Source organism: Struthio camelus, chromosome 17, assembly GCF_040807025.1.
Source record: "Struthio camelus isolate bStrCam1 chromosome 17, bStrCam1.hap1, whole genome shotgun sequence".
Taxonomy (NCBI): Eukaryota; Metazoa; Chordata; class Aves; order Struthioniformes; family Struthionidae; genus Struthio; species Struthio camelus.
The window spans coordinates 3,089,232-3,233,410 of record NC_090958.1 but is presented as its reverse complement, the minus strand read 5'-3'; the positions used below and the strand labels follow the sequence as shown (position 1 = coordinate 3,233,410).

General features: G+C 46.5%; 1 protein-coding gene across 1 annotated transcript; it reads right to left on the bottom strand.

Annotated features, from left to right (window-relative positions):
• Window positions 1–55,967: 55,967 nt before the first annotated feature.
• RTN4R (reticulon 4 receptor) lies at window positions 55,968–142,451 on the bottom strand. The gene is made up of 2 exons (XM_068911202.1): window positions 142,171–142,451; window positions 55,968–57,980 (listed from the first exon to the last, which is right to left on the bottom strand). The coding sequence occupies exons 1-2, from the start codon at window positions 142,190–142,192 to the stop codon at window positions 56,551–56,553; spliced, it is 1,452 nt and encodes a 483-aa protein (XP_068767303.1). The 5' UTR covers window positions 142,193–142,451; the 3' UTR covers window positions 55,968–56,550.
• Between the last annotated feature and the right edge of the window lie 1,728 nt (window positions 142,452–144,179).

Here is a 144,179-nt window from a genome sequence, read left to right as displayed (position 1 = left end):
ATCTCCAGGCAACACACTAGGAGATATGATTACTTAATAACAGTGACTAAGATGTGAGGCTAAATAAAGCTTTCCGTAGCTGGAGCAGGCAATTTATCCTCTTCTGGAAGCCTAAAGAACAGAGCAGCCAAGAAAGAAGCCCTTGAGTAGTAGGGAAGAGGAAGAGAACAGCAGAAAGAGTCTATCTGCTGGGAGACAATTTCTGACTTAACTGCCTAGAATCTGTGCAAGTTCAGGCAGCAAAGCACTGTTCAGAGCACCAGGGAGAGAGGAACATTTCCCTTCACTTGGCACCCTGCCTCCTAGAAACCAACCAGGCTGTTACATATGCAAACCTTTTCTTGAATTTCCAGGGAAATACAGCAGCCTGGTGGCTGCTGCTAGAACTGCTGCAGTGATCTGAGGGCAGGTGTAAGCAGCAGGAGGAAGCTCTGAGGAGCAGAGGGGGAGAAGGAAAGAGATAGCTATATCTGCAACACCAGGGAAGTCATAATGAGAGGTGCAGCAGCCAGGGGGGCTTGGGAAATACAGGAAAGACTTATCCTGGGGGTGCCGAATGTGGACAGAGGGTTTATAGCTACAGTACAGAAAAGCCAGATTATAGAGGATGTCTAGCAAATCTTACCCTATGGGTCTGCATCCTCTGTAGATGCCTAAGACAATTTTGCACCTTTAGAGGGTGGTATGATTGCTGTGCATTGCTGATATGAGCAAACAGGTTTTCACCTCATCTTAGCTAGCAAGGATGTGATTAGATGAAGGCAGAAGTAGGCCAGGCCTATCCTGACAGTCCGCAGAGAAAACGAAGACAGAAAAGCATTACTCATGCTGCAGTGGTTCGGACACTATGTGGTCCAGGAGCAAGGCACCTCAGTAGAAGTCAAAGAAAAGGATAGCCCAAAGAGAGAAAACACTCTTGCAACAGTATCAACACTTTCTCATGACTCTACCTTAAGCAATGCTGAGCTACAGAAACACCAAAGTACTCTGGGGCTTGCTCCAAACTCAATGAGCTATGTTACTGTTGCATAGGTGGTTGTAATGAGTGTCCTTGGAGATTTCTAGCTAAATAACTTTTCAATTTACTCAACTTTTCAATTTACTCATTGATGTATTGCCAAAGGTGGACAAGGGCACAGGACCAAGGAGGAGAGATTGAGGTAGCTGGGATGGTTTAGTCTGGCAAAGAGGAGGAGAATAAGAGAGCTTCTGGCAGCAAGCTATGCCTACTTGGAAAACAGCTATAAAGTTAACAGAACCAATATCTTTGACAGCAGAGCAAGAAGTAATGACCACATATTGCAACTTAGGAGGTTCAGGTTGAACATATGGAAAAAATAATTCTCTAAGTGGGTAGTGCAGTCCTGGACAAGTCACCAGAGAGGTGGAGGAATTGTCCTTGCAGTTTTTCGTAGACACAGAAACAGTGGCTTGATCTAGTGTTGGTGTCAGTCCTGACATGAGCAGGAGAGTGGACCAGAGGCTTCTAGGGGTTCCTTCCAGGACAAGCTTCTAAGGTTATGTGATTCCAGACTGCTCAGTGGGGCATTCCTAGGGGTAAGAGGTTTGGTGTGAGGAAAGGTGATCCTGACATCAGGAGGTATCGGGACAAATCAGTCTAGTATGATTTCACCAAAGGGAAGTCATGCTTGACCAAAGGGAAATCATGCTTGACCAATCTGATAGCCTTCTCTGATGGAAGGACTGGCTGGGTAGATGAGGGCAGAGCAGTAGATGTTGTCTCCCTGGACTTCAGCAAGGCTTTGGACACTGTCTCCCATCACATCCTCGTAGGTAAGCTCAGGAAGTGTGGGCTAGATGAGTGGACGGTGAGGTGGATTGAGAACTGGCTGGATGGCCAAGCTCCGAGGGTTGTGGTGAGCAGCACAGAGTCAAGTTGGAGGCCTGTGGCTAGTGGTGTCCCCCAGGGGTCAGTCCTGGGTCCAGTCTTGTTCAACGTATTCCTCAATGACCCGGAGGAAGGGGCAGAGTGCACCCTCAGCAAGTTTGCCGATGACACAGAAGTGGGAGGAGTGGCTTCTGGCACACCAGAATACTGTGCTGCCATTCAGAGGGACCTGGACAGGCTGGAGAGGTGGGCGGAGAGGAACCTCCTGAAGTTCAACAAAGGCAAGTGCAAGGTCCTGCACCTGGGGAGGAATAATCCCATGGCCCAGGACAGGCTGGGGGTTGACCTGCTGGAAAGTAGCTCTGCAGAGAAGGACCTGGGAGTGCTGGTGGATAACAAGTTAAACATGAGGCAGCAGTGTGCCCTTGTGGCCAAGAAGGCCAATGGTATGCTGGGGTGCCTTCGGCAGAGTGTTGCCAGCAGGTGGAGGGAGGTGATCCTGCCCCTCTCCTCAGCCCTGGGGAGGCCTCACCTGGAGTACTGTGTCCAGTTCTGGGCTCCCCAGTCCAAGAGAGGCATGGCCCTACTGGAGGGAGTCCAGCGGAGGGCTACCAAGATGATTAGAGGGCTGGAGCACCTCTCCTATGGAGAAAGACTGCAAGAGCTGGGCCTGTTCAGCCTGGAGAAGAGAAGATTGAGAGGCGATCTCATAAACGTGTACAAGTATCTGCAGGGGGAGTGTCAAGAGGATGGGGCCAGCCTCTTCTCCGTGGTGCCCAGCAACAGGACAAGAGGCAATGGGCAGAAACTGAACCACAGGCAGTTCCATCTGAACATGAGGGGAAACGTCTTTACTGTGAGGGTGACAGAGCACTGGAAGAGGTTGCCCAGAGAGGTAGTGGAGTCTCCTTCGCTGGAGATATTCAAAACCCATCTGGATGTGATCCTGGGCAATGTGCTCTAGAGGACCCTGCTTGAGGAGAAGGGTTGGACTAGCTGATCTGCAGGGGTCCCTTCCAGCCTCAACCATTCTGTGATTCTGTGAAAATGTCATCAGAAGTGTGGTCTACGTTTCACCTCTTTTCCCCGCTCCAATATTGACATCCACCATCAAAAGGTGCCCTTCCACTAGCCTAGCAGATTGGCTGCCTAGATGAGGAAGTTTGGTGATAGAGTGGGCAAGTATTTCCAGCAGCACTTGCTTTACATAATAGCCTGGAAAAGAAGGAGGACCAAAAAACCCTATAAAACAATCTCTTTTTCAGTGCTTCAACAGACCAACATGCTGCCACCTGCCTAAATGGAAGGTGCCCTGCTGTGCCACAAACACACAGAGATGAGTGCTCGCAATCTGTTTTCTTTGTCCACTTTCTTCCCATCACACGCACTCTAGAAGTGTCTCTGCCCCGTTTCTCCCAGGCAATGGACAGTCTCTGCCCTCCAGAGGCTCCAGCTATCCTGTGTGCAGCAGCCAGCCAGCCTCTTCTTGCTGACAGCCCAGCCACTGCCTTTGAAAGGAATGTGACATACAGACATAAAAAAAAAAAAAAAAAGAAAAAAATAGTCCTATTACAAACATGCTCTGAGATCTTGAGAAAGAGGGTGGAAGACCTGTGGTTAATAGTAAAGCAAGAGATATACATAAATAAACAATATAGCTATTTCTTGACATCTTGTTGGGTGGTGCTACATTGTTGTCTGCTATGAAAGTCCAGAGTGGGACTTTACAGTGTGCTCAGCTGCCTAATCCCAGCACTGTAGTCACAGAACAGCTTTAATGAAAATGTCCTTTCAAAGTGAATGTGCAAATTGAACCACGTTTCTGAGCAGAGCCAGGTCAAAGGAACTGCTCCACAGCATGAGATGTGTTGCATAATTCCTGTCAAGTCAGTGCCCTCCTCCTCCCCTTCTGCTTCCCTACTCCCTCCTTCTCTGTCCTCTGCATACCCTGCCCTCTCACAGCAGTGAGAGTCCCCAGAAAACCCCAGCCTTCTTCCCCAAGGGCTTCTATATGCGATGCTCATTTGATTACTCTCTTTGTGACCGCTCATGTCCTCGAGCTATTTGTGTGCCTTGCCTGAAGGGTAGGCTTGGGAGGGAGTTTCTGCCAGACATCTGTGACCTTTCTTGTGGCCTGATCTTTAAGACATTAAAAAGCAAATTGTCCTCTGTTAATGAACTGGTCCTGGGCTGCAAGGACAAGTTGTCTGTGTTTCTCCTGCCTCCCCTCTCCCTGAGAACGCAAAAGACAGCAGGCTAGAGCTGTGCTGGGCATCAGCATCATGCCATGGACAAAAGGCAGGTGCAGGACCCAGACCAGATCACCCTGCAGAGAGAGGCTGCAGTGTGTGGAGTCGGTAAAAGGCCAGAAGCCTCGGCAGGCCACTCAGAAAGCCTTTTTATTCTCCTGTGGTAGCTAATGCCTCTCAGCCCTTCCAAAATAGAGTGGCTGGGATGACAAGGCACCTCAATGTTACTATGAGGCACAGGAGACAGGAGTATGGGGCTGAATTCAGGGGATTCACCCTGCGATAGAACTAAAATGCCTTGTCTTCCTTGTGATTGTTCCTGAGGTTTTTATCTTGTTATTAAAAAAAAAAAAAAAACTCAGCTTTTCCAGAAGTGAAGACAAGCCAAAAGAGACCTTTAAGGATGTTGAAAGTAATTTATGAAATAGAATGAGTCATTCTGTATTTTGTGTTATCCTAGACTTTTTCAGCTGCAATGTCATACGTCCAAGTAAATCTCCCAGCCCAGCACCGTGTGCATATTTGCTTATATCCCCTGTAGACCTGAAATACATAATAGCCATTCAGCCACTAAATCCCAAAGGACCCAAACTGAGACATGAAATTACTTGCTCCCAAACTGTAGTTCCTGTTGTGCAAGAGCCATGTAATGACTGCACCATGACACTAATGTTGAAGAGATCAAGAACACCACAGACTGTCATGCTGGAACGATCCAAATATAATATAGGACATGGGCCTTTGCTGGCATACACAGCTCCATTGCATATCCCTGATCTCAACTGTTTTCTAGGACATTCTTTTTCAATCTCTTGTTAAAAAAAAAAAAAAAAAGAAAGAAGAATATCTTGCAGTATAGCATCTTCAGGAGCAAGGGTGTGGTGTGGACCACAGAGGAGATTGTTCTTATTTTTTTTCCTCCTGATAAAAAATATGTCTGACAATATATAACTTACCCAGTACAAGGAGTTAGGAGAAACAGATGGGATCCACAGCAGACCTGCAGGTGTATGCACCAAGATGGCAAGAGAGTTCTTAAGGGGAGGTCGTGCTGTCTGTATCATCTGTCCCCAGAAGAAACAGTTATGTCCCAGCAGACATGCAAGTGTAGCATGGCCTTCTGAAAACTCCAGCGCAGCACGTCCTCCTTGTAGAGGTAGAGTTATCATATTCAAATACCTTTTCCAGCTGCTATGACCTCCTTATTCTTCCTTGCTGTCAGTCAACACCTAGGAAATGCTTCGATTTCAGGCATTACTGGAACGCCTAGTTTTTCTTTGACTTGCTCTTCCAAGTCCATCTGTCTTAAATGATGGGCTTTCTTGGGTTCCCCAATCCTGAAGACAAAACTCAGGGGTTCAGCAAACTAGTGTACACTGTTGACCAAGATGCCATGAGTAATGCAAGAGTGGCACAGTGCACTGACAGGTGTAACATTCTTCCTGCAAAGGCAGAAACGTGCAGAAAAATAACACATACTGTAGTACTGCTGGCTTATGTACCACAGTGGTCTGCACTGAGGAGTGTGTGATGGGTGTGCATGGTTAAGGTGCTTAATCCTTTGCCCCAGTGACTGTATGTGGTATCTTTCCTTAAAAGTACAGTGTTCCAGTTCCTCTCTAAGAAACATCTTTTCACATGATGGAGAACTGCTTCATAGATGGCCCCAAATCTGCTCCACAGAGATCATCTGTTAAGGAAAAGGTGCCCTGAGGACTGAAGATCCTGAAAATCCGAGGATGGTTAAATCTAGGTTATTCAGGTGAAGCCTTTCTCGGCATTAAATATGCCACTGAGATACACCAAGTAACATAAACTCTTCACTCTGGTGCAAAATCAACAGTCTGGCCCAGAAATTTTTGCTGCTGCACAATTCTGAGATCTTGAAGGCAGTGCAGGGAAAAGCCCTTGCTTGCCAAGATATGCTCCTTCTGCACTCTCCCAGCCTTTGCACTTTGGTTTGCTTCTACTGCTGGGTGAATCCATTTTATTAACAGCTCTTCATAAAGCCTGGCAGCATTCGAAAGACTGCAATGTTTGCCTCTGAATATCAATAAGCAGCTGCCTTTCCAGCCTAGCAAAGATTTGAAGGAAGAAAAAGTGAAACTCTGAGGATCAGTGATCAATGCCAGCCCCACAGGGAGCCCAAGTTTAGGAGATTTGTTATTGAAATATTAACTGAATTCCCTCCTAGAGAGGGCTGAGAGAGAGCTCTGATCTGCTATGGGAAGCTGTTTGGCAGCTGGAAGGATTGCACAGAGCTAGGTCTCTAGTCACAATATACTGTGCAGTTCAGTATATTGCTGGCAGCATCCCCAGGGGAACCAACTCCCACCCATGTCCTAGAGCCAGCACCAGAGGCCGTGGCTAACTGGACTGGCAATGGATAGAAACAGGCCTCTTCTTCCCACCCAGTCTATTTTCCCAGTGAAGAGTTGGCAGAATTAGTGGTGAAATGGTATGTCCTTCTGCAACAGAAAAGAAGAGTGGGTCAGTGGCTAGGCATGAATCTAGACTATGGTCAGCCTGGTTCTAGGCTCCTGTCGCTCCGGCTTAGCTCCAAGAGCCTATTAGGACTCAGGAGGGCAATGGTTGGATGGCAGAAGTGGGACTGGGCAGGAATTTTGTACTGAATCATTTTTTTGATGCAGCACGTGTTTGTTTGTTTTGTAGAAAATACCATTTCATCAGGAATTTTCACAGGAGTACATTGGTTGCAATGAAATATTCATTAGAAAACTGTTTCTCGCTAACTTTCAATGAATGAGTGATAGATACGAAATAACTTGTTGCCCAGTGCTTGGGGCATTGACCTGGGACTCAAGAGACCTAAATTCTAATCCTCCAGAAGGGACTAGAGCACAGAGCTCCCATTGCATGGCAAAACCCCGTACAATATAATTGCTTACTTCAACTGGCTCCCCAGTACTCTGTGTTTGACCTGAGATCCCACCCCATACCTTGGCAGTTTTCCCAGTTCAGGTTTGATGGAGAATTTGCAGCAAGACATTTCAATTTTGACAAAACAAACAAACAAACAAACAAATAAGATTGGCAAAAAAATTTAATTTAGCAAATTCCCTGATCACCCTCTTGTCTATCTCCATCCCATCCAAAATTTACTTCTGCTCCTTCAAATAAAGCCTGCCAGAGCCTTCGTTTACCTAGCTGCAGAACTGCCTCTGCCTGTACTGCCAAATGGATGGAGCTATAGCAGTTGGAAAAATGTTTCCTCTGAGTTTCTGGTATCCCTGGGCTTCTACGAATAGGGATACCCTGCTAGGAATTTCAGCTTAGTCCTGAACTGCAAAGCCAGCTTTATCAAAAAGGAACAACAGCCTGGAGATGATGGAGAGGCCCCCTTAGGAGCAACCCCTTTCCTAAGGGACAGCACAGGGAGCAGGAACCAGTGTATCCTTGCTCACCTCTCTCTGAATATTTACTGACTTGCAGCTGCTGCTCTCCTGCTTTCAGAGGGAGGAAGGAGGCACTGAGGATACAAGCAGCACTGCTGAAGTGGTCCTTCGGGATCCAGGGACTAGGAGCTGCAGATGCCAGCCTGGTCTTCAATGTAATAAACACATCTGCAGGGCTGCTCCAGGTCATGTCAACTCAAACCAGTGCCCATGCCCCCTATGCCCCCTGTGCCAGGGAGGGAGGCCCAGACAGCTAGTGTTTGTGCCAGCTATGTTTGTGTCACCTGGAACAATCCCAGTGACCCACTTACAGCAGCTCCAAGACTCCTTCACTATTCTGGTACAGGAAACTGGTATGGCACCGCTGGGATGTAGAGCTTCTTGCTTTGCCTATGTCAGTAGTACCATGCTGCAGAAGTGCAGTGAAAGCTTGATGCCTCCTCCTTTTCTGGCTTTTTATTATCTTTTTCCATTTTCCTTATGTCAGACAATGAAAATCAATGCAGTCAGGTTTGTTCTTACTGGAAGCTAATTCCTCTTTAAGCTCCAAAGTGAGGTTCATATGCAGGTGGAAGAATCTAATTCTGTATGAGCAGCTCCCTACATTGGGATTTTACCTGAAGATTGTGGAGTCCTTTCCTGACATTCAAGGAGCAAAAAGATACTGATGGGAATCTGGTGATGCCTAAACATATTGAGCTGGAAAGTGAGGAGTGCCAGAGCACTTCAATTTAAAATTGCAAAGTACCTCAGGGAGGATCAAGAAACAAAGGAGGAGATAGACATGGTAATAGCTAGAGAGTTACATGGAGAACATAGAATAAACAGATGAGTATGTAGTATATATTTAGAGAAGAATATCTCAAACACTCTTTCTTAGGGCTGGAACACCAGCAGGACTATGGACACACTTGGTTTTACAAAGCTTAGAGATGAGCCTAAGTCCTCTGGGCTTTCTGCTTCACTCAGCCCATGGTGAGTGAAGCACCATGGGCTTCAACACCACTTCAACACATCTCTTTTCTGCCACCTTCTGTTGCTCCTGGTGATTTGTGCAAGGTGATAGTACCCCCAATGGCAGTGTTGGGAGGAACACTGATTTGGGAAACTGGAGTAGTCTTTTCTAAAAGAAGCTCGGGCTAATTTGTCTCCCCACTAACACCAAAAAGAGAAAAGAGAGCAGGTAGACTTACTATATTTGGTCAAGGACAGGCAGAGGCATTGTCCTGCCTTCTGCTACCCTTTCCAGGTGAATCCTGCTCTTCATTCAGAGCATGCACAGTTCAGAAGTGTTGCCTACTCCAGCTGAATCTGCTCCCCTGTCAACAAAGCAGTCAGATCAATGCCTCATACAGTTAAGTGAGGGTTCTCTCTGCATAACATGTTTTCTCCCAATTTTTGGAATCACTGAAGCATCTCTGGCTGCTGAGTTGTGGTGCTCTCCCTGTTTCTAAGAACAGTCAGCATGAAGAAACATCAAAGGGGACTTTCCAGTCTGCACTTCCTAAAACAAAGCAATAGGCAACAGCAGATGGGAGCTGGTGCTATTAAATATGCATAAGCTAATGGATCACAAGGCAGCACTTAGCTATCCTCTAATTAAAAGGCAGCTGCTTCCTAATACAGTGCAGGGGGTGGGGTGAGGAGCAAGAAGACACAAGATTTTCCCTGAATGTTGGCTAACTCATAAGTAAGGATTCCTGTATCCCTGCCCAGCTTAAATATGCCAAAAGAACATCTTGAGTTCCTACAGCCTCTTTTCCAGAGTCACTGAGGGTCTCTGCTCAAGACATACCAGCCAGGAAGAAAGTTGGGATCTCACCTGATTCTCTAACCCAGTACTGAAAAAGTTAACTTGGAAATACATGGAAGAACTTCTGGATAGCCATTCCAGCTACAGAGCTGTTTCCTGCACAGAAAAGCTTGGAATGAATAAAAGAAGCATTGCTGTACTGAATCAATCCCTCTAGCAATGAACTCCATCTCTTCACTAGTTATTTTCATTAATTAAATTTGCATTCACAGGCTATCTAAGAATCCCAGTCCTGGTCCAAGATCTCAGCATTCTGGGATCTGAACAAACAAAACAGAAGACGATTCCTTCCCTAAAGAGCTTCAATCCAGAAAAAAGAAATGAGATACCTGCAGCCAGCTAGTCACAGGATGCAGTGAGGTTATCTTGTCCAGCACTGCGCTGCAGTCTGAACACATTTGGGAACCACTCTCAGATTTCATGCCAGCATCGTTGCAAAGGTGGGCCTGTTACATCATTCCCTTGTGTCTGTGATAGGGAAAATTCAAGTGGATCCTCAGATTTATTTTCCTCCAGAGGACATGTTCTGACCAGGAGAGACTGGGGTTCCCCCAGGCTTAGCATCCCCTTCAGTGCAGGAAGCAGTACGTAGTAGAGGAGGCACTGTGTCGCCTTTCAGGGCCTGGAGTCTCCCAGAGCCAAAGTGCTGATCAGAGCTCAGTGCTATCTGGAGCATCCTTACTTGCCCCCTCCCCGCCCCTGCATTGTGCACCTTGCAGAAGACAGAGCAGCTTTGAGGCTCTACAGGAGGAAACTGCATGCAGGTTCTCATGCTCAGCATTATCCTCTACAGCATTGTGGGATCAAAGAGACACTGACTCAGTCAGCAGGATGCAGATTGCATGTTAAGTGGCTGCATACAGCTCCCAAATGAAGCTTCCTCTTAACAAGAACAGAGTCATTAGGGATCAACCAGTTATTTATGCTCGAGAAGAATAGAAATGATGCTGAGGTAATATTCAGAGATGCTTCCTATTCTAGCCATAATGAATCACTGCATCTCCCCTGCCTCCCACTTTTTTGCCTCAGCGCTCAGTCACCATCTCAGAATCTTTCCTGGGGGCCAGTGAAGCTAACATGCCACCCCTTACCCTCCCCCCCCTCCAAAACTCATTGTTCCAACAGCCATGAGAAAATACCTAAAAACCAGGCAGGGAAATTGGAAAAGAAAGAGAGAAAGGGAGGAAATGACCAGAAAATATTCAAATCATATCTTTTTTAAGGCTAAAATTTAAAAAGCAAACAAATTCTGGATCTATTTCAGAGTCAATGGTATGAAAAGATTCTGCAGTATAAATATACTGCTTTTTTTTCCTGCCTCCCTATTTATACCATTCCAGCTAAATCAAAGGATAAATCCCGCCCAGTGTCTCCCAGCACTGTAGAGCTGCTGCCTTCGCAGGTAATCACAGGCACCCAGAAGTGTGTGTACTGCTTAAGGTAAGGCAAATCTAAAAGCCTTTCAGGAATAAGACCTGAGTTTGTCAGTAGACAGATACATACACTGTATGAGAGGCAGAAAAGGCTACAGTGGTTTTTTCGTAATCTCTCCCAAAGATGTGAGCTACTAAATCTGCAAATATTAGTCAAAGGTAAACAAAGAGAAAAGGATTGCCTAAAATGAAATAATGCACAGCAAGGAGCCATTGTAGAATGAACTTAAGAAAGAGAAGGTAGGTTAAAGCACAGAGTAGAATCTGCTGCAGAGATCATCTCCAGGGAGCAAGGCTGAGAGCTCATCAACTGCAGCACTTAGCCCTGACAGGGATCCTATGTGGAATATACTGTATTTCTCTGGTAGTTCTTGGGACAACCAGGTAGTTCTCTTCCATTCAATAAGGAGGTGTTGTTCACTGAGGCAGAAGCTATAAAACGAGAAGCCAGGTCTCCTGTATCCCTGTTCACAGCTCCACCAAACAGATGGACTGGCCAAACATGCAAAATAGGGATTGGACTGGCTAGGTAGACAGCAAAGCACTCGGAGATGAAGCCCTTGTGATGGCATGTCATCTTCAGACTAGAGAGGAGACTGCTAAGTTCCCAGAACAAAGTGTCCTTCTGACTGGCAATAGTGACCAGATGAGCATTCCCTTGCTCTTCATTGGCACATGGACTTGCACGTTTCTGTCTCCATCACCTCCCCTTACCCTTCCCATTAAGTTAGATTTTCAAGCACTCACTGCTGTCCCAGCAGTAATCCAGGATGCATCATATGTACCTTGACTAGCTTCCCTGCACCACAGCACAGAAGGAGAGACATGCAATTTATGAGCAACCTTTTTGTTTCTCTCCTGTGAACTGTTTTCAACATCTAGAAATCGTTTGAATATTATGCAAATGGAAGTGACTTGGCTTCTAAATCTCATGAAAAATGCCCACTCTGGTAGTCTGTGCCATATGGAAATTACCTCTGCTGAGATGTTGTGAAATAAGTCACCGTCAAGGGAAGGATGGATTGGCCAAAAGTGAATAGCTGACATGCAAGAAACAAGGCTTGCAGTTAACTCTTTCAGCCTCCAGGTTGCTAGACCCCACCATGAAGGAATTCTGCTTTAAAGGGGGAAGGGGTTTTCACACTGTGGAAGGGCATTGATCCACTCAGCAGTGGGCAGGCATGTTGCCTGTGTACCTTTTGGGTTGCTAGTTCAAAAGGAGGTTATGCGAAGTGGCTGGTTCACTTCCATTTCAGCAAATAGTGTGACTTCTGCATATGATGCTCAGGAAATGATTAGACTGGAACTGCTAAACAAGCTGATGCTGCTGGGGGACTCTGGAAGCAAATAGAGACGGTGATGGTCTAACTATAATCCAGCATCACAAGCACAGATGATGATCATTGTCATCCATGCACCATCCAGCCATCCATGACAGCAAACAGAGGCAGAGGAACTTCCTGCACGCACAAGGCCCAAGGAGCGAGGATGCAGATATAAGTGGTAAGAGCTACGAGGAGGCTGGAAGAGAGACAGTGCAAAGGGACAGCTTCCCTGAGAGCATGAATCATGTCAGGATCAGGAGAAATGTGGCCGGTCTTGATAAGAATGGGAGAGAGAATTCAGAAAGGGTGGGGCATGCATCTCATAGGGCTGCCTGGACACAGAACAAGGCCCAGAGTGGGATATGAAACACAGGGCAGCCAGGACCACTTAATCTGCTTTTTATATTTGTTTGTTTGTTCGTTTATTTCTTTTCATTAGAGGGAATAAATATGCCCATTTAGCGCCTCTGCATTTGAGGTAAATACTTGAGGTGGAAATTCTGTCGCAGGAGTAGTTAACTCTCTCAACTCTTGAGATTCAACATTAAGAACATTTCCCATAAAATCATAAATATTTGAATTTTTTAGATAATATCACATGTAAAATGATGTTATTTATACACATGAGATAGAATCACCAACTCTGCACATGATAAGCAAACTGGAAAGAAAATGAAAACTGATTACAGGTCACAAATTCTGGGTTGATTCTATCTTTGCTGAAACAGCACAAAGGATTCTGGGCTTGGATAGGCTGTATTTTGGCATATAGCTCAGGAGAAAGACAAGAAAATGGTAGGGGACTAGGAGAACAACAGTAGCAGGTGGCTTGGAAGCTGAGGACAGGAAGAAGAAGAAGAAAAAAGTTCCTTACTGATCCCACTGTGTATCAGGACAGTCATATACTACAGGATGGTTTTTAGACCAGTTCTCCACACAGGAAGGATGCAAAAAATTAAAATAGAGAGGGTGACAGGGATGATGAGAAGAGACTTTGTCAACAGAAGCCAGGTATGACTGCAGAAGAATATGACCACAGTTCATGAGGGGATGGAGTTTTCTCAGCAGGCATAGGAGAGACAATGGATCCAGGAGAGAGGAAGGGAGGAAGGTCTGGGAGCTGGTGCTTCTTTCAAGGGGAAGAGAGGACTGGATGAAAAGACCCTCTTCAGGAGCAACTTATCCCTTGGAAGAGCCCTTGGCAAGAGCATCCCATGGTAGCAAAAGTCTGGTGCTCAGAAGACAAGTGTTGGGTGGATAGGTTTCTAGGGAGCCAGTGCTAAAACTAGAAGCTCTGCAATGCTGTAATCACTGCCTGTGCCCTGATAGTTTTCAGATATATGGAAAGAAACACAGAGTGGTGAACTCAAGGAGCTCAAGGACTCTTGAGATGGGTTAGCATCACTGGGTAAGCCATGGTGCCCTGTAGCTGGCATCCCTGGCCTCAGTACCCCCACAGAGGCACAAATGCAATGGATCTGGTCAACAGTACAAAATTTCTCACTTGGACTGGAAAAGCTGTCTGAAGTTAGTAAGTGCTCACTAAGTGCTGAGGATTATCAGGCAAGTATTTCTGTGCTCATTTGGTAATGCAAAGCTTTGCATTCCCCTGTAACTGGAAGCCCCTTTGATGAAGAGGACAACACTGATTCTCTGCTTCATTAAACCCCATTATAAACATCTCTCTGCTTTGCTTAGCAGCTGAGGTGCATTGAAATTCACTCTGCCCAAGCCATCAGTAGAACTGAACTCCTCTCACCATCCTCCCCTGCCTCCAAGTCATAAGCTGTATTTTCTGCAGTACCATTCTACCAGGAAAGGCAAGGCAGATGCCTCCCTGGAGAGCACACCTAGCCAGATGCCTTTTCCAACCCCCCCCCAACAAGCGGCAAGACGCTAAGTTGACTTCAGGCAGTGAATCAGAAAGTGTAATTCTGTTGCTCTTCATCCTGTGGGAATTCTCCTCCCTCCTGACACAAGCTGTGTGAAAACAGCCATTCCCACCTCCGCCAGAACCCAGCAATTGGAGCAAAATAAAAGGCTAGAGAGATGCAAGAGAAGAGGGGCTCTGGAGTCTATTTTCTCTCTCTTTTCTGCCCCAGACAGTATTGCCTTATACGACAGACTTTCTGATGCACTGGAAGGGAGAAAGATTTATTTTGAGGCTTCCAGCAATGGTGTGAAATTCAAGTCTCATTCAATAGCAGCTCATGCGCTACAATATTAATTGATTTTGCTGTGAGGCTTTCTTGTGCCCCCTTGCCGCCACTCACCCTCCTTGGCCAGATGTGTAAGCCCACTCTATTTTACTGTCATCTTTTAGCGGACACACTCTGCTGGGGAACCCTAGAGTTCCCAGTGCTCTTCTCCCTCCTGCTCCTTTCATCAGCTGGTTCCCGTCTTGTCCAGGCCTTCAACTCTTTCTACATGTCTCACTTGTGCTACCAATCCCAGTATTCAAAGATGTAATTTCTTTGTCCTTTCCTGTTGCCCACCTCATCTCCGCTGGCATCTATGCATTGCGTTTCCCGTTTTATCTGGAGAGCAAAACCTTGGCCTTTCCACTCTCATGTTTGCCAACTCTCCACCCCGCTCCTAGTGTGTCAGAAGTGTTCCCAGAACTATGGACACAGCGTGAAGTGCCTTCAAACCATCTTTACTACAGTGTCCACTAGAAAGAAGTCTGACTATATTGGCAGGTGTCGAAAATCAAGTAGTCCAGAAAAGGCAATAAAGGGAGTTACTATCCAATAACTCATAAAGCTGGGAATGGAGCATACTCTGCAGCTATATCATCTTCACATGCCTCATTCACTTCCTCCCCTTGCTCATGAACTTCTGCATTGCACAACACATTCCAAAGGGTTGGAGTTCCTGAGTTGTCAGGTCTCCTGTGCACAGTTAGGCCCCATTGTTGCCCACAAGCAGCCAAGCATGTACCAAGCAGAGCCATGCACACATGCAGCCCGTTCAGTGGTGTGCAGCTTCTCCCATGAGGCTTCAGACTTGGTGTGTGCAGCCTTTGCCTTCTGCACTTATGAGAAGACACTATGGGAGACTTGTGATAGTACTTGAGTGCATCAGGACCTGCCTGGCACAGGCACAGGAACTTTGGGTTCTCAGGCAGTAATACCTTTAAAGAAAAATACAATCTAAAGAGGAATGAGTGACTAGGGAAATCTTGCTTTCAGGCTGGTGGAAGAATGGGTTCCCTTTGAATGAAAATATCAATGGAAAGTGATTTTAATGTTTCTCTAATCACTTCCTATTCTTCATTAAAAAATTAAAAAGAGGAGTTTATCTGAAAGTTGTTTGTTTGTTTGTTTTGTTAAGAGCTCAACATAGCCTGCAGAAAGAGTCATCTTGCAAAAAAAAAAAAATTAATAAAAAATATTAAATTCTCTATCAAAACTATACCTTAACTGGAGAAATATTAACCAGCTCTAACAACATTGGTTCAGGAGGGAAATAGTTTCAGGTACAATCTCATTTCTTGGAGCTGACTTTCATCAAAACTCTCAAGTTTTTCAGCCTAAGAATTTCAATTGAAAATAGGATTTTGTATCCCCACAGGAATGAGGTACTTTCTGAAATCAGTTTGGTTTAGTCAAAAAAGCCAACTTTCCATACAGAGACAGTTTGGACATAAAATGTTTGCCTTGCTCTCCACATTTCAAGTGACACCCTCCTCCCTTCTCCCCAAATCCCTCTTTCACACATCACAGAAATAGCTGTTGAATTTGTTCTGAAATACTTGTACTCCCAGAAGAGGTCATTAAGTAGTTCTTCATCTTTATCCCCTCCTAGCTATTTCCTTCTCTCTCTTCCTCTCTCTCTCTCTCTTCTTTTTTTTTTCTATCCCCTTTTCTTTTTTTTCCTGAGGATGGTAAAAGTCTTACCTGGGTGGACTGCAGTTAGGCACATGGCCTTTGCATATTTACTTGGACTTGGAGCTATAATCAGTATAATGGCCTCCATCAAATATTAATTGTTATCAGATTAGTTGCATATTAATGGAACAGGCCTGAAGGAACTGTTTAGCTATAAAACTGTGGGCACTGTTCTGTGTATAGAATAATTGATGGCATGTTATAAATGTCTAATTGGCATGACTTTGTGAAGGGAGCATTACAATGCATGAACTGTGCTGGTTAGTCCAAGTGAATGCCTGTTAAAAACCAGACCACTTTATACTCTCCTGTGTCCCATGGACACTGTCACGAGAGCTGCATAAATAGGTTTTAGACAGTTTTCCAAAATTTCCCTGATCCCTGCATCTGAGTCTATCTTAGTTCTCATAATATCCAAGCCATGTTTCCAGGACACCAAAGCAATGGACAGAGACAAAGATGACATTACTGTTCCCTAGGAAGAATCCACATGCCTTCTCCACGTATAACATTTCAAGCTTTCTTAAAATCAAGGAGACTGCTCATTTTTTAACTTGACGTTTTCTGAAACCAAAATTGTCCTCATCCCCACTTTGTGGTGAAGAGGGAGGAAGGGGAGGCTGTGGAAAATGCTGAGATTTTCATCCTGGCACCAAAGGCTTCCCAATGAAGCTATGTCAAAAGCAAAGATCTGTTAATCTGGGAATCACCTGGTCCTATGCAGAGGGCTTTGGCCTCAGCCTTCACAAACTAGGGCTCCAATACAAAATTTATAATTGGAGAATTAGATGCTGCATGAGCAAAAAGCAAATAGTAAATGCTCATTTCACAAGATCTTAAAAGCACTGGAGACGTGGGTTCATATAAAAGATAATGAGCCATAGTATATTTGTTACAAAGCTAAGCAGCTAATCTGACATCCTTATGAAGCAACTGCTGTGTTTGCTACTGCTGCTGACTGGGTAATGTGCTGTGCTTGCTAATGAGACTCTGTATCAGGGTGTTTGTCAGGAGTCCCATTCAGCATAAGTTCAGTTTGCGGTGAGTATCAGTCCTTGCAAGACTCTGAGTACTATCATGAGCAGGAGTAGAAATAGTAGTGCTGTGCAGTGCCATGTGCCCCAGCCCTGCATCACAACCATGGTGCTGAGTGCTATACTAAGAGAACAGCAGTGGAAACTGCGTAATCTGAATGCGCCTCTGCACCTTAGTGCTGGAGTTGCCCATGCTCTCTGCCTTTGTTGGCACTGATTGCTGCCTCTGCCTTAGAGCACAGCAACAAAAATGTCTCTTGCTGTTATACTTGGAAAGTTGCTCTCCTGAGCTCAGGGTTGTCACTGCCCTTTGGGAAACTACCCTCTCCACATGACCATTGACTTCCACCCTGGGTACAATCTACTGGGACCATGAGAGAGGACTATGCATGTAGGAACTGTTGACAACTCTGGTGTATGTTGATGGGTGCAGAGTGAGAACACACCTAGAGATAGAAGAGTTGGAATGTGCTTGCTTTGCCTTCAGGCAACACAGACAAATCCATACTACCAAATCACAAACAGGATGCCTCCAGACTGCCTGGGCTCCTAGGCTGCCACATGGCTGCATCCTATTTAGCTGGTCCTGCTTGAAGGAAGAGCTGGAGAATCATGCCCCAAGCCTACCTTTTCCCCTTGTTCCCCTTGGGGTGAGACTATTCTCCGTGGTGCACAGCAACAGGAGGAGGGGCAACAGGCACAAACTGAAACACAGGAAGTGAGGAGGGGCAACAGGCATAAACTGAAACACAGGAAGTTTCGTCTGAATATGAGGGGAAAATTCTTCCCTGTGAGGGTGACAGAGCACTGGAACAGGTTGCCCAGAGAGGTTGTGGAGACTCCTTCTCTGGAGATACTCAAAACCTGCCTGGATGTGATCCTGTGCAATGTGCTCAAGATGACCCTGCTTGAGGAGAGGGGTTGAACTAGCTGATTGCCAGAGGTCCCTTCCAACCTTGGCCATTCTGTGATTCTGTCTGTGTAGGGTGCCCTGGATGACCCAGATAGCTTTACTCTAGCTGCCTCCGGGTAGAGAATTGTATCCCACCTTCAGTGCTTATGTTTCATTACAGCTTGGATTTGCCACACTTTAAATCATGACAGCTCCCAGGATCTCTGTTAAACAAGCACACTGAGCTCCTCATGGGCAGTTTGGGCTAACCCTGCCCCAAGAGCTCCTGGTGGCAAGGAAGCAGCAAAGAGAAGTTCTGCACAGTACCTGAGAAAGCAGGGCAAGAAGGTCACTGTGAAGAGTGCAGCAGATACTTCATGCATGCACCAACTGTATCTGAGAAATATAGGAGTAGCCATCACAGGGAGGCAGTGTCAAATGATCTCTGCCCAGCATGTGATCCCACACTGAATTGAAACTGCACCCTTATCCTCACATCTAACCACCTCTCCACAATCTACTTTCAGTGAATGTAGCTAATGCATACCTGAGCCCATTTTATCCGCTCAGTCTCTGCCACACCCCATGTTATGAACTGTGCATGTGGAAGCTGCTGCCTTTCGCTGGTTCTAAGCCTCCTGACTGGAGCCTCCACTGGAAACCCCTACACCCAGCATTATGAGAAATAGTAAATTGTTCCTCCTTCTACTTCCTCACACAGTGCAGTATTCTACAGATTGTCATCAAATCCCCTCTTAGTGAAGCTGGAGAAATCTGATTTAGATAAATTATCGTCATAGGAGAGTTGCTCCATACCTCTGTTAATCCTTGCTGCCCTTCTCTAAACCTTTTCTAATTCTACTACATTCTTCTTTAAATTAGATGACCAGAAAGGCAAATAGAGCTCAGAATGCAGATGCTCCTAAGATCTCTCTCTTTATGCTGTTCTGGTCTTCATTCCTTACCTTTACCAGGTACCATTTGCCTACTACTGATCTGAGCGTGCTAATGCCTCCAGAGTGATGTCAAGCTCTCTTCCTTGACTAGCAAGAGCTCATTTAGAGCTTATCATTTTACTGATACAGAAAGGATTCATTTCCCCCATGCACTTTCTTTTGCCTTTTCAACACTGGTATACACCATTCAACTCCCAGTTGTTCTACATTGCCAAATACTGCTCCAATTCTTCATAACCAGTTTTAGATCCGACTATCCTGAATAACAGTCCATCATATAGAAATGCTATCTCCTTCCTATTTCCTTCCTTTTCAGGTAGCTTAGGAACATTGAACAACCCAAATTTCATCATAGACCTTTGTGGAACTCTACTGGTGACCAGTTTCATTTATTCTGCTTTTTATTTCTCTCTTTTAACCTATGATATGTTCCCAGTTATGCCAAGGAAGTCCATTTTCTGAGGGGCATCTAATGACAGAATGTGCAGGAAGCATTTGGGAAATCCATGTACAGTATATCAAGCTGGATCACCCTTCTCTACATGCTTGTCAGGTCCTTCAAAGACCTCTGATGCATGTATGAAGCATTTCTTCCCACTGTACACCCATGACTATTAATTTATTCTTCACTACATTTTTTGCCATTTTTCTCAGTAGACAAGTCAGACTTACTTCTCTGTGCCTCCTCAGATTTCCCAGGAGTTCATATTAAAAATTGGCATCTCATTTGCCACCTCCTATTCCTTTGGTACTGAGGCCAATTTAAGCAATAGGTTAAAAGCCACAGTGAGCAGTTCAGCAATTTGAGATCTGAACCTTTACAACACATGTGTGAATACCATCTGGTCCTGCCAATTTGTCATTATTCACTTTATTGATTCATTCTAAAATCTCCTTTACCGAAACTTTAATTTGAGATTGTTCCTCCTACTTGTCTCTAGCACTACCCAAAGGCTCCAGTGAAAGAACATCTTTATTTTCTAGTGCAAAGAACTAACAGATTTTCTGCTATCGCCTTATCTTCTTGAGCACTTCCCTACACTCCATCACATTTCCTGTCAGCTTCTTCTTAGCAGGAGTCTCAGCTAGTGAAGAACTCAGCAGCCCCTAAGCACAGGGATTAGAGAAGACTGCCTTTTTCTGCTTTTTTTCCATGTGAGTTGAAATGCCCAGCCAAGCTATAGACTGTCCCAGTGAGGAGCCATATGAAAACAGTTCCTTCAAGCTAGCTTTTGTAGTCAGCTGGAACAACCTCAGTCAGCCACGAACAGAAGAAGTAGGATACATCATCTGCCTAGACCCAATGTACATCTGCCCCAATGACCAGGCTTTGACATGAAGCATATGGCAGACAGTAGCTTAGCAAAGAGTTTGCCAGGAGTCTTGTTTAGGTTTTTTGTTTGTTTGTTTGTTGGTTGGTTGGCTTTGTATTTTTTCCATGAATTCAAAAAAGCCTTGAGGGAAAAGTGTAATTCTTCCCACAGGTAGCCCACAACAACCCTCCTGTGACCAGTTCCTTGCAGCTGAGTCTGGAATTACCTACAACTTGAAAGTAGACGTGTTCCCAGGTTTGAAATAATGTGTATGCCTCATTAGGATCCAGTCTGGCTCAGGAACACTGAGGAGGGGAGTGAAATGAGGGTACAGCTTTTATGCCCTGTATCAGCATATCATCCTCCATGATACCAGAGCATGTTTGGCTCTCCTCTCCTCCACCATGCTATTTCTAAAAATGATCCAAAGTCCCTCCTCAGTGGTTGGGAAAATGTTGCCCCTCTGCCAGCCTACAGCTAAAAGACAAGCTCTGGGCTCCCTTTCTATCCAGGATCATACCTTTCTAGTGCACAAGCGAAATTTGTAACCTATTAATACCTAGCACTAAAGGAGCTTTCTGCAACAGTTCCTGAGCATTAAATACCTCTGTCTACCACTTTCCACGAAGGTGATTCCTGCGTGCTCTCGTCCATGCGAGCCTCTCTGACCTGAGCATTGAGTACAATACACAGTCTACTGGGATTAAAAGGAGGACTGTTAGGAGCTGCAAGAGCCATACCAGACTGACATCACAGGGATAGCCACTACTCGGGCTCCTCGTGAATGTTTAGTGAAGAGAAATGCTTACAGAATTGTAACTGGAAAGCAACCACCTGGACTATTAAAGCTACTGTCCTGAGCCGTTAGCCTTCTCCATTTCCAAGGAGATGCCAGGGTGAGTGAGTTGCAGCAGTAAAAGTAGAGAAGGGGAGAATGTGCCCCTTGCATTCACACACACACACACACATACACACTTCTGGATATACAGGAGCAGCAAACCTAGGCGCTTGTGGATGTCCCTGTAGAATAGAAGCAGTAGCACAAGGAAGCCCAACTTCACGATGATGAGAATGTACCAGGACTTTGTCAGTGAAAATCACAGTCCAAAGGCCCAGCCAAAAAAAAATGTATCTAATCCTTTCCCAAACAGAGCTGCAAAACATGGGCATGCTTTGCAGTGCTGACTCCAAAGGGCTACTGTACACTGCTGCTTTGGCAGAACGCAGCTTTAGCTGTCCACTCAGGTCACAGATGCTCTTTAACAGAGCTGAAGCACAAAGTCCTAATACTGGGAATCTGAGCTGCGAAATAGTCCCTTCTGCAAACTTTAGAGCATATACCACTCTGCAGGTATGTGCAGCTTTTTTCTCTGGTGAGGCATAAAAGGGTGAAAAGTGCCCTTTGGAAGGGGAATTCAGGGACATCTACATTTGCAGAATTGTTTCTGAAGAACACGTGCCTCAGTGGTCAGTGTCATTTTCCAGGCTTCCAGAGTGATGGCTTTTGCTATATTATCAATGTATTTGTGGGGGTATGCTTCTGTCCCTGAGTTACAGTCCCCATCCCACCCCCAGCATAACTCTTGGATAAATTTGCCATCCCTGGCTTAATAGTAGAAATAATCAGAGCATTAAATGCAGTTCTGGCAGTGTGAGAACCTCCACACAAATTCCAAAATGTCATTTTGGAAGTTAGCACTTCATCTTTTTTAGCTGCAAAGGGTAAAGATCCTCCTCAATGCAAATTAGCACTGCAGCAAAGATGCCAAACCCTCCTTTCCTCCCCCAGTCATGGTAAGATTCAAGATTGCCGCATGATTATACCCTGGCAGCTTTGCCTCCCCTCCTTTTTCTAAAACAAACATTACATTATGAAAATAAATGTAAAAAATATCTTATGCTACTGAAATCTGGATGTTATGGATCAAATGGACCAAAGTTAGAATATAGAAAAAACAAAAGGTTACAGAGAAATATCAGCTCTTCATTCTCCATTTTACAGACTTCAAATCAGTAGAACATTGTTACATTAAGCAAGCAGAATATTAGAGAAATAGTTGGATAAAATTTCGTAGGAATACTTTTGTTCTGTGAAAAATGTAAATTTGTTAACACCAAGCTGTTTTGCAAATCCACATTTGCTTTGTAGCTTGTACATTTATTAAAGATAGTTGAGTAATGTGTTGATTCTTTGCTTTCCAATGACTCTGCTTTTTATAGGTTGGGTTTAATTAAAAAAAAATTATAACTTTAAGTTGAAATGCTTGGAGTTTGTCAAACAAATTTTCCTTCTATCTGAGACACATTGTTTTTTGATTGTTTGATTTTCCAAAAAAAAAAAAATAATTTTGCTTTAGCCTGGAATAAAATTCTCTGATTCTGTGAAAAATCTAGACCCATGCATAGGCTAGGATAAGGTTAAAGTTTCCAGCAGAACCTCCCCTTTTGTATTTTCTCAATCTTCAATTTGCATCGTAATTTTCAGGAACTTTTGTTTTTCACTGCTACATTCCATTTTGGTAAATATTTAGTCAGCAAATTAGTCAGAATCTGTTCTTCTTCCTTTCTTCTTCCTTTCAAGAACGCAGTCCTTTCCTGACAAAATCTGCAATAGTCAGTGCTGGGAACTAAGGGATATACGTGGGGGCATTCTCCATACTCAGCTACTTAGTACTGCTAAGAGCATTTGCCCCACTGGAAAATTGTCCAGTCCTTAATATTTTTTCATATGCTACTGACAGGCCATGTGCTGGTTGCATTTCTATGCCTCTCTTGTTAATTTTTCAGTACATTAGTCTTTCCTCACAATAATGCTGCTGCTCTCCCTTTGTCTTTGGAGGATGGCTGTGACAGACCAGCACTCCACTGCAGTATTCCTAATGCAAGCCTTCCTCTGAGATCCACAGGTGTGAAGGGAAGTCCCAGTGGAAAATGGAAGAAATCAGATATGTCTGCAAGGGGGAAGTCAAAATCTTTCTGTGCTGAAGGACATGGAAGGAGGCAGATGCACTGTGAGTCAAAAGTATGTGCCTTGCTGCTAGCATTTATCGTAGCAGATATTACGCTGAGCCTGAGTGTGACTGAGCCTACTAGGCATCGCAACCAGTGGGTAGGTAAGGAGATACGAGTCCATGCCGGGGAGATGAGTGGACATCATCACTGGCACCACTCAGAATGACCCTCATCTCCCTCTCTCTGGCAACTAAGCTCCTTGGGTAGGAAGGAGAGGTCCTGGCTAAGTAAAAGCTGTGTCTTCACAGTACAATATAAATTTCTTCCCTTCTCATGAAACTTCCTTCACAAAGGAAGATAGAACAGTATTTCCATTTCCTGCACAGATGATAAGGAAAAAAAGAGAAAGAGAGTAATGCCCTTTTTAAAAAGTGGAGTAAGCAAAAACTCTGGAGCTAGTTCTACAGTTATTGTGGAAAAGGGCTGAAAAAAAATTGTTTCCCTTCTTTAGGAGCAGAGAACCTTCCTTACATTCCTAGACCTCCTGACAAACCAGGGCTTCCAGGTAGAAAACTGAGAAGTCAAATTTGGAGTTCAATGAAATAGATTTGGTAGAAGAAGAAGAGGAAGTTCCAAACCACGCATACAAATGTGCTATACTTTGGGACTATGACTGTTCTAAGCCTTTGCAAACTGCAGTACAGAGGTGTAAGTCTTCTGTGTCACAGACTACATCTACCTGTGCGACCTGGACAGTCCCACTGCTCCCTAGGCAGCTTCCCTTTTGCACAGTGGAGACCAAAGCACAGCCCATGGGAAGGTGAAAGACCTGTACTGTTGGCTACTATGGAGATTTGCCTTCCTGGATCAGCTTTCCTCTCCAGTGGCTTCCAGCTTTGCTCAGTTCTTTGTTCTTGTCTCCTTTTCCAAACTCTGTGCTGATAAAAGACTCTATAAAGGCAATATTCCCCTCTAGATTGGGAGATAACTCTCCTGCAAAGTATTTTCTAAAATTTCAGTGCCTTAGGACACAATCCTAGTGCTGTTAACCATTGTGATGGCCATGTGTCAGTGCTCAGGAAGCACTGGAAAGCATGGCTGAATTTGGTGAGTTGCACTGGTGGAGTGAAAAACTGCAGCTTTTTCCAAATGGGAAGGCTGGATTCCTGAGGAGATGCAGATGTAAAACTGAACTGAGTATAACATTGGCATGGGCTGGAAAAGCTGGTGTCTGTACTAAGGAGTGCAGCAGTCAGGATGTGTGTGTGAGTGAGCTATACTCTCCCAAACCTAAACCCAGTTGTAGGGTGCTGTCCAGTGTTTCAGTGGTGTTTCAGGAGTAAAGCTGGAAACTAGAAGAGGAGTGAGGGAGGGAGAGATTTATCAGCCCACGTGTACACTTCTACAGTCAAGGTGCGTGCAGCCTAGCTGGAGACAAATATAGGCTGTAGCATGCCTGATTTCAACTAGTTAGGGACCTCCCTAAAAGCAAGACTAATGGCTTCCTAGCAGACATGAATTTTCACTGTTGCGCATAATGGGACTCCAGATGATTACTTAAAGGAGACAGCTCCATCTCATCTGATACTCTGCAACAACATTCGGGCAGATGAATCCTGCCAGGATTAGTCTGACACATGTCCATATACCAGGAGGGAGCATTCTGCCTCACACTATTAATGGCTTAGTATATTGGACCAGTTCAGCAGGATAAGGCCATGTCCGTCCTGGCCCATAGCCCACTGTAGCTCTCTATCTATCCAGTCTATAACTCTCTCTTAAGTCATGGGAGTACTAGTTTTCCATTACAGCCCCAGTGCAAGCTAGATGAGTAGATATGGGGTGAAGCTCCTCCTTCAAATCAAACAGACTAAAAACAACTCCCTCATCATAAAACAATTCACTTTTTGTCAGAGGAAGTGTTTCATTTGGCATTGTAACCCAAACTGAACTGCTTCACTTCACCACAAATTGTGTAAAGCTGTATGGAACAGCTGGGTCATCTCTAAGCATATGCAGGACAAAAGGGTAATCAGGAGCAGTCAGCATGGATTCACCAAAGGGAAATCATGCTTGACCAATCTGATAGCCTTCTCTGATGGAAGGACTGGCTGAGTAGATGAGGGCAGAGCAGTGCATGTTGCCTCCCTGGACTTCAGCAAGGCTTTGGACACTGTCTCCCATCACATCCTCCTAGGTAAGCTCAGGAAGTGTGGGCTAGATGAGTGGACGGTGAGGTGGCTTGAGAACTGGCTGGATGGCCGAGCTCCGAGGGTTGTGGTGAGCAGCACAGAGTCAAGTTGGAGGCCTGTGGCTAGTGGTGTCCCCCAGGGGTCAGTCCTGGGTCCAGTCTTCTTCAATATATTCCTCAATGACCTGGAGGAAGGCATAGAGTGCACTCAGAGTGCAAGTTTGCAGAGTTCAGTATCACCGGGAGGAGTGGCTTCTGGCACACCAGAATACTGTGCTGCCATTCCGAGAGACCTGGACAGGCTGGAGAGGTGGGCGGAGAGGAACCTCCTGAAGTTCAACAAGGGCAAGTGCAAGGTCCTGCACCTAGGCAGGAATAATCCCATGGCCCAGGACAGGCTGGGGGTTGACCTGCTGGAAAGTAGCTCTGCGGAGAAGGACCTGGGAGTGCTGGTGGATAACAAGTTAAACATGAGGCAGCAGTGTGCCCTTGTGGCCAAGAAGGCCAATGGTCTCCTGGGGTGCCTTCGGCAGAGTGTTGCCAGCAGGTGGAGGGAGGTGATCCTGCCCCTCTCCTCAGCCCTGGGGAGGCCTCACCTGGAGTACTGTGTCCAGTTCTGGGCTCCCCAGTCCAAGAGAGGCATGGCCCTACTGGAGAGAGTCACTACTGGAGAGAGGGAATCTCATTAATGTGTGCAAGTACCTGAAGGGAGGATGTCAAGAGGGTGGGGCCAGACCCTTCTCCGTGATGCCCAGTGACAGGATGAGAGGCAACGGGCACAAACCAAAACACAGGGAGTTCTGTCTGAACATGAAGAGAAACTTCTTTCCTGTGAGGGTGACAGAGCACTGGAACAGGTTGTCCAGAGAGGCTGTGGAGTCTCCTTCGCTGGAGATATCAAAACTCACCTGGATGCAATCCTGGGAAATATGCTCTAGAGGACCCTGCTTGAGCAGGGGGGTTGGACTAGATGATCTCCAGAGGTCCCATCCAACCTTGGCGATTCTGTGATTCTGTGATTCTGTAGGTCAGACCTGTGATTCAGGTCATCCTTAAACTTTTTTTTTTTCTGGATCACCGACCAAATCAAGAAATCAATTACTTGCATGCTCTGTTCCTGACAATCAGATAGCAGAATCTTGCCCTCAATTTGCAAAAACAGCAGAAAGAGGTGAAGGAGCTGAGCTGTCACTAACACATATACAATGTTGCCAATTCCTGCCTCCCAGGGCCCAGAAAAAACAAGTGATTTTACAGAAAGCAGTAAAGTTAATTATTTCTTGAACTTCTTTCCCTGAAGCAGTAAGAGAGGGATGCGGCTGTGATTCAGAGAACGTACATGGCTTGGAAATTCACAGAAACATGTGCTCTGGTGCGGAGGTTAACAAGAAAAACCTGAATGCAAGCAGAACCACATGTCACTACAGGCACTGCTGTTTCCAGGAAAGTGAGCATAACCCTCCGAGCAAACACAAGCTGAATGACAGTCCAGCTTCTCTATCAAGTGCTGTTCCCAATTTGATTTATTACGGAGGTGACCTAATCAGGACTGAATCTGGACTGAATCTGTTGATGATTGAATATTTAGGGTTTCTTAGTGACCTCCTGGCAATTTTTCAGTATATGCACTGGAGGACAGTTGTACTCTTGTTGCTGCTGTTTCTTTTACCAAAGGAGTGCCTGTAAATCAGAGCAATTCAGAAAAGAGGAAGTAAATGCATTGAAAGTTCAGAACAGCAAAGGAGAAACTCTTTCTTAGACACAGACTGCTGGACTGGGGCTTGGGAAGCCCAGAGACTGTTAGCTGAAGGTTCATATTTTATTCTTTCTAGCTAACCTTCCAGCCTTTGTTCATGCAAGGGAATTCACAGTTTCAAACAGTACAGGGAGAAACCGACAGAAAGAAGTGGATGCACTGCATCTGTTCAACTGACTTATACCTAGAAAGCAATAATCAGGGAAGTGGATGCCAGGCAGAAAGCAAGGAAAATGTGTTTTCCTGTCGGCAAGTCATTCTTGAAGTGGCTTCCATTATGGTTTCTGTTATGTCCCTTCTTGTCTTTGGTGGAATATCCTTCTCCAGGGACAGGAGCAATCAGTGGAAGGAAGTTACCTCTCACAGGGACAGGAATTGCACAGTCGTCTGCATGAGACCGATGTTTTTGATCTTTGCGTGCCTTTCATCTTTATGTTTGGGATCAGGAACTAATTTCTCACTGTCTGTGAAATGATGATACTTTGTACAGCAGCCTGAATCCAGTGAGCAAGGAGCGCTTTGGAAATGAGACTCGGAAAAGAAGCATACCCATAATGGCCCACCTGACCTCCCATACAGCAAGGATTCCTGACCCTGTTGTTTCTGCCCAAAACACAAAAGTTATGGCTAGCATTTCTTCCTTGTTAGAGGAAATAGAAAGATTTATGTCCACCAAGGCAACATCCAAGAAACTGTGAGTTTTGGAAGTGCCTCTCAGTGGAATATAGGAACCCACATCCTAAATTTCAGTCCTGAAAAGTCACCTCAAGAGGCTACCTAGCAACTCTGCTGCTTTGGACTTTGTGTAGCTCTCCAAGTCTCAGTCTACAGGGATCTGGATCACTATGCAGCATCCAGACACTTCAAAGTTGGACACCACTATGCACAGCTTCACTGGAACTAATTCTCTAGTAGTTTTAGCCCAAAGTCCAACCCTTCGTAAAATAGCAAACATTATCATAAATTGTAGTCTGTGTGTCATTGTTTAGACTCAGTCTGCCATGCTACAATTTCCTACAACTGGATCTCAAGCTATCCTTATCTGTAAAATTAAATACTGTTTTGCTATCAGTAATCTGCACTATAGGGATGGATTTTTTATGCAGTGACTATTAGTCACAAATTTCACTTTAATAAACTGAAAGGTGAAGTTCCTTCTGTTCATCACTGTCAGGCAGTTATGCAAACCTTGACTCATCCTTGCAAGTCTTTGTCTGCCTTTTCCACCTTGATAACATATGTTAACAATGTGGATATCAGATATGGATCCACAGTTTATTTCATGGATCCAGTTATTTTATTATGGATCCAGTAGTTTATTTCACTCTTTGCTAATATTACATGCAGAAGTCACACCACCTCTTTCTACCCAGTTAATATTTCCCTATAAACGCATTTATGGCTCATATTCACTATCGTAGTTTCTAAGAGTGAGCTTCTATTAGGTGATCATCAGAAATGATCTCTAAGTCATTTGTGAGGCCATGGCTTCACCATTTCCTGTATTGCAAGCATGATCTATGCTATTTGTGCCTTGATTTAAGATTTTGTGGTTGATGGGCTAAGATGAATATTGTTCACTTTATCCTACCTTACTATATGATCAGGATTTACCCTTTATAACTGACCTGCCATCTCACCAATCTTTAAGAATATTGCATTTCATTCCAGTTCAGCCATGAAGAAATGGAATGGTTTGGTTCTGAAATCATACCCCACCAGAACAGTAGAAGGACTGCACGGTGGGCAGCTCACTCTCCTGGGGCTGTGCAGCTTGGATGGGGCTTTGCTGCATGACACAATTAAAGACAAAACTAGAGGACTTGCCAGCCACAAGCCATGTGTGATATCGTCACACCACAGATATCCAGAATATTCACAATATTCAGAATGTTGTACTAGATCCATCAGGCTTCATGTACTGCATTTGCCATTTTAGATCATATTAGGATTTGCTCATCTCCCGTGATATCCAACCACTCTTTCTTGTGAAAACAAACAAAAAAGGGTATTACTATAGTGGATTTCCACCTCCCATTCCCTCCAAACACAAGCAATGTGAGGATCACAGGTGTGTCTAGTTCACATGAGTAATTTATGCAAAGTAATAAGTTCCTGATGCCAATAAACAGAATAAATACAACTCCCAGAGACCATGTTACAAGCTAGAATTCATTTCTACTGATATAAAACTGTTGTGATCAAGTAAAGGGAGAAATAATCTCCATCAATAACACTTCCTTATTTCTTCATTGTTTTATTTGCACAGTGTAACATCTCTATGTAGTGTACAATTCATCCAGCTGTCCTGGGGATGCCTACGAAGCTATTCAGCAGGTATTATATTAATCATTTCTCATCACCAGATAGACATTGTTGGAGTCTTTTCTTGTTTGGCTTGCAACATTAGATCACTTTAGCAACAAGCAGAGCAAGATCTAAACATATTTTCCCCTGCAGATGCTGAGACACAGTCTTATTTGTAAAATATATATTTTCACTGTTAATTTCATACTAGCATTCACTACACAAGACACAAAAAGCCATTATTGGATATCAATAGCATTTCTGAATTCAATAGTAACATATCAGAAAAGATAGTCTGTGTCACTTGTTGTTTGTTTCGGTTTTTGCAGATTTTTTTTTTCCTTTCATGACCAGATCAACTTTTCCCTTTTTTCCTCAGCTCCTATCATGTTAGCATTCACTAATGGATTTGAAAGCTTTACAGAAACATTTTAATGCCCTATATACTTAGTAGTGTTACTTTTATGGCCATAGTCTGTAGACTACACTAATATCCTTACCTTTCATGTAACTACCCTTACCTGAAAATAGTGGGGTGGGGACAGGGGCAGAATTCTGCACCGGGTAGCTACTGTTGCTATTCCTCATTGTTTATCTGATTTTCTAAAATCCTTAGTAACTCTGGAGAGCACAGGCAGTGCCACAATCACCTAAATTCATGTGCTTTCATTTCTGACAGGAACCTGAGAGGTCAATAAATATGTAAAAATGCTGAATTTTTAATACTGTGCAACTTTTTAGACCTTTACCTCAGATTTAGCTAGCTGGATTACAATAGGGACAACATTCAGGGGCATTTATTTAGGAGCACGAAGCAGCTCCCTCAGTTGGAATCTCTCTCATTCTCAGCATGGAAAACATCAGTCCCTTTGGAAAGGAAACACCTACCTCTGCAATTGTTAATTGCAGCTGTTAATTGTTAGGCTAGAAGTGTTGGCTGGCTGCAAACTGGAACTGTAGATGATACAGGAAAGATGAAAGGAGAACAAAGGCAGCAGCAAAGTGCAAAGCTCCGTAGTGTGCTGGAGGCTGTTGCAGGGCAAGGCCTTTTGGACACTCAGCATGCGGACACTGCAGGCCATTCTGAGTGGAGTTTGGAAATGCAGCAGGTTACACACAGAAGAGCGTATCTAAGTTGCATTTGGAAGCCGAGGATAGCGTCAGCTTGGGGATGAACACAAAGCATCCAACAGGCGGTGCCCATTGGATCTCACAACACATGCTCCCTTTTTTTTGCTGTTCTGACACCCTTAAGCTACAGTATGTAAGCAAGTATCGGAATAATGATATAAAAGGGTGTTGTGAGAGGATGAGGAAAGAGAAGTTTGCGGTGGCATAGTGGAGCACAGACCTGACTGTGCGTTGGGATCGTTGGGACCATACACATTAAGCCATTGTCTGCTCTCTGCATCCTCTCTCCGTCCATCCCTTGAGATGGCCAGATACCTGAGGAGATAACTGAAGTTCACGTTAGCTCGGCTAGTACAGGTGCCAGGAATAACCATGTTGTTTTTGCATGGAGCTGCATGCAGGCTGCTTTAACCTGCCGTGCTAACAGCTCCATGTGGTGAACAAAGCAGAACTGCTGCTCCAGGCCAGCTATGGTTGCAGGCGAGCACCGCTACATGGATTATACTCAGGCCACGCTTTCAAGGATTTAATCACTGAGGGAGAGAAATATATTTTAATGATGAAAGCTCCTGTTCTGGGACACACTTGTACAGAAAAGAAAGGATTCCATAGCAATTATCTCAGACACCTATCAGGGAGTGAAAAGCTCTTTGCTGCTTTGTACAGGTATTTGGAATAAATTTAGCTTGATTTGTCTCTACTATTAGTCTGGGAAAATTTTCCTAAATGACTGAGGGAGATAATAACTTGAAACTGCTAAGAAAACTAAGGAGATCTCTCATTATTTTTCTGACTCTTACATTTTCAGGAAAAAAGAAATCTCATCAGAATTATTTTTATAGGAAGAGTCCGGTTTCCTGCACAAAGTTTGTGGAATTTCCCTTCTCTCCACTTTTGTCCAGTTAGAAAACAGCAAGAAAACATGGGCATGTAGAAGAGGTAGTCTTATTTTTGAAAGGCAGTATTTTTATTTTTAATTATTCATTGTTTCAGAGAGAAAGCTATCCTTGGAAACGGTTCCGATTTTATCAAGTGGCATGAGCGGGAAAGCAAATAGCAGCATGGGAGTAGTTGAATTCTCTCCATTCTCACAAGCTTTTCACTTTCCAAAGTGAAGAAAAATACATATTCTCAACACAATACACTTCCCAGGTCTTGTGGAGAGGGTTTGCTTCTCAAATATTTGCTTAAAAAAGAAGCAAAAGATGAAAAAGTTAATTGAAAATTAGCGTCACTCCTTGAAAAGCAATTTTTCCTGAGAGAAGTGCTGTTTCCTGAAAGAAAAACAATACTTATCTCTGGAAATTTTTTATGTTATTCCGGTTAACAACATCTAAACACTGTTGTTTCTGTGTAGAGGACAAACATAGCCTAATCCACACGTATTTTTCTTACCATGTTCCTATGGTTTTGGCTATAGAGCTTTCTTGTCCTCTAACAGATCTAATGTCACTGTTTAAAAATTCCAGTGGCCATTTTTCTGGGTGAAGCATATTTATAACCCACCTTAATGCAAAAGATATATTCTTCCTTAGACGTTTGCTGTATCCCACTACTTTTCTTGACACACATGGTAGAAATTGGTTTAATAGCTCTTGATGTGAATTTGGTCTTCTTCACGTGTCCTTCCCCGGCCTTGGTGAGAGCCTTATCAGACAGTGATTTTTTCCACTCAACCCTACAAGCATGGGTGAAAGGTTCCTCTGTACTAAGTTTGGCATCTAGTTATACAACTGCCAGAAAGTGATTCTTCTTATCTTAAAATAGGTACTAAGATCCTTCCTGTGAGTTGTCCTCTGAAAGTCCCTGGGGTTCTGGGTTCCTCTGCAGGGAGCAGCTCAGATCTATGTAGCAATCTTTAATTTCTCAGCTTATCATCAGCACTGTGGAGATAACAATGCTCCCTTCCCCATGACCTCAATCTGCATATCTACTTTCACTGTGGGATGTTACAAGGGGACAGTCACTGCTTCTGCACGGTTACAGAGTTGCCCCATTCTGAAATGGGGCCACTGCACAAGTGTGAATGTCATGCATACAATCCCTACTGGGATCTGGTTTGCACCGGCATTCAAAGCAGCTTTCTTTCACTTTATGAAAGCATGATCAAAGCCTCCCTCCCTCCCTCCTTGGGCTGACATCAGCAATATTTCTCATCAAACAGCAAAAAACCATATTTGCCTGTGGTTATCTTCTAAGTAAATCCCCCTACCTCAGGAGGTTTGGGGCTGCTGTCTTACTGCAATCAGTTTCAGTGCTCCTAGTAAGATTCTTCTTTTCTCTCCTTCACCTTCAGAAAAATTCCTGCTATTCTAGGCGTTTGAGATGTTTACATCTGTTTATCTTTTTTCTGGTCTCAAGAGTCATATAACATTTCATCTCATTCTTTATCTGTATCATTACTTCTGCACAGAATCTGAGAAAAGCCTCCTTGCAAAATTTTGCCTCTGAAGCCAGCCCAGCACCACTACCCCAGTGAGAGCTTTTCCATCTTCATCTCCTCCAGCCTCAGCTCCCTTTATTTATCTCAATGACTTGCAAAAAAATCTCACATACTTGTTTTGCTAAGCAACCACCACTGCAGAGGTCCTAACCAGATCCTGTTCCTGCTGTGCCTCCATACATAAGGGAAGTTACATTGGTTCTAATGCCTACTTGTATAGTTCCCATAAAACATAATGTTTCTATTAAAATTTCTCTTTCATAGGCACTTGTACAGTTCCCTATCCAGGCAGTCATCTGGCACTTGCCTGTGCTGAAGGCCTGCGTCTGTGACAGTAAATGGCAGTTTCTTTCCATTCAGATGCTGATCAGGCAGAATGTAGCAAAGGGGCAGAGATACAGCTCTAACTCCAAAGCTATGGCCAGTGGGATATAAGCTCCTTCGTGGGACCTTTGTAACCTCCTCTGAAGCAAAAGCAGTTTTAAAATACGGCTGGAATATTCCAGGGGACCCAGGTGCCCTGGTGCACACTTCCATACAGGGATGTTCTTGCTCAGATGCAAAATTGAAATGTTATAAATGCAAGTAATCTAAGACAAAAGAAAGCACAAAAGTCTCCAAAGCTGATTCTGTGACTCTCACAATGTGTGAAGCTGAGCGGAAACCAAAGTGTTGCATCCAGTGGATGTAATGGTCCTTGTGTAAAGTCCAGTGAAATATCAGGCTGCCTTCAGAGAGTGTTCTGTTGGATGCTGGTCTTCTCTCATGGCACTGGGTCAGTGCCTTATCATTCCCCACCATGGAGAAACAGCCTGTCTTAAGGGACTGGGTACGAAGCTATAAGTTTATTGTCTCAGCCAAGCTACCTATGACATGTTTTTACCCTTATGCACTTGAAGGACCACCTTACATATCTGATTCTTATGTATACTCAAGTCATTTAGCATCACTTGGCCAGGTGAGGTGGAATAGCATTTCAGAGGCAGGAACTGGCATTTCAATACAACATGAAGCTTCATGCTGCACCAAGGGAAATTTCTAGAGTCAATTGTGTCTGCACTGCCACACTGGAGCATTCCCAATTTCACTCTGGATCTCTCCGGTTGTCCTCGCTGCCTCCATATTGGCATCTGGTCAGGTCCTGCTCTGACACACGTTCTTTTAGAGAGAAAACTCAAATGCAGCCAAAAACGCTGGTGTGCACTTGGCTGCCACTTCTTTGCCTTGTGAGGACCTGCCACACCAGATCTGGCTCCTGCTGGCTCACTCACACTCTGCCGGTAGTGTAGAACAAATCTTGTGGCTTTGTATCAACATCTGGATCTTGTGGACTGTAATGGAGTAATAAAATCATAGACTCATAATTTAGGTTGGAAGAGACCTCCAGGCCATCCAGTTCAAATCATTGCTCAAAACAGGTCTAATTAGATCAGATTGCTCAGGGCCATATCTGGTCAAGTCTTGAACACCTCCAAGGACGGAGATACCACAGCCTTTCCACAGGCAGCCTCTTCCAGTATTCAGCTACCCTCATGTTTTTTTTTTTCCCCCCCTAATACCTAGTCAGAGTTTCCCATGTTCCAGATTGTGTTCATTGCCTCTCTTCCTACCACTTTGAAGAGTCAAGCTCTTCACTGAGAAGAGTCAAACTCCATCTTCTCTGTATCCACTGATCAGGTAGTTGTAGACAGCAATGAGGTCTACACTTAGCCTTCTCTTCTTCAAACTAAATAGGCCCACATTGCTCAGCCTCTCCTTTTATCACAGAATGGTTTAGGTTGGAAGGGACCTCTGGAGATCATCTAGTCCAACCTCCCTGCTCAAGTAAGGTCACCTAGAGCATATTGCCCAGGATCACATCCAGACGGGTTTTGAATATCTCCAGTGAAGGAGACTCCACTACCTCTCCGGGCAACCTGTTCCAGTGCTCTGTCACCCTCACAGTGAAGAAGTTTTTTCTCAGGTTCAGATGGAACTTCCTGTGGTTCAGTTTGTGCCCATTACCTCTTGTCCTGTTGCTGGGCACCACGGAGAAGAGGCTGGCCCCATCCTCTTGACACTCCCCCTGCAGATACTTGTACACGTTTATGAGATCGCCTCTCAATCTTCTCTTCTCCAGGCTGAACAGGCCCAGCTCTCGCAGTCTTTCTCCATAGGAGAGGTGCTCCAGCCCTCTAATCATCTTGGTAGCCCTCCGCTGGACTCCCTCCAGTAGTGCCATGTCTCTCTTGGACTGGGGAGCCCAGAACTGGACACAGTACTCCAGGTGAGGCCTCCCCAGGGCTGAATAGAGGGGCAAGATCACCTCCCTCCACCTGCTGGCAACACTCTGCCTAAGGCACCCCAGCATACCATTGGCCTTCTTGGCCACAAGGGCACACTGCTGCCTCATGTTTAACTTGTTATCCACCAGCACTCCCAGGTCCTTCTCTGCAGAGCTACTTTCCAGCAGGTCAACCCCCAGCCTGTCCTGGGCCATGGGATTATTCCTGCCTAGGTGCAGGACCTTGCACTTGCCCTTGTTGAACTTCAGGAGGTTCCTCTCCGCCCACCTCTCCAGCCTGTCCAGGTCCCTCTGAATGGCAGCACAGTATTCTGGTGTGTCAGCCACTCCCCCCAGTTTAGTATCATCAGCCAACTTGCTGAGGGTGCACTCTGCCCCTTCCTCCAGGTCATTGATGAATATATTGAAGAAGACTGGACCCAGGACTGACCCCTGGGGGACACCACTAGCCACAGGCCTCCAACTTGACTCTGTGCTGCTCACCACAGCCCTCGGAGCTCGGCCATCCAGCCAGTTCTCAAGCCACCTCACCGTCCACTCATCTAGCCCACACTTCCTGAGCTTACCTAGGAGGATGTGATGGGAGACAGTGTCCAAAGCCTTGCTGAAGTCCAGGGAGGCAACATGCACTGCTCTGCCCTCATCTACTCAGCCAGTCCTTCCAGCAGAGAAGGCTATCAGATTGGTCAAGCATGATTTCCCTTTGGTGAATCCATGCTGACTACTCCTGATCACCTTCTTGTCCTCCAGATGCTTAGAGATGACCTCCAGGAGGAGCTGTTCCATCAGCTTTCCAGGGATGGAGGGGAGGCTGACAGGCCTGTAGTTTCCTGGCTCCTCCTTCTTGCCCTTTTGGAAGACTGGCGTGACATTGGCTTTCTTCCAGTCCTCAGGCACCTCTCCTGATCTCCAGGACCTTTCCAAGATGATGGAGAGTGGCCTAGTGATAACATCCGCCAGCTCCCTCAGCACTCGTGGGTGCATCCCATCGGGGCCCATGGATTTGTGGATGTCAAGTTTGGACAAAAGATCTCTAACCTGATCCTCCACCACCAAGGGAGAGTCTTCCTTTCTCTAGCCTTCCTCTCTTGTCTCCAAGGTCTGGAATTCCTCAGGACTGGCCTTAGCAGTGAAGACTGAAGCAAAGAAGGCATTCAGCAACTCTACATTCTCTGTATCCTTCGTCACCAGGGCACCCGCCCCATTCAGCAGTGGGCCCACGTTTTCCCTAGTCTTCCTTTTGCTATCGATGTATTTGAAGAAGCCCCTTCTTGTTGTCCTTGACATCGCTTGCCAGATTTAATTCCAACTGGGCCTTAGCCTTCCTTGTCGCATCCCTGCACGCTCTGACAATGTCCCTGTATTCCTCCCAAGTGGCCTGTCCCCTTTTCCACATTCTGTACACTTCCTTCTTCTGCTGGAGTTTTGCCAGGAGTTCCTTGCTCATCCAGGCAGGTCTCCTGCCCACTTTGCTGGGCTTCCCACTCAGAGGGATGCACCGATCTTGAGCCTGGAGGAGGTGATGCTTGAATATTAACCAGCTTTCTTGGACCCCTCTTCCTTCTAGGGCCCTACCCCAGGAGATTCCCCTAAGTAGGTCCCTCAAGAGGCCAAAGTTAGCTCTCGTGAAGTCCAGCGTTGCAATCCTACTCTTTGCCCTGCTCCCTCCTCACAGGATCCTGAACTCCACCATCTCATGGTCACTGCAGCCAAGGCTGCCCCCAACCTTCACATCTCCAACTAGACCCTCTCTGTTCGTTAGTACAAGGTCTAGCAGCACACCTCTCCTCTTTGGCGTCTCCACCACCTGAGTCAAGAAATTATCATCAATGCTTTGCAGGAACCTCTTTGACTGTTTGTGCCTAGCTGTGCTGTCTTCCCAGCAGATGTCAGGGTGGTTGAAGTCCCCCATGAGAACCAGGGCCTGTGATCGCGAGGCTACTTCCAGCTGTCTGTAGAAGGCCTCATCGACAACTTCCTCCTGATCAGGTGGCCTGTAGTAAACCCCCACCACCACCGTGTCACCCATGTTAGCCTGCCCTTTAATCCTTACCCATAGGCTCTCCACTTGCTCTTCATCCACCCCTAGGCAGAGCTCCAGACAATCTAGTTGCTCCCTCACATAAAGAGCAACTCCACCACCTCGCCTTCCTAGCCTGTCTTTCCTAAAAAGCACGTAGCCATCCATGACAGCATCCCAGTCATGTGAACTATCCCACCATGTCTCTGTCATTGCAACGAGATCATGGCCCTGCAACCTCACACAGATCTCTAACTCTTCCTGTTTATTCCCCATGCTGCGTGCATTGGTATACAGGCATTTCAGAGAACCAATCGAGCATGCAAGCTTCCCAGGAGAGGTGCAAGAGGATCCTCCATAGCCATGTTCCATGCTGTCTCCCCTGGCTGTTTCCCCCCCTGGAGGCATCCTGACTTGAGCGGTGTTTTACTGACTCTCCTGCCACTATACCACTCCCCTTCCCCCATCTTGCCTAGTTTAAAGCCCTCCTTACCAGGCTGGCCAATGTGTTGGCAAAGACATGCATGCCCCGCTTGGTAAGGTGGATCCCATCGCTCCCCATCACCTGGTGATCTTCAAACAGGGTCCCATGGTCATAGAAACCAAAGCCCTGTTGCCAACACCAGCGGCGCAGCCAGCTGTTAACTTGGAAGACTCAGCTACTCCTCCTCCCGTCCTTCCCCCTCACAGGCAAGATTGAGGAGAAAACAACCTGGGCTCCCAGACCCTTCACCACCATTCCCAGAGCTCTGAAGTCCTGTTTGAAGTCCTGTTTATGTCACATGCTCCGTCCTCTCATCATCTTGGTGGCCTTCACTAGACTTGCTCCAGCATATCGACATCTTTCTTGTACTGAGGAGACCAAAACTGGACATAGTACTCCAGATGCCGTCTTACAGATGTTGAATGGGGGCAGGAGGTGGATCACTGCCCTCAGTCTGCTGGCTACACTGGTACTAACACAGCACAGGATGCAACTGGCTTCTTTTGCTGCAAGGGCACATTGCTGACTCATATTCAATTGTTATCCACTAGCACACTAGATCGTTTTCTGCAGAACTGCTTCCTAGACAGCCTGTATTGCTATATGGGGTTATTCATCCCAGATATAAGATCCTGTGCTTGTTCAGTTTGGCTGTCTGGGATGGAGGCATCACTGATCCAACTCCATCAGGGCTTCTGATAGCAGGAGTCCAGGGAAGTGCTATCCAGTTGGACAGCTACCAACCATAGTTTCCACCCCAGGCAGCATTGAGTGCACATGTGATTGTGCAGAGGTGCAGCTTCCACAGCATGTAAATCCCTGGATAAGAAAAGAAAGGTGAAACAGGCACTGCTGAGGGCAGACATAAATGGCAATCTTGGGACACCAGGGCTATAACATTCAGGCCACAGGAAGTGAAGTGGAACCTGACAGCATTTGCTGGGGAAGTGGGACAGTCACAGACTCTCACCAAGAGTTTAACAAATACCTGTCCATAGTGGTAGATGGCTTGCAGACACTATTTTGGGGTATAGATATGTTGTTTGGTTTGTGGCACTCCCATAAGTTGTTGAAATTGCCTCAGTATAGATTTCAGGCCTCCTTGACACCTTGATTCTCTTTGTGGCCTACAGCTGCATCCCCAGGTGTCCCCCTCGAGCAAAAGCAGCCAGTTCTGAGGTCTGTAACAGGAGCATAGTGCACACAACATCCTTAAACTGTGCATGGGAAATCTTGGAAGGGGGAGAAACCTTTGGAAGAGATCCCCTAGACAGGCATTGCCTTCATTTGCTTTGGGAACCCTGCTGACTCCTTCTGGATGAGCCCTAAAGCCATGGGAAATACCCCTGCACTCATCTGGCCGCTGAGGATGAGGAGGCAAAAGAAGGGATAATAGGTGGGGAAAGGGAATTCAATGGACCTGAGAAGAGAGCCAAATTTCTGGCCAGGCTGGCCCAAGGGTTAGCAGTTATGGCACTGACCTGTGCCACGTAGGGACAGTGAGGACTGTGCACCTATGCCAGAGCTAAACCCAATGCCTATGGCTGAATTCGGTGCCTGGGAGAGCCAGTCCTGATGAATCCAAGACTGATGAGAGGATTGTCCAGTGCTCCCACAGAGAGCATGCAGGGGTGACCAGGTCTCAGTGGTGTAAGAAGCACCCTGGGAACTGTCTTCTGGCCTATCTCAGATCATATACTGTCTTACAGACCATCACAAAATGCTCCCTCCATGGTCAGGTGGCAGCAGTTGGCAACTGGCGTCATCATATGAAGCCTACCTAGGATGGGCTGCATAAGCCAGAACAGCAAGGGGAATACAGTATTGTCCAAAATGGAGGGGTTGGAAGTGAGGCTTCAATGTGTCAGCTAGGAGAGTGTCCGGGCCAACCTGTTCAGAGCGCACAGAAGTTGCCTACACACCGGTAAAGCTGGTTATGACGCTCAGGGAGATGGCAGCAATCCCATAGCATCAGTCTTCCTTTGGACTCACTAAATAGAAAGTATCAAAGAGAGACCATCTTTCTACCAGTCTCATCAGCATTTTATATAAAGTTACAATTACCTTCTCCACCCCCTCCTCAATCTTCTTAAACCCTACACTAATTTACTTATCTGGAAATGAAGGTCAGCTTGCTTGATCTCCACAGAACCTTGTCAGAGTTGTTGCTGTCAACAGCTTGAGGCTGGTCTGCACCTAAACAGCCACTGCTGATCTGCTTGTGTGAAACTACATTTTAATTGAGTCGCCCAGCTAACCCATGAATTCAGCTAAGTCTGTAAAGCTTCTTGCTCTTATCTCTGTATGTTATTCTGACAGTTTTGATGTCATCTGCAAATTTTAGTTTTATTTTTAGATAATTGACAGAAATGTTGAAAAGCACAATGGCTTCACTGCTTCCTTGAGATCCAGACAGAAATGGCCCCATTCAGTAACAGTTTTGTGTTGGTTCATGGTGTTTTGTATTTTCTATTGTCACTTCCCAACCCATTTAACATGGATTAGGTAATGCCCAATACTAACGTTCTAAAATAGAATATGAGGTTAGCTCCCTTGCAAAAGCCTTTTATAGGTTACATCTATGTCAGCTCCCTGTTGGAAAATTCAATGCCATGGAGTTCAGTTATTTTGTTAGTGTGGCCTGCTTTATTCATGCTATTCACAATGGTCCTTGATCCTGGTGGCCAAATAGCACAGAAGCAAAATTCAGATCTCAGGATTCAGAAATCTCTGTTCAAACAGGAGTCAGCTCTGCCTTGAGGACTGGCCCTGCTGAAGCAGAGGTCTCTTACTGCCAGTCACTGCTCCTCCAAAGCAAGTCTCATGGTACCTCAGCAGTAACATGACCTATCTGCAAGATGCTGATGTGCTCCTGCTGCTTTTCTTAGCACACCTTAATGATGCTTTTGGTGTGGCGAATGGGTCACCCAAAGAAGAAGGGAAACAAGCTCTGCAAGGACTGTGCCCAGCAAGTCTGTGGGTGGCCCATTTCCTAAAGTCATCCTGGCTATGACCCTGAGATCCCTGCAGTGTAAAATGAAGGGATGCCCAGCACCCTCTCCAGCCCTGTAGTGCCCTACCTGTTCCCTCCCCTCCCTGCAGTATCACCTTAGAGGGAATGCACTGGCTTTTGCTGTCCTACCTACTCAGGGGGGTGGAGGGAAGCAGGTAGCTCTGCTGGTCTCCCTCTAGCAGACTTGGCTGTAATTAATTCCCCCTCCTGTCCTCTGACTATTTAAAGGTGTAAACATTGGGCTGTGTGGGTGCTTGGCAGCAGTCCAGGAGCAGCTCGATGTGTCAGGATGCAATAGATGTTTTCAATGGAGATGATTTTTTTTTTTTATCATCAAGCCGAGCTACAACAAAACTTTAATTAATTCCTCCACAAAGTTCTGCTGAGCTTGTGGCCTCCTTTTCTACTGGGAGGCTAATTAACCTGATCCACTCCCTCCATGCTCACTTCTCAAGATTGTCAGTTTTCACTTGTTGAATCTTAATGTCTTTCATCAGTGTAACGATATGCTCTTGTTCACCAGATGCCTCTTGCCCCTAGTGCACAGGATACATTTCCTTTTTGCCTATATGAGTTCATTCTGCAGCTGCTTGAAAAACAGCACATCTTACGCTACTTTTTTACTGAAAAAAATTGGCTTCTCTCTTAGCATTGAAAATTCTCTCTTAGCATTGAAAAAGGAAACCACCCAGGAATTTCAGTTTTCCACTATAATTTTCAGTTTTCAAAAACTGTTTTTTTAAAATGAGATCCAGATTGCTACAGAATATATTCCTGTTTTCATATTTTCATCAAAAACTTGAGGAAAATGAAACTAGACTGATATCTGCACAGAAACAGACATACACAGGAATTTTGGACAAAAGGATTTTTCAGGGGGAGTATTTCACTAAGCCCCGTCTTGATCAAAAGCCCATTGATTTCAGGAGTGAAACCAGCACCCAGGCTGGCTTAGACATGTACCTCCACCCTTGAAAAACCTTTCCTGAAACTGAAAAGAGAAACTCAGAAAAGTCATTGAGATGCTTTGGTAGCTATTGCTTTTAGTCTGATCGTGATTCAGTTCCCCAAGACTGGCATGGGCACACTGAGACTTCTGACCTGCCTAGAGAAGTGACACTGAGGGGAAAATGCATGCAAAGCTACAAGACACTGCAGTATACCATAGCTGGTGCTATAGAAGTACTAAAGGTAGAGATGTTTAGAAATTAGAGCAGACGTGGGTCCAGGTGCAGGGGAATGAACTGACACACCAGAATCAGAGAGCCAAGTGTGGGATATAGCATCACTGATGCCACATGGGCACAAGACCCACATTGGCAACTTGTGAGAAGGCCGCAGCCACTGATCCTTGGCTAAAAGTAAGCTTAGAACAAGGTGCTGCACCACTCCCCAAGTACAAGTAGCCTTGCTTCAATCATGGCTCACAGAAATCGTCCTCTGCATCAAAGTTTACCTGGATGTTTCCGTCTGGGAAAATAAACTTGAGTGATGCTGAAGCCTAGGGACAAGGACACACATCTGGGAGGACTTTCAGCAAAATAAGCACAGTATGCAGTGTGATAAGGAGTATGTGGGAGGCACTGAGGCCTTTTTCCTCCTTCAACAGCCCTCTCCCCTGCCTGATCGCTGGTGAAATTGCTCTCTTGAGGCATGGAAACACAAAGGTCTCCCACAGAGGAGGAAGCCCATGCACTCGGCAAAGCAACCAGTGCTGGGCTGGCGGGCGAGAAAGCAGCTTCTGCCTGACTCACTTGGAGACTGGCATTGAAGCACAGGTTACTGTTTCCAAGCTTTTGCTTCCATTGAAGAAATCTAAAAGAGAATCAGTTTAACAGACCTTTTGTTGGACACACATTTTTCTTCTTTTCCTTTCGTAAGGAAAAAAAAAGGGAAAAACACTGTCATTTCTGTTTGCTCCAAACTGTTCTTTTCCCTCTCTTTTGACCACTTCATCCCTCAAAGATTATTAATGTGTTTGTACCATTTATACCTCTCTTGTTAGAGATGGTTTGGCAGTGCTGCCTGCTAGCTAAACATTTGAGAAGAAAAAGTAAAGAAATATGCTCCTTTTTTAAATATTCCTTTTCTATGTGGCATCTTCAAAGCAGTCAGCTCACACAGAAATTTTGTTAGTTAAGAAGAAGGAGAGTGGGAGCAACTTTCTGGCAGTCTGCTGCTCTGACAACCCAAATCTCACATATATTTTGAGTTGATGAGGCAGAAGCAGCACCAAATGCTGTCCCTGCTCTCTGAGTACCTAGGAAACGCTCCCTACAATGGTGTTAAAACAATTTCCCTAGTTTTACAGAAGAGTTGGGAAAATACATTCATGACTGGCAGGGAAGCACTCAGATACCATAGCAATAAGCACCAGGCCATTTATTGTGCTATATTCAGTGCAGGATTGGGTGAAACATGCCACACATTAAAAAATATCTCTGGAAAGGAGAACAGAACAGTTGTTCCACCTCTGAGTGCTCTCTCCTCTGAATGAGGTGAGGCCTTGTGGGAAAACCATGAGATCATTTTAGTTCATTGTCCAGAGGTATGCTTGGAAGGACTCTACAGCAAGATTGCATGGGCAGACACATCCCTGGTGTTTCTAACTCTCTAGCATTTGACCAAGTATCGCTCTATAACAAGAACAGTTTTTCAAGCCAGGTTTGCCAAGGTTACGCTTTTGTAATTTAACTCAAATGTAGGAGTATTTGGGGCCTTCCCTGCTGTAGGAAGCCACAGCTGTGTGAGCTGGGCAAATTACCTTTATAGACAATAGAAAGGAAAAGTCACTTTGAGTTTTGCAGAGAAGGACCTGGGGGTCCTGATAGACAAACTGAACACAGGCCAACAACAATGCACCTTCGCGGCAAAGGTGGCGGGTGGTATCCTGGGCTGCACTAGGAAGAGTGTTGCCAGCAGGTCAAGGGAAGTGACCCTTCCCCTCCACTCAGTACTGGTGAGTCCACATGTGAAGTGCTGTGCCGAGTGCTGGACTCTGCAGAACAAGACAGACATGGATTTACTGGAGTGAGTCCAGCGAAGGCCACAAAGATGGTGAAGGCTCTAGAGCATCTCTCATATGAGGAGAGGCTGAGAGCTGGTACTGTTTAGCCTGGAGAAGAGAAGGCGCAGAGGGGATCTTATCAATGTTCATAAATATCTGGTGGGAGGGTGTAAAGAGGACAAGGTCAAGCTCTTCTTGGCAGTGCCGAGGGACAGGATGAGAGGCAATGGGCACAAACTGAAAACAGGAAATTCCACCTGAACACAAGGAAACCCTTCTTCACTGTGAGGGTGGTTGAATACTGGAACAGGTTGCCCAAAGGGATTATGGAGTCTCCATCCATGGAAATATTCAGAAGCTATCTGGACATGGTCCTGAGCAACCTGCTCTAGATGATCCTGGCTGAGCAGGGCAGGTCGGACCAGGTGATCTCTAGAGCTCCCTTCCAGCCTAATTTATTCTGTGAGTGGTTTCTCAAAGCTGGAGGTAGAACTCTGACCTCAGTTATTCACAGGCTGTGCCTGTTCTGCTCTGAGGAGGAGGTTATTTTGGCTGTGAGCTGAGGTATAAAGAACTACTGCTACCCATCTTGTGTGTGGGGAGATAAGTATCTCCAAAATTGACTCACGCCCGTCAAATTCCACTGCTGGTGAAACATATAATTAAATGCAAGAAAAAAAAAACATATGCGATGAGTGAATTTCAGGATTCAGCCTTAGTCAGGAAAGATGCTGATAGTTACTCAGGTAAGAATTTAAATTCTCTGCATATTATTTCACGAGCCCTGGATGAAAATGCAGTAATTTGTGTTCAAAACCCACTTCTATCATCACCCTTTAAGGCCACCTGGGGCATTTTCCCCACTCAGAGCCTCCATTTCTCCCATAAGTAATCACAGTATTAAGCTGAGCCCTTGCTAGAGAGTTCAAGATCCATGCAAGAGGAACACTGAGTAGGAGCTCAGCCTTACTTCAAAACTGTTGTGGCACAGGGGCAATGACTCTACTAACCTCTCTGCTTTGGTTAGGCTTTGTCATTGAGGGCTGGGAAAAAGGATGGAAAGGAGTCCTAATGTAACAGCCTGCCAGATCAGCAGCGTGGCCTTAGGTCTCAGGGGAACCAACATCCTGTTAAATATGCTCCCTGCTCCATGGTGAACCATCTCCTGCAGCCAACACAGCAACAAGGCTCTGCTGCTGCAGACACAATCCTTCCCAGGGTGTGAGCAGCTGAGCACTCCCTCTAGGTAGGCTGCAGTTCTTTAGTTCTCCCCAGCCCTCCGGACAAACAAGAGGCAGTGTCTCCGGAAGCAGGTGACCAGCTCCCAAGTGGGTTAATATGAGGCGAAACAGAGTTGGAGGAGGGAAGAGGGGGAGGAGAAACTTAAAATAAGATTTTTGGTGAAGGGGAAAAAAAAGGAAAAAAAAAATGCCTCTCAAACTCACTTACTTTTAAAATGTGTGAGTTTTTCTGAGGCTGCAAAGATGACAAACAAGGAGCTTCAGGGAATAGGGCTAAGTAGGGGGCCTCTGTATTACCATGGAAATAAGAAAGCCCAGTATAACAGCACTGCTTTGCAAAGGCCCTGCAGGGGTGAAGAGGGATGCCAGTTATCCCATCACAGTATATTAGTGCACTTTGTTTCTATATTATTATCCTCCTGTTGCTATAGCCATTAAAATCAGACTCTAAATAGCTCAGCGTGGTGATTTACTAATTGAGTTAACTTGGCTGCAGCGGCTCTGGTTCTGAAGGATGTGGTTTGTGATTAGATAAGACCATTGCTCCTTTCAAAATGAACAACACATTAAGAGGTTTTTCTAGGTCACGCTAGACTGCTCAGCATAGCACCTTGCCAAGCAGTGCAGAGTCCAGAGCCCATGGCCCTAGCCCAAGACAAGCTATCATTGCAACTGATGAAGGTCTCAGCTCTCCTTTCCCTGGAGAAGGCAAAGAGCCTGAGAAACCTCCAGGAGCATCTTCAGGCTGGAATCAGTCTCTTCTGACTCAGCAAAGTCCAGGAAAAGTCCAGGCTGGACTACTTGGAGCTTCTAGGTCCTGCTCCACTGGCAGCAAGTGAAGGTCCCCATACTCTTAGAGGGAGGCAGGTACTCAGAGCTCCCCACAGGATGAAAACCTGCTTGTAGGCCTCAGCCTAAAATACAGTAGTATGGTGGTTTTTAGGACAAAAACTGCTGCTCCCTCCTCTGCGTTCTTCATGCTGTCCTTTGTCAAATCATTTGTTCCAGGAGCAGTGAAGGCAAATTAATTGTTCCAGGGGCAGTGAACACTGGGTCAGATTTTGTCAGTTCCCCACTGGACGTATCTCAGCACGGTGCATTCCTGAGATGCTTAGACCTGACATGGACCCAGTTTTGGGAGGAACTTGCAGCTTCAGTCAACCTCAGTCGTGCAGCAGTTTGCACACAGAGCTCCCTGGTTGCCTACAGGAGATTTGATGGTTCCTATATCTCTTTCATGCATATGCCTATAGCGTTAGGTGAGCTGGTTCTTGTGCTCTTATGGGGCCATTCTCCCTGGTTCTCCCCACTAACTTGTGCTGCAAACACTTGCCTCAGCTTTGCTAAGTCTTCCCCTCGCAGGAAGAAACAAGGCTGCACAGGGCTCAGTCACGACAATCAGTAGCACAGCTGGAAAGTGAGTAATATGATGATGGGTCCCACTGAACCTCAAGAACTGTATCAGTCCATGGAGAGAGCAAGGGTGTTGGTCGCTGCTCCTGCATTATCTGTGCAGTATGTGTCAGGCTATGGCTGGATCAGATAGCCCAAGGGGAAAAGATGGCAGCCTGGTGGTATTTCCATTTATGTCTGCCTCAATATTTCTCAGATCCTTGTGTTCTGCAGTTCAGGCTGACAAACACAGTTTCTGTGGTAGGCACTACACTTCCGGTATTGCAGAGCTAAACACTCAGGGAATCTTCTTCCTTTAACGATGCTAAGCCTTAGCACTAGCACCTTGGCCTGCAACACCATCACAGAGGAGAGATCTGTGGAAGTGGCAGAGGAAAATGGCTGCGGAGTCTGTGAGGAAAGGCTGTCTATGAGGAAAGGCTACTGGAATGAGGGCCCTGCAGTCACCCTGCCTATGCTGCACCTCTTCCTTGCCGCCAAAGCACCCTTAGCCATGGAGATGTGGTTGAGAAAGAACATCCATGCATGACCTACATCTACATTTCCACGTCGTGACAATGGGCAGCTGAATTTGCCCAGCTCAAAGTACAGAGGGGAACTGCCACATATTCAAGAGGACAAAGCCTTTCCTTATAGCTCAAGGACCAGGCAGGCAGGTGCACTGGAACATGAAATAAAATCCTTTTTAACAAGAAGCCTGAAACTTTTTTAAAAAGTAAAATCATTTTGTATTGAACCTTGTTCCCCCTGTCAGCTGAGAGCTTCAATTGGCAACCAGATGAGCACCTGTCAGGGCTGGGCTGGAGTCATTAGCAAGATCAGAGTCCTGGCAGAACAGCGGGAGGCTGGATTAGATGACCTAATTTGCTTCCCTCCTAGCTCAAAAAATTCTGTGATGTATTTTTAATGAAGCACACACAATAAACTGCTAACATAATATTAGAGGCTCACTTCAAAGCTCAAACAGGCAGAAAAATCAAGGTGAAAGTTTCTGAATTCATCATTATTTGTCACTCAGCTTCACCATGACAACCCACGGGTATATCAGATGCTTCCTTTCTAGTGTTTGTTATATGGATATCACCCTCCCTCTTGTATTTTCTGGACAAACCAGAAATAACCTGGCAAGTATAAAGTTTTAATAGACAACCCTTATGGGGGCTGCAAGTAATAAAGTTTAGTGACTCTGGAAGAAAGTGGGTTCATACCTTAGATGAGCTTCAAGCCAGCTAGGTTCCTTCTGTTCTGCAGAACTTTCACCCCAGTATAACTGGTTTCTGTATAGTTTATGGTTTCATGAAAGCTATGAGTTGCATTAGTGGTATTAAAAAAACCTGTCCATGTGTCACAATTTTCTCCTTTGTAGAACTATGAAACCTCTCTGGCAGGGGAAACAAATCTTGTCCCCAAAGCACCCAAGTTCATTCCTTCTGGGGCAACCTCTGTTTCACCCAGTGGTTGGAAATGATCTCCTCAGGTTGTTTAATGCCCACAGTTCTGGTGAAAATGGGTAATATATTCCAAGGGAGGAAACAAATTAGAAACTGAGTGCTTCTCTGACTGTACCTAAGCACTCCTGAGGCCTCCAGTTTACAAAATTTGTCTAAGGACAGGCCTGTCAAAGACCAAAATGCTTCTCAGGTCCAACCAGACTAACAACTCAGCAAGAATATACCCATCTTGAGTCTAGAGAACCCTTATCCTTCAAATCCTACAGGCAGCTGCAGCTGCTGGAAATACTCCTAAAAATGTCACAAAACCTCACAAAATTCAGAGTAAAATTAAACATCTCAGAGTACTTTCTGCTCCTCACCCCAACCTGACAGGAATTACAGGTGAAAAAGCCTTCACAGCGGAAGTCTCCAGCCTCTGGGAATATCACTAGCAATATGAATACACTCATAGCTGTACCTTATCAGATCTCCTCATCTGGGACAATTCAAGTTGTTTTCCCTTCAATACTCACGCTCTCAGTGGGGTTAGTTGGACAGCAAGGGAGGGGCAGTGATGAACAAAAAAGCAGTTAGCAAAGTACAAAATTTTATTTTAACAGTCTTACTTGGAAACCTTGTTAAAAATTCAACTTTTAATGTCCAAAGGAAATTGAAACATTTAGTCCCAGTGCCTTGAAGTTAACTTGAAATTCATGTGAATGTCTCACATAACAGAGTGACGAGCATGTTTGTTATCCATTATTGCCACATCTTGTTCTGAGTTCAGAGGCAGTCTCTAATTGTCATGCAGAAAGGGACTGAGCTTTCCAGGTACCCCCGTGTTAATTCCACTGCGTGGCGGAGAGGAGGATCGAGACAGCTAATGAACTAATAAAAGTGATTGATTCTTGTCTAAGTGTCAGGACAATGAATGGCTGTTTGTCAAGAAACAAGAAAATGTCACTGGGATTTATAAGCACTTGTAACCATTACATAAAGCACTTTGACTAAGAATCACATAGAATAACTTTCCAGCACTGCTACTCTGAGAGTGTTAACACAACCACTGGCTCTTCTTGACATTTCTGCAAACAACTTATAAATATTCCATGGGAGCGGCTGCTCCTGCTGCTGCTGCTGTTGCAGTTTGAATGGAAATACCAGGGGGAAAAGAGCAGCTCTGTCCTTATTTAGCAAGTGGCAGCTAAATAAGAGTCCTCAGTCAGCCAGCTCCAGGGCTTTCTCCAGTGAAAGCGAAGAGCAGTTGAGCATCCTGCCCTCCTCCTGCTGATGGTGAAACTTGGATGTGAATGAAGACCATAACCCAGCACTGTGACAGCCTCTTTTGCGCTCAGATGGGCACTGGGAAAGAAGTTAAATGGCTCACCCAAGGTCACGGCTGATAACAGTGCTGAAATTGCAACTCAGCCAGGGATTGCTGATTTCCCCACCAGAGCTGTCTCCACTGCTGGCAGTGAGAGGGAGGCTGATATCTGGGGAGAATGATGAGGGGAGGGCAGGGAGGTGCAATTTCATCTGGAGTTGGGGACTGTCTATGGGGGGAGCGGTGAAAGAAAGATGCCGTGCCACTCCTCCAAGACATGGACACACTGGTGCATAACTTGCCTTTTTGCTCACAGACAGCAAGAAGGATCCTTGACCCATTGGAGGCTATGGGAGGGATCCACACAGCACCCCTAGTGAGAGATGCTGCTGTACTCCTGGCACCCAGGCCCCGGGGACAGGCTGGCCCACATCAGCTGTCCACACCTTGAAGCTCCTGGTCTTTCTCAAGTGGTGTGGGATCAAATTGCACTAGATAAGCTTGTACTGCAAACAGAGCAGGATCTTTTGGCACAGGCAGCAGCAGAGAAATGCAGAAAGTTGCAGAAGTGACAGTTTAAACCTCCCTGACAATAACTAACCAATAGGTACAGCTTCATTGTTGTGAAATGTTATCTAACCACTCAGATGGCCTAAGACCAGCATCCCCTCCCCAAACTGGATTTTGCAGTCTTTCCCTCTATGCTTTAAAACCAAACAATAATACTCAAAGTCAACCATAGAACAACAAATGCAAGTGGAAGCCAGCCACAATCAAACCACCACAAAAGAACTCAGCCACGAACAAACCATTGCTATCAGACCCAGGCCGCAAATAAACCACTGCAGATGGACCCTGACACAAGTAAACCACTGCAGATGAATCCACCCACAACTGAAACACTGCAAAGAAGCCCAGCCCATGACTCATCCACACTACCCCACCTGTGTTAGTGCTGCGTGCAGTGCAGCAGCCTATCAAAAGCTATGATTTCATCCCAAAAGACGTACTGTTTTTATGGTTAATGACAGCTGGGCCTTTTTGGTACCTGCTGACCTAGAACTAGTCTCTCAAGCTGTACTGAAGGTGGGTCATTTGAAATGTTTCATTATTTAGCAGCATATAGCTTTATTTTCATCATTCCTCTCCTTCAGTAAGTTTCCATTTTCCCTATTTATAGATGCCCTGGGAAGCAGGTCCATCATGAGTCTCATCTGCTTCTGCATTTCCCCACACAGTGCCCTAGTTATGACACAGATGAGGTGCTCTCTAATTAGTGCTTCTGTCCCTAGCCAGATTCAAATGCCTGGACTTGGCTTTATAGTGAAGGTCTCTGCATAATTTCCCAGATTCTTTGTGCTCACCATGGTTGTAATCAGAGTTTGTGCTGTCTCCAGATTTTCTTGCCTGCAACTGTAACACCATGGTCCAGCATCCCCGCAAAAGCACCACTTCCTTTCCTGTCCTCTCTGTTCTCCTCCTCATCCTCATCTCCCAGTGACTCTGGGTTTTTTTATTTGTTTGTTTGTTTGTTTTTTGTCCTCTTTTGACTTTGAGAGGGAGCTTGAACAGTCAAATCTGGTCTTCCTAATTGCTTAACTATACAGAGCTAATCCAGAAACATAGCTTGGACTTGGTGTGCTTTCCACACTTTATTTCCATGCATCATGTTTGCTTTTAGGAAAGTGTAGGAACTCAGATAACCTTTTCCATTTTAGAGCTGAGAAACTACATTGACTAAAAAGTTTTAGGAGCAGAGGAGCAAGAGTAATAGTTTTAGGAGCAGATCCTAAATTACGGAGCTGTCAGCCCCGTAGGGTCACAAGCAGCTTGGCATTTGGCTCGTGGTCTTCTAAGAGCTATTTAGGAAGAATAGGGCAGAGATATCCAATATTTCCTGCCATCTGCCTGCATCCCAGGGCCAAGATTACAAGGAGGTACTTGTTCTTTTGTCCAGCTGACTGCAGGGGCTACCGCTAGAAGTATGTCCCAGTCCCTGGCACAGCATTGCCAGCTCTCACACCAGTATCCTGAGTCTTGTGAGATGTGGGGTTTCTCTGACAGTCCCAAAAGCCAGAGGGGTTTCTCTGATGGTTCCAAGAGTCAGAGGGGTTGGGGGTAGACTTCAGCCTCATTCTTTCTGTTCAGCTCTAGCCCTTGTGATTTCTGAGGAAAGCTTGGAAACATGGCCTCTAGGGGCTTCAAAACCAATATGCAGCTAAGCAGAAGGAAGATGAACTTCATTAAGAAGCCCCAGGTGTTTAAGCAGATACCAGCAATATTTGGGGATCTGAACAAAGTTTTTCAGCATTTTAAGAGACATAGTGCTTCTGTCTGGAGGACCAGCATGAAAATGGGAGATCCCTGGCTCAGAGAAGGGCAGAAGAGGGAACTTGCATGTCCTTTCACATCCAGTGACGCCCTGCACAAGAGGGGAGGGAGAGAGAGGCTGCAGTGAAACAGCTACCAAGAACCCACTTGAGGGAACTGGGAACTGTAGACTCACAAGGTCTGAAGCCAAGAGACGTGACCAGCTCTGCCTGAGCTTGTCTATCTAGCACTTACAGATCCCCTGCATGCAGCAAAAACACTGTACCTAAAACACTATTGGGAAAACAATTTGGGCAGCAGACAAAGAACAGACAGCTGCCAAGGTCTAGTGGCTGTTGATGGCTAGCTTTGGCTAGGCTTCTCCTGCTCCCAGTATGTCCAGGTCATCTGATGATGTTTTCAGCAAGCCTGCTTTATCTAAGGAAAGTGCTTTTTTACGAGGTTTAGACTTAGCCCAGTGAAGTACTTTCAATGTACAGACATGGCCAGTTCATTTTTTCGGAGCTTGGAGGGGCTCTGGGCAGGGAAAGTCAGGAGTCCTCTGGACACCACAGCTTAAATTAGAACCACTTGGGCTCCTTGTGTCCAAGTGTCTAGCTTGGATAGAAATCTCCTCAGGTCCTTTCCAACTAACATCTATGATTTCTTGTGAAGCAGGGCATTAGTGAGGTTTCTCTCACACCACATTGCCCCTCTCTTCCTCTGTGGTTTTGATCAAAAATGCCTTGCTAATGGAAATGGTATCAAAGCCGCCACAACACTCTTGTATAAAGTTTTGATCTCAGCATGTTACAGATATCCAGAAAAAGAAAAAGAATACCTGCAAAATCAGTTTAATTAAATAATTTTTACATAAAGTGTGTTGAAGTCAGAGAGAGTAATGGGAACATCTGGAGTGCAACTCATCGCACCTACATTAGAAGCCTCATTTAGGATGGGACAAATCACTCTCTGGAAATAAGTGCTTTGAGATTCCATTTCTCCATCCATAAGCAGAGGTATAGAGCCATTTTCCTGTACTCTGTGTGCAGATAAGATGAAGGAGGAAGGGTAGAGGAGGAGGATAAATGTCTTTCAAATGTTATTATGACAAAGGGAGGGAGAACTCCCTCTTTGGCTAGCTTGGAGCTTGAGTAGGACCCGACAGTGCTTACAGATAGGCCCTAAAACCTAGGAAAATGGTTTCTGCGAGAGCACTGTTCCTGCTAGTTGCCAGGATGAACACGGAGCTGGCAGCAAAGGATGTGTGCATCAACAGAGGCAAATGCTGTCAGAGAGGCAGACATGAGCACAGTGTCCTTGCACCACAGTTGAAGACTTGGTTTCTTACTGCATCTTCAGTAGTGCGCACTGCGTTATCAATGGTCTGCATGGTGATAATGTGTAGCAGGCACTAGGCACTGAGTTGTGCAGCCCTGCACAACTGCCATCCTGACAGGGGAACCTTTTCCTCACAAGGCAGCCTGGACTGCATTCCTCACACACCCAGAGCTTGTATGGCTCCTTGCTGCTGGCAGGTTGCTTGGTTTATTTGCTTTCACTCCTAGCATCAAAGACGTAAGCAGAAAATTGACTGTGATTTGCATGGGAAGAAGGAGAGAGAGAAGGTATGTCATGAGATGACCCTGAGCCCTGCTAGATAAATGTCATTTAACACAGTGTCATCTGGGTGTAAAATGGGTCTAGGCACATCTGGAAGTCTTGGGCTAACCCCAACAAAGCACAAAGTAGAGGAGGAACTGCCTTGCTCTGAAGTCCTCAAATCTTTCCTACCCTATCCAATAGCAGAGCTCACTCTGCTTCTTCCAACTCCTACAGGTATTCCTGCTGTCCATTGCATCTCTTTCTTCAATAATCTGTCATTCACAGTCTAAAGCCTGTAAGTACAGAAATTGGCATCTGAACAGCAGGAAATCTAGGAAATGAGCACAAGGGATTCTTCTGGGCTTTAGGCCAATATGTAGTCCTAGGAGCTACTGAAAGCACAGCAGAGTCAAGCTCTGGAAAGCAGGAAGAGTGTCACTGGGTTGGCATAAAATGACTCTTAATTCATTCAAGGTAAGTGACAGTAATCTGCCTGTCTGCTCTGTGCTGCCCACAGTGGACATTAAAGTCAAAGTTCCTGTGGTGCTGACCTGGGCATGGACAAGCTCAGATTTCAGTTTTGGTCAAGGCCCATTTCATTGCTGTGGGGTGATACCACAACACATAGCTGTTCTTTATTTGCTCAGATTTATTCCAAGCCTTGTGCCATCCTGTCATGTTTCCTCATGCCTGTAGAGCTGTGGACATCGATCCAAACATTTTGGACCCCAACACTCACTAACTGTCATACAGGGAACACACACAGTGCCCCCTAAGGCTATGACCAAAATGTGAGTCTCTACAGCCACCCATCACAATGTCCAGGTACTCCTCTCCCAGCTTTTCTATGGGCTTTGGAGAGATGCTGTCCCTGTGGCCAAGACAGGCTGAGCTGCTCTCTGTTACTGTGCTCCAGCCTCACGAATAGTTTTGAATCCCTCAAAACCCTCCAAGATAGATTTGGCTGATTAGGAGAGGGCAGGCACATGAGGCCTCAGAAAAGCCTTCAGGACTGGAAGGGAGGGAATAAATCGTAGCAAGTATGGCAAAAGACTGCTAGAAATGTACTTACCACTCACCTGTGTATCTGCGGGGGGAGGGGCAAGGGTGATCATGCACATAAACTGGAAGGCATGCAGGCAACTGGATTGTGAAGGCTATGTCTAGCTAATGAAGGCACTTAGGTATCCCACCCCGCACAGGGTACTGACTCCTTGCCTCTTCCTTTGGGCTGGGCAACGTATTTGCACAGAATCACATCTAGCTCTTCTGCAGAAATCAGGGCTGGTAATGGTCATGGAGCTGGAATGGCAGCAGTGAGATCTGCTGGGATCTCAGGACCATGCTACACAGTATCTTCTGCCCAGTGATATAGCTGGTACTGGCAAACCAGTCCCTACCTCAAGAAGAGGCATTGCCAGGAGTGAGCTTCTCACCAATACAGGTCTCTGCCACATCTTTTCAGTAGCCCCAGTGATGGCTTTAAAGGAGAAAGGTCACAACTGCAACAGTTTGGGCATTGGCCTCCCTTGTCTATCACATGGGTAGAATCAAACTGCGGCAGGGATAGAAAGTATCCAGCAACATCCTATGAAGTTGTTGTGTATGGGTCCCAGATACCGCCACACTGGTTGCCAAAATGCAGTATCACAGCCACTGTGGGATGTGGCTATCCACACACCCTCCCCTGTTCCTTCCCATAGTCACCCTCCCCTCCTCACGAGTCGTCAGACCACTGAATCCTAGAGCAGGGTAGGCACTAAGTCATGACCCCACTCTTGTCTTTCATTCTTGGTTTGTGATGGTCCCTCACTCATCCATGTATAGTTGTTCTGTGGCGCTGAGCACCATTCTCAGTGCTGTGAACACCATCAGTGTCAGGGTAGCTTGGAGAGCATCAGCCTGTCTTGCACACACAGCCCTTGGTACCTTGGTACATCCATGCCATTGTTCTTCTTCTTTGGTGGCAAACCTCTGAGTATGATGCCTTCCCATGTAGCATCTAACTCAACATAACATGCCACCCGCCTGTGACAAGCCAGTCTCGAGTGCCTGGATCTCGATACCTCAACAGTCTTCTTGTAGAGAGGAGCACAGAAAAAATCTATAATTTTGTAAGGAAAAGCAACTGTCTGGCAAATTCTGTGCATAACCCTGCCATAAACTTGGAATACATAGAGAGTATACAAAGGGTCTGTCTGCAGTACAAGGAATACACGGTTAGATCCAGCTAAGTACTTTATGGTTCACTGCGTGATATGCAGCTACTCAGATAACAGTGGATTTATTTTCATAGCATCCCAAGGTCAAAGACGGGGACTAATATAGAAGAGGAAGTCATTTGCACAGTGACTACACGAAGCATTGGTGGCAAAGCCAGAAGAGGACACCAGCTCTCCAGCACAGCCAGAGTGACCAGGAGCTGCTTGTCTGGGAGACGTTTCTATTTCGTAAAACCAAGCCTGAGTGCTCTGGAAACATCTAGTCACAGAGAAGATGCTAGCTATCTGTGCATATCAGAAGAAAAATGGCCCTGTCTGACTTTTCGGGGTTGTTTAATAATGCTCCTCTACATCAGATCTGGACTGCCCAGCTCCAAGAGGCTGGGCTAATACTTTCTGCTATTCTGAGCATCTCGAAATATGAATGTTGTTGGGGAAGTGTGTGGGACACTTTGGAAGGGGAGCAGCAGCATTAGCACAGCCTGTTTCATGCAAGGAAATCCCTTGTTGGCACCAATTAAACATTGCATAACAGTGCAGAATATGTCTTATTTATTACTGTCATGTTAAATGCTCAACTTGTCTTGAGATGACGGCATACGGAACACCCTTTTAATTTTCCAGCTAGTTATTGTGCTTCACCCCTTGTAGATGACAACAATTTAGGAAAAAGAAATCTTTATTTTATATGTTTTGTATACTTGTACACAAGTAAAATAAAATGCATATCTATATATACTGCAATCTTGTGAAGGAGAAGGTAGCATTCTTTAACAAATGCTGCCCGTAAACATGGTGTCACGGAATGAATACGGAAAAACTGCAATATTCATAAACATAGGATTCAAACAGCATCAAATTCATTACCTCTGCAAATGGGAACCTGCAATATCATTCATTGTCATGTCAAGTTACAAACAAATTTTAGACATTCTTTTTGGAACATTTCTTACATTTTTTTCCCGTAAGTGAATCATATTTCTTTACCATCTGCTGTAGCAAAAGCTGCTTTGTGGACAAGTGCAGTTCCGAAGACCAAAGGTATAATTCACAGGTTTCAGGACAAATAAATTATGTACATCCTGGTGTTTGTCTTTTTTGTTTTTTTTATAAAGGCATCCAGTTAACTTTTGTGTAACAAAGCTTTCTCAGGGTGGATGGTAGTTTGATTTCATTTGCAACATTTATGGAGGTCAGCAAAAGTCTAGTATTAAAGTGTCATCAACCCAGGAAAAGAGTTAATTTTAGCAGAATAACAGTAAGCTCCACACCAAGGGGGGGATCAAAAGGCTTAGGCTGAGCTGTAATGTGGAGCTGTTTCCTTGCTGGGTGAGGCGGCACTGGGCCTTTGATTTGTTCTTTTTAGAGCAGCCCTGCCTCTTTTTGGTTGGGACTGTGGAAGGTTCAATAGGCTCTAAAAATTCTGGTTTCAACTTGGTCAATGGAGGCTCTACAATGCTGGGGAAGGTCCCAAAAGGGGAATCATTTATCTGCTTGTTACTGCCATTTTTAGAAGGGTCCGTCTCAATGTACTTGGTTTTGGACATATTCTCCTTATCCTTGAGAGGGTTGTTGGAGGATGGCCGGCTGCTATGGGAAGAAGGACCTGCCTTGCCTTTAGCTTCATAAATAAAAGATTTATCTGTTTCCGGCTGGCAGCACTTTGGGGAGCTGTCACGGGAACTGAGAGGGGGGTTTCCGGTTGGCAGTTTACCAGATCTGGTCTTAGTGCTAAAAACACTTGTTCGTATCTGGTTGAAGGAGTCAATGCATCCTTCCAAGTCAGTGCTCTGCAGCCTCTTGAGGTCTCTCCCTGCCAAGTGGGGGGGAAGGTGGCACTCCAGTTCTGAAGATGATCCTTTAAACTGTTTAAACCAATTCCAGAGAGACCGAGCCTGGCAGTCACAGATCCACTGGTTGCCATTTAAACGTAGATACTGGAGGGACACAAGGGGAGCCATGGTTTCCCCAGTGAGCACGGTCAGGTTGTTGTTAAACAGATACAAGGTCATCACTTTCCCAAGGTCATGGAAAGATCGGCGGTGAACCAGGCTTACTCTGTTCTGGTGCAGAAGCAGTCGGTCTAGGTTGATTAGCCCGCGAAAGACATTCTCTGACAAGCTCTTAATTTTGTTACCATGCAAAAACAGGTAGGTTAGGTTTGCAAGATCCACAAAGGTATCATCCAGCAGATTCTGTAGATTATTATCCTGAAGGTAGAGATATTGCAAGGAGAATAACCCTCGAAAAAGCCCTGTGGAGAGCTCCAGGAGCCCACAGCGATCCAGATGTAAGGTATGGAGGTGGATAAGACCCCGGAAAGTGATTGGGTTGATAGATTTCAGGTTCGTGTTGTCACTGAGATCTAACTCCTCTAGTTTGTTCAGCCCATAAAAGGCTCCAGGCTCAATGAGGCTAATGTTGTTGGAGTGGATCCAAAGGATTGTCATGTTGCGACAGGAGGTGAAACTGGTGGACCTCACAAAGGTTATCTTGTTGTTATGCAAGAAAATGCGCTGGCTCTGGATGGGTATCTCAGTAGGGATTGCTGTCAGTCCTTGCTGCTGACAACTTATTGTAATCTTCGGTTCACTGTAGCATACACATGCCCCAGGGCAAGACTCCACTTCTGACTGGATGTTCAAGCAAAGCACCAAAATCAGCAGTTTGCTTCCTAAAGAACAACAAAAATAGTATGTAAATCAGTCAGGGTCGTGGGACATCACTTTTCTCTGCAACTAATAGATGAGCCTGAAATTCAGCTCTGTCAGTACATTGCCATTAACCACACACAACGCATGCCAGGAGAGCCAAACAATTAAAATGCAGAATTAAAAATGTTCTACCACTCAACGCAATAGTTAAAATAATACACATTTATTGTGAGAAAGTCTGAGCACCTCCTCAGCCTTTCATACTCAGAAGGTCTCTGACTTCAATCACAAATGACAGTGAGCATCATTATGTATTTGCATTGTGGCTCCTGGATACACATCTAACGTAAGCCCTGTCCCAAAGGGTTTATCTCTAAGAAAAGGTGCTGTCTCCTTGGGGGCTGCTTGTCTCTGTCACACAACTAGAGGCACATTTGGCACAATTCAGCATCTGTCCAGCCATGGCTGAGGCCTGCAACAGCAGGAAGCATGGGTTTGTAGGCAACACTACATCGCATTCCAGGAGTACCACCAGCATTCTCCAAAGAAAGCACGTGTTCCCAGTCTGCGTTCAAACTGCAAGACGGACATGTGGCTCTTGTGACTTTCTGTGGACAAATTCTGCATTGATCTAGTCTTTCTGCAAGAAATAACTGCAAAGGATTCTCAGAATACCTTACCAGTCAGACCTGCTTGTAGAGGCCTCAGAGCTGAGGGTATCCTTTCCTTCTCCTTCAATGCTGTTCATACCTTTACACCACATATTCTTGTTTCCCTTCCTTTCTCTCCTTCCCTCAGAGGTCTATGCAGCCACTGAGGGAGAGGAGGAAACAGCTTGCGTTTCCCAGAGGACAGTGCTGTTGCTGGAGGAAATCAGGTACAAAGCTTGAATCAAGGATTCCTCAAGGTTTGCAAGGTGGAAGTAGTTTTCTTGTGTGCCTAGAGTGCAGGCAGCACACTGGTAGCACTAGGGCCCCTGAGTGGAACAATTTTCCGCACTGGTAATGACCCGCTTCCCCAGGAGCCCAGCTACACGGAATTGCACAAAAGGTGCCACAGGCCCTCAAATGACAATGAAGCATTTGGATTCACTGGATCAGGCCTCCAGGATGTGTTTGGGAAAGGCTTAGAAAACAGGAAAAGAGGGACAGAGGTTATGCAGCCAACATCAGGTTCTGACAGGAGACCTGGAAAAGAGGGTGAGTATGAACCTCCAGCTTAGACGTCAGCAAGGAAACCTGCTGTTTCCTGCCCATGTTGGAGAAGGGGGGGGGGGAGGGGGAGAGGGGCCGGGGAGGGAAGGGAAGGCAGAGGTAGTTTCAACAGCACTTTACCAGCAATTAACATCAAGTAATTAGATTGCTTCGTGCCCCTCAGATGTGTATCTCCTTCCCAGAGCATCCACAGCACCTGTGGCAGAGACAGGTTCCTCACAGTAACAAGGGAATCCTAGCTGAGGGACAAACAACAGCTTTCCATGTTTGTTGCTCAGAGGTTTTGTCTTCCTTGAAAGATTGAAAATCTTGTTTTAAGCATTGAGATGTCTCATTACATCCTAATGTAAAACAGCACAGTTTAAAAAGTCAGGCAAAAAGAGATAATGACACAGAACTGGACAAACTGGGGGAACAGAGAGATTCCTGTCACTTCTTGGCAATGTGTGCACGATGCAACAGCAAGTGGATGAGCTCTTGTGCAGCTGAATTCCAGAGATAGTAGCTGCATCTCACAAAAAAGCTTGAAAGATGATAGCATAGCTAATGAAATCACATGTTCTATGAGTCTAAGCAGCAACTTCAAATCCCAACATTAAGGGAGTAAATCATACGGAAATTTCACCAAACCGTTTACTGAAGCATAACAAAGGTATAAGAGAAGCCAAGATGGGAAAGTTACTTTTCTGTAATAATAGACTGGGATTCTAGGCCTGAGTTCATTCTAGCCAAAATAATTCAAGATGTGAAGCTAATAAATCTGTGGTGATCCAACAGTCCAATATGGACAAGAGACACCTATACATCAGAGTACACATGGGAGAAAAAATAACAGCTCAGCAGGCAGAGATAATTTGAGCCTGACATTATTAGCTGCTGTGCGTCCCTAGAAGGCTGTGTGTTGAGTGCAGTATTATGACACATTCTGGCTGGCTTGTCATGTTTTGACATATCACATACCATTGTATGGAGCAAAGTAACACAAGACAACTGAAATCCCCTGCTGGAGACATGTCACACCAAGAGGAACCTCCTGGGAAATTAAAACAATATTGGCATCTCTCTAACCAGCATGATTCCTTTCCAGCTAATAATGAAAAACTGTAGAAAAAGAAATATGTCTTTCTGGAGCCTCTTTCTTCAGTGTCATGATTCAGATGATCACGGGCCAGAATGCCACTCTAGTGATGGGATTCATACTGCTGCGCAACACCATCCACTCCAGCAAAATAGCACCCAGACTGCAGACACTGCTGTGGACTCCAGGGCTTTTCCCAGCTGTTCCTTGCTGCTTTGGTAATACCATAGGGGCTACAACCTGCTCAGGGAAAATCTAGTCAGAACCCAGATGCATCCCACATGCCTTATAAATATGTGCGACATTCACAGTGCAATGAATACAAAGAACCATTCCTATGGGACAGGAATCACAATGTCAATACTCCTGTTCCAGCTCCAGCCAGGGGAGGCAAGTGCATAATAAATATATGTATACATGAGAGAGAAAGAGAGAACATTAAGCAACCAGCAGAGAACAAGCCAAACATATGAATGCAATCCCGTCCTGTGCTACCACCTCCTGATAAGCACACATCCTTCCTTCTGCACCCTCTGGATCACTTGATTTGTCATGCTCAGAGTGTGTACTGCCAACTCTTTCCTATGGACAGAGTGTGCCAGGGCCAGACAGCAAGGTACCATCCCAGTCTCTGGGTTTGTGCAGAGCAGGAGGCATGCCACAGCTTCTTCCTAGGACACAGGGGCAGAAGGGAAGTGGCAAATCCTGCTCAACTCTGAACCATGCCTAATCCTCTCCTGTAGCTGCTTCCTCTGCAGCTTCCAGGAGCTCTGAATCAGTGGTGCTGATAGCCAGATGCCAGTGGAGCTGTATAGGGAAATTAATTACAGGCAGGGCTAGCCTGTATGCCTTAATTAGGGACCTGGTATTCATGCACTGCTCAGATTAGCTTCTTCCACCAGAGACAGTTACTGTCAATCATTTCCAAGCTTTTTCCTGGTTTATTTCCCTCCATACAGCTCAACTGTAGCCTCACAGAGACATGCCAGAGCTCAGCATCCAGCAGTCATCAGAGAGTCCCCAGCCAGAGCAGGGCCTGAAGCAGCTGCAGGAATAGGCACACTTCACGGACAGCCTTGGGAATTCAGGGACATGCCACGGCCCCCTTTTCCCTGAGCTGGGACTGAGGGGAGAGTGAGAGAGAGAGACCGGTCCCTGGCCTTCCCTTGCTCCTACATAGAAATTCTCTATCACTGATGTTCAGAACTCTGAACCAGTGACTGCGCCCAGTACTTGATGTGCCCCAGATCACAGTACCCTCCAACTGGTCTGAGGCTTCCAGGCCTGGTACCAGGATATGTTTATCTGTCCAATTTCAGGCAAATATAACCTTGCTCTGTCTGACCAGGTGTCAAGTGCCCATTTTCAGCACAATGATGAGCACAAGGCAGAAAGCCTTGGGACAGGAAGGTTGCTAAGCCTCACATCAAGTCACGTTAATGCAGGTGCACAGATTTAGGACGGTGTGGAGCACAACAGAGCTTGTTCACATCTGCCTGGAACATACTTACATAGTTTCAGGTGCCCCCTTACTCTAGATGGGACGAGTCCTACAGGACAGAGCCAGGCACCCTGCAACACTGCTCTGGGTCCCACAGGGCTGGAGCCAGGTGAATGTCACACAGGTGCAAAACTTGCCAGAAATAGTGTGAGCGGGATCCTGCTTGTCTTGAGAGGGTCCCAGTATTTGTGATGCTGAGGGGTACCAGTGAGTGATGTCCTTGAGTAGAAAGGTTACCAGATGGGCAGAGCCTTGGCTGAGGGCACATGAAAACAAGTATCCAGAGGATCCAAGCAAAAAGAGTCCAGACACTCGACAGCCTGGCTGGCACAGGCAAACACAGTCATTCATTTTCTTGGAGCCCCAGATTCAGCTCTGGCTGTGGACTGCTTTCTCTTTCAGCAGAAATGCACCCTGCCTTGAGGCCAGAGGTAAAAGAGATAGTCACTGCTGTCAGGAGGACAGTTGCCAGGGAATAAGGTAAGTCATAACCATTCCCAGTAAAAGGTGCCAAGTTCAGCAACACTAACAGGAGCTACAGCCCCCTCCCCTCTGCCTGCCAGATAAACTCATCCTAAGCACTGTAAGCAGTGTGCTGACACAACCACTGCCAAGGGATTGACACCAGCCTCTCCACCACAAGCTAGACTCTCCCACTTGCAGGACTCAATTCCATTGCCCATGCCTGACAAAAAAGGTTTTGATATGACATTAATACACCTGTCTCAGAGAAGAAGCCATTCCTACCCCTTCCAGAATGTGATTAAAACTTCATTGGACAGTTCCAGTCAAAAGCCAAAAATAAAAGAAAATCTAGTACCTGGAATCTTCAGTCCCTCCAAGAGTTTGGCTTTAAGTTTAGTATCTGCTCCTCCAGAGCTTTCTTAAAAGCCAGAAACCTCCTTCAGTCAAACTGCTGCACTTCCCCTTTGGCATCTCCGAAGTGTTATGACTCATGGAACTGGGAAGCAATTAAAGTGGGTCCATTATCTGTCTTTCCGCTAGTCCCTTGTGCAATCACATTGTCAAACATGGCAATTAGAAAGAAAAGGCTCCAGGGGCCTCTAATAGATGCTTTGCAAACTTTTTAAGAGGCCAAAGCAAAATGCAATTTTCTGCAGTTTGTAGAGCTGTGGCCTTTCTCTGCTGCTCTGTACTTGTCTCTATTGATTTGGAGATATTATAATGCGGCTTTCCTACAGCGGAGGGTCAATAATCATTTGAATTCTCTCCTGGCTGGACATAAAGGGAGTACTTTAAAATACAAAGCCTTTTGCTGATGCACACAGCATTTTGCTTTTGTTTTAGTATAGAGACACTATAGCTGCTTAATTCCCTGTCCTGAACTGATATTATTTGAAATTCACTACATGGCTTGGAAAGACGTTCTGCAAAGCAACTTCAGCGTCTAATGCTTTGTCCTGTGGCCAAAGGTGGGTCTGTGTGTGCGTGTGCATGCAGGGGTATATATATGTGTGTGTGTGTACTGAAATAGCTGCAGCACTTTTATGCATTTGAAGTTGAAGGTGAAGTGAGATGAGTAAGGAGAAATGGTTTGGACTAGTCTCACCAAGGCTGGAGTTTCCCTCCTTTCGGCTGCCTCCTCTCTCTTCCCTGCAGAGAGTAAGACTGATTCATAACCTTTGTGCATCTGGAGTGGCTTTAGGGAGAGACCACGAGGACAGTTCTGCCACCACATAAGCCCTTGGGAGAAGCAGCCATTGTTACAGCTCCGGGGAGTAGTGGACCCAGAGCAGATATTAACAGATCAGATCTTAGCTGGGTTTATTAAGGTCATGGCCCTATAGTGGATCAACACTGTCAGCTACATGGCAACTAGGCGATACATCTGGCCCGCATCTCTTCTCCCCAGCCACAATATGTGGGCAGCTCAAAGTGGCTGTTGGGAGATGAGATAAGTCTGCAGACACAGGCTACACCACAGAACTGGCCCTGCACAGTCCCCCTGGAAAAGGGCCAGCTCCCACAGGAGGAGGTCAGCATGTCTCTGATTGTGCATCTACCCCTAACAGGCAACAATGCTGGCTATGGGCTCAAATACAGATACTTAAAATATTATAGTCAGTGTCTTGGTGCACCCTGGGGGCCTGAGTTCTCACTACAGTCACCAGAGATGAGGGGCTGCATTCAGGTGTCCATTCATAGGTGCCCGCTACCATGTGAGTGCTCTGAGGTAGCCACCTCATGACCAGCTGCACCAGAAGACTATGGGGCTCCTTGAGATCCTATGCCATATCTGCAGCTCTGTGGGGATGTTGGGATAAGCCTCAAGCACTCCAATCCAGGCGACTAGTCAATACAGTCACTGGAGTGACCTGTCTGCTCCAGGGACATTGAATTGCTCTCCAGGCTTTGCTGCCTGGGGTCAACTCAATCTCCAGAGACTGTTGCTGGAGCTCAGACTCCCAGCTCACACCAAGACGCCTACGTCTTGTTCTAGTACAGACTCCTAGCTGCCTAAAAATAAGCAGCTAATTCTCTTTCAGATTCCCCTGAGGGTCTGAGATACCAACAAGGCTGCTAGGAGTCTTCACACAGCTCCTCCAGGAGAGCTATGCTTTTCTGAAGCAGCAACTGGAGCCAAGTGTTATATAAATGGCAACAGATAGCATTGTTTAGGCACCTGAATCCCACCCTTAACTTCTCTAGGCAGTCTCTGGTCCTGCATGCTCTGGCATTGCACTCAGATCCATTAACCTTTGGGACTGGGCTCTTCATTCCCCTTGCCACGATAGCCTTACTTCTGCTGTTTAGCATATCCATCCTCTACTCTGAATGAGATAAGTTTTCAGCAGAAAAAATATAATATGCAATCAGTAATGAAAGGTCAGGGGATGGAGGCAGTAGACATGCCATTTCCTAACTTCTGAGCCTCATCTTTTCCACCTAAATAATACTGCCTTAATGTGATTTTTGGATTTAATATTGCAGGGATATTTTTAAGGGAAAAAGGTAAAAGCAAGTTATATCACATGCAATACTTGTTAGAATCCCTTCTTATAAATTTTCAGAGGGAGCTGAACAGTGATTCTTCAGCACTGCTTAGGGCTGAACTACAGGCCTCATTAAGACAGCTGAGTGCAGCAGAAACCTTAACCAGGACTGCTCCTTCCATTTGTGGGCATGTGCCAAAGCAGCATCCAGCTGGCAGTGCTCCCCATCCCTGCCAGTGGCTCTCTAGCATGTCCAGCATTTTGGCAGCAGTGTCAATTCAGCCTAAGAACATTTGGGAGGGGTTATTCTTTTAGTGGTTTGTCAGCATTTCCCTTAGCAACATCAGGGAGAGAAAGGAAAAGGTGATATTTAACAGTATATACTTCAGTCAATCTGAATACGAATTTCATGGAGGGGGGAGGGGGAGTAGAGAGAAAGAAAAGAAAGCCTTCTCTCTAGCCAGAGGGTTTTCCTCTTCCTGAATTTCAAAGGCTTGCTGCAAGCCATGGAGGTATGAAAGATTCTTAAAGAAAAGGTCACAAGAATCCTTCATAGGGGAAAATATCAAGGGATTTAAATGCAGGAGTTATTAGGTCCCCTTATAATAATAACACTACTATCAATTATTATAGTCTAGTATTTCCCTGTGAGGCCAGGAAATGAGAAAGAGAAAAATCGCATGCATTGTAATATAAGAACCTGAGAAGAGCTGCAATGAGTCAAACAAAGGACAGTTTGGGCTGGGTGGCCTCAGTGGTCAGCAGCAGATGCTTATGAAAGCGTAATACTAAATGTAGCAAACAGAGTGAATGCTCCCTTAGTATGTTCTCCAGGACCAAAGCAAAGCCTAGGGAGTACCTGAGACAGAATTGACATTATGTTAGCATATGTTATTGATGGTCCTAATGTCCACTGATTTGTCTAATTTCTTCTGGATCATCTCCACCACATATCTGGGAAGGAGTTCCACAGCTAAGGTACTGTGTAATGGTTGCTCATATCCTGTTGCTTGAGCATTTTCCTGGGTCCTCCTGGTTACAGTGTCATGAGAGGCAAAGAATAAGCATTTATTTTCCACATCTCTTCAATAGGCTATAAAGCCTTCTTTCCACTCCTCAAGTTTTATCTAAATCCTAGGCCATTGTATTAAATCTGTTCTAGTAATATTTGCTCCACTTCTGTGCATCTTTTCTAGGCCTTCTTCACCTTTGGGGTAGGAGGACTGACTCAGAATGTAGCTGCAGCATGGACTTCTACACAGGCTTAGATGTTCTAGTCTGTTCCTTATACCTCCTAGCATTCTACCTGCTGTTTTAACCATCAGTCAGCATCAAGATGAGCTTTTCAGAGAACTCTCCACAAAGTACCCAAGATCACTTTGCTAAGTGGCAATAGCTCATTTAGAGCCCATCAGTGTGTTTGTTTAGGTAAGGGCTTGGGCTGTTTGCCAGTGCACATCACTTTGTATTTATAAGTGCTGAATTGCATCTGCCATGTAGTCTGCGGTTATGAATTTCACCATTAAACCCCTTGCTGCAGCAAATCATGTCCCCAAATATCCACTTTCCTTCAAACAAAAATAATAACATAGTGCTCAAATCTTAAAATGTAAGTTGGTTGCAACCAGTGACATCTTCCTGAGCCAGCAGGCAACCTGCAGCAGTAGTTCACAGAAATAAGAACCTGGTAAGCCCTCCCTATCAACCCAGGTTAAAGACGCTCCTCAAACGGTTTACAAAAAATGGGAATAAAGTTTGCTCAGACATTTAATATGATGTTATCCTCTTGGGCATTTAAAACTTGGTCTAAGTTATCACTGCTTTCTATGAATAGACATAGGAATATCCTACGGATATCCTAGGCCATACTTCGAGGAGTACTCCTGCCACCACTGTGCTCTGCTACCTCACTGAATAGGACAAGTCTCTGCCAGTTCTATCAGCAGAGGCAGATTTTGCAGCTGTTCTCATGTGGGATGTAATAAACTTTACATGTTTTCCTTTTGTCCTGCTTCCATCTATGCTTTTCCCTTCTATGCCACATCTAGAAGGGAAGACATTACAACCGTTGAAATCTCATTCATGGAAATGGTGACCTAGAGTCATAACGTAAAAGGATTTATCACAAACCAAACAAAATGCAAACCCAAAACTACACTAGAACAAGGCACATGTGAAATGAGAACAGAGGGAGAAGATTATTTGCTCTGTGGACTAGGTTCCAATAGAACCTGCACCACCTGCTCCACCTCAGTCCCATCAGAGAGGCAGAAGGAAGGAAGCTAACGACCTATCCTTTTATAGACAACTCTTATGCCGAACGATCCGCTCCGGATAGAAAAGGTGCTTCTCCTCCAGACATTCAGTGATCCCAAGCTAATGGATTAGGGCAAGGCCAGAGACACATTAGCTAACAAGAGCAGCCCACTCCAATGTCTGTCTTCTAGGCCCTGGCTGTGCAGCTAGAGATCAGTATGTCCTAGAAGAAAAAAAAATATATATAGAAATATATATATATAGAAATATATATAGAAAAAATATATATATATAGAAAGCCTGGAAGATTGCTGTATAAAAGGACTATTATGTGAGCTGCTCCCTTTCAACTCTGGTACTCATACCATTCAACTCCGGTCCATCCCATGCAGATAGCATAGGTCCTACTTGCTGTTAGCCCACCCATGCATTCCCAGTATTCCCCTTGTACTCTTTCTTCCTCAGAGAAGACTAGGTTTCCCTCTGTACAGAGAAACTGTGTCCTCTCTAAGGATGTGATCAGACACGGTTGCTTACAACTAGAACAACCATGGACAATCATGGCCGTGTTTGGCTCTCCTGCAGACACATCACAAAGTCTTGGCCTTGCCTTGCTCATGACCCTCTCTATTGTCCCCTACAAAATGCTAAGGTGTCTGCACTACAGCCTTCCCCAGGTCATTGTCAGCATCAGCAGCTGTACCTAGCAGAGCACATAGGATCTGAAGGATCTGTCTCTGAGCAGGTGAGTTTGCCATGATACTATACCAGTTACCAAATACTATGACAATAGCAGAAGCAGAGGCAAAAGTCCCATGCAGCGATCCAATGCAGGGGACAGTCTGTGACAAAGCCCTTGTGCAAGGCAGAAGTTCAAGGCAAATGTCTGATGTGGAAGTCAGATGAGGGGCAGGAGATCTGCATAGAAAAGGCCCAGCTAAAATTGTCCGAAGTGAAGGGGAAAGCACATGACCTGGAACCAGTATTTGGAGCAGAAAGGACACCTATAGCTCTCCAGATCAAAATGAGTAGAAGGAAGACAAAAGGAGAAAGATGTCAGAAGCGTTGCCTTAGGCTTGCTCTAGGAGAGATCGCAGAACAAGGAGAGACAGATGCTAGAGATCCATGCAAGTCTGCAATAACATACGATCAGGTGCATCTGCAGAGTCTAACTTTGAGCAGTTAAACTGTCCAGATGCACCTCATCATATGTTATCAATTTGATGAACACTTTGAGTGACTGTTGTGGTCCTGATCCACAACAGAGAGCTGCAACGGTGCATTTATTGCAAAGCTGAGCTTGGCCAGACTGAACACACTGAGCAGAAGAGGCCCTAACAGAAGTGGGCTCCTTCCTCACAACCTGGGAGAAATTATAATAGCTGTTTTTTCTACAAGTTATGGCCATTAACTGCAGGTGTTACCACTGCTGTCCCTGCCACACTGCCTTTTGCACTATTGCAAAATGTCATATGACTATAATCTACAGCCAGCTCAGTAAATCCTAGCAGATCCCAAGTTGCATTAGAAAGTAGACTGAAAAGAAGCTGTAACTGGTCCCCAGCACAATAGCTGAGATCTCCTTGGGTCTTATAAAGAAGACTGAGGGCATCATAAGTGGCCAAGATCCTCATTTCCATCTTATCTGGAAGGGAAGCATCCAGCAGCACTGCATGAAGAGGACTATCCATGAGATTGCTGCTGACCATTCCTCACACTTCTATTACACTGGGCAACTGAGTGAGAAAACATGCATTGTAAATCACAACTAGTTCCTACAGAAGTCAGTATTATCTGTATCATATTTATAAAAAAACAAATCAGGGACAAACAAGTGTCCAAAGGAAGTAAACTCTGGTTCCTGAGGTGATTCAGATCGCTCATGGAGCCCAAAGTATCTCAGAAATGCTTCAAAATATTATTACTAAGAAGCAGAGTTTCCTGCATATCCAAACCTGGCACTGATGAAAGTACTGTGTGTGAGCGACTCACAGAACAGGAGAGGTAAAGCTCCAGATGGCATTTACACCTGCTCTCCCCCAGCCATCTGGGACTGCACCCCACCTGGCAGCTGTGAATCCCACCCCCACATCTTCAGCATTGGAAGCACCCCACTGCACTAAGCAGTATTTTTCTCATTTTTCTTCTAAAATAACACTTATCTCAGCTTTTGCTACAGAACCAGCATCTGCAGGAATGAAGTCTAAGAAACAGATTGGAAAGAAAAGTTGCTCTGGAGAATCTAAAAATTTTCACTTTATCTCATTTTGGTTGTCTGCATGGACAGCCCCAGAATCTGAAGGAACAGCTCAGGGATGAATGTCTCAAGAGATGCGAGCAGGACAGGAAGAAGGAGAGCATTTTAATTTCAGCTTTAAACACAATTACTTTTGCAAATAATACCTAAGAACAAGAACAAAAGAGTGGAAATTTCTGGGTCGCTGGTTCTCTTCCCTGCTCACAACTACTCCTAGCATCTGCACCATAGGCTTCTGCTTCAAAACTCTTCAAGCCTCACGTGCAAACTGAAGAGGTCTTTAGCCCTGTTACTCCTGCAAAAGGTTCTAGAAACTCCTTCCTCTGAGGATAGTAATATTTCTTTTCTAGTTCAGTTATATTCATAGCCAACATATTTGATTTAGTCTTATGAAAACACTGTCCTTTAATAAAAATTGTTCTTTTCCCTTGCTAGTGTACAGCATTTCTCAGTCAACCTTTGCTTTCCAAATGAAACAGGTCTTCCTAGTCTTGGGTAACCATCTTCTTTAGCGGCGCTTCTCTCGATTAACTCCTTGCTGAGCCCAGCTGACCAGGGCTCTCCATACCACCCTGTGAGTCGTCACATTGGATTGCAGGGTAGCAGAGCCTGGCAATAAATTGCAAGCTCCTTACCACTGCAGTAAGCTGCCTTAGAGCAAACTCTCTGTAGCACACACAGAGCACAATGCTCAGCATTCCTCTCATCCCCTCCATCGATGAAGGAGGGTGCCAGTCCAGACAGGCCCTGCTTCCCCTGTCTCAGCCTCCTTTTCCCATTCTCTCTTGGCATCCTTTCCCACTGTTCTCTCTAGCTCCCTGGCATGCATTCAAGGTCTATGGCACATTCATTCCCAAGTAAAAGCAAGAACTGATTTTTAATAAGTGTGTAAATTCAGCTGCCGCTGTCTTTATCAGATGTTGACTTTGTCTCCTTTACAGTTTCAACATTAGACATGCTTGCCTACCCTTCTGCAGCTCTCGCATTCACTCTAGCCAGATAAGACACATGACACCCCCAACTCTATAAACATATTTCTCTGAGATGTGCAGACTCATTTCTCTGAGATGTGCAGACTCTGTGAAGGCAAGCTAAGCAAGAATATAATAGGAGGCTAATGATACACCTTCCTGTTTGCATGGAAATCAGTAAACTAGCAATGGGGAAAGGATCCCAGCCCCCAGGCTAGGCAAGGCTTGAGCTTCATTGAAGGCAGCAATTTCTGCTTCCAGTCCCAAATGCCTGACTGAGCTGCCCCACATCTCTTGGAACAGGCAGCCACTCTGTATTCGATGACCCCATAACAGACCACTAGGAATTTGTACCAGGTTTCCATGCTGAAAGCCCTAGATTGAATTTACACATATTGGTCTCATTACAGATACACTAGATTATAGAATCTTCCAGGTTTTTTAATCAAGATTAATAAAAACTTTCGATTCAGACTTCAGATTCCCTTCTTTCTCTGGATAGCATGTTCATCCATTTTGCCCCTACAGGGCACTAAACGTTCATAATCACCTGTTATCCACTATGCCCCTTAAATCAATTTGAGAGTTGCTGCCCTCCGGCACGCAGTCTCCCAGCCTGACAGAGTGGCCTACAGTTTGTGCTCTGAGATGGATGACCTATCATTTAGATGTACTAAAATTCATGTTGTTTCATTGTTGCCAGTCTTCCAAGCAACTGCAATTGCTCTGAATTAGAAATTTGCCTTCATTATTATTTATCAAAAATGGCAAAATTTGAGTCAGCTGCAAATGTTACAAGGATCCAATTTATATATTTTTTTCCAGATCACTCATGAAAATACTATAGAACATTGAGGTGAAAGCTGAATCCTGTGAAGGTACCATACAACCAGTCTGTTCAGTGATGATCCCCCACAACAACTACATTTTGAGAGCAGTCAACTGTCTGTTTCTTAATACCTCTAATAACTCTTCATTGATTCAATAAAGAGTATATTTGTGACCAAATAAAACAAGTGTCTGACAGAAGTCTAAATATATTACAAAAAAAAACAGATACATGAGCACAGACTGTCTTTTTGACCACATCTAAGACACTAAGACTTTGGTCCATGTCTGGGACTTGTTGACATTGTTGCAATACAATTAATAAATAATAGCAACAGCAATGGCTTTAAAATACAATAAAAAAGTTGAGAAACCTCTTGACTCTGAGAATATTTTCCAGGAAATCTGTTGACTGAAATGAATGGTATTTCTACGCCTTTGATCTTTATCTATGTTACTGTTTCCCTTTTCTTGCACAGCACTAAGATGAAACTGACCAGTCTCTCCTCACCTAGGCTTTCCCGCTTATTCCTTCCTACCAGCAGTGCGGCACAGGCTTTTCCCACTTCTGTGACTGCTCTGGCTTTCTGATATTTATTAGAAATTAAAATTAAGACCATATCAGCCAATCTTGACAGTAGTCACATGAACACTCCTTAGGACAAGGCCTACGCATCAAGCCATGACTAGATTACTGACACTTTCCAATTGGTAAAATTATCAATAGAAATGACATTTGAATCACAAAAAATGGATATGGGAAACTCATTACTGCAGGATACCCCTGAGGTTAAGAGCAACAGATTAGGTACCAATATGGCACTTGACAGGAAATATATACATTTACAGGCAGAATATTTCTTATCTGATAGCCTGGAAAAGCACATTCCAGCATATTGACTTTACTTTCTTTAGGATTTCCCACACCTGATGCAATCCAAGGTAGGAGATGGAAGACTAAATCAGAGACGTCTCTGTTCTATGGCACTCTGGAAACAGCCACAATCCTTTTGTGGTCTAGGGAGTAAATCCCTAGGGTATTTAGGGACCTAAAGGGAAAGATACACGCCTCAAGATTTTTGCACATCTCAAGGTCCACATGCATGGCATATGCTCTGTAAGCACTGAGTGTGCAGGCAAGCTGCAGTGTCCTAGACAAGGGGTGTGCAACCATACTTGCTGACTCCAAAGTCAGTTTCATTTGGGGCTCGCTTGGCTATTGTTTGACAGTGTCCACACATCACAGAAACAACTGGCGTCTTCAGAGACCAGTCTTGGGCGTGTAATTATACGAAACAGACTGGTAGGGTTTCAGTCACTGTGTTCCTGCCCTAAAATCCATGGGCGTACAGACACAGTTACAAAAGTAGATTTTGAAATTCTTATTTTGTGGATTCAAAGAACGAGGAAATGCCTTTTCAGTTTTCCCTGCTCTCTTATCTCTGTCAAACCGGAAGAAAACTCTCTTTTCTCTAGGGAAATAGCTTGTGAAACTTCTTACAAGAGCAAGGACAAGAAAAGCAAACCTGCCAGTTCCAGCGGGGACTAGCCAGAAACATGTTTAGAAAGAATGTGCTGGCCTTGGCATATAAGCCCTTTCGGTACTACTGCCTCCCAAAAGCAAAACTCAACAAAAACTATCCAGCAGACAAGCTCAGCCCAGCAAACCTATTGAAGCCTTATACAGGGAAGAAGGCTAGGTATTTCACATGGAGGAATCACAAATACTTCAGAGAAAAGCTAAGAATTTCAGATTGGGCTTGTCTCCTTGCACCTCTGTCTCTGCTTTTGTCCATTCTAAGGGAATTTTATCACAGAATTAGAGTTAAGCAACTTTGGACAATCTCACCTTGACTAGAATGAGTCAGAAAGGTTCCTGCATTACTACCTAAGTCCTCATGAAAACTTACTTCCACCCAGGATTTAGAAGCTGCCATTTCTACTTCACCATCTTTGGCACCTTCTTTGGTATTTGCCTTCTATAAAATACAAGGTCTCTATCTTTGCAGTAAGCTGCCTTAGAGCAAACTCTCTGTAGTGTACATACAGAACATTTCTCAGCACATCACTTCCACCTCCTGCCTTTCACTGAGAAAGCAATTCAAAATGATTCCCCTTGTTGGATAGCTTGGTCAAATTGGGATCCTGCAGTAGCATAATGTAAGAAGCAGTAACAGATCCACCAACCAAATGTGGAAAGCACACAGCACACATGGAGAAGCCAAGACTCACTCAGGCTCAGAGCAGAAGGAACTGCGGACAAATTCTGCACTGACTGAGAAAATGTCACCTCAAGGAAGGGTGCCTTCCCAGAGCTTCAGGGACCAAGTCTGTGCTGACCCTCTTTCCAAAGGCAGACATCCTCTTCTTGACCCAACACCGCTTTTATCCTGATGCGTGTATTTGCTGGTGTGTATTTGCAACAAGTGTGTATTTGCAGCGTGTGTCCTGTTCACATCTTTCTCCTAGTCATCACCACAGAGTGGCCTTTCTTCTTCACACTGCCACAGATTAAAGTCTTTTGTTTCCCTTCACTCACTGTTTTGTTCTTCTACCGGGTCCATCTGCCAGGGGAGTTGTGTGTCCTGCCCTGGAGCAGTCCGTAATCCCTGTGTCTCCAGACATTTGCACTGCTGGGGTCTGCTGGGGGCTCCCTATGGCTCTTGCATTGATAAAATAACTTCTGGATCTTTATCCTTCCCAGAACGCATTTGATGGTACCTGGGTTGTTCTAGCCTTGTTTGCTGAAGCATCACCATGTGCCCCCCATCCTCAAGACAATGCTTTCTGAATCCCTACATCCCTTTCATAATTAGAACATTCCAGCTCTTTTCCTGGCAATGTAGAGGCCAACTTACGGTTTTTCCACTCCCAAACCTATGACTTGACATTTGCTCATGTTTAAATCCAGTAGTTATTTCTTTCTCCTCTCCTGTAATGTGTTTAAATCCTGCTGAAGGTGATGCATACCTCTTAGCCCTCATGTTAGTTCCTGCTATTCAGAGGTTATCATCAGGGAACTGGCTTATCCTAGATTTAGAAGGTCCCACCAGGGGAGCTTGTGGGATGAGGTGTGGGGGCGGGGGGTGTTTGATTAGTTATTTTTTTCAGCATCGCTGCCTGAAGTGAAATTAAACAAGTTTCACTTCCTTCTTTCCATCTCCCCTAGTACTCTAGCCTGTTCCCACAGCACTGCATCCCCTCCTCTCTGGTTGTTCAGGGAACAGTAAGGCATTTGAAACAGCAACAGTGGCTGGTAGCTGAAAATAAGAATAGCTGTTTCAGTGGCATCCCCACGCCTACCCCGGAGAGCATTCAACACCTAAAATGCAACTGCCACAACAGTTATCAAAAATTCATCTCAGCTGCCTCTGAATCAGACAGCACATGAATTCTTTTCCCACCTACCGGAGTGTGTGATGGTGCACGCATCAGTCTCCAAATGCTGATGGACCTCACCAAGCAGGGACTCACCTGGCCAAGTGAATGTGGAGAGGCTTTCAAGGGCTGGCTGGTGTATGCCCTCTGTCAGCCGTAAATCCAGTGTGGTGAGGGATCTGCTTGTCATATCCCCACAGTTCCTCATGTGAAGCAAAGACCTGTATCTTGATCTCCAGTTAGCCAGAAAAAGTGGGTAGACAGATGATATATACATTACATCATCAACCAAGACACTCTTGATTTGTTACATGACATAGGAATTCATAGCAGATTGGAGCAACTCCTACTACTGGCTGTATGATCCCAATTAAAAATTAATGTTAACTGGTTGATATATTGAGAGGAAGATACAGGTACTGTGATAGGCCATTGGGATCAACATTAGACGCAGACGCATTAGGCACTTTCATTAATGATCTAGATGGGGGAGGGAGAAAATTGCAGGTTAATTAAATTTGCCCCTACTGAGTTGGAGAATCTGTCAGCTTCAATGGGGATAGACAAATGAGAGGGATGCTTGTGGAAGAAATAGTAGATTGATATAAACTAGAAAAATGTAGCTACTTCTGGGGAAAATGATCAGCCATCCAACTAATCAGTGTGAAGGAGGAAGAGCTGTAGATAAAACAGCTTTATCTAAGAAGCTGTCAGAGAGTTGCAAGATGATGGCTGATAACGAGTGAATGGAAGGCAGTTTACTAGGGACTGAATTTTTGCTCTGTGCTTGCGTTACGTAATGTTAGTTCTTGCCTAGGGCTCCTAGAAACTAACATGAAGAATACTATTGTTATTATTTATCACAGTGAAAACAGCTCTTTGGGCTCTGATGTTCTTACTTATTCAAAGCACCAAGAAACTTATGGAAGTGGTGAGAAAAAGAGAATCCACATCCACAGGTGAACTTGGAGGACCACCTCTGTACACAGGTTGGAAGGTCTTAATTGTGTGTCCTTAGGACTGCACGATCCTGGAAAAATACAGGAGCAGACAGTGCAGCTCAGCACTCAACTGAGCCGAAGAAGGAAGGACTGTCCCACCAGACACATCAACATATCTCCTTTCCAAGGAGATATGGAAAGACCACAGCGGAAAGCCATGTTGCTCCTTCTCTTCATTTCAAATCCGGACCTCAAAAACGGGCTGTGCAATGGCAAGCCATGTAGCCAGGTTCATACCCACATGAAGACAGAACTGCAGAGAGCCAGTGAACAGAACACGTGCAAGTTCAACCCTCGGCAGGTTGTTTGCAGGGAACTGGACAAAATAAAACCAGAAACTTTTGGACCAGATAATCCCAGTTCAGTTTCTGCTGCAGATGGGAACAAATCCTCTGGATTTAAAACCATCACTCAGGTCAGCATAGCACTAGAGTTCAATATTCTTGGACATCATTTTTGTTATCCTTCAGGGACAGGAAGGGTGTTTGGTGCTTCACAGGGAGAGATTTTTCAAGAGAGCAAAGAAATGTTTGGAGAAAAAGGGACATCAAAATGCCACCTTTTAAAGGTATAAATACTCTCATGCTACGACAGATAGTAGCAAAAGTCCACCCAGTTCTGTTCCACATTGGAGTTAAAACTTTATTGAAATGTACCAGCTTGTACTAGCTGCAGACCAAGTGGTCTGTGAAATAACAGCAATTAAAGTTATGTCCCAGTAGCCACAAGAAATGTGTCTCCAGAGGACAAGGAAGAGGGAGAGAAAGCCTCTTTACGAAAGAGGTTTTAAACCTTAAACCTTAAAATCATCTCAAAAGGGAATAACTTCAACAACTAGAGAGAAGATATTCAAGGAGCATGTGGAAATCTGACTACTTAAACCAGTTACCGAAGAAATGAGACAAGGTAACGCTGCAGTCTCTGAGCAAATGTTAAGGACTGATAGGAGGATTAATGCAGAAAAACAAACCAAACTCTCCAATGATGGCAAAATATTTTCTGGAATGTCAGGAAGAGCAGACCAAAACTTTTGTAACCATAGGAGGCCCTCATATCTGAAGGAAAGTTCAATCATTCCTGAATGTCACAATAGCAAGAGTGAAGTGGCATGGCAGAAAAACATTGAGAAAAGATTCAGAAGAAAATCTACACCAAAAGAGGAAACGGAGAATTGGAAAATGCTTGCAACTGAGGACACCTCTGGTTTCTGCTAAGCTGCTTGTAAGCTTTTGTGCATCTGAGATTTGCACAGATCTGCAGGCTATCTGAAATAAACAAATGGATAGTGTATGGTACTGATTTAAAAATCAAAGACATGTATAATTCAATGGTTGCCAGCTACTGACCAATCATTTGGATATAGATTCTATAACTACTGATCAGATCACATAGAGATCTAACCACTCAGGATGAATTATTCACTAAGTCACCCATTTAGACAAATGGAATGCAAGAGACATGAAGGCACCATCTTTAACTAATGATCTGGTTGTAATTACCTAATCCAAGAGAAGAAACCCTCAGGACAACAGAGAGAGACCAAAAGGCTTTGATTTAGTTTTGGGTTGGTGGGTATGGAAAATACCGAGAATGTGCAGTACCGGAAAGAAAATTGTGAATTGGTTTTGATGTAATGAAATATCCCACCTCACCTCTCACACCTGCGATATACCCTTTCAAAAGATACATCATCTCCTCTGGCTCTTCTCCATTTGCTTCAATCACCTTCTAGTGGTAGGTCAGCTGGAACCCAGTGTACATTTATCATCAATCACCTTTTTTACGTGGACTGTCTTAAGTAATATGCAAAAATCAGAGAAAGGTATTATCATAGGTTTCTCTAAGATCATTAAGAATATTTCAAATCATATTTACAAGAAGTTTGGACTAATGAATGCATCGATGTGACAACAAGGAAGGCCAGCCTTTGAGAGAGAGAGTTGAACATTAGATGAAGTCACTGACCCATTATTCCCAAAAGAAAGTACAAATACTCTGACCTTTTAGAACATGGTCTCTGCAGTGACTCCAGAAGAGAATGAAGCAGGAGAGGAAACTGAGATGTGGACCACAGAGCAGAAGGGAGAAGGCCTATTTCTGTCCCTGCTCTGATGATTGCTTGTTTTATTTTATTTGTATTTTTATTTTTTATTTTACATAACACATTTGGGAATTAAAAATCAGAAATACTCCACTGAGGAGGGGTGAGGACACAAGTTTTTCCTCACCTGCTGTATGCTCTAACCATTAAGCTATAAACTCATGCTATCCTGTGCTTGCTCCCTCTGAATCCTTCCATTGCTGGCTGCATCCTCGCTCAGCAATAGAAACTGCAGAGCATACGCTCCTGCTTCACAGGTACTATATAACTTGAGGGTGGCTGCTGGATGCAAGGAAGCCCAGCAGCATGGAGCAAGGGGCCTTCTGACTCAGACTTGGCTCCTAAATCTCTTTTCTGCCTCTAATGGCACCAGATAGGCAGGCCTCATGCAGAAGCCCCAGTGAAACCACTAGGAATTATTTAGAGCTCATTCCTTCTTGGCCTGACTTTCAGGGATATTTTGACCACACAGCTGCGGATAGGTGACTGTGGGACTGACATGAGCAAGTGCTTGCAGATAGAACTGTAGTGGAGAAGAACAGCGAACACAAAACACTGTGGATGGGCTGTTTCAAATACCTAGTCCAGGTTGTTTCAAGGCAGCCTGGGTGTCCCAGCCCTAGATGACGGTGTGCTGCGGGAATACACTTTAACCCCACCGCAAGACTTTGAAGAAAGTTATGTAATTCACTAACTTCAGGATTTTATGTCCACTGAACACTCAAGAACTAAGGATCCAATAACCTGGACTCAGCATCTCACGGAACAATGGGGATAGCTGCTTTGCTGTATTATATACTGTGGCTGTATGGCTAAGCACATTGGAGGCTAGGAGACTTTTTCTAACTGTAGTGGCCAGGGCCAGAGAAATATCTTGAGAATTAAGGGCAGCTAGGCAAAAAATACATCAGAGCTCGTGTTGAGAAATAATTAATAAATGCTTGATTGAAAAGAAGGCAGATGCCCGAAAGGCAGAAGTCATTGAGGACTATGTAGGAGACTCCTGCCATGCTTTTCTCCCAGGACATGCAAACAGCTGCCAATATCTCTGTTTGGTGTGACTGCTATTGCAACTTGTTCTACAGTGCTGACCTCTAGGCCTTGTTCCCCCCTTGTTCCTCCCCCAAAATGCCCAGCATCTCTTGGAATCCAAAACATCTGTCACACTAGCAGAAAAAATATTTTCAGGGAGGAATGACATTTTATCATGACTCCCTTGACATTAGCATTACGGACAAAATAAGAGAGAACTCTGAAATGCTTTTAAACTAGATGAAATTTGAACATGGAAGTCAAAACATTGTCTGTAGTTTCCCTGACAGAATATGGCCCACACAATGACTTGCCCAAGTGAGATTATAGAACTGTCACTCACTGCCACTGCACAACACCAAAATTAGTGAATTAAGCTGATGATAAATGTATTGTCTTTGCATTAAATGTAGGCTGCTCTGATCTCATTGCCCCTCTCACTTGTACAGCTTATGAAAGGCAACAAAAGGGAGGGGGAAGGGACAGGAATCCAACCTGAGCCTCAGCCCAGCTGTCAAAGAGGGAGACATAAAAACTCACATCCTGCAGGCCTTTGCTAACTTGCAGGATTTTATCACTGATCTTATGATAATTAGCAAATTTTTTGAAGTTCCAGCTTCTGGATTCAGGAATTCATCAAAGCTTTCTTTTTTCTTTTTCTTTTTCTTTTTCTTTTTCTTTTTCTTTTTCTTTTTCTTTTTCTTTTTCTTTTTCTTTTTCTTTTTCTTTCTTTCTCTTTCTCTTTCTCTTTTTCTTTTTTTTTCTAACAAAGAAGATGAAAATGTTAACTCATTTCTTTCCTAGCATGTCAAAAAGAAGCAGCTGAATGAAAACATCATGAACAGTCTGTTTTCTCACAATTTTCTTCTATGTCAGAAGCTGAGATTTGTAGCTGCTGTTTGTGAACACTGTGGATGAGAAAAGGCCCAATGAAAGACCCTCAAATCTCAGCACTCCCCTAAAACAAGTGACACCCCTTTCCTGCGAGCTCTCAGCAGCAGTGTATCATTTTCTGAAACTGTTTTCTGATTTTAGCTGGCCTCACTACCCCCTCCAAGAGGGGTAATGTGGAAAGAACTTGAGGAGGTCTCTGTAAATCAGTTGAAGTCAGAGTCCTCAGATTGAAAAGCAGTTAATAAAAGCAAGCTTGCAAAGAGGCACACAGAGAACACACAGGAATCATATGGAAGAGGATGCTTTAAAGTGACAACAAAGAGAGAGGAAGATGCTGACAGCACACTGGAGGAGATTCTGCTGAGGAAGTGTGGAAGGGACACTGCTTAATTTGACCTGCAGTCCTTTTGATTTAAGGACTATGCCTTCTGCAGTCCAGACGACCAGTAAGCGCTCATCGTTTTTAAGAAAGCCCTTGTGCCTTGCAATAATTCACCACTGATTGCCTACATTTTCTTAAAAGAGCTCATTTAGAGTTGATTTAACTGCTCCTGGGGAGGCCAGACAGACAAGATGGGGTGTTGTGACTTACAGACCTGATGTAAGCTGCACAAGAAGGAGAGGCTGTCCAATCTGTGGCAGACATGCTGGTGACTGAATAGAGGGTTACTATGGAGAATTGATAAGAGCCTTCAAAAGGGGGGCAATCCACAGAAGTCATAAATGTTACAGGCTTCTGTTTCCCCCCTTCTTTATGGTCCAGCTTGATCCAAGCATGGCTTTGCTGTATACTTCAGATCCCAGAGATTAGATGATGTCTTCAGTTGCATTTCATTATTTCTAAGTTGGGGGAGGAGATCCAATTAGTCTTGGCAATAGTCTCTGGAGCACAATTCAGCTGAGAAAGAGCAGGCATTAAGAAGGAGAAACATTATGCTCAGGACTCCACTGACTATAAAAAGTGCCAAGACCACTAGCTCACAGAAAGATACCCAGGTTTGGTCAGATGAATGTTGCTGGACAACCATCTCAGACATACATATCCATACTGGGCTGATCCATCTTTTCCTAAGCAGCACCTCCTGCAAAGGCCTTCAGTGAGAGCTTGTGTGGATCCTTAGCTTAGTAGGTCTTGCCCCACGAGACAGCTTGGTGCTTCACAGACCCACCTCTCTGATATCTCCTGACTCTGCGGACAGATAGCTATTAGGCTACAGCCAGCCTTAGAAACAGAGGTAGTGACCAAGTAATGTGTGTGGGCAAGTCTCTGATGGCTTCCTTCACTCCTGCTCATTGCACAGCATCTCTGCTGAGCATCATACCTGTGGCAGAAATGTCTGGAAATGAGAGGCGAGGGCCCTCCAGGACTAGCCTGTTCTTCATACTCACCCATATACAGCTGCTGAGCACAGCCATCCCCAGGAGTCCTCTGATAGGCCCCTGCAAAACACTAGCTCCTGACCGGAAAGAGAAAAGAAGGAATAATCCAATAGAATGCAAATACCCAGAGCAGGCAGCAGCAGGGAAGAAGAAACTATAACTAGTGGGGTGTTTCTCCATAGCAGCAGTCCCTGCTGCACAGCTAACCAAACAGGGCAAGCCTGGTTTGAGAGCTTTAAAAAACTGTTTTGGCTATGGCCTTGGATAGTATGGACTTGTTTCTGGTGTGTGTGACTTGTTGACAAATGGCATTCTGCTGTCTATAAATTAACTGTAAAATTCAGAATAAAGCAAGGAGAGAACACCACTGGTGGCAGGGTTAGTGGCACAGGGTTCAGGCACATCAGGGCTGCGTGCATGCACAGTGATCACCTTTGGGGGGAAAGGTGATGCAGCAGGTGTGGTGTCAGTGGAAGAAGCTGGAGGCTTCTTTTCCAGGTACAGCTGACGAAAACCTAAGAAAAAAATCAGCAGCATCCCTTGGGCCTCATTTCCCAGTTTCTCAGTGTGACTGCAGCCCTTCCTGGGCTACAGGGTTCCTGCTCCACAGTACAGCCAAGTATGAGGGCCTTAGGCACAGAGTACCAAGGAAGATGGATCTTGCATAGCAGAAAGCTTTGCTACTCCCTAGTCTCCCACTTTCCTCTCCCAAAGGCTGCCATGTGCTCACTCATGTGGCTCACACCGTGCTCTCTGAGGCTAGATGCCTCAGTCTGTCCTAGGCTACCTTCTGCATTGCCTTTCACTCCAGATATTACATTTCTCGATTCTACTCATTTCAATTCTGAGCCCAGTATTTACAGTTTCTGGCTGCCTATCCCAATCTTACGTTGGCACCCCCTGCAGCTGTGAGCAGGAAAGAACTACACAGCCCAAACAGGCTGAGTCCAAGCTGATTTCTAATTCAGCGAGCTGAATGCAATCAACCCATGCCATCATATCCTCTCCACAGCCTCCTCTGCCACTGTCCCAAGAAACAACAGGCAACCTGCCCACCAGATAGGTTTTGGGTTTTGTTTTGTCCTTATTCCATCACAAAAGAACACCTCACAAACAACAAACTTCGCTAGGCCACTCTCCATCATCTTGGAAAGGTCCTGGAGAACAGGAGAGGTGCCTGAGGACTGGAAGAAAGCCAATGTCACCCCAGTCTTCAAAAAGGGCAAGAAGGAGGAGCCAGGAAACTACAGGCCTGTCAGCCTCCCCTCCATCCCTGGAAAGCTGAGGGAACAGCTCCTCTTGAAGGTCATGACTAAGCATCTGGAGGACAAGAAGGTGATCAGGAGTAGTCAGCACGGATTCACCCAAGGGAAATCATGCTTGACCAATCTGATAGCCTTCTCTGCTGGAAGGACTGGCTGGGTAGATGAGGGCAGAGCAGTGCATGTTGTCTCCCTGGACTTGAGCAAGGCTTTGGACACTGTCTCCCGTCACATCCTCACAGGGAAACTCAGGAAGTGTGGGCTAGATGAGTGGACGGTAAGGTGGCTTGAGAACTGGCTGGATGGCCGAGCTCCGAGGGCTGTGGTGAATGGTGCAGAGTCTAGTTGGAGGCCTGTAGCTAGTGGTGTCCCCCAGGGGTCAGTCCTGGGTCCAGTCTTCTTCAATGTATTCCTCAATGACCCGGAGGAAGGCACAGAGTGCACCCTCAGCAAGTTTGCTGATGATACTAAACTGGGGGGAGAGGCTAACACACCAGAAGACTGTGCTGCCATTCAGAGGGACCTGGACAGGCTGGAGAGGTGGGCGGAGAGGAACCTCCTGAAGTTCAACAAAGGCAAGTGCAAGGTCCTGCACCTAGGCAGGAATAATCCCATGCACCAGTACAGGCTGGGGACTGACCTGCTGGAAAGTAGCTCTGCAGAGAAGGACCTGGGAGTGCTGGTGGATAACAAGTTAAACATGAGCCAGCAGTGTGCCCTTGTGGCCAAGAAGGCCAATGGTACGCTGGGGTGCCTTCGGCAGAGTGTTGCCAGCAGGTGGAGGGAGGTGATCCTGCCCCTCTACTCAGCCCTGGGGAGGCCTCACCTGGAGTACTGTGTCCAGTTCTGGGCTCCCCAGTACAAGAGAGACATGGCACTACTGGAGGGAGTCCAGCGGAGGGCTACCAAGATGATTAGAGGGCTGGAGCACCTCTCCTAGGAAGAAAAACTGCAAGAGCTGGGCCTGTTCAGCCTGGAGAAGAGAAGATTGAGAGGCGATCTCATCAATGTGTACAAATATCTGCAGGGGGAGTGTCAAGAGGATGAGGCCAGCCTCTTCTCCGTGGTGCCCAGCGACAGGACAAGAGGCAATGGGCAGAAACTGAACCACAGGAAGTTCCATCTGAACCTGAGAAAAAACTTCTTCACTGTGAGGGTGACAGAGCATTGGAACAGGTTGCCCAGAGAGGTGGTGGAGTCTCCTTCGCTGGAGATATTCAAAAGCCGTCTGGATGTGATCCTGGGCAATATGCTCTAGGTGACCCTGCTTGAGCAGGGAGGTTGGACTAGATGATCTCCAGAGGTCCCTTCCAACCTAAACGATTCTGTGATTCTGTGATTCTGTAACATCTATTCCCCAGCTTGTTGCACTGATGAACTGATTACAATACTTCTGATTCTAGGTATAGGCAGTGACAGACAGGTTAGAGCAGTGCAGGAACCCTCCCAAGTACAGTCCTTGTCAACACATTCTCCAGTGCTGGAGAGTTTTTTTCTTGACAAATCCCTGCTAATCCAGAGATCTTTAACTCTGACTCCATTGAAGGAGGAACCACTTACTTCTACCATTAGTGAAATAATCTTTAAAAATACAGATGACAAAGCCCAGCTCTGGTGAGAAAGGGAAACCCATTGGGCTTTCAGGGGCCCATATCCCCTCAACAGGAGAGGCAGAGGAGGGATGCTGGACTCCATGCTGAAGACGTGGCTGCTAAGGCTGCCCCAGATGGACCCCTAAAAAGCATGCAGTCCCCAACACCAGGACCTCTGGTGTCCAGACTGTCTCCGAGGTAGGGCAGAGATGGTTTGTTTCTGCTGGGATGTCATTTGGAGGAGGCAGTAGCACTGGTTGTAGTAAATGTATTAGTACCCAAGTCTGGAAGATTTCTAGAGGACAAAATGTGGTTTTGCTCTGTACTTGTAAAGCATGCAGCGCAGAAACCCTGGGGAGGGAGGGGGCAGTAGTACTGAGTGGGGCAATTAGCAATACTAACATGCAGTTGGGCCAGTTGGCTGACTCTCTTTTACAGAGCAGTATGACACAGCCAGGCAGGGCCAGTGCACAATGGGAAAAACAAAAGGAAACTTCTAACTGCATATATTTTTGTTTTGTAAGTGCACTGCCTCTCTAAAGTACAGTGGCTTTTGTTTCCATCTGCCCCAATCTGGAAGAAATGAAAAAGAAGAAGAATAGGGGGTTGGGATAGGGAGGATGAAAAGGAAGAGTAGAAATGAGCAGAACAGAAAAGAATGGAGAACCTTCTGCTGTGCTTCCCTCACTATGATAAGTCTTTCTCTCCATTACCAACCCCCTAAACTGAAAGCCAAGCCAGAACTGCAGGCACTTTCTCCACACTTGTCCCAGCAAGGTGCAGAACAGAATTTGTACCTCTCACCCTCCTGTTCATTGTTCTCAACCCATAAGCCTTGTCTCTGATTCTTCCCAGGAAAAGGACTGTAGAGCTGTCAGAACAGGAACTGGTTTCCATAGCAAACCCAACATTTTCAAATGGAGGGGCTCATTCCTGCATTCACTAGAGCTGAAAAGAAAAGCATGTATTGCCTCATAAGCACAAAGGACAGGAGAAGTCTCATGCCATGTGTGGTTTATATTTCATGAGCTTCTTCAAAGCAGAAATAGCCTGCCAGTGAGTGCCTGCTGGCAGCTTTTCTCTCTCTCTAACTCAGTACATGAGCCTTTGCAATTCAGAGCTGATTCCTGCTCCCTATTTATCAGTTTGTGGGTTTTATGCAGTATCTGAGGGTCAGCAGTGGGCCACGCTGTTCAGGGATGGAGGATATGCTGCTTTTGGCCCATGCGCATCACAGATAAGCAGAGCTGGAAACCAACACAAGGGCAGAACTGAATTGAAAACACTGTGATTTCAACAACAGGCATAGGAGGCTGAGATGAAGGAGAAGGCAGTGATGGATGGCCAGATGCAGATGACAAACAGTACTGCACCTAAGAGCAAGCAGAAAGATAAACAGCATGGGCCAGGGACACATGGGATTAAAGGCCAGATCCTGGAAGGCACTTGGATGATCTGGAAGGTGCCTGGCATTTATGGCTTTAGGCATTGCCAATGCCAAAGAGGATGAGAGCTCCACAATTAAGAAAAGTGCGGCATCCTTATGAGCAGACCTATTGTCAGCTCTGCTGTGCGCCACCCTGCCTGACAGAGGCACTAACTTCATGCTTCCAGGGAAACTGAGACTGGACTGCCAACCATCTACCCACCTACTGCATCCATGAGAAGTACAGGGGTCATATAGCCAAGGCACCTCTGCAGAACCCTCCAGCATCTCTGCTTCTCACGTGAAGCTGCTTACACAAAAACATACCCATGTCTTGGGCTCTGACTGCACAGCTGCATGGGAAAACAGTGGAAAGAAGACTTTCTACCACCAGCTTCTCATGCACAGCTCCCTGTGATATGCAAGCAGTAAAAGTGGTGCCTAAAACAGCATCTGACTTTTTTTTCCAGCTAATTAGTGTTGCAAACCCATTGATTTGGGGTTCTGCTTTCTGAACCTGATGGGTGAGTTATTTTTGGCTTTTCCCACAGCCATCGTGACTATAAACCACCTTAAAAATGAAGATCAGACCTCCAGAAGCTAAGGTTTTGAACAAAGGGACAATGTTACTGAAGGCTTGGTTGGAAAGCTTGTTTAGCCTATAAGAAGAGTGAGAGATACACACTGCCAAGGCCATAAAGGGCAGCTACAGAAAGGAAGAGAAACTATTCCCTTCCCCCCATCCCCTGGCCCCCATCCCTGGGGGGGCATAATGGGCTTACATTGCAGGAACGAAGGTTTAGGTCATTCATGAGGACAGACTTCTGAGCAAGGACAGCTTTGCAGTGGGACTACTTTTGCCTAGGGAATGTTATGGTAACTCCATCTCTTGCATGTAAAGGGCAAGCTGGAAGAACCCATACCTGAGGATTCTGAGGGCTCCTCCAGCCCTAGAGCATTAATTCATCACAATTCGTCTAGCAAGACCATGATTTACTGCCCCTTTCCCTGAGGGTCGAGTCTTTGATATCTGCTTAGCCAGACTGACCTCTCAGGGGGCTCTTCCCTACCTGTGCTCCCTTACTTCAGAGTCTTCACGTGGCATAAAGGCTTATCATCTGTCCATGAACACAGAATCCCGTGTTCTTGGGGGTGACACTGCAGCACAGAGACAGTATGAGCTACTCTTATCTCGTTCAGTCCAGTTTAGGGATTTCTCTGCTCAGATGGACCATACTACTAGTGGTACATAGGAATCAGTCCTGTTCTGGACTGGTCCTTGATATGCAGTACTGAAGACCTCTTCTCAACACTGCTGTTTCTGCCTTACAAAGATTTGCTGACAAAATCACTTACTGGAAGTATGGTGGCCAGAGTCCTGGGACAAGTAGATGCATACAAAAGACGACTAATCTTCCAGGAGAGCTTAAACTGTCTCTGTAAACCTCTTCCCCAACATGAATCAGCTGAGACCTCGTGTGCCAGTCCCAGGTCACCTGCCTTAAAACACACCTAGAGAAGAGGAAGTATTCAGCCAGTCTTCATCTGGAGCAGTGAGGATGTTTTCCATTAGTGGGCAGTCCTGTTACCAGAGACTTTTAGCAGCCTTTGTGCGAGAGCTATACAGAATGATGATGCCCTGGCCCTGGGAATGAGTTATCACCTCTATGCAGAGCAGACCATTTATTTCCCCATCAGATGGAGAGAGCTACATTTGCAGTGGACATAAAATTTGTAGCAAGGAAGAAAAGAAAAACTTGTGTTGCAGCCATAAATCTCCTTCCCTCAGCTGGAGTACAGAAAGTACTTTGGGGGTAGCAGAAGAGATGTTGTTCAGTCCATAAGATATAGGAGGGGAGAAAGAAGTTGTCTTTTAAAGGTCTCGGCATTCACATAGCAACACTGAGGACAGGCATTTAGCTCTTCTTGTCCCTGACATCCATGTGCAGAAATCCACCAAAGCATTTGTAAACGTGCTGGTAAGAACCAAATCACTTCCTCTTGCTTTTTCTTAGCTATGAAATGAACATCTTTAGTCACAAACCAGGGCTGAGCATTTTGCAGGTTTAAGGGAACACTGTTTCCCAGCTTGGTGTGGGCAGATTGTGGCACAGTCCTGTGTCCAGTTGCCTTTTGGGGATAGGCTGATTGTTCCTTTTTGCTGTCTGTGACATTCGCTTCACTGCAGGGGGCAAGAACAGCCTGTTCTGCAGCTCTGTGCCCAAGCCCTATTCCATGGCTGGGAATGAATATCTATTTCCTGGCAAAGGAATACGCTTCCTTGCAAACCTATGTAAAAATGCCATTTTGTTAAGGAAAGGATGGAAAGGGGAAAGATGCTCTTTTATGTATCAATTACATGTCAACTCACTTGTTCTAGAACTACACTGGGATTGCATGAAGAATTACAGCATTAATTAGAGAGTAATGACCCCTAACTTACAACAGCGGTCTCTGGGCTTTAGCAGCCGTTTGTAAATAGTAACGAAAAGTACCACATTTCATTACAAAACACCACAATCACTACAATGAGAAGACCACATGTTCAGGGCTTCAATATCTCTACCAACCCCCCCCCGCCCCAGAAGACCAGGGAAGTTGTTCGTCCCATTGAAATCATCAAGAGCTTCTGTATATAAAGCTCATAGGGAGAGATATCATGTGTTTGATTTTGGGACCAAGATCTTTTTCCTCCAGCTGAAATGTCTGTACTGTGCTGTTGATGCAGCACATCAGAGCAATGACCAGGGGCAGCTTTCACTCCTTTGCCACTCTTGCAATCTAGAGACCCAACAGCCTGTGCATTCTTAATTGACAGAATTAGGAAGCTTATTTGAAGAATACTTGAGTCCTCAGAGTCTAATTTACTGCTGTATAAATAATACATCAGTAACAGCAGTCTCCAGGAAAAATAAATAAATAAATAAAAATAAAAAATAAGACACCTAGATTAATATTCTAGCTTCCAACACGCTGTGAAAATCCTTTGCAGAGGGTTTTCACAATAGCCCCCAACAGCATTGTACCACTTCTCGCCTTGTATGATTTAACAAAGGGGCTAGGAGCTGAAAATTACACATGTGGGCCTCACCACTGCAGGTGTGATCACACCTTTTGATGAGCACGGCAAGAGCTGGGGCTCTCAGGAATAAATGCTCCAGTCTCCCAGTACGAAATCTTCCGTTGTTTATTCAGTAAAGCCCACTACCAGAGTTACTGGATGCCTGCACAGCCCCCACTCTGCAGGCTGAGAAAAGGGCCTGTGATAGCAGAAACACAGCGAATCTCCAGCCAGGTGCCAACCCCAGTGCTCTAGGTTCAGCTCTTAACTGCTGTGCCATGGCCTTTTGCTTTCGTGGCAGACCTGTATGCTGGCACAGTTCCAAGAGAGCGAATAGTAAGTGCTTATGTTATTAAAAGCCACCTTGCTACATATACATATTCATGTTCAGGGAAAGAATGAGTACAGCATAAGCATACTTAATTTTGGCAGACTGAAACTTTTTTTAGAGCTGAATTTGCAACTGCAAACTCCTTCAGCAGGATAACCAGAGACCAGGAGAAACAAGTTTTGTGCCTGGCTCCGGAGCCATTTGTGCAAGAGGTTACATACAGCACAACAAAACGCAAAGGCTGAGCCCAGATAGCCCAGGAGAAAAAGTTGGTCCACTGTATAAGACTGGGAAGAGTAGCTCTGGTCTCACTGGACCACTTCTTGCTCCCCCACCACCAAATGCTCATGCAGTCTATTCCCATATCCCTTCGCATCACTGTTTAGCAGAGCCGTATGCAGAGGCTGACACCTTGCAGTGGTATAAACCTACCCAGCCCCAGACTTGCTCTGATTCACTCAGCACTGGGACCACTGTTTTTTGATTTCATACTTGCTTCCTAACCTGGCTGTTAGAACCCCATTCTGCTCTGTGGACTTCTCTGCGAAACCTGCAGGAAATGGCGTTTCCGGTCAGTGGTGTTTCTGGTCAGTGGAGAGCTCCTTATGCTGCAGATGCAGCCTGTGGGGAGCTGCCCCTGCCACGGAAGATGCAGGAGATGCACTGTTTGGGTTTTCAGAGGTCTGACAGCCTTCCTTTTCTTGCCTGTCAGAGCAGCGCTATCTGCAGGGCTCACACAGACAGAGGAAGAAACATACTAGGCTAACATGAATTGAAGAAGAAAGGCTAACATGAATTGAAGAGAAGGGGAGCTTAAGGACTTCATCAGAAGGGTTTCTGCAGCACAAATATTTGTATTTCTCTGATGTGGGATTTACAGGCACACACTTTACTCTGGCAGGGAGGGCCTGCAAATATGAGCTAGGTCTCTATGTTCTTATCGTTTACTCCTGCCTTCCCCTGTCTCTCTGGCGTTCTGTTCTGTGCTAACCACTATTTTCTATGTGTCCAAGCCAGGGAAATGTAGCTTCTGGCAAGTGAGCCTTTCTAATGGGTGCTCTCACTAGATGCAATGCTATTCTGCATCCCCATGTAAGGGCCTGTGGTCCCCTGAACTCCCGGATGAAGGCACTGTGCTGCGGCAGGGTACACCACAGACTGTCCAGTGAGAAGGGGAGGAAGCAAGTTCAAGCCCATGGGAGAGTTTGAGGTGCCAGATGCAGTGTAGGTGCTCACAGACTGCCCCTTTCGCCTTCCCTAGGGACACAGGGGAACAGAAGGATTATGACCTGTCCTGTGCAGGGCCCTGCAGTTCCCCACACAGAAAGCTAAGCAACAGCGCAAGGGCCAGAGGTGCCAGATACCCTAACCCTGATGCTGATACTGCATCCGGAGGCATGAGTTGGTGCAGAGAGGCCAGCCCTTACAAAACCCCAGCTGTGCACTCTGGCTGTCCTGCTACAAGGAGTTCCGCAGGAATCTCTGCTTTCTGTACAGTCATTTCCTTCAGCTTGCTCTCAACAGGCAGCCTTGTAGTTTCAAGGGAGCTCCCTTGTTCTCATATGATGGACAGAGTAAAAGGAAGGTTTGTGGCAAATGGAGTAGTTCCTTTCCCCACGCGTTGCCTCAGAGGACGACAGCATCTTCTTTGCATTGGAGAAATGAAATCTGGAGCAAACATAACAGACAAAGGGGCCTATTTGAAACAATGCTGCCAATAAATAATTCATGGGAGAGAAGTGGTGAGTCTCAAGGGAGCTGGCACAGGGATTTGTGAATCTGGATGAGTTTGCAGCGCTTTAATTATGCAAATTGACAAATGTCTCTACACTGAGAAATTCTGCTAGTCCTGCAAAAGAGCAAGAGCTGCAAAATGGCAAGAATTTCCCAACACCGCCTGCCTAGCCAGCTGCCAGCCACAGCTGGCAAGGTGAATCTCTATGGGGTGTCTCCAGAGCTTGCTCTGCTCCTTTAAAGGGCAGCTAGCAGGAACCTCCTTGTAATGGAGTGCAATCCCTTGACAGCTTCAGCTGGTCTAAGTAAGCATGGCCTTGGACCTAACCCCTCTCTTTTACCAGCACCCTTTGATCCCAGTGTTAGTGAGCTCAGGGAGTGAAAATGAACGGCCAAGTCAAGACTACGGTAACAGCGAGAAGATCTCCTGTGGCTGCTGCAGATCACAGATTACAAGTGACCATCAGCTAACTTAAACAAGGGCAGTTAGGCACTGCTGAAAGGTATGTCCCACTGACTAGCTCAGCTATGGTAAAGGCAAAGGATTGCATGAGGAGAGGAGATCTCTGACCCACAGAACATGTGAGTGAGAATGGGGGGTGCAGAGAATGTCTGCCTGTCTCGGAAGTTGCTTCTTGGTCCTATGTTGCTGTCCCATGGCCCACAGCCCAGGTGCTGGGATCCCTGATGCTGACCCCAAGCCCTGCCTCAGCTGAGTCAGACTCCCAAAGGACAGCTTGCTAAAAGATGCTCACTCGTGCACGGGAAGATAGAGGGGCAGCCCACTGTGGCTTGAGGAAGCAAAGCCGTTGCCTCTGTGAGACTCTTCACATGGAGCATTTGTTAAGCCGAGCCCTCCTTGGCCTATCAAAGGGCCAGACAGGAATCAGGGCAGAAGGAAGCCCAATCTAGGGCAACGAAGGCTGACAGTTTCCCCAGAAGCAGCTAGCACACGTGGGGTGCACGGAAATCAGCTCCATTACAGGCTGGATGTCCCTAGGGAACCAAGACACTGCCTCCCTGTCCCTGTGTTCATTATGCTGTTTGTCACTGGAGCAGATTAATTTGGGGCCTTCTCCTAGAGGGCACTTGGATGGGGGTACAGCCTGCTTAAAGTCTGCAGAGAATCACAGTGAATCTTGTGAAGGAAATGGACATCTAGAGCTTTTGGTCATGCATCGACACAAGCAAGAGGAGGCACCTATGGCCACCTGTCGTCCCCACTCCACCCATGGGTCAATCTGGTCTGGGCTGTAGAGTCAAGGGGCTGGGACACAGTATTCTCTCTTGCAGATCTCTGAGCTCTGGCCATGACACCAGCTCATCTCCCATCATCAGGGCTAGCACACAGCTTAGGAGATGAGGAAGAGAAGGAGAGAAGGAATGGGCCTGGGGATGCTGGGAGAGATGGGGCTGGAGGGAAAGGAATGGAGTGGTAGCTAAGGGTGAGTCAGGGAAATCAGCAGGGAACAGGTCTGAGGCTGCTTGCTGGCTGCTGGCTGCATTCAAGTGGACACTGAAGACTGGTTTCTGCTACTGGCCCTGAGATTTGGCGACTGAGCACCCTAGCACAATTATGGAGCCAGTACCCAGGCCTGGATAGGAGACTGGGCTGTGTTGCAGGTGAGCTGTTTACAGACCACAATTTCTCCTCCTGTGAATTATTCACCAAATAGTTATCATTGCTCTACTACATTAACAGTTGATGTGATTTCTGAAAACTGATTTTTCTTTAGTTTTGATAAAAAATATTTTATTTTTCTCTAAAAATATTCAGACCTCTGTTACCCAAACACAATTTCACTGAAAAATTAACACTGCTACTGAATTATTTTTGGGCTTGTCTCTTTGGAAGAGGGTGGGGGAAGAAAAGAAGGGAACTGTATCATTGAAAAAAATGGGAAAATGTCAACCCAAACAATATTTTATGCAGAAGTGTCTGTTTTGATTGAAAATCCATTTCCTCTCAAAATAAATTTTTCATGAAAACTATGTCAGAGTGAAATCCAAACAGGGGCAACCTGATGCAGAGACAAGCCACCTCATTCCATTGACACTGATTTATGCCAAGCTACCTGGAAGCAGGAGGTGATGGCAGCTGCCTTGACCTGTCAGGTGCAGAAGAAAGAGGTTGAACCTCCCTGTCCAAGCATCAACTGGGGAGCAATGAGGCTCTGGTTTTTACTTAGTTTCTTTCCAGAACCCAGTACCTCAGTAGTCAGGGCACCACATTGTTGGCTGCCCTGTCACCTTTCTAGGAAAATCATCCTCTCCCCTCACAAATGGACACCCTGTCAGTGGGTCAGGAAGAGGGGAATAAATTGAGGTGAAAAGCAAGGTCTGTTCACGAGTGGGCTGTTCTGCTACAACCCAAACAGACAACTCGAAGCAGGAATAGTGTGGCACAGTCCAACCCACCAAATAATCCCTAGGAGCCCTCTGTTCCACAGGGCTCTCCATCCACAGAAGAGACAGATTTGATTCAGGTCCCAGGTAGAAATGGGGACCCCAGAACTGTCATACTCTAGGGCTCCAGAACCGCTCATATAAGTTGCGTAATGTTCCCTTCCCAGTGTACCCTTTGCTCTGCTGATGGAAAAAGCTGCTTGTGACTGCCAGCCCTCAGGGCTGCATCAGCAGCATGTGACACATCCTGGTCTGCAAAAGCCTGCAGAGCTGTTCAATCTGAGCAGGACGGACAACCAGCCCTTCAGGGACTCAGGACACTGGCATCTGCTCTGTGCTGTGGGCAGGACGTTGGCAGCCTGGGGGGGGGGGGGGGGAACCCAGATCCCCTCCATTTAGCATACATTCTTTCCCCAAGGATTTGCTAACTGATATGCTGGCATGTTAAAGACCCATCACTCACTGCAGGCTCCAGCTTGTGGCTCACAGCAGTCACGGGATCAGAAGCTTGCATCTTTGGAGACACAAGGCACTAGAGCTGGCTGTCTGCTCTGCACATTGTACAGGGGACTCTGTGCCAGGAACAGAGCAGGGCAAAAACACCCGTCTCCCAAGGCATGTTCACTGAGGCTGCTGGTCACTCGGACAACAGAGAACAAAGGCCAAGCAGTCAGTGCATACGAGAGACAGGGGTTCTAGCCAGAAACCCCTCCCTAGCTAATAGCTCCCATGTACAAGGGTCTGTGTGACTAGCTCCCACATACAAGCTCCACATGCAGGGTTATTCACTGCATCTCCAACCTGGAAGGTGGTTCGATATTGCAAAATGCCAGCAGCTCCAGCATAGCCTTCAGCATGCAGGGGCCTTGGCTGGGTCTGAGTAGGCCTTCAGGTATCTGTATTCCCATTCAGCTGCCACAGCCATCAGATGAGGGAGCACATCAACTTCAGAAGCCCCTCCAGCTCCCCTTGTCATGGCAGTTGTGCTCCAAGATCAGAGCTGAATCCTGCCCTATGTCAGCCTGACCCACATTCCCACGCATGCAAAGGAGCAGAGAGCGCCAAAGGGCCAAGGTATTCTCACCAGAGCATGTCCAGACCCAGCTCTGCCATGGGAGCAGAGGAGCACAGTGTGGCCCAACTGCAGAGCCAGCATATGTTAGACACATCAGGTCCTTTGAACTGAAATCAGGTAGGAAAACTGAGCTTTTCTTCAGCCTGTGACACTGGAACAGAGGGACTGCGGCTAGCAGACATCCTTGGCTCAGGAAGCCAGGGGTCTCTTACTACTAGCCAGGGACTCTTGCCACCCTGCTCCTACAGGGAAAATTGGTCCCCCAGGTGGCATTACCCATTCAAGAGTGAGCAGAGACCCAAGAATTCTCAGCTCTGTTGGGTGCTCCTGTGCCCAGCTAGCACCTGCTAAGACCCACCTCAGAGCCAGCTTCACTCCCACAAAAAGAACAACAAAGCTGGTGTTTATAACACCCCTCCTAAAGGGACAGTGCCCTTAAAGGAGTTGCACAGCTCCTGGCTGGCTTGAGCCATGTTTTTGTTGCATGCAGCACAGAGTCCATCCCGGCAGCCACATTTCTTTGGAAATGCTGAATCCTTCACAGATCTGCACTGCAAGGTCTGGCTTTTCTGCAGTACAGCTGATGAGTCCATTCTCTTTTCTCTTGAAGGGCGTGGAAGGGGCAGGGGAGAAATCATAATAATATATGCCAACTTTTTGGGTGAGCACAGCCTTATTTTGTAGTTTGCTTTTTGGGCAGCTTGGCGAGGTGGAGAGACAAAGCTTTATCTGACCTTGAGTGGCGATCAGAGGTTGCTGCAAACTCACTTGATTCCGCGCAGCCCAAAGAGGCGAAGGCCCCATTATTTTCGGCCCCATTATTTTCTGCCTCAGCACTGGAGACAGACAGCAGTGTCTTAAAACAGGATTCTCTCATCAATCATTTATTGGATTTATGCAGCTTCACTTAGGAACCTGATTTATATTTCCTCTCAATTTACTGCATTTGAATTGTTTGCAAATACGCACGTGAATCATCAGTTGGAGCAGAAAAAAAAGCTATTTTCAAGCTTCATTTAGGCTATTCGAAGCATTAATTTTTAGTTGCAAAAGCTATTTTTTGCTAAATTAGTTTTTAGATCTTGTCTTCCTTGTGCTAGGTTATAAATTTAGTGCTGCTGGAGCAAAAACGTTCAGAATTGGATTTTTCAGCCTTCTGAGGCAGGTGCAAGAGCCCCATTCTGTGCTGGGTTGCACTGCAGCACCAGAGAAGATAATTTGGTTCTTACTGTTGAGACAGAAATAACACCCCCCCACCACCAGCCCTGCAATTTAGCACAACCTCTTGAGAACAAACTGAAACCCTGTGCACACAGGCTCCAATCTGTCTTTGGCATTAGGATCGGACTTTCCTATCAAGCGTATTCTGAATCCTTAAGTACCATCCAAGGCCATATTTGGTCTTGGAAAACAACCTTTGAATATAGCACAGGAAAACCCTTCAACTCAGCTATTTTAAAGGTGAACTTCTTTCAGGGCCACAGCATTCCAGCAGCATGTGTGGGTGGCTGGTGGATGATGTTTTATTTAAACACAAAGGCATGAGATTCCAGCTCATTTCAAACAAATCCTTTGGTGGAAAAATATGCACATATTTTTAACACAAATCTGTCCATGGCTCCATTAATTCTCTGCCAAAGAGCTTTACCTGCTGGAGCAGATGATAATTCAGCAATGTAAACAGCGCCTTTTAATTTCATTTTGGGATCGTGAATGGAAACAAACTGATTAACAAAAGCAGGGTAAACAATGGTTCCGCTTTCCCCTGTTAGCATTAATATTTTCCTAGTATTGATGCTGTTCTCCCAGGAGCCTGTGTCAACATGGTGAACTTGGTGCTACGATACCTGTACATGGTACATAGCCATTAACATCCAAGGATAAGATTGAGTGCCAGGAGGAGAGCTTTTACAGTGTGCATCTGGGGGAAAGTGCTTTTTCCAGAGTGACATATGCCAGCAGAGATGGAATGTATCTCCTTGAATTCTGCTGTTTTCCAGGGAGCACTCTTCCCCTGCTGCCAGGGGCTGACATTCCTCCTCCTCATGACCTCCAGAATCCACAGGAGCATGCTCAGTGCTAACCCTGCAAAAGAGGGCCTCTAGGCTCGGACATGAAGCTGCCCAGTGGGTGAGCAGCCTCCAGGCACCCTAAGAGGATTTTGCTCAAGGGCAAGGGGGAAAGACAAACCTGCGACACTTTCGAGTCCCTGAAAGCAGTCCTGGGGGATAACCCTAGCCCACATGCTAACATGCATGATTTGTTATGCTCTGGTAATGTAGAAAGCACGCAGGGTTTGGTAAGCGACACAGCAAATACAAAAGTATCAGTAACCTGCTATAAATGATTTAAATGGGGTGGCAGAGAGGGGGGAGGGAGTGCAAAAATGTCATCTCTGCCTAAGCAAGGGCAGAGGGAGATGTTCAGAGCTATTAGTCAGAATACTTCCACCCTCACTGCAACCCCATGAGAGACCAGGGACCATCATCCACAAAAGCATGGGAAAGACCTGGTTCTTACCCATGGTTAGTAAGACCCTACAACAGGACTGGGGGTAGGGGAACATTACAGCTGCTCCCTTTGCACACCATCTGATCTGTTCAACCAATTAAAAAAAAAAAAAAAAGACCAAGTGGCTCATGGCTGGACAGCAGCTCTACCAGGTTCAAGCTGTCTGGAATTTGTCCCAGGCTGAGGTGCGCATAAAGGTGGCAGACAGCTTGAGGAAGAAAGTCACACACTGGGTAAATGTGCCATTGGTTCCTGGGGCCTCCTGGGGACTGGCATGGACTGCAGGGCAAGCTACAGAGGTCATTCCCAATTAAGTGGCTGAATTAAGTCTTGATGATCTAGTCTGTGCACTGTCCCTACTACCAGAGAAGAGAAACCTGGAATAAGGCAGCAAAGTTTTGTGAGCTATAAACACAGCTTTTACTTACTTTACTTTTGTGTTAAAAACAACAACTGTTGTTTTATCCTTTGCTTTCAAGAATGATGGGCAGGGCTTCTTCAAGGGACTGGTACATGCAGGTCATTGTTCCTGCAGGGACAGAATAGGTTGAGCTTTACACATCTCTCAAGTCGGTATGAGTCATGAGTACCATAACAGCTGATTTTGGGTATGGGAACACTGACATCAAAGGACATCATCTCCATTGGTAAGTGACACTTTAGGAAGCGCTGAAGGAAACATTCATGTCTAACCTGGTGTGTCTGAGGCCAAGAAAGAGCAGGAAGAGGAGTCTCTAGTACCCACAGTGAGGTGATAGCTGATAACAAAAAAGCAGAGAGAGATGTGAGAGGAGGGCACAACATCCACACCAGACTTTGCTGGGCCTGGGGTGATGCCTAGAGCAAGAACTTCACTGAGGTTACTTGCACTGATAACTATATGTGTATTCTAAGGCCAATGACACTTTGGATCCAAATTACAGATTCCACTGGCTGTTGAAGATCAGTTACTTAACCTTTGGGGAGATCCAAGGTTTCAGATGTCTCAAGCCGTTTTCTGAGCTGGGTCAGAAACCTAGGAGAGATCAGCATATCATCCTTCTGCTTAGGCTCTGGCAAGTCAAGGTCAAGGACCTTGCATTCCTGCTGGAGGGACTAAGGAATCACCTCTCAGAAAAAGCCAGCTGTTAGTAAATTCAGGGTGAGCACTGAAGCACAGGTCTGTTAGGCAACATCAAGCTCTACCAAGGAGAACACAACACAATTAAGAATCAAGGTGCCAGGAAGGTAATTTAGAAATTGTGTAATAGCAAAGTAACCATCTGTGTTTTAGTTTGTTGCAACTTAATTTGAATCGCAGGGCTGTCAGAAATACTGAATAAACAATGATTTCTGAAATGCTCCTGTTAAAAGCTCTTTGTGAAGCAGTGAAAATGTTCCTGTAGCGAGGTGTGTTGGTAGGAAGAGGGAAAACAACTCAAATAGCAAGAGGACACCAAGGACCTCCTATAGTGTATAATTTGCAAAATGTTACAATAGGCTCTTATGACTGCAATTCAATTACCTCTTGCAAGAAGAGGTAAACGGGTAGAAAATCAGCCCTTGAGGGTCTCTTTTTGTTCATCAGAGAGATTTCTTCTCAAATCAGCTTAAGAACATTTTGTTAGCAAGCCTGCAGATGCTCAAAGGCTAGCGGCAAGACCCCAATATAAGAAAGCTGCAATAGCAGCAGAATAAAAAGATCCTTGAGATGAGGTTTGAAATTTTCAAGATCACTCTAGTGTCCTTAGGACATCTCTGGATCCTGCATTTGAACTCTGTCTCCTCCTACCAAGGACACATGCAAGCAGTCAGCCAGCCACCAAACACGCACCAGTCGTCTCACCTCCCATTTTGTCATTTTGTCCAGGACAACATGCGAGGACAGATGGCTGTGGTTGAGAAGAGGCCAGAGGGAGTGAACAAGACTGAGTGCTGCTGTCTGGCTGGCTTTATCTGTGTGTTCTATTAACTTTTTGCAACTTTTTTTTTTTTTTTTAAATAAATGCTGTCATTAGGTTGATTGCTTTGACCTTGCTAAAATAGGTCAATCTTGCTTTTCATCTTTTAACCCTGTGAAGAGCTAGGTGTGATCTCTAGGGCAAGCTGGCACATGCAGAACAGCCATCCCATGGCAAGAGCATCTTTCTGAAGGTGCCTGATGGTGCAACCAGAATGACTCCCACCCCAGTACACAAAATGAGAGCCTCAAAAGCTGAGCTACACACTTGTCACCATCCTACAAGGGGCATTTGTGAATGGTTAACACCAGATGCCTGGATTGTAAAGAGAAAAGTAGGAGGTGAAGGTGTGAAGAGCTCAGGATGAGCTAACTAGACCCCTCCAGCATGGCTTAGGGAAGCTAAGTTATCATTCCCAGAACATATGGCAAAGATTCAATCTGATTAAAGCAGACAACAATGAACAGGAAGCCTAACATAATTATTATTTAGGAGCTTTTGTTGAAAAATGATTTATACTATTTCAGAACACCTGTGTTACTTCATGCTATTTGTGTGTTTGCTATGGAGCTTATAAATCTGTTTTAACAAGCAACTGCATGGTCTGTCTTTCTTTGAAAACCGAGCTGTTCACACAAATGTACTGTGGATTTTCATACACATACATATGGAACCAACCAAAAAAAAAATTCTTCATCAGAAATGCAATTGGAAAAGAAGTGGAATAGAATTATATCTCAGTCTTATGCCAGCAGCCTTCCAATACAGCACTTTGGGATGCTTTATTGTAATTTTAGAAAACTGTTAAAAAGAGAGATAGAGAGAAAGAAATCTCAAGTTTCTTAAAGTTAAATCCCTGTTTCTTCAACACTTAAGCAGCTCTGAATCTGAGTCTTGGGTACTCCTGAGAACTTTAAAAAAAATGTATGAATGTATATATGCAAATACATACATACATAGATATATATATATAAGAATTAGCATATACATATACATATATATATATATATATATATATAATATATATATAAAAGAATTAGCATACTGAACCAGATCAAAGATCATTAGAGCCTGCATCCTATCTCTGACAGTCAGCAGCACTCACTTAGGTAAGGGTAGGAGGAACAGGGAAAGAATATGATAGCTTTTCCTCTGTCACACTGTCCCAGATGACAGTCAGTGGTTTGGAGGATTGCATAAGAACCAGCTACTTTGTAGGCACCAATGGATCCTGGACAGCCAATTTACCTTTATTCCCTTTCAACTCATTTATTCTTTTGACTCTCACAACATTCTGCGGCAAGGAATTCCAGATGTGACTAATGTGCTATGTGAAAAAGTAATTCCCTTTGCTTCAAACTTCTGCCTCATCATTTTACTGAATGCTCCAGTGTTTAATAACAGCAACTAATTCCTTCCTATTCCTCTGCCCTGCCCCATTCATTGTTTTGGAGACCCTTACCATGAAGTCATCTCTTCCCCGAGCTGAAAAACCTCTAGTCTACTTGAGTCTTTCCCTACCTGAGACCTATTTCACATCTCTGATCATCCTGATTGCCCTTCTCACTAGCTTTTCTATTACTACAGTATCTTTTCTGAGATAGGGCAACAAGAAAGAGATAGGGTAACAAGAAAGATATGGATTATTCAAGACAAGGACATAGCATGGACGTATTACAAAAAAAAAAAAACACCCTTCACTCTTAGTGGCATAAAATTTTTGCACATTCAAAACAAATCGATTCCTTGTTAACATTAAAAGTGATTTCAGTTTTCAGTTCATGAACAAAGTTGCTGTAAAATTCTTGTACACACAAGTTGACATTTCCAAACCAAGCAGTCTAAAATTAGCCTCATACTACCATCTGTAGGGAATTAAGAGGACTTTTCTAAAGCATGTAACTGCTTGAGGAGTTGAAGCCCCTGTAAATTCCACCTAAAAGCTCTGATGATGGAATATGGTCAAATGAAAGGCCCTTGGCTTTCTTGCTCGGAAGCTCCTCAATATATCAAAAAATGAAGTTTGTTGCTTAGAAAATGTATCTGTACCATTCTCATAGCAAAATTTTTCACTGGACTCTGGAACTGTTTTTTCAGCATGGTTTTAAGAACTAACGTTAAGAAGTAAACTTCTTCAGAAGAAAAATTCTCTATGGAAAACCTGGGAAATGGCTAAGAAACTAATTAAAGAAACAAGCACAGAACAGCCACTTTAGCAGTGCAAGCCTGCAAAACAAAACGAAAATGAAAACCCACACATGAAAAGAAATAAAACTAATTCAAATTAAAAAAAACATTTTCTTAATTGCTTTGCACTTACCCTTATTTTTCTGCACATCACAGCACCTGGCCACAGCTCAGTCATTGCCATTTCATACATACATTGACAGACCTCCTGCCAAGCTAGGTTAGAATCAAATCTGTGCTCTTTCAGGTCACCAGAGCCTTCCCCAGCCAGGTCAGAAACACTGTTCAGGGCAATGTATGCGCCTTCATTGAGGATATGCTTCCTCTTAATCCATGCAGTCCATCACACTCCCCTGCAGAGCAAGGGACAGAGCCTATAGACCTGCTCACCAGCCTTCAGCAGCTGTGCGTGCCATGGGACAAGCAGGGGGGGGTCAGGCTCCTTTAGGAGACAAAGCCAGGGGACTGAACCAGAGGACAGGAAGAATAAACCTGCCCTAAGGCAGCATCCCTATCTGGTCCACATTCACTTAAAGGAAAGCCCTAAGCAATAACTGTTCTCTGACATCTTGCACTGCACAGGCCATAAGACATCCTGGATTTAGCGTTGCTTGAAGCTCAGAGCTGATCTAGAGAGAACTGCAAAATCTATTCAGCTGAAATTGCAGTGACACCAAACCTGCCATCAACCTTGGCACAACAGCTAACTCCTGAACCTGTTATAAAGAACATATGCTTTAGCTCCCCCTCCTGAAACTGATCCTATTTAACATTTGACCGCTAGTTTGAAGAGCTCTTTTCACTCTGATGTCTCTTCCCGGGTATTTCTTAGCAGCTGCAAACTATTCCAAGAGGAGCCAATTCAAGCACGTGTAGCTGAGCTGGTGTTAGTATAGCCCAGAGCTCTGTATAAGACCTTCTGACCCTCCCGACTGCGTCTCTCGCCTCCTGAGAAGTAAGCCTGCCTCATGCAGGTCCTATCTCCTGCATGGTGCTGGTGTGACCTTCTCTTTCGGTAAAACCCTTAGGTCCGAAGACCAGATGAGCAGCTACTAAGCTCAGCTCTTGCATAGACCTAGGGTGCCTTCTGCCTCCCACAGCTCCCGCTATCTTCGCTCCTATTGCCACTCAGCTCAGCTGACTTCAGCCAAAAGGACTTACAGACCCAACAGCTGAAAACAGCAGCACCATCACTCAGTGTGTTCCCACAGGAGGAGCAGTGCAGGCACAGCACATGGCAGGAACCAGGTGTTGAGGCTGTAGCCTGATAGCATTCTCGGGGGAAAAGCACTTCTCACTGATATCCTCTGCACAAAGGCTGGTCCCTGGCTCCTTGGACCCCATCATAGGCACCTGTTTGCAGTGTGCTAGAGCAGGTCTCTTGAGAAGTAGCTGCAGCTCTGGTCTCTGCTGAGGGGCACAGACTGTGTGAGGTTGGCAGCTTTTTCAGCTGCCATTTCACAACCTGAGCCTTGTGCTCAGAAATTGCAGCAGGATGGGAAAGGTCAAGCACTAAAAGTCCTTGATGCAATTCTTTCCAAAACCGCTCTGCAACCTAAAAACACTCAGCCTTCTATTTAAAGAGAGGACTTTCCCAGGAGACGAGCTTGGCACAGAGAATAGGAAAGAAAGGAGTTGTTAGTCTTCCTGCACATTGTCTAAGAAAACTGTGCTGCTAGCATAGTGCTGGCCTGGCTTCACCAGAAACCCATAGAAATGCCTGCAACAAGTGTTGCAGAACCCACTGCAAGAGAAGGGAATATCTGCAGAAACATGGCCTCGTGTGGCAAAGGAGGAGAATAGGCAAGGGGTAGTGTCTACCTGGAGGTGCGGACACCCAAGTTTAGCTCTCTGTCCTTGAGTCGGTATTGGGACAAGCTCCCAGCTAAGGCAGATATGAATCTGAACTCCTTCCTGCTGATCTTGGGTTCATACCTGCTCCCTACACTAGCCATTACATTGTTGGCACCTCTGCCCACTGCTTTTCTCCCTGCAGATCCTCAGGAGAGCTAAGCATGAGACCAGTCCTGTAAGGACAGAGACAATGGAGCAAGAGAAGCTGAGAGTCACAATATGCCTTAGGAAGAAGACAGACACTGAGAAGACTGGTGTAGGAGACCAGCAAGACCAGCCTCCCGCGTGGTCAGACTGCAGATGCATGGGTGCTATCCATCATGGGACAGGGGCTTTTTAGGAGCTGGGCTTGTTCTGTCTAAAATGAAACATTGCTGTGTGAGTCCCTGAGTTTCTTCTCCATTCAGACACCTGCAAAGCAGTCATTTCTGCATCTTTGTGCTTCTGCTTGCCCTCTGCAGACAGGGAACCGCAACCCAACCTCTATGCCAGGGGGGCCGGTGAGGAGAATGGTAGCAGAGGAAGGGTTAGACAGGGCCTCTGGTCAGGTCAGTCTCACTCACAGGCCAGGGTCCTGGCTGTCCTTAGAGAATGCACCACACAGTCTGCCTGGGAGCCCATAGGGAAAGCCATCCATCCGCTGAAGCACCCCAGATGTCCAGCCTGCCATGGGCAGTGCTTGGGTTCTCATGAAAAAAGTCCTGAGCCAAAGGAGAGATGCTGACCTCTATTAGCAAGGCTTCTGTTCCGCTCTCAGCCCTGCTCATACTCCTCTCTGAGCGCTGTGACACTGCTGATTTTTCACTTTGCCTGCGTTTTTGCAGTGAAAAAGGAGTATTTCTGCAAAAGCCACAGAATTCAATGGGCTCTGTGAACAAAGGAGGAGAAAGCAGAACTGGGAGAATTTTCACTAGACAAAATTGTAGGGCAGAGAAAGAGGAAGAGAGAAACTTCTGTGCACATGTACACCTACCTCTGCTACATACTACATATGCCTGGTGTAATTTAGGTACCATCTATTTTTTCCTCAAACTTAAAACTGGAAACTCTAACTGGCACTCCCCTGAGGACAGGCCCACTGAAGGACTCCACTGATTTTAGTTTAGCATTCCAGGACAACCGTGTCCAGCACGCTACTGGGAATTTCCCCAGCCCATCATGCACCACAGCACCCAGTAATGCAATAACACAGGGGGACCTGGTTACCCACAGGTTTGATCCTGGCTGCAGCCCACATGGCCAAGAAAAGGGCTACCATACTCTGAGAGAAAAATGGGAGGGGCGATGACTTCCTTGGGAGGGAGCAGCAGGTGGCTGAGCGGGCATCAGTGCAATACCTCATCGTCTGCAAGTCTGAGGATCCCAGAACCAATCCAGGTCTGTGTCCTCATGTTGCTCTCCCTTGGTTCTGGCTCAGGAAGGCTATCCTAGCTGCAGTTGCTTTTGCTCTGCCAGCAGAAGAAATCAGCTGGGATGTCGGGCTGGTGTGAGCAGATGCAGCCCTGCATGACTAACAGGGATACACAATGCCAGTGTGCTGGGCCATGGTCCTGCCCATCTTGGACTCTGCAGACAGTTCTCTGGTTTGGCTGTTATCTCCAGCTCTCTTGGGAGATGTAAGACTCTGGCATTTCTCCTCTCTCCAGCTGTGCCTGGATCTCTGATCCCTCCTGGAGTGAAATTTCCCTCCCTCTGCCTGAGGAAGCCTCCAGATGCAGCTCTCTCCAGCTCTCAAGAACAGGTTAGGTACAGGCTTGTCTTTGGGGGACACTGCAAGTTTATGGCCTTTGCATCTCTTGGGAGCTGAGTGTCAGCCCTCGTGGCAGGGAACAGGAGTTAATCCCTAGTCCTGCCACCCTCCACTAGGTGTCTTTGAATGAACCACAAAGACTCTCTGCCTTGAGCCAAAGCTATGCCCTCATGCACCTTGGAGGGACAGGTCTCGGAGTAAAGCAGTCCATCTCCATTTTAACCAGAGCCCTGGCATTGACAAGTGCTTGAAATCTCCACAGATAGAGTGGAGGATGTAGGCATTGCCTCCTCCAGGCTGTGAGGAAACAAAGCTGAGAGCTCCTTGCATGCTTTCCTCCAAACACTGCACTGAACAATGGATAAAGGTAGAAGACTGAGGGAGAGAGGCTGCTGCTTTCCAAGCAGAAGAGAGAAGAAAAAGAGAGCTCTGCTGGCACAAGGCCAGGCAGCTTCACACGGAGAAGATAAAATAAAGCAAAACTTCATTGTCCATGTCCCAACACACCATATCCATCTCTCCCTGCTCCCCAGGTCTGTGAATCTGCCAGGGCACGTCTGAAAGTAATAACTGCTCATCAGAAAATGATGAGCATCCAGACAGTGTCATACCTCAAGTCACAGTGCCCGAACTGAGCGGCAGCAATAATTGGGACCACATATTGTTGCCCTTCTGTCCATCCAGAAGGGAATCAGCCCATACTGCAACGCAAGGAAAGCAGGATAACAGCATAGTTCCCGTGGAGCGCCAGTGAGTTTGGGGAGAGGTACAAGATTGTTTGCAGTCCAGAGTGAGCCCTGGGATCCAACCACCCCACTGAAAAATGGGAGCGGTTGCAAAGAAGAGCCCAAAATGATCCCAACAGCTGAGAAAAATAGTGTGAGAATGAAGGCACATGGTCTCTCATCTCTCTTCTAAAGAGAAACTAAAAAAGGTGACCTGATAACAGTGCCTAAGTACTTTCAGGGAAGAAAACTACAGGGTACTCAAAGGCTCTTCAATCTAGCAGAGGATGGCACTACAAGATCCAATGGCTTAAGGTTACAGTCTGAGAATTCAAATCAGAAATGAGATGAGTCACAGTGATTATCCACAACTACAAATGATGGAGGGAAACAGCAGCTCCTCCATCTACTCGTGTCTTCAAAGGCAGACACTGTCCAAAATACAAGCTGCATTCATGCACCCAAGCTTGCAGGCGTAGTAGCAGGATCAAAGAGCTATACCTGCCGGCAGTGCCTCGCTCACATCTCTGTTACTGAGCCTTACCAACAAGAAACATCGATCTTGCTCTGTTAAAGAGCTCTTGCTCGTGCACGCAGCCTTAGTCACAGATCTTAGTCACACAGGAAGAGGAAGGCAAGGCCCTGCACCTACCTTTGCAAGTATTTGCCATTCTTCCACGGCGTGCCTGGGGTCACGCCACTGCTTGTGCATTGTCCCTCTTTTGGCAAAGCCCCACAGGGAAAAAAAAAAAGTTTGACAGATGTGACAGAGGTGACAGCCAGTCCATTCCCTGCAGCATGGCAGGCCCAGGATGTATTTAACACTTGCTGCTGCTTGATTAGAGGTCCCAGATCCGGGTTCTCAAGATGATCCTACAGCCCTATATGTCCTAACAGTCCAGTGTCTAACATCAGTGAAACTGGCCCTTTCAAGGCAGGACGCCTATGTCCACCACCCCATCTTCCAGCAGGTTTTACTATGTATGTAGACATACGGGCACACAGCAAGCCTCAGTAATGCAAACAGCACACATTTACCTTTCCCCTTGGAGCTCGTTCCTCCAGTAAGCTCAGTCTTGCTGCCCTCTCTCCTTCCAAGTTTTCAGGATCTTGCTGGTAACAATGCCCTGAACTCAGGGCAGCCAGTGAGCCAAAGTGACACAGACACAGTCTCCTCCCTGCTCTAGGATGGAAAAAGAGGGCCTCAATGGTTTGCGCTTTTGCAGTTCCTGCACCATTTAGACATAAACAAACACTACCATCTAAATTCCTGAGCACACTCTTGCCTGAATCTGAGCCGCTACTCCACTGTAAGCTTTGCTCTTAGACATCTTTGTCCTGGACCATTTGCTTATCAGCTAAGCATCACCCTATTGTGCATGATTTTCAAGCCTCTCCCAGTCACTCCACATCACATCACGGACTGAGCTGCTGTTTGCAACACCTCCCAGTTTAGCACCATCTGTGAAATTCATTACCATGCTGTTTGTGCCTGCCTCTAGCTCACTAATGAAGCTGTTAAATAAGAAACACCAGTAGACATGTGTGTCCCATGCACCCCATGCACAGACTCAGCACCTCACTCATGCATTCTGCCATTACCCATCGTTACCCTCTGTTTACAATGCTCCAGGCAATCTTTGCTCTTTATGACAGCACTTATAACCCAGTCTGTTAAAATTCAGCCTGAGACAAAGATTTCATGTGAGTCTGCATGAAATGCCTTAGTAAATCTTAGTCTTGCACAGTGTCTTCATTGGGTAATTCTGGCCAAAAGGGTAGAGCCAGCTGAAATGCTTTTGACAGACTGTTCGGAGAACGCAGCACTCTTGAAAGGGCCCACTGAGGAATCACATCTATTTTGACAGAACTCCCAACACAAACACCTCAACACAATTTACTTTAATTTACTTGCTTCCTGAACACTGAAAGATTTATTCCAAAATGGATCCTGCAGTTTCATTTTTATTTGTACTGATGAAAAAAATATATTACGCTGAATGTTTGGGAATTATAGAAAACAAGACATGCCCACATTTCCAAATCAGTTGGGTTTGCATTTCCAGGTCTTGGGAAAATTTAGGGGGTTCTTTTTGTTCTTCTTTGGAAAAGCGGGGGTGGGGGGGGGGAGTGCTGCTAAGGCTGAAATTTCCCGTAGAATACAAATGCTGTTTTCTCAGCATCTCTCCTGAACAGTAATCCTGTTTTCTTAGTAAGATTAATTCCTTATAATCCCAGTGTACAGTTTGCCCTTGTGTCAGCTATTTTCTAAACCCTTGTTCATGAGCTTTGCAATGTCAGAGTAGCATTGCCATTAATTGCCCCGGGAACAGGACTGGATCACATTCTGCAAAGAGGTCTTTTTCTCCAGTTACCCTATTGCCTATTGAGGTTGATTTTACATAAGGAAGGGTACCACGCACCTGGCAGGAGATGTATACTCAGAACCTGCCTAGAATGATAAGGACCAATTGCTGCATGCCCAGACCTACCTAGCTGTAAACCATGCCTCCATGTGTCACAAAACTCCTGTGAAGGGGGTTCCTATTCACTTCCCAACTCATTTATGGAGCTGTGCATTCAGAACATTAAGCTACACTTCCAAAGGAGTGTGCATTCAGTGGGGCTAAGAGACTAAGTAGCCTTGTCAGTGTCACCATGCCAAGTCCCCTGCTCCTTCTGTAGGGTCCCAGGAAGCCCTCCTGCTTTGAGGCCACAGCCTCCCCTTTCCACATTGGGGAAGGGAGACTGGGTCTCAGCTTCAGCAGTGGCTTCCCCAGAGGAGGACAAATGAGCTCAAGGCCCTGTCAGAGAAACTGTACCCTGCAAGCTCATGCAAATAGCCATGTTTGTCATGGAGCAGGTCAGCTGCTCTGCAGCAGGCCTGTGCTTGGAGCCAGTTGGGACACGTGTTGCCTTTGGCCCAGGACATCTCAAATCCTCCTCATTTCCTCTTTCAGCAGAGGTTAAAGATGGCACCCAGATGTTCATTGCTGCTGTTATTTCTCACGTGGACTGTCCTGGCTCACTCTTTCCCTGCTGTCTGGTCATGCTATGGGATCAACACCAACCTCTTCCTGCCCTAGCCTAGGAAAGACATCTCCCTCAGAAAGAGCTGTGCACTGACATTTCCTAAAGATAACAAAGTCACAAGGCAGGGAGAAAACACAGCTGAGGTTGCAGAAACCATTCTGGCTTCACGCTGGACAGAAAGGGAAGGTGACATTCTACAGGCTCCATGGCAAGGCAAGCCTGAGATCTTGAGCATTACAGATGTAGAGGCTGGTCCAGGACTGGCCATGGCCCACTTGGATTCCCAGGGTGGGAGAGCTGCAAGACACAACCAGAGAGGATCCCTTGGGCTGGAGAGGGAAGGTGAATTCACAGCTCAGCAGAACACAACAGGCTTCCAATTGGCTGGAACTGTCTTCTGTTAGTCAAAATAAAATATAGATGCTTAATTATTAATCAGTTCATATGCAAAATAGGTATCATAGCAGAATGGGGGAGGGGGAATGCATTGTTCCTTAAGAATAAATATTTAAAATGATACAGAACAGCATGAATTTTTAAAGAGACGTTTTTGTAACTGCTGAAGCTCTTGAACTACTAAGAAGCAGAACATCTTCTAGCAGCAATGCCAGCTTTTGGAAGGGGCAATGGCCGTTGCAAATAGGGGGCTGAAGAGGAGGAGAAAGGATGCAAGGGCCTGGACCCCAGAATTTGCAGCTTTGCAGCTACCATTATCCTAGGACAAGAGTGAAACAGCTTCTAATAGTGCAGCTCCAGCTGCTGAAGTCTTCCAAATTGCAAAGGGCTCAGTCTGTCCTACCCTTCACCTCTTCCTCCCTGAAGAATACCTAAGCCCTTCCTCCAGCTTACAGGAGTCTGCACAGTGAGGAAAAAAGATCCAGTCCGTTCTGTTTATGTTCTGAGGATCTGTGAAGCAGATCTCAATATGGATGCAGGGAAGAACAGGAAAGGCCAAAAACCTGCTCCTGAGGGGACATGAGTATGGAGGAAGGGTTTGCATGGGACAGGGCACCTATAGAAAGCCCTTCCCCAAGTGAGATAGGGAGTCTGGTGGAATCAGCAAAACCAGTAGCTCCTGCATGTTGGTCTGGATGAACTTCAGGTAATTTGCTCTTTTCAGGCTTCCCATCCACTGATGGAAGCTGAGGGGCTTTGGATACCATCTCCGGCTTTTTCTCAGCACAGACTCCACACCATCTGTCATACGCAATGCATGGAGAAAGCAGCAATGCCAGGATGAGGTAGCAGCAGGGTTGCTTCTTCCCTGTTCCTGAAGTGAAAGAGTTAAGGTAGCTCCATCCCTAAGAAGAGCTTGCAGCTGTTCCTGCACTGAACAACTTCAGGACAGTCCCCCTTCTGCTAAAGGGTTACATGAAAGCTATTACACTCTCCTTTGATATACACCGCCCATAAATCTAAGGACCATAAATTAGGATAACCTTCTGCTTTAAGGGCTCTCTGAGCTCTGCAAAGACATCCCAAAGTCAGGCAGATCGTCAGTTATACAGGTACTTGCTTCACTGTGGGACCATGTCCCCAGGACAAGAAACAAATGTCCCCAAGTACAGGGGCAAGGAGCAGCCATGTCAACTGCCATATTCACTCAGGGCTTGGGGAAAACCCTGATTATTCTGTCCTGAGAGGAGATTGGGGGTGGATGGGAGGTATGAAGGCTGTTCTCCATTCCTCTCCTACTGCTGTCTCTAGGACTGGTCATCCCTCCTTGTTCTTTCTCCACGCTCCCTTCTCAAAGCAGACATAGCTGCTCTCTGCCACTGTCCCCAGATCTCTGATTTGGATGAGTGACTGTCTAGCTGCCCAATGACAAAATGCTACTGCACTGTGCTGTGCGGATCCATAGCACCGCACTGAAAGCATGGGAATGAGCGCTGAGTCCTCCCCATCACCTCTCAGAGGTCAAAGAAGGGGGGTCGTATAAAAGATGAAGCATTTTCCTGCTTGTATTTGAAAGTATGTTCTCCTTTAATGATTCTGCATTGTGTATAGGCAAAAGTTGAGACAACTCTAGGCCAGCACAGAGCCTACTCCTCCCCTTCCCCAGCAGATGTGAGCTATGGTGACCTTATGTCATGTGCCCTAGCTCAGGATCTGGCCCCACAGATGACCCTCATGCCACCAAGACTGCCCAAGCTCACTCTTTTCCTCACCTATGCCCCCACATCGATAACCCTGGCGTAACAAAGGAAGCAGGAGCTGTAAGATGATAGCCAGGAGCATGAAGACATTGCCATCAGCCTATGCCCCATGGGGCAGCACTTGTCAGCCTTGCTCCTAATAAGCTTGCAGGTGTTGCTTCTGCCTTGAAAAGGCCTTGCTTTCACAGTGCCAGCATGTACATGCATGATCTTAAACCACACATGACTGCAAGCAGGGCATGACAGAGCAGATTCCCTTCACCAAACTGCTATGAACTGTCATAAACTCAGTGGGTTCAAGGCAAGCCTGCCAAGACCCACTGGGGAATGACACCTTGTGAGACAGTCTCTTTCCCAAGTTATGAGCAGGTGGCACAAGGGGATCAACAGGTCAGGGTCCAAATTTAGAACTAGAGCAGACTGTTAAAAAGTCACTGTGTGTACTCAGATGAACAATCTCACTCCCAGGTCTGGTGCCGCTGCCCAGTGTGCCTAATGGCCTCATCCAGACAGAGGATTAACACACACCAAAATGTAAAGCTGATACATCCCAAGAGAAAAAAAAAAATCCAGCCTGGTCATGTGCTTCCGGATGAGAAATCTAATAAAGTCACTAAGGTGAGTTAGGGCTGGGCACCATTATTCCCCCCAATTTGTGCTGTCAGCTCCTTGTAAAACATGACATATGATCCTGAAAATTCATCTTGGGCACCAACCAGTATTTATTCTACTGTAAAAAAGAAATGTGCTGAAAGAGATGGCGAACAGTGGCCAAGGGACCTCCACGCCACTGAAAACACACACGAACAGATCTCAGTGAGCGATTGATTTTATCCCCCACCGCCTCCATCCATCTCTGCTCCATCCATTGCCAGATCTGACTGGCAGGGGAATATGAGTTTTAAAGGTCACCACTTAATGATGTTAAGGAGCCATCCTCCTTACCACATAAAATACTGATTAATCTGTAATATTTCTGACTGGACTCTGCTATCGGTGCTCTTCAAGAAGATACAGGGGGATTCTGTTTCCCTTTATGTTGTGCATATACTTAAAGCCCTTTTGAAATCGAGCTGATAACTCATGCCTGGGACTGAAGTTGGCTAGAACTGACATACCATGCATCCAATTTGCAGGCAGGAAGCCAGCATAAGGAGTGATGGAGTGCAGTCTGGATTGTTCTACAACTTAAAGTACGATTATACCCTTACATAACTTAACGTATAAACGCTCAGCTATTGCCTTTCCTGCCACCTATGGAGAATTGGAGTAGTTAAAACAGCCCTGTACCCACTTTTCTCCATTCATTTCACACTCCCAGGCTCCCCAAAGGGCCACTCAGAGGTGGAGGTGCTGCAGCTAAGCCAATTTCAGACACTCCTCTCAAAGCATAGCAGTCTCCACTTCCAGTCTTCTCACATGCTTTCACTTCCTGAAATGCGACTAATTCACAGAAGAGCTTGTTTAACAGATCTAGTAAAATGCAAAGGAGAAATCTTGTCTCCATCAATCTCAACAGCAAAATATTTGCTCCCCCAAAACCCCAAATCAGCTCCGTACCTCATTGCCTACCTTGCAAAATAAGTGCTGAGCCCAAACCGAGAACAAACTGGTCTTGGCCCACCTTGCTTAAAATAGGAGCATGATTTAAACTTTTACCATCTAAGTCCTCTACCAAACAAAGGTGGCCTGAGACAGGAATGAACGCTCCTTGGTGCTCAGCACTGCAACCAGCATGCAGAGGAAAATCCATCACGTGCACCATCTCATACCTGCTTCTCCCTCCAACCCACTCTGCACCCAAGCTTCAGCCAGAAATGTCCCACTTCTAGTGTCCGGAGAAAAAGATAAATAATTTGAATATATACTTTTCAAAATGAACCAAACAGCTCCATTTGAAATTACACTGAAGAGTACTTAATTGGCTTTTGGATGTGCAGCCTGGAACAAGTGCTCCACCAAAGGAAATGTGTTTATAATTTATTCAGTAGCCAGCACATTTTAGAGTCTTTCAGAAGTCCTCATAAAGAATGCCAGAGATTGGGGGAGGGGTGGTGGTGGGTATTTTATTTTATTTATTTATTTATTAACAAAGTGAGCAGGGTTAACTCTGAATTTCTAAAGCATTTCAGAAGTGCTCAGACTTTTAAAGCTCTCCAGAGATAGCATTCACATCTTCTCTTCAATTTTTGCTCATTTTGTTCTGCAAAGGATATCCCTTCAACTTTATTTTACAAACAAAACAACACAACCTACCTGCCGTGCTCACTCCAAAACTTTTTGGTTCTTGCAGCAACGGCAAAGATTAAATTAACAACATCCTAGACCTTTCTTCATTTCTAAGCAATTCCATGTGAAAATAATCTTTTACTAATCTAGGCCCAGAGCTTAAAGCAGCCAAGGGGAGCCTGGATTGTGCACGCAGGCAAACAAAAACAGGTCAATATATTTTTTTCCTTTTTCCCTTTAGCTGGATTTCAAAAGAGCTCCCAGAAGTGGATGCAGCTTCAGCTGAGGAAAAAAAAGGAGCTGCATTGCAAAGGGTTGGAAACACTCTGAGCTCAGAGTCCTGTGGATGAGAGCATGGTAGAAAGTGGTGGGTGTGGGGAACCCGGCCAGCTGGGTGTGCTGCTCCCCAAATGTCCCTATTTCCTTAGAGCCCAAGAAGGCATCACCTTGGTGACAGGGCTGCAGCTGAACGCACATGTTGCCGCTTTTTTACTTCTCCAGCAGAGAAGAAAAAAAGAGAAGGAGGCACTGTGAAGTTTGCACAGTTCAGAGCTACCCCCAAAATGTCCCACAAATGCAAGGCAGGGCCATTGCATGGTCACTTCAACCCAGGTCTTATTTTAGATGGAGCTGAGCAGGGTCTAAATTCTCTTAGTCATTGACAGGAGCTCCTTGTTTAAATATTATCAGCATTTTAAAAGCAGTCAGAGTCCCAGATGAAAGTCAGGGCTGCACTGTGTTCAGTGCTGCTACAGACAAAATCCCTATCTCAAAAAGAGTAACCAGGAAAGAGAACTGATAGAAAGACCTCCAAGGGCAGCTGCCATAGTCAGGGGGCAAGAGGGTGAGATTGTCAACTCCAGCCACCAAAAGCATGGGAGAAGCAAGGCAAAATGATAAATCTGGCCTAAAAATCATATTTGTTTTACCTTCTTCTGGGGAAGAGTCTCCAGTCTTACAACTAAGACTTCAACCCTTTGCTTTGCTAGAATAAAACTCACTGCTTTCATTTGACACTTATGCATAAAGTGAAGTCAAAGGCAATTTACTGAACAGAGAGCCAACTGATTTCCTGCAAGCAATACTCACAAATAGACCAGCCAGACAGATCCAGGCACCTTAAACCTCAAGCAAGACTGCAAGGGCCAGTTTGGCGAGATGAGAGGCGCTCTTGTGACAGACAAAGGGGAAATATCCTCTGCCACTGCTTGGGAGATGTTACTCAGTGAGCCAAAAGGCAAGCAGTGGGGAGAAAACCCACAAGAGCACAAATAAATCCAAGCTGTCACAGGGGCCTGCCAGAGCAATCGCCTTACTAGACATGCAGCCTTTTGAGACCTCAAGGAATCAAGATTCACACATTTGGGCCTTTTACAACATCTTGCACTGCTTTCCAACAAGGACATTTGAACTCAGGGAAGGAAAGGGCCCCTGTAAAAGTGAGATACACGATCATGCAGCTACTACTGCTGCACTGTGGAAAGCAGAAAATATCCAGGTGTCCTCCAAGATTCTCTCCAGACACAGGGGCCCAGTTTTCCTCATCCCAAAGAAAACCCTTGCTACTCCAGATCCCACTGTCTGCATCTCACACTCTAAATAATCAGGAATAATTAACAGCTATGATTCCTGAAATCAGCTTACACTCACAGACCTCTGCACTGCTGTAGAGAATTTCCTGCTCAGGAAGAGCAGGCACTCCCCACCCTCCCATGCAGCATTGTAAAGTGAGCAGCAGAATATCGCTGCAGTTCACCTGACCTGGAAAAGCAGCTTAGGAGTAAGTGCACAGATAAGAATACCACAGAAGGGGCCAGCATGCCAGAATTAGCTGCCCAACAGAAAGGGGATTACATGGTTTGGCGTGTCCTGGGGGCAAGCCAGAAGCTAGTGCTGCCAGAAAAGAGCTAGTTAAGGACAGGAAGAATAAAGTAGTCAGGGAAAGGCTGGCTAGACAGCAAACTGGGGGTAATGGGGCTCTGCAGCATCATCCTAGCTCAAATTTGGTGGTCAGGGGCACCCTCCACACAAAGATCCCTGCAAAGGGGAAGAAGCAGCCCATGTGGAGGAGCGTGGCCCAGTTGGCCATCTGCAATTACCACTGGAGGCCACCACCAAAGCTTAGGAAACCCAGAGGCTGGCACGGCATTCAGATTGCTCAAGAGAGCATGGGAGGGGTGTCAGCAGCTAAACATCATCGCTGTGCATGCAACCTTATCTTCCAGGCTGCATGCACAGCGATGATGTTTAGCTGCTGAGCAATTAGGCAGCAGAGAGAGCAAGACGTGAGCGAACAGGTTTTGCCAGTGGTTTCTGTGATGTGAGCTCTCCTTTTCTCACTGGCCCTAATGACTTATGCAACCCCACCTGCTTACTCCTCCTATTACCCACCTGATCCATGGCACCCCTACATAGCCCTACTACCACAACAACTCCATTTGTGGTGCTGCCAGGAGCCTGCACCCCCTCTCCCTAGAGAAGCCAGGTCTCTGCTGTCTCTGCAGATGGTGACCCCCATCCCCTGCCACTTCATAAAGCATCTGGCCCAGCTCCATTGCAGAACTGTTTCCCAGAAAAGATAGAGAAACTGAGAGGCAGATTGATGAGCCAGGCTGAGAGGCAATGCTCCATTCTTTTCCAGAAAAGCCTGACACTGAGCAAAGGGGCTGCAGAAGAGGAGCTCAAGTCCACTGCACACGGGAGGACAGCAGGTCAGAACAGAGGCTAAAGGCTAACACAGAAGAGATGCATTTACAAGTAATATGCTAACTCTGAGGCAATGTGATAGAGAAGAAACAGAGGCAAGAAATATGACAGATTAATGGGCCGGGGCAGAAATATGAGATTAGATTTTTGAGAATATCCCTTTATATTCCAGGTGCTCTTTAAATTTGTACAGTCTAGTTACTCTATTATGTAAAATTTAATTGCCTAAGAAATTCATATAGCTGCATGCTCTCAGCAGCCAGACTGGGGGCTGCTTCTTTTTGCAATCTTTATTCAGAGTGGTTTTAAAGACTGAAATATGAACTCTCCTGGATAAAAGGAGTTTACTAAATCAAGATCCATTGTCAGGCTGGGAGCAAAGAAGAAAATGAGCAAACAGCTGATCCAAGCAGGGTCTGCCCAGCCAGTCTCCCTCCCTCCCTCCCTGCTTTGCACTGGGTACTCTGCAGCCAGAGCGTCTGTCGCCCCACTATGTGCTACTCACAACATGCCAGCTAAATCACCCCGCCTGCTGCTGCCAACCCACGTATCTGTGAGAGAGCAGAGCTGTGTTAGGACTGTCCAGCCAAACACAACTCAGGCAAGGCACCAAGCTCTGGGAATGCTGGGAAGGGTGCAGTGCATGCTGCCGGCACAATTCTATTAGTTCTCATAGGCATGACCCACCCAAAACCAGATCCTGTGGTTCAGCATGCCAAGATGCACAGGTCCAAGGAAGAGCTGAGCCCTTCTTCAGGCAGAAATTCCAAGGTTCATTAAACACTGGGCAGCAGAACAGTGCTGGCACTTTTGCAAGGCACCAGGCAAGCAGGAGGGATTTGTAAACAGGGTTCCTAATGCAGCACTGCAAAGGCTTTGCCTGTGGGAGAGCGCTGAGTAGGCACTGAGGGAGCACAGCAACTGACCCACAGACCTCTAAGGTTGGCTAGCACCACCTCCACCTCCCTTTATTACTCTCCTCTTCAGCAGTCCGCACAGAAGAATGGAGAGAGGAAAAGGCTCAGACAGCTCAGAAGAGACACCCTGATACATCCTTTAAGCTCTGGCATCACACTCTGAGAACAGTCCATCTCTTCTGACTGACTGGTAAAAATGAGAGGATCAGGCCTGATCCCCAGTATGTGAAGAGTCCATTTGGATGGGAAGAAGCTCTCCAAAAGAGGTTGAATGAAGAACACTGTGAGGCATGTCCACGGGCAGCTCAGCAACTTGCATGGAGCCTCCCTTCTTCTTCAGAGTCACCCTGTCCCTGTAGCTAGGGCTTCCACCACAAGACAGAAGCACAGTCCTGCACCTGTCAGACCTGAGGGAAAGCAAGCAGCATCTGTGAAATACCAGGAATTGCCCTGCCCACCTCCCTGAGAATATGGCTCCCTGTAGACTGTGGGGGGAGAGAAACACTAGCCCACATATACACGAAGGGCTAAGAAGACAGCCATGCAGGGGAGCCAGTGCAGAACTAACAGCAGGGCACAGCCTGAATCCCAGCCCAGGCCAGACTTTCAGCACATCGCCATTTGGCTCATTTTCTGACCTTACACTCAGGCTTGTGCCTTAGTTGTCCTCCAGCTAAGCACTTACAGTAGCGTCTGATGCCTGTTCCAAGCAGGCTAGGGCCTTGCATTCAGGGACTAAGCTGAGGGACACAAAATCATGGGGAGAGGGTGCTGTAAGAGCATCAGAGTAGAATTACAGGCTAGGAGGGAGATTAAGGGCAGGTACAGTGACCAAGGAGAGAGAAACGAGGCTTGCCCATCCTGCAATAACCTGCGGCTTCTGAGCAGGATCCTCACAGGCAACCACTGGATTCTAGCACAACCTCTCCAGGCAAAGGCAGGTCTGCTCTGCGATCGCATCCCAGTCGCACTCTCTTCCAGGAAGCACGCAAACGACTGTGGAATAATCAACATCTGAAAGGCAGGCATTGAGCTGTGCTGCTCAGGAAATCGCAAAGCCATTCACACCCCTCTTAAAGCTATCAGGCAGAGCTGGGCATGCCGTGGAATGATAGCAGTGAGTAATCCCTTCAGCAGACACTCAGCCTTGCAGAAGCAAAGCAACCAACAAAGGGATATTTAAGGTTGCAACTGAGCACTTAATATAGTTTATATTTACAGCTTAATGGCTTTTCAGCATCACTAACTTCCATTCCAACAAAAAGACTTCTACTGTATTGCCTCTGCTTAAGTGCTAACTACATCTTCACATTAATAAATATTTTAAAACAGTGGAACTCTAAACTCCTCTGGCACAAAACTGCTCAGCTGGAGGTTGCATTTGCACAAGAGAGAAAATAGATGGACAAACACCTTCCAGATCACCAGGACCACCTTACCAAGGAACCTCCCCAGCTCTATGCCAAAGCACCTCTGTCCAGGGGAGAATTGCGTTCCCTCTCTTCTACCTCCCAAAGCAGTGGCCACAGGGGCTCTTACAGTCCTCCACTAGCAAGCTCCTTCTCTGAGGTCCGTACCTGGATGCCAGGATGGCATGGAGGGCAAACCAGGCTCTGCTGGTACTTTCTTGACCTCTCTTTCTGGGGATTCACTTGCAGCAGTGCAAAGGGAACCTGGCTATGGCAGGCCAGATGCTGGATCTGATGCGGGAGATCAGGAGCTCCTGAAGTACATTCTACCCTAGCACAGCCCAGAGGAAATAATGTCAGAGACCTGAGTTGCTTTAGCCCAAGTCCCTAACTGTGTCCTCCTGGCCCCCTCCTCAAAATTCCCCTTCCCCCTGGTTGCACCTCTGTATCCCACACCCCTTCACACCCAAGCCCTACGTGCTAGTCCCTGACCCACAGGCCTCTTTAGAGCGTCCTTCTCCTGAATGTCTGCAGCCAGCAGCCTCCCCCAGAGATGCTGCTGTATAAGCTCTGTATTTTCCCTCAGAAAGGTCTTCTGAGTGCAGGATTAGCATTCGTTCAGCACGTGCGCTGCATTGGCCCAGTCCTGCCCACCACACCCTCCACTGGGTGGGCTTGGGATGGCGTGGTGGGCAGTGAAGACAGCAACATGGCCCCTCCAGCCAGAACACATCTCTCAGAGATTCAGCCTGAACTGCCTCACCTGCAGTGCTGGTAGATAGCTACACAGGTCTTCCAAGGGTGCTGCTCCTCATGACAATGCAGCCACCTAACAACTCCTTCCTGTTAGCATTGAGGCAGATAAACTCTGGGAACAGCAAGATGGACCAGCTTACAGCAGGGGCAGGGCCTCTCCACAGCTCATGGTCCCTGCATCAGCTTAGCTGTTGCATGGTCTGCCCAGGGGGAACTCTCCACTCACCCTCCAGGCCAGGCCTGGGGCGTGGCTTGGTTCTCAGGTGAGCATGATTCTCCCACTCGGGGAAAGTCTGAGTGCTGTGATTTCAAAACCCTGAGAGATACAAGGAGAAATCCAAAGAAACCAATTGTGGTCTCTTCCTAAAGACCATCCAGGCTCAGGGGCTAACTCTTAACTAGCTAGGGGACTATTAGCAATGACTCTCCATTGCTTAGAAAGAATGACAAGCATCAACTTGGAACTGCATCAACTTGGACAAGCATCAACACGGCCCCAGATTCAGCTCCAGAGATGTCCATCAAGCCTTCTGGTGCCAGCCACAACACCCAACTGCTGGCCTCTAGCTATAGGCTACCTACAACAAGGTCTCCTAAAAGCGTCACTAAGCTAGCTACAATCCTAATGCAGCTGTAGAGAAAAATCTGTCTTAGGGAGAAAGATAAATGATGCTGTAGGTTAAAGCTTTGGGTGGCCTGGCCTCCTCCTGGGGTATCCAATCAGCATATGTGAGGCGCTGGAGGGCAAGTAAGCATGGCTTGACTAACTTAAAGCTGGCTCAGCCAAGACCATTGGCAGGAGCTCAACAACTTCCACTAAGTCCTTCAAACCACACCAGAGGGTGACGCTCCCACAGTGACAAAGCTGCCAAGAACCGGCAGGCACAGGCATGGACGAGGAAGGGCTCCTCATGTAACAAGTTCGGCTGCTCCGCAAACATCCTCGCACTCTTGAGTTCAAGATGTTCTGCTCCTCTAGAGACCACACATCATGCAAGAAGAGCAAACTCTCAGAGATTAGGGCCTGGCGGACCATGGAGGTGGGCCATGCACAGGAGTCAGCCCTCTCCTGCTATAAAAGCAAATGTCTGCCCAGCCTCCTTAGCTAATAAAGAGGCTTTCACAAGGTAACTACATTGGCCTTCTCAGATTTAAAGCCCTTATTACAGACCAGTCCTTTGGCTTTCTGTGGGGATCCCTGCTGGCAAGGGAAGCAGCAAAGAAAGTAAGCGGAGATACCACTTGCTTGTGCAGCCATATGATGGGGTTTGTGCCCACTCTGAGGGATCTAACTGCATAATAGTACTTCCCTCCACACATGCTTCTCTACAAATCCAGCTAGCAGAGACATGGCTGAGAATAGCAAGCACATAACAAGCAAGGGCTGGGTCATTTCTGCTATTAACTGTCTGGATGGTTTGCCACAGCAGGGAGAGAAAAAAAAAAAGCCCACTTTGCTCTCAAAAGGATCCAGCTCTGTAAAGTGCATTATGCTTTGGCTTGTATAGGAAATTTTACAAAGCTCAGTTGAAGGAAAACCTTGACTTGTACAGTGCAGGATAAAAATCCTTAGCATTCACAAATGAATGTACCCATCTGCTCTGCAACATATTATCTCCCTCCCTCCCTCCCTCCCTCTCTCTCTCTCTCTCTCCAAAAAAAAAAAAAAAAGCGGGGGGAGAAAAAAAAAGAACTTTGGATGCTTTTCATTTCCCTACAATGTGCAGCAAACTGTGATTGCTATTCATTAAGAGACAAGATTGACATTCATTATAGTGTGCATTAAATTCCTCATTTTTCTGCTACCCTCAAAATTAGTCTACAGAGGGTAGTAACTAGTAATTCCTATATTGAATTTCTAGTAACTACAGTGGTTTTTTTCTTCCAAATAAGCAAGGCAATTATAATAAGAGAAACTTCTTCCTGAAATGGTAAAACAGGCAGTGTCATTTGAAATCTCTGTCACTTTCTGTTACAGCTGCAGTTAAGATATGTGCACAAGTAGCTCATATGCTAGCTCCTGAATGAATTTTGGAATACATGCCTACACCCCAGAGATCGGGCAGTTCTGCTGTAGTTGTAGCTATTACCCCAAAATGTCTTCCAGCTCTGGATATCTGCAAGCACAATATAGCATCAAATATGGGAAATCTGTCAGTCCTGCCTTGCACACATGGGCAGTGGCAGCAAAGTCTGAAATGCGTCCCTATCTGCAGAGCAGGACACAATGCATGCAAGAACTTCACAGTCACCATATCTGTAAAGGTGCCTTTTGCACAAATTGGTCAAGAGGTATTGCTTCATTGCTGGCCAAACACCACCAGCTCATAAGTACAATAATAGACAGTTGCAGCACATGCTCTCCTCTAGGCACGACCCAAACTCAGGTACAAGGTGCTTGGAAAGACCCCCTAGATTCACAGCCCAAACCAAGCTCCAGCCACCATCTCCTCAACAGCAAATGGGTTATGTTGGTCTCCTCATAGGACTGGACTGTCTCATGTGTAGCTTAGTCACCACTAAAGCCCCTGATCTCTGGAGATGCAAAAGAGAGGTCAGTGGGGGTTCAGACGAATCTGATCTGAGCAGTGCCACAAGTTTAACTAATTAGTGGCTGTGGTTTTAACTAAGCAGCCTCATCTCTCCTCAGACAACAGGGGACCTGCACACATTACATACAGATCAGATATCATGCATGGAGAAGTAGATTATCCCCAGAGCCAAGCACAGTGGCATGAGGAAGACAGGAGAGGGGATAGACATCCCTTCTCTGCTGGATTCTACTGTTTCTGATGCTGGATGCACTTCTGAGAAATAGTCTTGCCTTGTAAGGGCTGCCCTGGTGGCAAGATTAACGTTCGGCTGAATGCATACCAAGAGCCATTCATCTTCTGGGTAGACCTTTCATCAGGCCTGCAGAGCAAATCAAATTGTCTCTCAGGCGAGCTGAGTGTGCTGGGATGGAGAGTCTCTGGCCCTGCACAGGCCTGCCTTCCCTTGCCTCATTCTGAAGGACATCCATCCTCTCCTTCTGCCAGCTTGAGGCAAATCTAAGAGGCAAAACCCTCCAGCCAGAGGCTCTGTGCTCTCTGGTCCATCCTGTGCATCTACCTCTCTCTTAGGTTTGAGCGTAGAGTTATTTTGCCCCAGGCTGTTTAAACCACCCTTGGGTTGCTGCTGGAATAAGAGCTGTTCCCACATGCCTGGCTTGCCCTAGCCTGCTCAAATAGTTTCTTAGACAGCAGCGCAGACCACGTGGAAGCTTTACGCACTGCCAGGGCACCCATATGGGTGTGCTTTGACTTGCTCAGTAACAAGTGAAAGACCTGCTGGTACAGGTAGCCTCCAAGCAAAGCACACCGTGGTGCTCCTTCCTTTCCCAGCCTTTTGATGCTGCCGTTGGTGCATGTGAGGCCACAGCACCACTCTTGAGCACAGCAGGTGCATCCTGGGCACTGGCGCACACAGGGAGAAGGACTCCAGGAGCGCTCTGGGTCTGAGATGCCCACGAGGAACGTGGATCCAGCACACAGTGCAGTGTGCTGCCCTGCCAGCTCAGACAGGCTCTAATCCTTCAGAGTCCTTCAGATGTGGAAAACTCCAAAAGCAGGCTCGAGCTGTTTGTACTGCTGTCCAATATCATAACAAGAGCCAGGGGCTCAGGAAACATATTTCAAGATGGCAATCAGGCAAGAGGTAGCTAGGTGTAAGGCAAGCTCTGCTGTCTAACCAGGATTAACCAGGAGGAGATCACATCTGACTATGCTAGGGGTATGTGGCTGAGCCCCAGTCCCAGGTCGCAGAAACTGGACATGTCAGCCTATCTGGAAAGGGAGTTATAGTAAACAGTGGTAAGCAGAAATCTTTAGTGTAGGCACCCAAGGGAGTGGGACGGGGTTTCCCCCAAAAGTACCCTTGCTGGGGATAGAGGACAGTGCCACTTAGTGTGTTGCACAGCTGCCTCAGGAACTGAGGATAGCTGAGTCAGCACACCTCTAGAGGTACATATGACTGTCATTACTACAAGAACTTTCTGTACTTCTTTCAAACCAGTCTGCTCTCTGGCTAGAAAGTGAAGTCTGAAACCAGCTAGACTTTTTTACAGAGACCTAGGAATTGTATACATATTGCTATTTAAAAATAGTCTAGAGAACATAGCAGAATGAAAACTGGGTCTCCAGGACTCCTGGATTCTCCAACTAGCTTTGCTACTGACTCCCTCTGCAACCTTATATAAGTCATCCGGGTCAATCTTTTCCACACATTTCCAGTGGTGGCACCTGCATGTGGGAAAAGGCGTTACAGCACTTTGGGAACAGAAACAGAAGCATCTAAAGTAGGTATTGCTTCTGCAATTGATGCCCTTTCCAGATTTGTAAAGGTATGTGTTCCCACCTAGGAAAATGCAAGTGAGGAAGGGAGAACAAACATCATGTTTACTCACTTCCCAGGAATATTGGGGAAGGTTGAGTCCTGGCTGCTGTGATGTGTCAGATGGGTGGAAGCTGCCAGCACAGAGCATACTGATTCTCAGGCCAGAGTCCAAGGTCCAACCCTATGTCCCAAAGTGACAAACTCACGGTTGACAGGAGCTCACTTGCAAGGCACTGCAGGGCCAAGAGACAAGACAGCACTACCAGAGCAGGAATAGAGTCACTTGCACTGCTCACCCAAGAAGGGGAATGGGCAGAAGAAGGTGCAGGTGCCATGAATGGACACAGAGGGACATAACAGGTTTACAATGAGCTGAAAAGCCTGTTGACACAGACAATAGAAGGCAGATCAGTATTTCTGCCCCAGGGCAGGTGAAGAATAGAGTCTGTTATAGAAACCATCTGTCTGGAGCCTGTCAGGGCTTTATGAGGCCATCTGAGAAATATGTAAATTTTGCATCTTTGTGTGGAGAGTTCTCCTTTAGCCATGCCAGTTTGTGAGCACAACACCTAGACAAATGTCACACATATTGTCTCATCAACCCTCAACTGACACAAATTGGGAGTACCACTGGGGGAGTGAAAGGCAGTTTGGACAAGGCTTGCTTTACAACGGGTCCAAATGTCACATATCAGGATCAACCAAGTAATAAACCTTGTCACAGACACTCAGACATCTGCACCCACCAAGCAAGGGACATAACCCCCTTCTTGGCCCTGGGGAAACTGCCCCATTAGTACCAAAACATGAACTACTTCTTTCATTGGCTTCACTCCCACCCAGCAGTCATGTTATGTTCCTCTTAGCTATTGTCCATGTACACTAGAGACAAAAAATGGGAAGCCCAGCCTGTCTGGTAGAAGAGCAACAGGGAGAAGAGCGGCAGAGGAGAAGGTTTGCTTTGGTTTGACCATGCATACTTCTCTCCAAAGTACCTTCACTTCACAGTAACATGAATTAAAATGCTATATTCCCACATGGGACATATCACAAAAGTGGGTGACACCAGCACAGCACCCAGCTCTGGAAGAAGAAATACTTCATTAAATTGAAATATTACTCAGTGAGCTATTGCAAGAGGATTTGGGGATGAAGGACAGCAGTCTCCCCCATCTCACCCAGAAACCCTGTGGACCTTCCTGCCCTCTCCCAAGCAACAAGTAGGAGCCCCCGCTCCCAAGGCCCACCTTCCCTTTAAGATGAACCCATAGGATTTTCTTGAACTTTTCCTGTTTCAACAAAAGTCATTCTCTCTATAGAGTTCCAAGGAGGGAAAGCCATCATCACTCAGACTAGAGTTCCCAAACAGGAATCCATTCCTTCTTGCACCTGTGTATTAACCACATCTGCAGCTCAAACCCCAGCATCCCTTCTCCTCAGACTAGTGAGGATTCCCATTATGAGGTGGTTTCCATCAGAAAACATGAATATGGTAGGAGCTCCAAGTACTAACACTAGTTTCAAGAAAACTTGATCAAGAAGGGAGGTCTCTGGGCCAGGAGCATACTTCTGGCAAAGGAGTACACAAAGTCCAGAGTTACTCTAGTAGTCAAAGCAGTCAGCCTAGGCTTTAGGCCTTTTCAGATCCCCATTTGGCACTTGGGTCAGGCATGTGCTCCAGGCAAATCATTGTTATGAGGTGATAACACTCTAATCCCCTCTCCAGGTGGAGCTATTCTGCTTTGTTTAAATAATTCAGCATTTTTCAGTGCAGAATTCATAGCTTTGGCATAGGCTGACTCTTCTGGCTAAGTCTGATGCAGGGCCCTGTTCAGACACAGGGGCTTGAATCAGTATCTCTTGGGTGAATATCCAGGACACTTTGGTATTGGCCACACTCTCTCAAGTTGCACAGGACAGGGAAATCCATCCTTGCATAGCCCTCATCCTTCCATCAGCATTGGCTAAGCTAAGGCTGTTATGTCTTTTTGGTCCCCAAGCAGCCACAGGGAAACATCTGGCAAAACCAAGGGTCTAGCAGTAGCTTAAGCCCTTAATTGCCAGCTGTGAGCACAGCAGCTTTCCTGCTGTCTGCCAGGACTTATTTTGCTGTGCTGCCTCACTCTCAGGGAACATGTGCTGAGTGGACAGCACTCCCCCACCTGGTCCCATTGCTCCGCGTCTTGGTGTTCATCCCTGTTCTGAGTTCCCTCCAGTGCTCTCAGCTGTTCTCCCAGAGACTGCTGTGTTTATTGTTTATTAATTAGGAGATTTTAATACACCTTGTGATGGATTTGTAATGGCTCTTATCTGCATTTACAGGGAGTTGCAGAATACATTGCAGAGCTTTGACATTCCCTTAATTAGCACCAAAGCAAATAGAGTGCGCTAGACCTGGAGATCTTAAGGGCCTCACACTCGCCTTTTCAGAACCTTTGGAGATGTGAGTGTAATTTCAAACAGATAAGGCTGCTTGGAAGGGCACCTCCAAGGTATTTATCATCACTTTCAAAACCGTTATTTACTCTCTGCTGTTTCCAAAAACCCCTCCGGGAGCTGGGAAATGAATCTATTTTCCTATTGAAACCCATCACATGGGCATCCTGTCTTGCTATTTTTAGGGAGGCTCATGAAGGCAGGCTGCACTCTGCTCTGTTATTTCAGGGTCTGACTAGTCCAGGCTGCCCAATCTGGCTGTTACTGGAGGGTCTTGGAGGGGAGCCCAGTTGCACACCTTGGCTTGCTCTCTGAGGGTTCCTGTGCTGCTGACCCTGAAGCATTTGTCCTAGAAAAGGACAAATCTGTACTGTGAACTGTAATAGATCTGCAAAAAGCGGCAGGTGACACTCTGAACCAGTGCCACTTCACTAGATCCATTTACAGTGTACTTCAAGTGTGTTCTGCTTCCTCAAAGCTGTACTTGAAGCTGTTGAGATCTGTACACAGCTCACACAGCTACAGTGGGAACACGACAGAGGTAGGTATATCTGCACTGTCAGGAGCATGTAACAGTAAGAGATCTGATGTGGCAGAAGAGGCTTCAGCATGGATGGGGCTGGAGCTTGAGCTGAGCACCCCAGGGATATTGGTATGGTTTATGATTACTCACCCAAGCTGAAATCCATCTTCTCTGCACAATCACGCCTGCCTGCACTGTAATCACACCTTAATTTTGCTCCATACATACCTCCCAGGAGCAGCCTGTAAACTCAACCCTTCATGTTAGCCTTTGGCTGGGTTAGGAGGGTCCTATCAGTGACTGCTAGCTTTGACAACTGGGATTCCCTTCAGCTCTTCATGCGCTGCTCAGGGAGCATCCTCCTGCTGTGCCAATATGGTCTGGATCAGACCCTGCAAGGGCTCCACTCCCTTGAAGCAAAGAAGCTCTCTTGCATTCACGCTGGCTCTAGCAAGCAGCTATCACTGCTGTGAGATGTGTCAGAGCTGACAGCTCTCCCATCCAGCACCAAAAAATGGGGAGCAAATCCTCCTTACGTCACTCAAGAGCTAGCTCAAGTCACAGAAACGTGTTGCGTCCGTCACAAAACATTGGTTCAGTGCGACTCGTGCTGATAGCAAGGCAGAGCATGTGGGTTTTCAACCCCTCCAGAGCACAGGAGAACCTGCTTGCAAGGAGCACCTAAAGACTCTCTGGAGGACCCAGCTCCTCAGCCTGCAGGCTGGACGGATGCATCCCCAGAGACAGAACATATGCCACTGATGCCCGCTCCTCTTCTTAGACCAGACAATCCCAGCTTGATGCCCTGAGTGACATTTCCCAGGAAAAAAACAGCACAGTAAATTTAAAGGTTAAATTTGCATATTTTCTGGTGCTGCTCTGAAGAGTCACAGTTGTTTGAGATGAGCTACTACCAACTTTCTGCGCCAGAAACACAAGCAATGCAAAAATATCCTGTGCCCATCAGGGCTTAGGGACCCTTCTGAATGACTATGCAACTTCTCCAAAGTGACCTCTAGTTCTGAGAGGAGGGCAAATGAAGTAAAGGACAACAAGTGCTACACAAGATGAAGCTTTGCCATGCATTTGCAGAACATTTTAGCCCCACTGAGGGGGAAGACTGCATTACCTCCATTATCCCATCCCAAGGATGGGATCACAGCTAAGACTTAGATGTGTCCGAGGGGCAATTCTGCAGTAAGTAGTGTGATGCCTGCTTTCAGTTATATACCTGGAACAGCATCTCTCCAATAATGTGCCCAGGGTGCCACAAAGAGTATCCACAAGGCTACAAGCTCAGCAAAATGCTCCACATTAAATACTCTTTATAATGGGTGCAGAATGGCTGTTACAAATTTAAATGAACAAACCATGGCTGAATCACCCAACAGGGAAGAGTCGGCTTCAGCTAAGCAGAAGCAAAGTAGCAGTCAGGGAGGGCCCTCCATGGCAGAAGGATCATGCTCGGCCACAAGCTACTAAAATGCAGGGAGAAATTCTTCTAACAGTACACGTAGGGGGAGAAATAGAGGGCATCCCCTAACTGTGGGCAGAAGGGCCAACAGAGAAGGACCATGCAGCAGCACCAGTTCACCAGCTCAGCAGTACCGCATAGCTCCTCCAGCCCTGCCAGAAGCAGGAAGCCTGTGGGTTGGCACTGCTGGATATTTTCCTGAATATACAAATATCCAGCCCTTTATGGACTTTAAGTGGACTTTCAGCAGGACCTCGTGGGAAGGAGCTCTGGAGGGCTCTTCTTTTAGAAAAAACAGTCTCGTCCTATGGTTTTAAAAGTGTTGCCATTTGACTGTTGTATCAAAAAGAGCAGTCAAGCTATCCTCTCTGTGCCATTTGTCACCATACTTTCTCCTGTGTACTGGCCCTGCTTTTCCAACTCCCTTTGACATCAAATAGTCCCAGCCCCTCTGATGTTTCTTCATGCTGAACTCTCCTCATGTACTCAGGAATTTAGGTCTTTTTTCTGAGAGAAGGTGGCAGGAAGGAACCATTACTCTCCAAGGGAGGATGTATCACTGATTTACCTACAGGCCTTCCATTTCCTCCTCATTCCTTTTTTTTTTTTTAACCCCTTCATACACATTCCCATTCTGACTGCAAGGGCCCCAGCACCAAGGCATACACAAGGCACACAGTTACATGGGAGGTGAAGACAGGGAGCACTGCTATGCTTTTGTCAGTGTTGAACTTCTTCCCTCATCAGCTCCAAAACCATATTCTGGCAAGTCTCACAGGGCTTTGCCATTTCAGCCCGCTCCACTTCCCCTGCAACAGAGAGCAGCGCTGACTCTGTCCAAATCCTCAGCAAAGCCTATCATCAGTCTGCATTCAGCATAGCCATTTGTTCAGTTATTTCTATTCTGTATCTCTGATTCTCTTTTCCTTTTTGGGTGGCATGCAAGCTGCAGTCCCTTCCCCTTCACAAGCTGCCTGCTCATCCCATGATAATTTTCACCCCTATCCAGTGACAGAACCGAAGGCAACCCCTAATGCAGCACTCACCATGCCGTGCTTGCTTGGCCAAACACACATATGCCCTCTGCTCACATAACCCAACATGTGTGTACGCATTATCATATGTCAAGGCCAGTGCACTCTCTGTGATGGGCAATTTGCTCTCACAACTGCCATGCAGCCAACCGCCCAGCCAGCAAGGGCTGGAGGGCCCTGCAAGACAGCACTAGAGTGCACTTGCCCAGAACAATTGATCTTGCCCATCACCACTTTCTTCCCACGCCCAAGAGCTTTGGGGGAATTAGAAGGGTGGAACCATGGACCAGGTGAACTGTTTTGATAGGATGATTCCAGCCTGAGTCAAAGGTTAGGCACTGCTTTTTTATATGAGCTGTTGGGGTGCACTTGCAAACACTGTTCATCTCTTTTTCTTCTATGTCAATTTTGACACTCACAATGAGGTGCAATTTTCCTTACAGTGTCATTTAGCTCCCATCATATTGAGATGATTCCTGTGCCATTATAGCCCTGTCTCCAATTATCACTTCCCACATCTCCTGGTGCCAAGTGTCAGGCTCATTTCTTTAATTCACAGGATTTCTCAGTTTTACAGTGAGCAGTAAATGCCTGCTCTGCTCCAGCCCTGCATGCAAGGAGATCTCACATGTTTTTTTTTTCTTGTTTTTTTTTTTTTAGCAGCCCAGCTGTGCATTCCCCAGGTTCAGAACAACAGAACCTGGTGGCTACAGTATTTCAGGCTCTGAGTTTGCCCTATCTCCTCCCCTGGGGATATTCAATCTGCACTTGGTCTGTTCTGAACACAGGGGATCTGGGGACAGGCAGGGGGAAGGCAGATGTGATTACTGTCACCGTGCTTTCCAGCAAGGGAAGCACAGCAATATGCTGAGGTGTATTTTCAGGAGAGGCTGAGTGCTCCAATCACAAACAGGGGGCACAGGGAGCTGCTGCCCCATGGCCTCTGTATGTCAAGCATTAAATGATTTGTCTGACAGAGGTCACCAGCAGAGATGGACCCAGCACCCTGGCCAGGCAGTCCCATGCTCTACTCACTGGCCCATATATCACTTGCATTGCAGCAGAGAGCAGGAGATGCCTCAAAACTTAATTACACCTATCTCCCATTGGCACACAAGGAGTTGAACAAATCCCACACTCGTGGCTGGATTTTTTAAGAATTTTGAATACTTAAGAATTCTTAAAAATTCCCCTATTCCTTGCTGGGAAGGTTTTATGAGCAGGAAACAGGTCACAAAATTCCATGGCAAAGGAATCAGGTTCAGACAAGGTGCCTTCATTTTAGAAAGGTAAGCAGAGGCTAAAAAGGTCCAGAAATCCAACCAAAGTGGACACAGCCCAAATACTTCCAAAGGGTTCAGCTCAGCTGCAGAAAGAGGGCAGAATAGGATGCAGGCAGGGAAATGGGTCCACAGCACAGAGAGCTTTGGCTGGCACACACTTTTTTTGCTGTAAAACATGTGCAAAAGGCAAGCACTGAACATGTCAGAGGATTAGAATCCCCTTTCAGCACAGAAGGCGGAGATCAAGTATCGCAGGGAGTGCTGGGAAGCCCCAGCACATCTCCTCCTCTTGCCTGTCAGTCACACACCCTTGCTGTCACAGTACAATCCTAAGACAACATTTCTGATAATGCTGCACAGGTGGCAAGGCTGGAGCAGGCAGAGTCACTCACACCCTGTTTTAGGGGATCTGTATGACAGTAAAATCATACCAGGTGCACCCAGGTCAGCATCAAGTCCAGCTTTTAACACCCATGCAACATGCATTGTGCCAGCTCACCACCAACTCGCACACATAACAACTCTCCCCATGTGCTGGCTCCCAGCAACAAACACATCCTGCCCTCCTGCTGAGGAGACCAGTTACCACCGCTCTACAGGGAGAGTGAAAGCGAATTCTCCATCACTCTGATGTGAGAGTGAAAAGCAGCATCACCCACTTCCCCACATAAGCTGAGCCACAGGTACCTCTTTTCCATCAGAAGCAATATATGTGCTCTCCCCAGGTGTACCCAAGTAAAGCATTCCCAGGTTCCTGTAGCATTTAGCTCATCTAGTAAATCCAGGTCTTCTCGCAGGTCCACAGGAAATAACTTAAGCAAACTGCTTTGAAGATGACTTTGTCCCTGCAGCCCAGCTGGCCACCCAGAAGCTTAGGATTAATTGTAAGCCTAGCAAAACACTATGAAAGCCAAAAATAAATACAGTGAAAGAAAAGCATTTCCCACTGGAAAGACATGGCCAAGTAAAGTCAGTCTCTTCTGGGCTGGTTCCCAAGAGGCAGCTTAGATTCATTTATTCTGCCGCTCATATAAGTGTCTCTCTTTGGCTGTGCTGCTCCCTTGGTGCTTCCTTCCAATCCAGGAGAAAAAAGGGCCCATTATTCAGATGCAACTCTACTTGTCAAGCAGGGAAAGCAGAGCCCAGACAGACACATTCCCTCTGAGCCAGCAGCAATCCCAGCCCCAAGCATAGCCTCTTCCAAGATCTCAGGAAGAACCTCCATCCCACACAAGAGCAGATGTAACTAGGGACCTGGTGTCCTCAGGAAAACTGGTTTAGTCCTCTCTGACTTGGAGATGCAGTTCAAATAACTGTTGCCCAATTTCCAAACACAATAGCTCAGTCAGAGCACAGCTAGTCCTCCAGCAGCAGGAAGTATGTCATTTTAGAAACATTTCCTATTACCCAGACAAGAAGAGATGGCTCATTTTTCTTGTGGGTAACATTGAACGCAAAGATATTATCTCTTACAGTCTTCTGTGAGAGCTAGAGGGTCCATAGACAGGCTCTGTCCCAAAGTCTCAGCTGAAGTCTCACTTATTTACAGGATGCCAGAAGTTGAGGTTTAAAGACCAAATGTCAAATCCTGCAAGAGCTGACACCCCTGTAACGTCCAAACAGGCTTGCCTGGCAGAATCCCTTCATTCTCCGTTAACACCATCTTAGCCAGAGGGCCTAAAATTCATTTTGTGGATTGAAATTGAACCAACTCAGTGAGGGATGCATCAGCTGTTGGTCTCCACAGAGGAGTGCAAATGTGAGGACAGCATGGGCTCTGATGGAGCTTTGCAGCCCACGAGCCCAACCTGACTGCCTCTCCAGGGCCTTGCTAAATCATCCTCCTCTTTGCACACCAAGTGGGTGGCCTGCTTCCTCACCTGCCTCACATCTGGCAACAGCTACTTTCAGGTGCAGATGCTGCATTCCCAGGGGAAGGGACCCCACCTGTGTGCAGTGATGGATGGAGAGCAGGCTTTAACAGCTCCATCTCCAGCTTCCTCATGTGAGAGCAGTTCCTGCAAGCAGTCTCTCACTATCCATCACCATGCATGCGGTTAGTGTTAGCACTCAGGACTGTGAGCTACTGTAATTTACCATTATTAATCCCCCCTCCCTCTCCCGCTCCCCCTCCTTTCAGAAGATATTAGCTGCAAAATGAGAAAAGAGGGAGGGAGAAAAGTCCCTGTATTTGATAAATCAGCTGCTGACAAGGAACTGACATCTGCACTTCAGTGTGTGCAGGAAATGGCCACAGCCATGAGCTATAGAGCAGTGCACCCAGCACCATTCAGCCTCCCCCACTGTTCCAGTGGCTTGCTCTCCCCTCTGGCTCCCAGCACATTCACTGGATCCTCCCCACCTTCATCCCTGCTCTCTGAAGTGGACTCCTTGTTAGGGAAAGCCAGGAGACTTGGCTGCTCTCAATTAACACCACTTGTGCCTGAAGCAAAGCAAACATTGACTGCATAGGCAACCAGGAACAAAAGCCTTAAATGCAGTTCGCACAAATCTGCATTTGGAAGTCAGTGAAGAGTTTGTGGTTGTGATCGTATCTCAGCAGAGAGTCACACCACTTTAAGGAAAGGTCTGAATTACAAACTAAGTTTGTTAAGCTGTGGCAAACCTCAGCTGATGCTCTGGTTTCATCTTAACCCAAGTTAAAGCCAGTCTAGGCCAAGCTGACTGGGAACAGAACTAAACTGTGACACAAGTGCCTGCACGGACTCCAGGTAATTTGGCTTTCCCAATGGACAAGGACTAGCCGTTTTCATGGAGATTCCAAACCTGCTGTTAGCAGAAGAATCAAAAGAAGCCCTGCCTCTTGATGTTACGGAAAGAAAGTAATCAAATCTCTTTCAGATCTGCATACTATAATGCTGAAAAGTCTCCTCCAACTCCCACCTTGGTACTGCCAAATGCATAGTGATATAACTGCAAAGCAGCAAAGAGGACCATGCAAACCTGTCACCCACACCAGGGGCACAGACTAGTGTTCACTGCAGGCTTTGTAACCAGCTAGTCCAGAGCAGGACCGCCTCACTGCTGCAAGCATCCCACCCAGCATGCAGCATGCAGACGGTACAACAAAGCACTTCCCACTATTGCAATCAGAGTGAAGCAGAAAAAGACACAGCTGAGTCAGGACTCTGCACTGGGATCCACCCCCTCACTGAAAGGGGCAATCTCACAGCCTCTGCTATGGAAATAGCCATTTCTGAAGCCTCCCCGACCTAGGTGTACTCTTCAGCTTGGAGAGATGGATCGGATCCAGGACTGTAGCTATTTTGGGCCAGCAAAACTTCCACAGCTGAACCAGAGAAAAAACAATGGTCTTCATCCAGTGGGTCCCATAATAGCTCACTGCCCTCCCAGGCCCCTGTATCTCCCTGCTCTGCTGTTGCATTGTGCTCTTGGGACATGGGTAATGCCAGGGAAAACTGGAGAAGGCCCTCCCAATATATAACACCCTGCATTCAAGAATGACTTCCTTCAATGGCACTGAGCTGATCAGCTGCCTAGATTCCACCTCTGCCTCCTGCTCCAGGTACAACATGCCAGCAGAGGCTCCTACACTAGCTCCAGCATGACAAATGGTTGCCCTGCACAGCAGTGAGCTTTGACTGCATGAAGCCACACGCTCCCAGAGGATTCTTATGGCACCCAGCAGCATTCTGGAGCACCACAGTGATCAGAGATTGGTTTCTCTGCACTGGTCATATGTTTTCTGGGCAGTTCCCAAAGCTCCTCTTCCTGCTCTCCAGGTGCGTGAGCAGAGGTCAGCAACCATCACATTAAAAAAAAAAAAAAAAACAACTCTGCTGACAGAGGGGTCATTTGAGCTGAAGCCTAGGAGGCAAGGGGAGGAGGAAGGGAGCCTGAAGAAGAAAAAAGGACTCCCAGGCTCTCAGTTTTCCCTGGGGCTGTATGCAACCCTAAAGCACCCAAATTCCAATCAGGCTTAATTTACTTTGAGAGTAGAGTGAAGGGACGTGTTCCCAGAAGCATCATTCAGTTTTTAATCAGAGTTGATTGTTGGTTGATGGAGGTGATGCTGAGGGCTGCATCTCTGGAGAGGCTCTGCACGGTGATTTCCTGGTACAAGGCAAAAAACGCTCCCTCTCCTTTTCTTCCTGCCCAGAGTTCCTGGGCTAGATTAAGCCTAGTCATGGCTGCTGCTTGATTCAACCCAACCTAAACAACAGCAGTGTTCTGGGTCAGAATCCTCTGGGGAAACTGTTTACCAGGATGAATTCTTCTCTCATGATCTGGGCTTGCAGTGTTCCCAGCCAGCTAGGAGACATCTCCCAAAGCCCAGCTCTGTTGTGACACCAAGAAAGTGTCAGTAGTAGAAAATCATGACCAGCAGGAGTCATGCTCCAGCTGAGAGTAAGGCCTGCCCAAGGCCCACAGGTCCTCAACTCTTCAAGGCACTGTGAAGCTGGGCAGCTGGGCAGACCCTGTGCTTGATAAAGGGGGGAGAAGAAAACGGGACATTCCTCTTCTGCTTGATTAGAGAGAGGAAGGCCAAAGCTGTTACCAAATACAGTCATCTCCACTCACAATGTGCCTTTTTGCCCTCTCCTGTCTTTTTAAGTCACATCCTGCCTCACCTTGCTCTCAAGGCTTCTGCACCACACGTTCCCCTGGAGCACCCTGTCTCTCAGCGGGACCCAGGTCTCCCTTTCTTTGGGTCAAAGGGTCTTTCTTAGCATCTTCCCTAGTGTCAGGGTTGCAGCTACTCACAAGCACAATGATGCTACACTCCCTGAAATCCAGAGTGAGAGTCTGTGCTAACACTCAGCAAAACTGATCTTAAAGAACAGGGGGCAAAAATTATACCCAGTTTGGAACCCAATAGTCCTGTGTAAAGACTGCTGACCTGTGGCTGTCCTCTGTTGGTGAAGAAGGAGACAATGCCATACAGTTAAACTACAGCAAAGGTTTTGCATTACGCAAGACAAGCAGCTTCAAAGCGCTCTCCAGACCAGGGCATGGATGTTCTTATGCTGCCCAAAGAGAGGTGGTGAGCAGTAAATAAAAGCCTGCGTCATATTTCCCACCTGACAAAACGGGCCACTGTCAAATTGTTTGGATACTGTGAACGACAAGAGCATTCAGAGTGCACAGACTAATGCCTGTTCTCTGAAGGGAAAGGGACAGACAGCCCTCTAGTGTAAAGCCAACGCTAACTGTGTTTGCACAGGCATGGAAAGCATTAGTCACTGCAAGCTCCACTCTTGACACCCTCGCTTGGGGAAGGGAGCTGCTTCCAGGGAAATGGTTTTGCTCCCCAACTACTAGCTTTGCAACTTCTCATCACCCTTCAAAACATGCTGAGGCTGTGGAGATTTGCAAGTCCTAAAAGTCTCTGTGGCTTCCAGGTGATCATTTTTCACTGCAGAGATAAAGACAGTATTAACAAACTACGTACTTGCTATTATTATTTTAAAAGCTGTCTTTTTGTCAGAGGACAACATGTAAGCCTTCATAGCCTGACACAAGCCTTCACAAAAGGCTTCTGAAATCTCGAATTGCACCACAGCCGATGGTATGTCTCTGATAATGCCCCCCGTGGTGCCTGGAAGCCAGAAAAGCTGAATTTAGGGCCTCCAAAGATTTTTCATCTCCCTTCTCTCTTCCCTTCTACTTAAGAATCAGACTGAGTTCACATCTCTTTACTGCACATGTTGCTGTGTTATGCAGCCGGTGTATCGTATGCAGCTCTGATCATCACTCACAGCCTTAAGAAAGACACACAATTAAAATCAATATTTAAAGTCATCAAACAAGCACACACAAATTTTAACAGCCACACAATTCACTGTGACATAAAGATGCAGAGTGCAGAGTCAAGAGCCATGCTGGAGTGCCGAGAGCATAGTTCTGCCCACAGTCTTCAAAATTTAATGAAAACACACAAGTTTTAAACACTTTCCCAAATCCAGCTCACAAAATCTGTCACTTTGATGTGAATGGTCCCAGCCTTAGACTAATTAGTCACTTTTACTTTCTCTTTAGTAGCTAAAGACGCAAATGAACTCCCAGCAAACTGCACAGCTTCAGGAGAAAAATTTAGCAGCCAGATGGTTCTCGCAAAAGATTTGTTCTTAACAAAAAAATAGAAATTATCCAGTTTCCCCAGTGAGCAGCACACAGGAGGTGATCTGACACATCAGCAAGCAAATTTGAACTGTTATTTCAGAACATCACTTCAACTGTACAAGTGCCCCTCTTCCTAGACCATTATGTAAAACATAATTATCACTAATAACTGATCAATTAATATAAGTCCATGTAAAGGACTTATAATTATGCTGTGCACTCAGGGGAGCAAACAAAACATCAAATTTAAATGCAAGCTTCCTTTGTTTCCAACTGAAAGCTGCAACACAAAGAGAAAAAAGAAAGCACAATTGTTAAATAAGGCAACTGAGTTTCAAAGAGCCATCTGAGGGAAAGAGTCAAACTCCTGGGAGACAGAGCAAGCTGTGATGGGCTGGGAACTCCCATCCAGGCTGTAAACTCCATTCCACTGGTGGGTTGTATTTGCTTTCTCTGTTCCTTTTCTCAGCTTCATGGAAAACTGCAACTGTAGATGGGGATCACAACACAGCTGACAATAAAGGCTCTCCAGACCTTCACGTGGAGACCTCCTTGGACAAAACGCTAGAAATACCCACGACAAGCAAGTGTTGCTTTTTTTTTCTTTCCCCCTGAGCCTACACTACAGGAAGCAAACAGCAAAATGACTGTCATTTGGCAAAGGGAGTTTGATCACCTAAGGATGTTGATGGGGGAAAGAAGAAGGTATCCCTGTCAACGGGTAGTTTCTCATTAGCTGGCCTGGAAGTTGGGCAGCAGCATGGAGAACTGACCATTCAGAAGGGTGGAGCACCATGATTCAGAGAAGCCAAGCATAGGATGGGAATCCTGAATTTCTTCCACAGTTTCTGACCCACTGTCCCTGCCAGGTACTTAGACTGATATCCATTCTCAGCGCCTCCTAGGTATCTTCTTCAGTGCCTGCTTCTGAACTCACACGGACAACCATTTACTCCTGTCAATGCGGACTGAGGTACTACGTGCACCATCACTCCTGCTCTGACAACTCTACAATTGTTGTGCCTAGCGCTAAAGGTCATGACTGGTCCTGACCCAGGCCAGATGGCAGAGTTTGAGCAGCCTTGGTCAGACAAGCCAAGAAGTCTGAGCTATGAAGGAGAAGGAGAGGTTAGCTCCATCCCTGGAGATATTCAGAAGTCAGTTGGATAAGCCCCTGAGCAACCTGATCTATCTTTGAAATTAGCTATGCTTTGAGCAGAGGGTTGATCAGAGACCTCTAAGAGGTCCCTTCCAAACTATTCTATGATTTTATGAAAGCACACCTCCTGTAACCTCTGTCTTGCCACACCCATGCAGAGAGGAACCTAACACTGCTGGCTGCCTGGGGGAGAAAAGTTTCAGCCTGCCACTGGCCAATTGTCATGCTGATGCCAGCCCTATACAGCTGAGCCACCAAAAAATTGTACTAAAAATCACAGTATTTGGGCACTTTCTTGCTTCCCCATTTTGCTTGTCCTCACCTATTTGCATATGCTTGAATAATCCTTCTACTTTTCTTGACAACCAGGAAGGCTACAAAATAAAACTCAAGTAGTCTTCTAATCCCCTGATTTTGGGAGCAGAGACTTGAGAGACAGTAAATACTGTAAAATCTGCTGGTGCTATTGTTCAGCTCCAAGCTGCAATGCAAAGACCCTGAGGAAAACAGGCCAGAGCAGAGAGACAAACCAGTTGCTGATGCAGCAACATCCCTAAAGAGACTATCATTGGTCTTGTTGCCTGACAGTCTGTCACTGCTAAAGAAGTCATCTGCAATTGCATGAACCTGCACACTTTTCCTCTGGACTGACCTTTAAGCATGTTCTGGGACCCTTGGGAGACAACTCAGTATCATTCTCCCACTGTTAGAGCTGGAAAAGGTGAAACTAAATCACTGAGGTCATTGACCTGGTCAAGGACCCAGAGAAGTCAGAGGCCAGGCCAAGAACAGATTCCAGAAGTCATGACTTCTGGGAGCTCTCTAAAAACAAAATAAATATGGACCGAGCCTGTGCACATAACATGCTGATGTGTTCTGGCTTGGATCCAAGTAGGGCCTTTCCACGCACGCTGCACATACACCATGGGAATTACTTATGTCACTTTGTTGCCACTCTGCTCTGAATCTATATATCATCAGTGAACGCCACTCAAATAGTACAATGAGGAACTAATCACCCAAAACTCAGGCTGCTGCATGTCTCTACAGCCATAACAAGACAACAGTGTAGGCTAAGGTGAATTTGCATACCTTAACAAGGTCTATATGAATTCCTTTATCACCTCTGCAAAAACTCATCCTTTTTTTTATTTACATCAGTTATGTTTTTTCAGCATAATTCTCTCCTCCTTTTCCTCTGATCCCTGGAAACCTCCAGGAGTTGCAACCATAAGCATGAAAGGGGAGGAGAGGCTGGGCTTTGCAGATCACAAGCCTCTTTCCTCCCTCTCACACCTGCGTGTCTGTGCTGGAGAAGCCCCAAAACCCCACTACTCACAAATCTCAGACAGATCCAAGTGGCTCCAGGACACAGCACAAAACTTTTCATGAGGACAGGAGAGAGTACCTTTAGTATAATTCCCAGCCCTTGCAGGCACAGTACTATGACGCTGCCTTTTATGGCACTTCTTCAGAGTAACACAGGTTACTCCTCCTCCACTATGTGCAGGCCTCTTGGATAAATACACCCCCCCTTTAGGAATATCAAAAGAGGCATTCGGCACTCAGAGATATGACTTAATGAAGGTGACAGCAGCAGAAAGCTTTGCAAATCCAAGAGGAAGAGAATGCACACCTAATTAGACTGACTCCTTTCTTCTCCCTTTGGTTCTGCCTTCAGTGGGATGTGCAGTGTGAATCCTGCACTTGGACTGCAGCTACAGTTTCTCCAACAGGATACACCTTGCAGCATAGAGGGACTGAGGTGCCTGAGCAACTGGTGCAGCAGCCACGTGCAGGCTCAGAGCGCAGATAGAGCTCAGCCCCTTGCATTTTCTCTTGTCCTGCTTTGTGTGGAGGCTCTGGTTCAACTGTTTCCTTCTCCCCCTTTCCTCCCCTGCAAGTGGGACTCAGTGGGAACGGAAGCAGTGAGGAGCTCAGCCATGCTCACATTGTGCCCCTTCCCAGGACTAGCTGTATGCAAGGAGCTCTCCTGTGTATGCAGGTACAGACTCTCCAGCCTGGAGAAGAGGGACTGAATGCTCTAACCCCTCCCGCGAACCGAGAGAGGAGGACAGACAGGGAAGAAAGACAAAGTGCTTTTCAGGCTAGGCAGCAGCTCCCCACAACCACCACCACAGTATACACAGGAGAACACGGGTGTGTGGCAGCGCTCCTGAGAGCCTGTGCTCCCAAGTGCCCTTCCCCTTCCTTCCCTGCCCCCATTTTACATTCTCCCTTGCTGCTTCTGAGCAAAAGAAGGTGGAGAATTCAGAGATGCTTCTGGATTTACAGATTTTGCTTATTCCTTTAGAAAGCTTAGTGGTCAAAGTCATCCTTGGTGTCAAGAGGATTATACAGGCCGGAGGCCCCTATTACTAATGCACTGATGTCTCATGGAGCTATAGGAGATATTCACGGGCTGTGAGCAGTGGGACGTCCCCCAGCTTCCCACTCTGCGGTAAGCCACTGGGCTGAGGATAGGAAGGGGCGACCCTTTCCTCTCCTCCTGAGCCCCATTGAGCAGGGCAGGAAGCAGGGCAAGTATCCCACACAAATGGAGTGAGGAATCTCAACTGTGTTGGAAACTGCCCTCTTCTTGATCCTTCCCACCATTGTCTCAAATGCACTTTCTGAACACAGTTTTCTGCAGAGGTTGCCAGGGAGGGGTTTATTCAAGCAAAGCCCAGAGCATCTGAATGCAGCATGGAGGCAATTAGTAAGGATGCAGTTGTGTAAAGACAGGACTGCCATGTTACCCTTGTTGAAAGGCAGCACTGGCCCATGCTACTCCCAAGTCAGAGCAATGGAGAGGGCGGTGGTGGCTCTCTTTCGCTGCTTCTAATTAACATACTTTCTGGATCAGCTTTCTCTGGCACTCTTAGTGGGGAAAATATCACAGACAGCAGGGGCACAACAACATCTGCACTGATAAAACCACCAGGCACAGAGAAGTTCAACAGCACCTGGACCTTTTTGCCCCTCCTTAAATAACCTCTCCAAACATAGCCTTTTAAGGTCTCAGAGAATATAGGATTGAGGTATATGCTGCCTAATGAAGGGTGGGGGCCAAAGCCTAGGAAATACTGAGGCCCCTTCCTATAATATATAGAACAGAAACACAAAATAATGCACTGATGAATGGTGTATTCTCTAAGGAAATAGAAAGAGATGCTCCCATATCAATGAATAGGTTATCTCCGAGCCTGGAGTAGGTTTTCATATTGCATTTTTTTACTTTATTGAGAAATGCTATAAAACAATAAGCAGCGAATACACAGAAAGACCTATTTTAGTATAAATAAATTGTGTTAATAAGGTAAAAAGTGCTGAGAACACCGGGTAAAAGCTCTGTCTGTCTGAATGCCCAGGTGGGTATTTCTGGCTTACGAGGCGCTTGAAGTATCCTGCCAGCCAAAGTGGGAAATGCAGGCCAGATTCTGTAGGGTGACCATTCATTTAAGCCTAATCTCCCAAGGTTCATGTGGACTTTATAGTCAAACCTACCAGCAATCTAGGCTACACAGCCTCTCACAGGAGCAACTCATAAACTGCAGGGAAAAAAAAAAAAAATCAAACCCAAACCCCTCAAAGCCTTGTTCTATAAATAAAGCCGCTGTAACACAGATTTTTATATTTCATTATTTTCTGTATCACATTATACTGGTAGCAGCCAGGAACTTGGGCAATGTCACAGTGCAGATAAAGTGCTGTGCTGCAGCAAGATTGCAAATGGAAAGAGAGGCTATCCTGGGTTCCTGTACCACACCCATTACCTTGGTGCCATTCTGCACACCTGGCACAGCAAACAGCCTTCCTACAGCATCACTGTAGACAAACACCCCACAGGTTAGCACAAACTCGGTACCATGAATCTGTGCACAAGAACACAGCCATGGGATTCAAATCAACAGGTACGCATGTGCAGAAAATAATAAATGGATGCTGAAATATCAGTACCCCCTAAGGGACCACAGGAGAAGCCACTACTGAAACCTGCTCCCAAGATGCTTTCCAAATATGAACAAACTGGTCATTTCAAAATTAAAAACATTTCAAACTCTCCAAAGTACAGTATGTGTCATTTGGATCAGCGCTTGGAGCATCAAAAATATTTCGGCCAGAGTGTCCTCCAAAAAACAAACAAAAAAAGGTTATATTTGTGTCACTGATGGAATGAGGAAGGAAGCCAGAGATGGCATGCAAATAGATTCCGTGCAGCAAGAGGTAATGCACACTAAACGCTCTCTTGACCAGCAGCCTGGACAGCAGTGGAGCATCCACAATGGCTTGATCACTCCAGTTAAAAATTGCAACCCGTGGGTTGGGTTTCCAACAATACACCTGGGTGGCACATGATTCTCTAAGTGGTCAGAACCTGCAGTGTGAGAACATCTTCTTCAAAATGTAGGTCTTTATTTCAGGTTTCACCCTGAGTGACTGCAAATGCTCAAGCCACGACGGTAAGCTGTGTACCTTTAACAGCAACAGCAGCTTCCAGCTACTGCTGCTAACACAGACCCACACCAGGAGCTGGGAAGCAAAGGCTATTGTCAGGATTGTCAGAGCAGATGGAACAGGGCTATTTTCAGCCAGAGGAGACGACTCTGCTCTCTGGGGTGGCGATGCCATGCTGGGTGCCGAGGAAGGCCGCCCCCGCTGCATGCTGTGTGCTACTCACCCAGCAGAGCAAGCCCAGTCCCGACCTGCACAGGGTGCCGTGTGCTCCTGCTGCACGTCTTCCCCCCCCTCCCCCCAAGCTGCTTCCAGCCTTTCGCTCGCGGACACCGAGCTGAGACCAAGTAGGGCAGGTTAACACTTAGGGAACGAAGCGCTGCTTGGCACGCTTACTAAATCCCGCTAATCCCCATCCTTCTGCCGCGACCCCACGTCCAGGGAGCCCCCCGCCGCGGCAGCGCTCCCCGCGGCGCCCCAGGGCCCCCGCCAGCTTCCCCGGCCCAGCCCACGGCTCCTCTGCCCATCCCGGCCGCTGCCCTGGCCCTTCTCCGGAGCCGCAGCCTCCTGCGAAGAGCGCAGGGAAGCCGGGCCGGCGCTCTCCCTTCCCTGCCCCCATCAGCCGGGCTTGGAGCGGGAGGGAGCCCGGGCTGCTCCCGTCCCCCCCGCCCCGGCTTCCCAGCCCCTCTCCCTCCTCGCAGGCGCTGTAATTCCGGCTGCATTCAGAGCAACGTGGCTACCTTTATCAGCAAGATTTGTACCCCTCTGGGAGGCACTCTTGAGAGCCACAGGATGCCGCTTCCACCGGCGGCCCACCTTCTTTTAACACTTTACCTGCCCCAACTTCGGGGGGAGCCTGGCCACTCCAAGGCCCAGCCGGGGCAGGGGGCGGCGGACCGGCCCCCAAGGAGATGGGACGTGAGAGGTCTCAACCTCTCCGCCCTCCTTCCAGCTCTCAGACCTACACCTGGGGCTGAGGCTAGGGCAGCAGCCGGTCGTGCTCGGGCCAGGCAGCGGCGCGGGGAGCCCCGAGCCGGGGCACAGCCAGCTCCGCGCCTTCCGTTCCCCTTTCAGCCTCGTGTCTCCGCTCCTTCTGCAAACGCGGCGCTCCCGTCCCCCCCCGCGGAGCCCTCCCCGCCACCGGCCCCTTCGCCTCGCCCGGTCCAAACGCGAGCCACGAGGAGCGCTGGCGAGGGGGGCGGCGGGCATCCCGCCGGGCTGCGCCTCGGCCTCCCGTCGTGTCCCCGGCGGCCGGGCTCAGCCCCGTCCGCCGGGGGTCCTACTCCCCTCCCCCGCGGCGGCGACAGGCGGGACCTGGCCGCTACGCCGACTCCACGGAAGAAAGTTGCAGCGAGGGAAGTTCCCGGTACCCATGCAAAGTTGGGGATGCACCCGCTTTGTCCTGCCTTGCCCTGCCGCCCTCGGGGAAGAGGGGGAGCCTTGGGGAGGGAGATGCACCTACCTTCAGCTATCGCCCTCTTCATCTTAGGGGTCGGAGAAGGCACGTCTGGAGGCGCAAAGACGAGCGGCAGCGATACAATCCTTGCAAAAGCGGGGCAGATCCCCGTGCAAAACTTCAGCCCGAGAGCAGAGCGGCGGCGCACGGGGAGGGGGCTCTCCCTGTGCCGGTGCTCTCGCTCATCGGGGGAATGAGCAGCCCCCGAGCTGGAGTCAGCATCCAGGCGAGGCTCCCCCTCCCTGCCTGCCTGCTCGCCTGCCTGCCTCCTCCCTCCGTCCTCCCTCCCGCCCGCCGCACGCACGGGGCCGGGGCCGGGCTGGGCCGGGGCTGCGGCGAATCCCGCGTAGGCAGAGCCGCTGCCGGGCTGGGAGCGCGGAGCCTGCTGCACTGTATCCCGGGAACGCGCGAGCAGGGCGCAGGGATGGAGAGGCGATGAATGTTTTATGGGATCATGTGGTTTGACGTGAGAGGAATCAGCCTAGATCGGATTTACTGGCTGGAGGAGTGAGAAGGAGGACGGGGGAGACGGGCACGGGATGGAGGGAGGGGCTGCTCCGGGGGCAGACGGAGCGCGCAGAGGCCGCTCCGTCGGCGGCGGCACCGCCGCGGGCCTCCCGCCGTGCGCGGTGCACGGTGCGCGGCCGAGCAGCGCGACGAGGAACCGCGCCGCGCCGGGGCAGGCAGCTCATTCCTGGAGGAGAGTGCCACCTAAAGGAAGCCGCGAAAAGGGCCCGCCGGCCTGCTGCCCCCGGCCTCTCACGGCAGCCGGGGAGCCGCGGCGGGCCCGCCCGCAGCCCCCCCGCGCAGTTCGCCGGGCGCGGCTCGCCCCAGGGCCCCTGGGGATCACGGCGGAGCGGCCGCGGCCTCTGCGGCGCCGGCCCCTGGCAGCGCTCCCGCGGAAAGCAGAGGAGCCCTGCAGGCTGGAGGCCTTGATGGGGGCTTCCTCCCCTGCCACGGTCAGCTGGGACCACGAGGAGCCGAGATCCTTTTCTGAGGAGGGAACAAGAGACACCTGAAACCTCAGGGCTTCTTTCTGCAATGTCAGCAAGCGCCCGAGGCTTCATCGCCAGGTTCTGCCTGTGCTGGTGCACAGTGACCACATTTCTCCAGAGGAAGCCCAGCCAAAAAAAAAAAAAGGCACCTTAAGCAGAGTCCATCGCTGAAAGAGAGTTCTTTCCCCTTCTTGCATAGCTAGGCTGCCTCACCACCTCCCATCCTTGCCCTTTTGTCTTCTCCCTCATTTGTACAGGAAGGACAACAACCTACCTCAACTTACCCCCCAAAAATGTGACGTTTGGTTGTAAATGAGGCTAAGCGCTGCTGGCTTTCCCATCTTCCTCAATTACACAGACTTTCCTCCTTCCTTGACCTCAGGCCTTCACCCTGAAGCAGACAGGAACTTACTGCATATTCTGGTTCCATTCTCCAGTTGCAGTCCTGGGAAGCAGAAATCTAAATCTCATTAACTCATTAATTTGTTTGGTGGGGAAAGGAGGACAGAAGAATGATTCTGGAGAAATCTTGAACATTAAGATATGGTATCTCTATCCCTGCTAGTGAGAGGTTTCAGACTGGAAATAAGTTTATGTGTGTTTATGTATGTATGTATGTGGGTGGGTGTATGTATATAAATGTATATGTATACATATGTATATGTACATTATTGAGTAATCATTCCCCTATTATGGCTTGTCCCCCTAACCTTGACCATCCCCAGAGCTGCTTGTATTTCAGGGTTTGTGTGGTAACCACGCCTCTTGAAGGCCTGCCCAGTTTACGTTCTTCCACATAGGGATTGTCCCAAGCCTAAGGTGCCTTGGGTCCTTCTCCTTTATTCCCCTGGAGATGGGAGATGACACCTCGGGAGGGCAGGAGGAGAACTAGCCATTTGTGCACTATTTTTTTCTGCCCCTCCAGAGTGCAAAGGTACAGGGATGATTCCCTAGTTCTTTTCCTTCCCCGACCTACAGCCTGAATGTCTAATTTTATTCTAGCTTAGTCTACCTACTGAA

What these genes read in the sequence shown, in the direction of transcription:
- RTN4R (XM_068911202.1), bottom strand. Translation starts at nt 142,192, where the DNA reads ATGAAGAGGGCGATAGCTGAAG. An exon ending in GAAGAGGGCGATAGCTGAAG is followed by an intron (nt 57,981 to 142,170) that starts GTAGGTGCATCT and finishes GTTGTTCTTTAG; the next exon opens with GAAGCAAACTGCTGATTTTG.